At 51.9% G+C, this 141,237-nt stretch overlaps 1 protein-coding gene across 7 annotated transcripts; it reads left to right on the forward strand.

Annotated features, from left to right (window-relative positions):
• Window positions 1-36,331: 36,331 nt before the first annotated feature.
• Window positions 36,332-114,557, forward strand: BCOR (BCL6 corepressor). Of its 7 annotated transcripts, none has more exons than XM_057411881.1 (15): window positions 36,332-36,588; window positions 75,040-75,170; window positions 76,605-76,683; window positions 77,589-80,420; window positions 81,085-81,138; window positions 81,609-81,792; window positions 89,673-89,954; window positions 90,363-90,716; window positions 97,066-97,388; window positions 97,706-97,975; window positions 103,453-103,619; window positions 110,490-110,635; window positions 111,811-111,888; window positions 112,099-112,249; window positions 113,431-114,557. In XM_057411881.1, the coding sequence occupies exons 2-15, from the start codon at window positions 75,085-75,087 to the stop codon at window positions 113,723-113,725; spliced, it is 5,301 nt and encodes a 1,766-aa protein (XP_057267864.1). In that variant the 5' UTR covers window positions 36,332-36,588; window positions 75,040-75,084; the 3' UTR covers window positions 113,726-114,557. The 7 variants fall into 7 exon arrangements, with proteins under 7 accessions (XP_057267864.1, XP_057267863.1, XP_057267862.1 ...); XM_057411880.1 differs by lacking the exon at window positions 36,332-36,588 and adding an exon at window positions 58,361-58,426; XM_057411879.1 differs by lacking the exon at window positions 36,332-36,588 and adding an exon at window positions 58,479-59,002.
• Window positions 114,558-141,237: the final 26,680 nt, after the last annotated feature.

Raw genomic sequence — 141,237 nt, forward strand, 5'->3', positions numbered from 1 at the left:
CAGGAGAGCTGTGAGGAGTGTGAGTGGATGGTGACACTTCTCCAGGCCACTGCCTGCCAGGTGGGATGCAAAGGGTAGCATTCAGCTTCCCCAGTAACTCTCCTCAAGAAATAAAGGAGATTTTTACTCCTCTTCCTCTGGCCCAAACAAGCCAGCAACAAAATAGAGGCCCTAAATAGAAATTTTGAAGTGGCACACTTCGAAAAGGTTAGGCTGTATGTAAAAGAAAAGAAACATTGATTTAGGTGTTGTATTTGTTTTCTGTTATCAATATCAACACAAATGTGTGGGAAGAAGGGTGCTCTTAAAGGCAAACAGCACCTGTGGAGTGCTGCTCTCTGCCCTGCCTTGTGCAGGAGTTAGAGGGATGCCCAGGTAGTCTGGAGTCTGGAGAGAATCAGATCCAAAAGGTGTAAATGGGAAAGCACTACAGATGTGCCTGTGGCCAAGATAACATTGTTCTACAGCCTTAACTCCTGCACTTCTTGGTTTAAAGTTTGCAAGTTAATAGTGTGGTCCTAAGTACTGTATTGACATAGTGTTTCGCATGGCAGGGAAGGGAAAAGGAAGACGTTTGCTGAGGCTAAGCAGATATTTCTGAGAGTGGGATCACTGCATGCATATCCTGTACTTGTACTCCTCCCTGTGCAGCTGATGATGATGGGAGGAAAGGGGAGGGAAGGGGAGGGAAGGGGAGGGAAGGGAAGGGAAGAAAGATTTCAGTTAGAAGTGACCTACAATGGTCATATAGTCCAACTGTCTGAGCAGTTCAGATGGATCTTTGCTCTGACCTGGCACAGCGGATGTTATTTTCTGATGTTTTATATGTAAAACCTACTCTCTCTCTGTTCAGGCATATTACAGCACACAAGGGTCCTGCCCAGGGCTTTTTAATTGCCTGGAAAGCTGTGACATTTTCTAAACTCCTACTTAGGAAAAATACAGTGATGGTACCACTGCATTCCCGTGTGCCAGGAGGCTGCCTGCATGGCCATGCTGGTGGAGATCTGAGTGACTGGGAGGCTGGGCTTCACATCAGGCTGCAGATGCTGGAAGCAAGACTGGAAAAGAGGAGGTCTGAGAGCTTTGAACACAGTATGATATCAGCGTAGAAGGTATGTGAGAGCTGAAGGTGGATCAATAGTGAATTCTGGCTTTGGTGGTGATTGCTAAATTTTGAAGGATTGCCCTGATAAGAAAGGTGGTTCTTTAATCGGGAACAGATTGGGTTTCTTTCTTTCTTTTTTTTTTAATTTCTTAATAATTGGGCTTTCCTGGCTTGATCATACATGTCAATCTTTCTGTGGTGTAAATTAGTCTCAGCTGATGATTTAGACCCACCGACAGTGTGTTCACATATCCTTTTATTCCTTACTAACTTGTTTATGGCTTGAGTTATACTTCCCCAGGGGCTGTGTTGAGCTCGTGGTGAGGCCTGGCAGGCTCTGAGATTTGCTGGAATACAGCCATTTCTCACACAGCCGTAGCCAGAGGCGAAGGCCCCGGACTGAAACGCTACAGCCAAGGTACAGCGATCGTGCATTGGCATGGGTGGATGGGATGGAGCAGCTGCCTGGTCCTGGTGCTGGAATGGGCTGCGATGGCAGGGAAGAGGGCCAGCACTAGCCTCATTGAGGCTTCTGCCCCACCTGCAACACTGAAACCCTGAGGTTAGAGGCAGCTGCCTAAAAAGCTGACATCCCCTGGTTGTGTCTAGCATAGAGCAGCATTGCCAAGGAGGATGCAAGTCCCTTCACGCTGCTTAGCTACCAAACTATGTCCCTCTTCCAGAACAGCACTCCCTCCCCTTCAGGGAAGCAGGGGGCCAGTCAGTCCTGCCAGCCCAGGCAGCACACAAAGGCAGCTCCCTAGGGCCAACAGCTGCCAGGGATGGAGAAGAGATTGCCAAGGGATGAGGAGATGAAGCAGTACTTTCCAGGTCTCAGGGCTCCCTGCTGCATGGGCAGCAAGGCACACAGGACCAGGCACACAGGACCCTGGTGCCAGCGGCCCTCCTCCCTGGCTGTGGGATTTGCGATTTGGAACTGCCCGGCAGCTCATCTTGCTCTAGCCACGTACATAATCCCAGGGCGGGAGCCATGCTTGAACTGCATGTGAACCGTAAATCCCCACTCCTAAGGCTGAGGGCAGATCCTGCTGGCACACCTGCTGCGGCAGCTCAGCCTGGTACCTAGCACTGCCGCCCAGAGCAGCCGTCTCATTTAAATTGCTTTATAAATGGTCCAAGGAACTCTGGCTCCAGCCTTCATCTGAGTAATAAATACACAATAAAGCAGTTTGGCTGGGGGAGGCCAAACAATCAACACTTCCAAAACAGAGAGGATGCTTTTACTGAAAAGAGGTTGGCTTTTGTAATGTTTTAGCCCTTTTCTTCCCCTTCTAAGGATCCCTCCTGGAGGAGAGGGAGTAGAGGCTATGTTTAGCCAGCTGTATGCCCAGATGGTCACAACACTTAGGAACACCATCCCCTAGGAATAATTGTAAGAAGTCTTCTTTGGGTTCTATACTCTTGGGGTTTAAAAAAAAAAATAAAAAAATAATGCAACAACCAAACAATTCTCTCTGAAATTAATGGTTTAACACTTCAGCATTTGATTATTGCATTAAGAAAGCAGCCAGCACCCAACAGGTTTTTGTAGGCACCTCCAAACAGGAGACATCACACAGAACTGGGACTTCTTGATGAAAAGCTGGGAAGTATATAATTGAGGCTGAGGTAGGACATGCTGATGTGCCAGAAAGGACATTTGAACCCTCTTATACCAGTATGCCCACATAGGGCAATATCTGTACTCACCAGCTGGGCAAGGAGCTCTTCTTGCACAGACAAGAAGAGACAGTGAACAGTTCTCAGCCTCCTGTTAAGCAGCACACATGGGAATGAACGTATGCTCTATTTGGCTTGCAAATTTCACATCACCTATTGCATTTCCACTCTTTTCTTTGGGGAGAAAGGAAAGGAAAGGAAAGGAAAGGAAAGGAAAGGAAAGGAAAGGAAAGGAAAAAAAGGAAAAAAGAAAAGGAAAGGAAAGGAAAGAAAAAGGAAAGGAAAGGAAAGGAAAGGAAAGGGAAAAGAAAAAAGAAAAGAAAAGAAAAGAAAAGAAAAGAAAAGAAAAGAAAAGAAAAGAAAAGAAAAGAAAAGAAAAGAAAAGAAAAGAAAAGAAAAGAAAAGAAAAGAAAAGAAAAGAAAAGAAAAGAAAAGAAAAGAAAAAAGAAAGCAGCAAACGAGAGAAATCAATGAACCATGGCAGAGCACTCTGCTGAGCACACATTGCACACCCACCCTGGGAGAAGGCAGGAAAGTGTGTGAGGACAAGAGGATGAATGAAGGCAACGCCACACAGTTCAGTTAAGGAATGTGGTGAAAGATGAGAGCGATGACAGTAACGTAAAAACTTTTGAAGGAGACCATTTGGAAAGGTACGTAAGTTTTGAAAGCTAACGTACACTTTCCTAGTACATCCCAGTGGAGGATCACTGACAAGCAACGTAATCCCTCATAATCCCACAGCACTGCCGTCCTGTTACGAAACTCCTGTCTGATGATGTACCCATTTTACAGGCAGGGATACTGAGGCACAGAGAGGTTATCCAGTTTCTGCAAGGAGAAATCAACTTACATTATGGAAAGATAGATAACAGCTGTGATGACAGAGATCTGGCCTTGATGGTCAGGAGGTTCCTGCCCAAAGACTTGTATTTCTGCTTATTATGGCAGTGTTGGAAAAGCCAAGAATAGAGACATACAAAGGATCTCCAAAACATCCATCCCACACACCACCATCACTGACACTTCCCTGCAACCCATCACAAGCTGTGGTAAATAACCTGCAGCTGTAAGTGTTATATTGCAGAAAAAAAAAAAAGAGCTGGGAAGTGCGTATGACTGCTGGTTTGTATCCCTGTGATGGCAGGCAATGTATTTACAGAATGGCTGAGATGGAAATGAAGACCAGTACTACCCTACTGCTCCTGGTCCGGTGAGGTCTGAATGCTGCCAGTAAATCTTGTCAGAGGTGTCATGCAAGAAAAGCATGGGGAATTAAATCCGTGCTTCCCTGAAGCCATAGCAGCCTACACAACATCACACCACAGGCAAAACCAGCTGTTACTGGCCCGGGAGACCCAGCAAAAGACAGCTGTCTGGTGTCAGAATAAAGGGAGCATTGCTCTCCACCTCATGCTTGGTAGCTGACTTCTGAAAAGGGCTGTTGCAGGATCTCTTGGGTTTGGGTGCGACTGTCCCTTGGCACTGAAATGTTGCTCTAGCAGCTGGGAGCAAAACTGCAGCAATGTCTTTGGCCATGTCCAGTTATTCCCCACCATGGCCCTTGTTCAGAGCTCGGGAGAGTATGAGCATGTGATTCCTGCTCAGCTGCTCAAGATCTTGTTGAAGTGGGTTCATTGCCCCTCTCTGCTTCTGCCACACTGCAGGGAGCTTCAGCAAACCAAATAACTGAGGCTCCTGGAATTATCCTCCTACCACACACAGGATTCCCGTCCTAAAATGGAGCAGAGATGAGATTAGCATCTTCTCCCTCTCTTTTTATGCCAGCTTTTGACAGACAGGGAGATGCGGGAGTAGAAAATGGTATACAGATAGAGCTGTGAGTTTTGCTAGAAATTTCTATTAGCCTGATAGCAGAAATGTGAGGTAGGGATGAGGTGGCTCTGACTTGCTGTGAGCCGTGGTAGAGGACCAGAACATGGTGTAAAGGGGCTTTACCTCAGCACAGCCCACAGAGTGAATGGGGATAACAAATCTCTGCCTCTGCCTGCACCCTAACCTTGTAACACCTAAAACCCTACAAACTCAAGTCACACGGTTCATCCTACCAAAATCACTACTGCAGCCTGCAGGATCAGGCATGTACTTTAAGCCCATTTAATGTATCATTCAGTAGTAAAACAGGTCGTTTTTACTTGTCTTTTAGAAGACACATTTTTTTCATTATATATGCACCAAGTAGAGGCTAAAGACCCAGAAACAACGGCTATGGCGTTTCAGTGTTCCCTCTCATCAGTTTGGTTAATTGCTTGTTTCCTTTACTAGCTGGGTTTAACTTTTCTATGGATCACTTGGCTCTTGAAATTCCGTAAGTACTGAAAGTCAGCAAATTTTGGAAAGTGTTCTCTGGAGGAAAGTCCTGGAACTCTTACAACAGGCATAATTTTCATTTGTGCACATTTAGTGCTCTCACAGAATAAATAAGTATTAACTATCCAACAACCACACCAAAATGCATCAGGTTTGTAGCCTGCCATGTGCTGCACTAGAAGCCTAAGCATTTTACCATGCAGGCTAACTGCCTCTGTGAACAGAAACTTCAATCATTGCTCAGGAGATACCTTCCAGCTGAAACCTCACTCAAGAATCACTATGTCTGGACTTACTAAGCATAATACCAAGACAGTGGTATTTGCATTTAAATGCTAACTTTTGTGCGAGGGGAATCATGAAGGACAAAGGTAAACTTTTTATTAACCCTTCTAGCCACTGGGTGCCACTAGTGATTTGTGAGGTTAACAGAATAGCAGCAATCTTGCCACTTTAGGGGAGAAATCCACATGTAAACCGTTGCAGTAAACTGTTAATATACGTAGGAAGTTCACCTTCAACCTATTCAATTTATTTAAAAACGTCCACCTGCATGTCTCTGATTTCCTTCTGTTCTAATTCTCACTGACTCTATTTCAGTGTCGGGGTATCATTTAATGTGATGATTTAGAGGCTGTGTACCCAGCTCTTAGCCTGATGAAGCAAGCAAAGCACTCAAGCTTACACTTACCTGTAAAACAACTGAGTAGTGCCTTTGCAATCAGTGAAACTGCTCACGTGCTTACAGCTAAGCATATATTTGACTGGATTAGTGCATAAACTGAAGACATGGTCAGCAAAGTCCCTTGAGCTATTGCCTTTGCTGCTGGTTATCTTCCCCAAATTCATCCTTTGCAATGCAGATTCAATTCCATACCCTTACATGGGATACATATAACTACTGCTACTAATTCCTAGCAGAGGGCAAGATCAGACCCCTGGTTTTAATAGTCTGCTCTGTAATGTCCATCCTATCTCTCATTCTGCTTTTCACTTCAAAATATCCTCGCCTTCCTCCCCCTCCTCCATCCGTGTTGTTCTAACATTCCCTGCCATAATATCTCCAAAGGCAGGGGTAGCAAGGTGGTTCAGCTACAACAGTCCATTTCCTCAAAAAGGCACATGAAGGCTGAAGTACGTGTAAGAGTTTATACTACACTTGAAAACATAAAGGGCAAAATTAACTCCTGGGATCTAGTTGAACACTCTACCTACAGAGAGGTCTCCACTGTTTTTTTTTATCTGATTTAAAATAAAGTGATACTAATTCTGTGCAGGGAGAAGTCTGAAAGAGCCAGTAATTTGCAGGTGCACATTAACCCCCTACCACTCAGATTTAAATCGAAACTGGGCCCCCAGATAAAAACTATGACAGATGAACAGTTGCTGGGGTGTAATGAGCTATCTCACATCAGCTGCATAGGGGTAAGTTGCTGTTTGCAGATGTGCTTAAGCCAGTGGTACCTGCAGTGAATGTAATACACCCCATATCACTGCCAGCCCTACTTTGCACATCTGCAGGGGGAGAGCAGGCACACAGGCATTGCATTAGACTGGCTGATGTGCTGTAGATCTACATGTTGGTACATCTTGCTATAAAAGTACCCATAGACCCCAGTTCACCTTCTTCTCTCTTTCCTTCAGCACCAGGCATATCTGAAGTCCACTGACAGCTCCACTCACCCTTCCTGCACTCCCTCTTTTCCATTACTGATGCTGCTCCAGCCACAGGGGCTGGCAGCTCCTGCGCTCCCATTTGTATGTCACTCACGCGGCCCTCCCCACTTAGAGCTGTCTTCTGTTTCCTGCTGCAAAGAACCATCTCTATTTGAGACTCTCTTTCAAACCCATGATTACCAGAAGCCTTCCTCTCATCTCATCTCACTTCAGCTCTTCCTTACTATTCACTTCTTGGTCCGTGTTTTATTTTTGTCTGTGAGTGCATGCTCTGGAGCAGGGAAGCCCCATGTGTGCTCACTGCTCTGCAGAAAGATGTGATGGCATGCTCCTCATTGCACAGAATTAGCCTGGAGAAAAGGGTGCCGCGTCATCTGAAGTCAGACAGGACAGCATCACGATGAATTTTTAAGTATTATCCCTGATTCTGCAGCCAGCAAAACTCCCATGTTTTCTTCCCACCAGTGAAGCAGCCTCCTGTGTCAAGAGTAAGGGAGAACAGGAGCAGAGACATCACACAGCTGCCTGCAAGTCTCAGCTGATCTGCTCTCCTCTGGGCCATCTTTTAGCACAGATTAGATACCAGGCTCAGAGCAGTTTGGTGTGGCAGGCTATAGAGGAATGTATTGATGGGAAGCTGTGGGTGCAGAAAGATTGTACTCCCAAGCCAAAAAGTTTAAACCAGAGTTCCATTTTCAAGTAGCTGTACTGGGTAAGTAGGGCAGGATGCAGATAGGTAGCCTGCATGGCTAAGGCCAAGTCCATGGACCATGTTCAACTGCTCATACTTGGTAGGACTCCCACTTTAACTAAATAAGGTTTTTTTCCTTCAGACATTTAAAAAATTACTCAAATGGTTTCTCTGAGCTGCAGGTTTCACACAGCAAAAGGGTCACATGAAATCACCATTTAATTAAATAAACATGTCTTTGGTCAATGACCCTTCTCCAAACTTGGAACCTCTTTGCCAGCATTAGAGCCCCACATAAACTGTAGCAGTTAGCAGTCTGCTTCAGGATTACAGTGTTCCTAGCACGAGAAATTGCTCCTGAGATCATTTAACCTCCCCAGGGAGATGACAGGAAGGAATTAATCTTCCACTGCTAATCCACCCTGTGCTGCTGGATCAAAAATTGGCATCAATGGGGGTGCCTGCATAGGGGAGCCTGCGGTGGCATTTACCATCTGCATATACTCCCTCCCACCTCCTCCTCAGCACTGCTGAGGAATCAGGGGGCAGCTATTTCAGGAAGCCTGCGTAACGTACTATTAAACTGTTTGCGCTGGCTGGGAAGGATGTTTGGTTTCTAGTGTTACTCTCCAGTCCTATCTATGTAAGCACGGTGAATGCTACAGAAAAGCTTTATCTTTCAGTCCCAGGAATCAGCCTTCTCATTAGTTTTGCTGCTATTTGCCATCTCTTTTATGTTTGTTTATGTTATTATTTATTATATATATTTATTTAATTATGTTATTATATTTATTAGTGATTTATATGTACTACTCACTGGTGCCCAAGTACATCAGGGTTTTGTTCCCCAGGGTGCTTGTAGGAAACAAAATGTACCGGCATGACCCCATGCGAGAATTTGTATCAAAAGCAGCTCTGCAGCTGTTCGGGAAATCTCCCTTTTTTTTCTCTTTTCCTCTGATAAGCACAAAGGATCCAAGGAACAACTCAGTATGTTTGCAGACAATCTGCGAGCAGTGAGGGGGTTCCAGCTGATAAAGCTGAGGTGGGGCCAGTCCTGGCACAGGGTCAACACCTGGGGATACTATGCCCAATCATACAACAAAAATAGCAAGTAGTAAATGCCCTTAGCAACCAGCTTGTGGAAAAAAATTAATTTGATAAAGAGCATTGGTACTGGGTCGCCTTGAAGCATTGCAAAGCACAAGCCTCTATGAAGGGAAACCTGCTCCTCTGTAGTCTGTGAGCAGGGATGGACTATTATGATAGATCTGACTATTCTTAGGTAGCATGCACTTATTAGACGGAGCTCAGAAAATAGTAGGCTCATACAAATCAAAGGCCAAGCTCCCACTGATGTTGGCAGAGGCAGGATGGGACGCAATGGGCAGATTTTTCTCAGTAGAGGACAGCTGCCTGGTTCCTTCTCCACAGCACTCAGGTTTTCAGCAGAGGTCCAGCTGCCTCTGCTGAGACCTTGGGGTCCCATAGCTCCCACCTCACCAGGCAGCAGGACCAAGGGGTAGGAGCAGGGTACCCAGCCAAGGCCCTGTACCTGGCACAGAAGATGCTGTGGATAGAAAAGCCAAGCCCAGAGAGGGACAGAGCAGCAGTGAGGGCTCTCAAGAAGACTCTCACCAGTAGAGTGGGCTGCCTAGTGTGGGAGCAAAGTCAGTCCCTTCTGTTGCTAAAACCAATCCCAACACAGGCTTTTTTCTCCCCTGACTGATGCAAACACTTGCAAAGGGCAGGTTTTCTTTTCACTAGCACACCACCAAATGGGATTTGCAACAAGGAAGTGTGAGGGATAACAGCCCATCCCTCATACCTGACAGAGCCTGCTGGATTCTCTTGCTGCTTTCAAGTTTCCCCTGCATTAATCCTCCCAATAACATATGATCACCAGGAAACCCCTGGGAAATAGGGGGCAGGGGGATATGGATGCTTTTCAAAGAGAAAGGTATAAAAGGAAGCAAAGAACATCAGAGTGGGAAAATGTAGGTTGTTTACTCTTCCTTTCTTTTTTTGTCAAGTGGTGATTAGAAGAGAGAAAGGTCTTTCTGTGCCAGTTGGGAAAAGAAGAAACATGTTCCACTTCCCTCAAAAAAAAAAAAAAAAAAAGAAGAAATCAAGTGAAATATGAGTTCTGCTATTTCTCTAATCCAGAAAAGCAAAGCAATCTTCAGGTGTCTGTGAAGGTGCCCTTGCAGTCATTGTCCTAAACACTGAAGAAAGCTTGTTTCCCAGATGTGCAGGGTGACACAGATGACTCCTTCAAGATGTTTCTCAGTGCCTGGGTATCCCCAGCTACCTAAACCTGCCTCTGGCATCTCTCACCTGCAGCTTTGGAGAGTTTTCTGTAGGCACCCTGCTGATTGTGCAGCTCTCTGAAGCTGCTCTGCCATCTCTCTGAAGCCTCACCAATGCTGGCCCTGATGTGGCTTGCTCTTGCTGTAGCCTCCAGATGCTGACACTGGAGGAAAGCAGGGCTCCTTCTGGACAGATCTTCTTTTGTCTTCTATGCTCCACCATAGGAAGCTACCAGTAACAGCCAGGATACACAGAAATATACTTGTGGAGCACAAAAACTGGTGTGGGATCATGGGTTATTGTATTATAAAGCAAACAATAACTCAGATGACATAAACACAAGTTTCAGCTCAGTGAATTTCTAGTTCATCTCTTTTCCTGAGCTTTTCTATGTTGTGATGTTTCTTTTTTGTTCACCGAGCATTTTCATTTGGGCCAAAAGTAACTTTTGGCTGTGTTTAGGGTGACAAGATTCTACATTTTGTTTCAAGGAGAGCGCATCTAGGTATGCTGAGGCAAGTCCAAAGAGCCTGCAATGCATGAGCTAGAGTAATGAGCATGACAGAACTTGAGCACGTCCCTGCACTGGTGTGGCAGACAGGCAGGCACAGGGCTGGAGCTCCCTGGTCAACAGGCAGCAGTGAATGGGTCAGGGCTTCTGAATGGCCATGTCATCCCTGCACGCTCTCGCACTGCTTCAGCAAGTCTGAGTGCCCAGCCACGGTCTGCCTTGGCTTTGTAGGTGCTGATGACATGCACCAAGCACAGCGCAGTCTCATCTAATGCAATTTCACACAAGGAGCCATTCCAGCTAGTGATAGTAAAAGGTGTATATTCAACATTGCCCTTTGACAGTTCCCCATCTAACATAATATGGTTAAAAACAACCAACCAACCTCATGCAAAACAGAAGTAGCTGCAGCAGAATGTATATTTCATTTTTACATTAAAAACTACTTACGGTGATAGATGATAGCACAGTACGATCCAGAAGCCAGCTGTCTATATTTTGCATTATATCAATATTTATTTTAATTCCAAAGAACTTAGTTTGGGGACTTTTACTAAAATAGACACTGTAAATGGTATCCTGATGGATTACATTTTGCTCAAAAGTAACTTTACTTGGACACCTCTGAAATCTGTCGTTTGCTCTTCTCTGAGTTTTTTCGCATGCTTGAAAAAAGAAATGACAATAAAAATAGAGCTAGATGTGTATCTATGGTGAGAATTATCTTCCCTGGCAATGGAGCACAACCGGTCTCCAATCATAATTACTGCCTTTTTTACTCTCTAACAATAGATCTGAAATTGTGCTTTGGGGATATGGGGCTCTCCTTTATATAGCCTTTGCTGTGTGAGTCTCTGTGTTAAGGGGACATGCTTTTTCCCTCTTCCCCTAAACCTTTTGCAACGCTAGTAACCTATCACCTAAGCAAATACCACACGCATACAGCACACTGCTATATAGAGAGTGCATTGCCTAAGCACATAGCCCAGGCTGAGGCTCTGCCAACGCTGCTGACGTCACTAAGTCCATGGGGAGCTGGGGGATCCAAGGCAGTGCTTAGCACAGCCAGCAGCAGCCAGAGCCCTGTGTGCACAGGAGCTTACGCTGGCTCAGAGTGGCCCAGCAGCAGCAGTACTCTGAGGCGACTTCTGTACAATAGACAGGGGCTCAACATTTGGAAGCCCCAAAGACCACAAGTAAGGGCATTTTGCTACATTGCTGACCTGCAAGATTCTTCTACCGCTTTTTCCTTGCAGCACAAGAGTTAAGGTATCATAGAAAACATGGGAGTTATCAAAAGGGAACACTGACAATTTTCATTCCTTGAAAATGTGCTTAAACTTTTGCAGCTTCTCCAGGGCACAGCTGCCCTTACCCATGAGCAGCATGGCTAGAATGTAGCATTTGTTTCTATTTGAAATTGGAAACAAGTGTGTTACTTCTTTGGTGCAGCCCTGCTTATATGAAAACACTTGATTCCTAAAATGCAGGAGGAATCCAGGAAGAGGAGAAAATTTCTTTGGCTGCAGCTTCAGCTTTTTTCTGGAAGCACTTTAACACCAGAGCACTTTGAGCATTTTCTCAGTCCTGCTACCAGTAGTGCTATGCTTCTTGCTCGTGACTTTCCTGAAACTGTCCATGTGGTTTATCTTACCTATCATACATACAGGCATCCTCTTCTACCTTCTTTTCCATAGCTACCCATTTCAGTTAAATTGATCCCTTAAATGAAAGATGGTGAGTGCACATTTAATTTCATTATCAGCCAGGTTAATGATGATATTTAAGACCCATTGCTTTGTTGGAGATACTCAAATGAGTGATCGTTTTGTTATTGCTGTTACCACAATGATCTGGCATCATTTAACCCAGACCCTTTTGAGAGACCACTTCAGGGGGAAGCAGCTGCTGCCATATGCTTTACCCAGTCCATGTTCCACTCTCTTCTCCAGGATAACTCCTATACACAGGATAGTACCAACATCCTCACTGCTCCTTGCTGAGGTCTGAGCCCTTAGACTAATGCTTCCAGGGGAGCTAGGGCCAGGGGGGTATCATCTCCTCCCTGAGCACTGGAGGAGGCAGAGGCAACCAAATGCCTCCGTTGCAGGGAGTGAGTCTGAGGCAGATTCCCATAGTGGGACACAGTTTTGCCTTGGGTAGGTTGAGGAAGCCCCAGCACCAGCTTGTTACCAGTACAAAATCTTTAATCCTGTTCAGACCGCTGGTTCCAATGATGAGTGTTTCTAAAGCTCCCAAGTTGAAATGTCTCATCTCCCAGCAAATCTAGGAGAATCAATCTCACCTCAGAAATGAGTTTACTAAAATGTTATGATGCTTTTAGTGCTGACATTAAACTGCAGCCAAATTTTACTGGGAGGTGCTCAGCAGTGACGAGGCTTTTTCTGCACTTGCATTATTTAAAGGTTAACAGTACAAGGGCATATTCCTTAAGATATAGGACAGTATATATATGTAAGGTTAACTGTTCTTCAAACAGGGAGCCCTGAAAATGACTGTGCAGGTGTAGCCTAAGGAACAACATAAACATTAACCGATTACTTTTACGTTTTTTTCTTTCTTAGCGTAAGCTTCAGCAGCTGGGTCCTATATGAATATGTCATCACAGATGACAGTGATATGAGCAGATGAACCCCAAGGCAACCCACTATCCTGCCAAGGAGAGGGCAAAGCTGAGTCCCCTCAATATGCATAGGCTGTGACACTGACAGCAATTTACTGTTGTGGTCAGGCGCCTGAAGTCTATATTCTTCTACAAGAAGCAGGTTTTAAAGTATTTTTAGACAAGAATACCGTTAAGGTTTGTCTTCAATAAGAATCACTGAGAAAAGAGACCACAATCTTCCACAACCTGGTGAAATTTCACATTTCTTTTTAATCTGGAGTTTAAAATGATGCTTAACTAAGCCCTGCCAGTCTTCTTACCTGTCTCATTCAGGCTAAGGTCTATAGCAACATTAAGCTGTCAAGTGAGAGGAAAAAAGGTTACTGGAATGATTTATCATAAAAGTTTACATTCTTGCAATGTAACTTACACCTGCGTTTTGTCTGGCTCTGGCCATGTGGTTCAAAACACTGAAGATGGGGGCAAATACACAGTGTCTTCCTTTAAGGTAAGGCCAGAAACATTTTTAGCATCAGTAGGGTGCAAAAAGAGTGGCTAATCCATCACCTCCATTAGGATCTGTATAAACAAACCAGCCACCCTGTGATGCTGATAGCGCACAGCCTGTTTCTCGAAAGCTTGGATCAGTTCCTCTTCTGTCTCACACCACAAAAAAGGCATAGTGACTAGTGCAGAGGTTTGTATGACAGTGCAAAGCAAGGGACAAATCTTGCTCCTGGTGCCTCTGTAATTACGGGAATTCAGAGCCTGGCTTACATATTAAATCCTTCCTTTTCCATGTCCTGTTTTCAGTCGTGTTCTCTTTTTGAAATACCTTCTCTGCTCTCAAGTGGTCACCAAAGGCTTTCTGCGGCATTCCAAATGGTTGTCAGTGATTTCTTACAGCAGGGATTCATATTAGGGGAAGCTGGCTACTAGCTAAAATAAACTGTGCTCAATCAAATAAAAGGGAGGGTGTCAGTGCTGAGGCCATAGTTCAAGCTGATTTGGAATCTGCAGCCAAAACAGGAATCAAATCCCTCTGTATCAAACTTTCCTGAATGAGTTTAATCTCCACATTCTAGAGACTAGCTCTTGCATAAGGCATGCGCAGGTTAACACATCGCTTCCTAGTATTCAGTTTTATAAATGATGCTCTTTTCATTTCACTTTTATTTCTAAATAAATACCAAACTTTACAGACAAAAGATCTTGTGGCACCTCATGATTTCTGTTACTTTGTACCTTGGAAATTTCAGGCACCAGGAAGTCATTCTTCCTGCTCCAGGTAGCAGATCAGAGGTATGCTGAGTTTAGCCAAAGGGACTGGTTGCATTTGCCAGCAATGTGAATTTAAAAGCCTCTTGCATTCCTCACCTGATAATAGAAGTAATGGAGGTAGATTTTTAAGGTAACAGGGGAGTGAGATGAGTGGGATATGCGCACATGTGTGCACACATGATGTGACGAGCAAGTGGCTAGGTGCTGGGTGTAAGTGCTCCAGCATCTCTGCAGTAGAGGACGAAAGGACTAAGCCTGGCCCCGGACTCTGAGGTACTGCACCAGGTCAGCAGCACTTGAGCAGCTCTCCTTGCAGATGTCTCACCGTGTCACCTTCCACTCCCGCTGCACTCAGCTAGTGCCAAAGGAGATGTTCCTCTGTGCTGGTGCATGCCAGCCCTGACTGCACCACAAAGCTGAGGCAAGAGTGACGGGCTCCCTCTGAGGCTGCTCCCTTGGGGGTGCAGACTCCTAGCTTGTAGCCTCCCCAGCCCTGTTTCTGCTACCTCTGTCTCTCCCTCAGGCATACTGGTTTCTTGGCTGAGGGGATGCAGCGCAGCTGCAGCAGTAGGGTTGTGTGAGGCAGCGTGGAAGAGAAGGGAGAGCTCACATGAAAGGTGCTCAGGGTAGAGGGGCTGCCCAGGCTGTGTCAGCACACAGTTCCTCTGTTTCTCCCTGCTCAGGTCCAGGCTGGCTACAGGGCTAGTTTTGTCATATCTCCCTCCCCCTTGGAGCTTGTCAGTCCTGCAGACTCACAGAGCACATTATAGGCAAGCTTCCACCTACACTTCAATAGCTTTATCACCCCTCCCCATGCTGCCCTTCTTACTATCCCATACGTATCCCCTTTCTCCTTCCTTTCTCCCTTGCCACGTATATTTTTCTCTCAGTGCCCATAATATGTCAACTCATATGGCTATCTCCCGTGATTCTGTACAAACAAGCAGTGAAAGAGCTGACTGAAGAGTCAGAAAATGGGAGAAAATTGTTAGTCTGGGCTCTAGGAACAACAGAATATAGAATTAACCTGGACATGGTCTGAAAAGAAGACAGAGAAGGGGACTTAAGTAAAAGGGTCATACAGAAAGCAAGGTGTTATGTGAAGATTTAGGGCTTTGCAAGACACTACAGGAGAAACAGAGATGAAAATACATGAGCTACCCATGCCATCTGTCAATGTTTGCACAGAAATCCCACCAAACCAAAAATATTGTTAAAGATCCGTTGAAGTTGCTCATGGCACATCCCACCAACAAAAACATTAGAAAGCTATGAAGTCTCTAGCCAAGCCTTTGCTCAGGTTTTGTAGCCCTTAACCACAGTTTCACCTTCGGCATGTCACCTCACTGACTTCTAGAACCCACAAGTTTCCTTCCTCCCTTCCCACTCAAAACCTTTAACCTGAACCCTGCACACAAACCTCTCCTGACAGGAAAACAGAACACAAGACTGTACTTCCTCAGTGCACCATCTAACACACATACTTTCACAGGGAGCAGGTGAGAACCCAAAACTACAAACTCCTACAACCCGTAAGTCATCCACTTGCAAGCAAAGCAAAGATTTGCATCATGCACAGTCCTCTCATATAGGACCAGCTGCTAAGGCCACCAGGCCTCAGCATCCTGAACCCCAGCTGCTTCACAGGATCCACACAACCGTTCCTCTTGCGCGGTTTGAGCCTACCATTACACACCCTGTGTGGGGATGGAGGGAGGAGGTGTGTGGGTTGTGGGTGGTGGATGTGGCTGGCGTGATGGGGCTGACATCATGTGGAGAAGGTGAAATCACACTTGCAGATTGCAAGAGCTGGGTGAGGACTACACTGGCAACTTCACCAACTATTTCTATGGCTCTGGTAGTGCCTGGTACAGGTGAGACACATTTTTTCTCTCTTTTCAGTGAATTTCAATAAAAGACAAGCATGAGAGTAAGGAGTGACCATGAAACAATATTTTGTCATCCTTTCCAAATGGTTGTTTTGTTGACACCTTAAGGTCACAGCTATTGGCTTCACTGAGTTTTTCCCCATCCCACTTCTCTCCCCATGTTGGTGTGAATACATCAGAGTGCTTTTTTGCCATTATGCTGTGCACTGGTTAGGAAACAGCCCTAGCACCTTGTGAAGCTCCGGGCTGCTGCAGGATTGGGTAGGAGGAGCAGATGGCCTGATAAATATCTGAAAGTGCACCCTCCATTCACAGTTTTCACCATCCTCCAACCCTACTGCACCTGCATGTCTTAGCAGTTTTGCCTACGAGGGGTAGCTGAGTGCCCAGAAATTAACTTTTCTAATCTGTGGCTATTTCTGATCTCACATAAGATACCTATCCAGTGCACCGGACTTCAAAGTACTTACAGCTTGGGGAGGGAGCAAGAGCACCATTTTTCTCCTGATGTCAGTATCTGTAACGAGCATTGCTATCCCAGTGGTATCACAGTTCAAAATGTGCATGATCATGATCCCTAGGTGCCAGTTAATGCAATATAGGCATGAGCAATACTCGTCTTACATATGCTGGGGGTTGCCCCGTTGCCTTGCCTTGCTCTGCAATGCCCAGCCTCCCATGTGGCTTCCCCAAGCTCCCACCACCACTGTGCCACTCTTTTCCTCAGTGCAGCAGGATAATTTCCCTATCTGGGAAGCAGGGAGCTGCAGGAGGGAGCTCTGCACCCTCCATACAACTCTTCCTTTCTCCAGTGGCATGCCAAAGCAGAACAGATCCCCAAGAGACTCAATGTCAGTGGGTGCCAGGAACTGAATGAGTGAAAGAAGGGTGGGGGTTGTTGGGGTAAGCAGCCCTATACCTTCGCGAAAGGCAGGGGAGGAAGAGAAGCCAGGGTCCATTTTATAGTATACCTTGGGATTAAAGTCGCCCAGTTACAGGGCTTAGCCCCCCGGTGAGATCACATTAGGTACGAGAGAGTGAAACGCGCAAGTGCCTCCTCTTCCACCCATAGCATTCTGTGATTAAGGAGATCATGATTGTCTCTGCACTACTATAAACGAATCAAATATGATATTTAGTAGGGTACAAGCTTACATCGTTGGCAGCAACTAGAGGTAAAGTGCAGAGCTCATTTAAACAGGACGAGCCAAAGCCCCTGCTTGAAATCCAGCAGCTCCTTGCAGGGCAGGCTGGCTAGGCGCTCTCCCCTGGCAGCCAGATTGATGCTTCTAGCCAGGCAGTGTGCTCGGAGCAGTGCTTCCCAGGAAATCACAAGGCTCTCAGAGAATCTCTTTGCTCATCAATTACTTGGCTTTTTCTGCCAAGGTTTCCCCCCAAAATACCACTTGTGCTTATTACTGGTTACCCAGTTCAGCCTAGCTCATTTAACAGAAACCCTAAGTTTAAAACAACTTTAAGGTAATCCTGGACATGGAAATAGTGCAGAGGTGAGAAATTACCCTGCCTAAGAGCGATTTGATAGCCTCCAAGAGTACACATAAATCTTTCCAGCGACCAGGACACTGATTCCTGCAGACTGTTGAGTCTGGATGAAACCAAGAAATCCTGCATCTTACATGCTACTTACAAAGTGCCAAGTATTGTCTGGGCACTGTTGGTGTTGCCAGAGCTGGGCCCCTACACACAGCACAGGAAGGGTCAACCATTCTGGGCTCAGTGACCAGTATTCCCAGTCACACTGGTGACCAGACATGGTGGTGATAAATAGACCACATGAGAGCATTTGAACCAGATCCCTGGTGTGGCAGTGACCACCATCAGATAAGGGAAGAAAAAAAGGGGGGAAGAAAAAAGGGAGAAGGAAAAAGTATAAAGCCATATAACACAATATAGTAAAATGAATTCGCTTACGTGCTGGGAAGGTTTCCAAAAGACAGGAAAACATTTCTCCATCAGGAGGAGCTCTTTGCTTTGGTGAGACCATGTCAAAGAAGTGGTCATAGATTTTACTCCAAACCCCCTCCTCCTCCTTCCCCTCCTGCCCCCGTTTTATACGAGAGCGGCAGCTTAATTGATTTGATAAAATAACAGCCAAAGGCTGCCCACAGAAGACAGGGAGCAAGGTGATGGATGCCCGTCACGCAGCCCATCCCGACTATCCTCGCCTGCTATCCTCCGTCCCTGGGTAGGGGGACGGGACAGGGTGAGAAATATTCCTGGGCATTCAGGTACTCCCCTTCCCTGTGCCTGCCACAGCGCGGGGGCCCAATTTGCCCCTGGCTCTGCACAGCTTCGCAGCCCTCCCGGCGGAAGCCGTGCGGAACCGGTAGCAAGTCTTTCCCTGCCCTTCCCCCGGAGGAGGATGCTTTTTATCTCCCACCCAGTTTCCTACCATTCAACACCCTCCCCAGGCCCCACCACCACAACCACCCCAGGCGATAGCCGCTAACTTCGCAGCACAAATTAAACTGCTCGTCATAAAGGCGCTTCCCTATTTCCGGGACATAGCGCGGCGAGTGCTTTGGGGAAGGAGCCCGCTTCAAGGTTGCCACGGAGGGAAACCGCCGTGGGGACTGAACTTGCCCGCGGGACATTTTGTGACAGGGAAACTGGGTTCCCGAGCAGCCGCAGCAGCAGGAAGAAAACCCGCCGAAATAACTGCGCTAAGTGGGGCTCAGCGACAGCCCTAACGCCCACGTTTTCTCCCTCTCCCCAGCCCCAGCAAACGGGGGTGCGACCCTCCCTTCCCGGAAGGGTCCCCACGGAGGCCCTCGGGAGCCCGTCCCTGCCGCGGGAAGGTCACACCGCGTGTCCATGTCCGCCACTACCACCATCACCCTCCGGTGTCCCTTGGGCCACCGCAGCGCTGCTCGGAGCCCGGTGACCTTGGCGGGGGGCTGGTGGGATCCCCCACGCCCTCCCAAGCGTGTTCGCGCCGTCAGATGCGAATGAGGCAGTTACGTGCTACCGCCCATGGGGATTAGCGCAGCCCCGAGTAGCAGCACCACCAGCAGCGTGGAGTTTCCAGCGCTTTGTCCGCAGTTCCAGCTTGTTTTTCTTCCTAATTATTTTTTCAAAGACTCGATGACTCCGCTGTGTGCGTTGGGATTTTGGGCTTTGTTGGGTTTTGTGGTGGTTTTATTGCTTGACTGCTTTTTGTTTTCTTCTAGTTTTGTCTGCACTGCAATGGGAATTTTGAGCTGGAGAACCCGAAACCAGGAACCGTGACTAATTTAGGGGTGTATTTCTTCGGTGCGCTCATTTTAAGACAGTAAAAAAAATAGAGTGGAGGGGCTATGAATGTGGGCGAGGGGAGAGGGAGTGAGCATGACGCTTAATCCCCCCTGAGATACATAGAGCCCGGAGGAGGGAAGGGGAAAACACACGAAGCAAGTAAGGAGCAGATTGCCTTAAGATACAGAGCGATGATGAGGTTTATCATTTGATGAATTCAGGGAACATGAGAGCTGCAATTGACATTCCTAAAAACAAATCGGTGGGGAGTACTGCTGGAAAATCGATACGGCCCAGTGTAATAGTCTGACTATAACCAGATTCCTCCCGTAGTAATAAACCACGAAGTGAGTGTGAAGTACCGCGATTGCCTGGCTGAAAGGAGGTCTTGTCCCCCAAAACAGAGGCCCCCTCTCGCCCCCGGCAATGCTCCCCGGCTCCCGCAGGGACCCGATGCGACGGTACCAAGCACCTCGGTGAGACTGTCCAGCAGCAAACGTTCAGAACCCCGAGGGAAAGGCGGGGGATGAAGGGGGGAGGCGTATTTGGTATTTAAATAGCTTCCCGAGTAAGCAGCGAGCGCTTTTGGACTAGGACGGAAATAAACCGGGATTTAAGCTTTAAATATCCAGGCTTAAGAGCGAGATGCACTGGGCTGGGAGCGCTCCTGGGGTGGCTCCCGAGGGGGGTAGGCCTGAGAAAGAGAAACGTGAAGGGAGGGGATGGGAAAGGGGAAGAGAAATGGAAGGAGAAGCACGATCGCGGACCCAGGCCCCGCTCTGGCTGTGCCTCCCCCTCTGCTCGGCCGCTGAGAGCGGCGGGGATGTTTCCTGCGCCCGGAGGCGGCAGCCGGTTGGAGGGAGGAGGTGTAGGGGACCCCCGCCGCCGCGACCTCGCACTGAGCGGCGGTTTCCAACAGGGGGCGAGGGAAGCCCGAGGAGTCAGCGCTGGGAGCCCCCCGGGAGTGGGCTCGGGAAAGGGACCGGGGCGAGGTCGGCCTATCGGTCCACAACTCCCCCCCCCCCCCCCCCCGCCCAGCGCCGGTGGCGGCCACCGCGAGGGACAGGCCCACCCTTCCCCGGCGGCTGCGGAGGGGAAAAGGAGAAACCGGCGCCAGGCAAACCCCGGGGACGTTTGCGGAGCTGGCTTTTATTCCGGCTTTGGCTGGTGAGCGGAGCACTGCGCCCGGGACTGCCGAGCCCCGCTGTGCCAGCGGCTTGGCACGGGCAGGCAGTGCCGGCTGCCAGCGCCGCGCCGCCCTCCGAGAGCTGCCATCATGCGGTTTGCAAAGCTGCAGCGGCAGCACGCCGGGGGGCCCCTCCTGCGGGCGGGAGCCAGGGAGCCGGGTGGCGGTCAACCCCGGCAGGGCCCGGGGGCCACCGACGAGCGCTGGCCCGGAGCGGAAAACAGCCTCTCCCCGCCGAACAGCCGCGCTCGGCCGGCTGCGAGGGAAACAGGATCCCGCTGCCGTGCGCTGCACGGGAGCCTGTTCCTGGCAGCCGCGGGCTTCCCAGTGCCTCCACGGAAGAGGATACAAGTTGAATGTTTGCACGGCCGGGACAGAATATCCAAGGCTGGCGGAGGGGAAGGGGAGGAGGGATTGTGCTCGTCCGCCCGTGATGAATAATCCGAGCCGGCCTCCCGGCTGTGGCGGCCAAATCGCTCTGAGATCTGCCAAGAGATCAGCCGCGCTACCTCTGCCCGGGCCTCGGGCACTGTTGGCCTTTCCCCGGCTGTCTCTGGCAGCACGATCACCGCCAAGAGCACGGTGCGGCCTCCGCAGGGGACACTCTCCCGGGGGCCGGAGCGCTCCCCCATCATCAGCCTGGGACAGCGGGGTGGATTGAAGTCTAGCAGTGGCAGAGGAGCGGAGCCGGGAGGGGTGTCACCGGGGCGGGGATGCCCCGAGGCAGGTGGAGCCCCTGCCGCTGCTCCGCGCCCTTCAGGCTCCGCGCCCCGCCGTGCCCACTGTCCCGAGCTGGACAGCTCGGGGCTGACTGACCCTTCCCTCCTGCTTCCGACTGCCAGGGCCTCTGCTGGGAACAAACACGCTGTTCCGGCCCGGGGCCACGCAGTTGGCCCAGCGGTGGCGGCGGAGCGCTGCCAAGGGGCCCGCGAAGAAGGAAGGTCCTCGGGTTTCCCGCAAGCTCACACACACGCGGCCGTCCCGGCACAGCGCTGGGGTCGTCCCGGCGTGCAAGCGGCAGAAGCTGTATGAACGAGCCCGTGTGCGTGCGGGTGTGGCGTTCCCGGGGAGCAGCGGGCGTGTGGCTCCGCGTGTGGGAGCCTGCGGCTGCGAGCGCCTGCGAAAGGATGCCCGTGAGGAACCGGGAGTGTGTTGCGAGGGAGGCGGCGTGTGTGTGTGTGCCTGTGGGGGAAACCCTGAGCGTGACAGCGTGGCGGGTAGGAGGGAGTGTGTGTGTGTGCGGCAGTGTGACACGAGTGTGAGAGAGGGAACGTGTCTGCGAGCTTCCCCACGGGGGGAGGCAGAGCCCGTGCGAGGGAGGCAGCGGGTGTACGTGGGAATCAACGCGTGTGTGACACGGGAAGTGTGCGTGACACGGTGCGACCGAGGCAGCCCGTGTGCCACACGCAACGTGTGCGTGACACAGGCGGCATGCCAGTGTGACTCAGCCTGCGTGTGAGTGCACGCGTGGGAGAGAACTGCCGAGCGGCGGGCGGGCGCGCTGCGGACCCAAGGTTGCCAGGCAGAAACCTCACTTTTATGCCCCCGGGGCCCCCTGCGGAGGCCACTCCCCGCCTGCGGCCCTGTCCGGGATCGGAGCACCCCAGGCCCACCCGGCTCCGCCCAAGGCAGCGCGGCCGGCACTCGCCGGAGGAGGGAGCTGCCGGGGCAAGAGCCGTGGCTGGGCGGGCGGCGGGCCATGGAGGAGGGACCCCATGCCTTTCGCCTCCCGCGCAGCGCCGAGGGCCGTTCTGCCCGTCCCCACCTTATGTGCGGCAGGAACTGGGATTTTCCATCTGCCTGCTCTGCTGGTCGAGACCTCCGCGCAGGGCTCGCAGGCACCAGACCACCGGAGGGGGACCGAGCTGCAGAAGCAGCGGGAGATGCTGCCGCCTGCCCGGCGGAAGGGGCTGCTCCTCGAACAGTCTGCCAGTGTGAAAAAGGAACGATGGCAGCGGCGGGAAGGAGGGGGAGAGAGGAGGTTGTGGTGAGGAAGCTAGCGGGGGGAGGCCCTGGAGATCTGCCCTTCCCGGGGAACCTTGCCAGTGTTGTCCTGCCTCTGCACGTCCAACCGGCACAATTTTGCTTTCCCTGCCCTAGCCTCTCTGATCCCTCTTGCCGGGGACAGCAAAAAAAGGGGTTTCGGGGGAGGGGGAAGGGGATACCCAGCTTTCATGCTGCACAGGGAGTAGGAGACCGCTCTGCGGCTGTTGGAGCACTGCAGAGAGAAAGGCCCTCAGCTCGGTGCGGGAGGCTGCTCCTGCTCCACTGGATCCCAGAAACACGGGAAACTCCACGGGAGAGATGATGCAGTTCCTGCTAGTGGCTGTGTGACCCTCTCCCGAAGGGACACTAAAAACAGGGACGTGGAACAGATACGGATACCGGTCCTGATTGTCCTAGCAGGGAGGACAGCTGTTTAGGTGGGTGGGTGCAGGATGCAAGAACATCGAGCCACGTCCCCACCGCTGCTGTCCCAGCGTCGTGCTGGAATTGCCGCGAATCACCGGGACACAGGGGAGCTGGTGCTGTCCCGCCACCAGGCTTACCCCCGAGGAGACAAGGTGTCCCCCGGGAATCGGACGGGGGATGCCGGTGGCCTTCGCCCAGAGGCAGCAGGGCAACAGCGCTGCGAGGAAGCAATGGCTCTCCTCCTGCGCTATAAAGCAGAGGCTGGCTCTGAGCAGCCAGCAGTGATGAGCTGATTTAGGTAGGGGTGAAACGTGCTCTGAAAACCTCGTGACACTTTCCCCTGGTGGATTCAAATGAAAGACCGTGAGGTGGCGATCTCCCGGCTAGCTCCTAGGATGCTTGGCGTTAACACGTTTCAATTTTGGATCGAGACTGTCAATTACCCGCTGAGTTGCGAGTCAGCCTCAGGCGGGCTGGAGAGAGGGGACGGGTGTATTTATTAACCTCTCAAGCCTGGTGGAGCTGCGCTTCCAGCCTGTCGCTCGGGCCTTCTCACACCTTCCTCCTGTACCAGCCGGTGCCACACGGGCTGCTCCGGCGACTCCCGTCGCCCGTTGGCAGCCGTACTTTGCCTCCGCCGGGCCCTGCGGAGGGGGCTCTCACTAGGGCAGAGCAGAGCGGCGAGCGCCGAGGTGCTGGGAGCAGGCTCTTTTGGCCAAAACAGCCTCGGACGGAGCCGGGAAATGCACGGGCAGCATTTCCTCGCTTCCCTAAGGCACTCAGTCGGAAAAACAGGCCGGCTCTGCTTGGCATAGCCGCCTGGGTTGTGACACCCCACCCCAGTGGAAGTCTCCCCCGGAGCAGGAGCAAACGGCTCCGAAAGCCCGCTCCAGAAGCAGGAGCGGAAGGGCTAATTAGCATTTCATCTGGCAGCAGAGATCTGCAGGCAGATCGCTCAGGAAGCGCATCGCCCCCTCCCACGGCGTGCCCTCGCTGCATCGCACGGCTGCTGCTAAGCGCTCAGCGCCGTTTACAGAGGCGGATTCTCTCAGGAGGAGCCCGCCCGCTGCCCCCGACCCTGCCTTGCACCGCCCCGAGGACGCTGCGCTAGACCAGCCCAGGAGGACTCCCAGCACCGCGGTTTGCCCGATTTGCGCCTTCGCTGCTTCCCTTCCAGCTGCCTGAAAACAAGCCACCCCGACACTCCAAACACCTCTGCCTCTTGCCTTCTTCCCTTTCCCCCCCCTGGCCGCCCCAGGCTCCCAAACTTCGGGGGTCGGGAACTGCGCCCCCCGCGCGGCTCTCTCTGCTGGGAGCTGCAAGCGCTCCTCTCCACCCCGAGCCTCCGTGACGAGAAAGGCATCGTAGGCAGCCTATAAATAATTTCCATTATGTTCAGCTGACAGCGAGAGGCGATTAATTTTAATAGCTGTGTATTTGCCTGTTTCTCCTAATGCTCTGTAATGAGATGAGAAGCCATCCAACCCCAGATGGCTCCAGCCGCCTCATTTATTTATTTTGTGTATGCGTGCGTGTGCAAAAGCGGGGAGAAGGGGGTGGTGTGCATGGGTTCCCGCAGCCCCCCACCAACTCCCTTAGCTGCCCGCGTCCCCGCCACCCTCCGGTGCTGCCCGCGGGCAGTGGGAACCATCGTGACACTGCACACTCAGCCACCGGGGAATGGCTACTCGTGGGCACCCCCGGGGCCGCGGGCCGGCACCGGCTGGGTGTTTCGGGGCTATTTATTTCTGCGGGAGCGCCGGGAGGCGATCGGGAGGGGGGGGGAATAAATGCAGCGGCTCGATGTTCGGGTTGATGGGCGGGTGGAGGGCACCACGGCTCAAAGCCCATCCTATCAACCTGAATTTTGCCTCCGCGTAGCCTGAGGTCCGGGGGAGGGGACGGGGACACACGACGGGAGGGGAGAGCTTTTTAGGAGCCGGGAAAAGCAGACCGGTCGCTGGCAGCAGCCAGCAAGGTGGCTGGCAGCGTGACAAAGCCTCGCCACGCCAAGCGAGCTGTCCCTCCGCCCGGGTGGCGGGCGGGGGAGGAGGGAGATTGCGAAATGTAGGAACGGTGGAGTCCCACATTTGGGTACTGCAAAGGGGCTGTGTGTGTGTGAAAACGGGCATTCCCTGGTAGGACGAGGCTGGTTAACCAGGTGGAACAACACCGAGGCGAGCACCTATGTATTTTTCTAAAAGGCGTGTACAAAGAATTGCATTGCTTTGAAGGTCATTTGAAGTTACGGGGCTTTTCAGGCTCGCAATGCCCGTGCTCTATTTTAAATGTAAATCAGAGGGTATCCGCACAAACCTGTATTGTAGGATCGAGGCGTAATGGATTCACTCCGGCTGCGCCTGAGCTCGCCACAATACAGCTGAGCAGCCGAGCTGGGAGCGCGCCGGGGTTTCTCTGCGGAAACGCAGTTGCCGAACATGGAAAGCATTAAATCGTGATGGGAAGGGGGCGGCGGGGGGGGGGGGGGAAGAGCTCGGGACCGGAGGATGCGTTGCGGCGGCACAGCTACCCGTTGCTAGCAGCCGGGAAGTTTCTCTCCCAGAACAGGCACAAGGCTGGCGTGTCACGCACGGTGGCACCGGCGAGGACAGCCCCTACATCGCTCCTCCCTCGGGTGGGGGGGCACCATCCTTTCTGCCCCATCGCCCCCACCTCGGGCACGGCAGTCCTCGAAAGGCTGTTTGCTCCCGGGGGAGGAGGGTCCGTCCCCCGCCTGGCTCGGGGGACCTTGTCCCCCCCACCTTCACCCCCTTCCCGGGGAGGAGCTAGGCCCGGGCCGACCCGGAGGAATGTGGCACTAGGGAGGCCGGCCGGCAGCCTGTCCTTACTGCCTCTAAACCTTCATTAATCACACCGCCCGGGGCCCGGGCGTCCCGCCGAGCTGAAATGCCGTGCGATTAGCCCCACGCCCTGGGGTACGGTTCTCCCCGGCGGCGCTGCCAGCCAGCCCTGGCCTCCGTAGTCCCCACTCCAGCACCTGCAGGCGGCTCCGCCGGAGGCGAGGATTTGCAGCACCGAGCCCGCAGAGAGCCTTCCCTCCTCCTTCCCCTTCCCCCGCTAATAACAGGGCATCGCTCAGAAGACGGCCGCGCCGCACGGGAACAAACGCTCATTGATTTCCACCGCCCGGCTGCTGAAGAACGCCGGACGCCCGGGGAGCGGAGAGCCAGGATGAGCTGTGCCGAGCCGCGCTCCCGGCACTTGGGGGTGGGCGGATGAACTGGGGAAGTAACCGATGGCACCCCAGACGGCAGAGTGCGCTTCCCTGGGCATGTCCCCAGGGCCGCCCGTGCCATAGACGTGCAGGTGACCCGGGGCCGTGTCCCGGGAGAGCGGCCGGTCGGAGAGGTCGCGGGGCGAGCGCCAGCGAGGGACCGCCGCGGTCTGTCCCCGCGACGCCGGGCCACCGTCGTGCAGATCGCGCCGTGTCGCCTCCCTGATGGCAGCCACCGCCCCCCTCTCCAGAAAAGTCAGCCCGGTACCGCCGCTTTCCCCGTTGTCCACGGCAACCGGCGTATCTGATTGAACCTCGTTGTAGGCAGTGACACCCGCGTAATGGATCATCCTGTCAGTGCTTTTTTATCACAGGCATTTATTTTGGTCACGGCTGGTGATAACTTTGGTGTTTATCCCTTGTGTCATTACAGGCCTAGCCGCGATCTCCCTTCCGCCCTCGCCTCCGGGCGGGCAAGCGCGGGTGGGGAGGACGGGCCGCTCCGGATCCGCGGGGACCGCAGCTTCGCCCCCCCCTCTCCCGCCCAGGCGCTTCTCCGAGGGGCGCCCTCACCCAGGACTCCCGTGGCCCCGGCTGGGTACAGAGGGATCGATCTTTTCGGTTTGATTTGGCTTGCGAAGGGCCCTCCCCCCCCTTTCGGCACGGCCTCCCCGGGGCTGAGTTATCTTGGGTCACGCGGAGCTGGCGCAGAGCGCCGAGTGCGGTAAGCGGAGGCTCCGGCGGAACCCCGGTGCAGGAGAGAGCCAGGGAAAGTGCTGCCCGCAGTTGTCCATCAATCCAGACACTGCAAAAGTAAATAAAGCAGGGCAGTGCCTCCGGGGAGGGGAGAGAAGAAGCCTCTGACAGGCGATTGTCTAGGGCGGAGCCAGGGCTATTTTCAACCCAAGAATAACAGGCTGCGGTGGCTCTGACCCGCGTGGCCAGGAAAGACCGGATCGGGGTGTTTTGCCTTTGTTATTCTTACGGCGGGATGGCACAGCGCAAGCCAACAATGGCCCCGAAGCGAACGAGAGGGGCATGAGGGGGGCAGCGCCTCAACTCAGGGGAGGGGGTGGTGCGGGGCCAGCTTTGCCCCCCTCGCCCGAATTCGGGGACAGGAGGAGCACGCAGTGGCTGCTAGCGGAGGACCGGGCCGGGGGCGGCCCACAGCCCCACTGTGAAACGGCGGGAGATTGGCACGGCGCGCAGGGAGGGCTGGTGGGAGGCCGGGCCGGGGCCCCCGGTGAGCTTAGCGGGCGGGGTGGGGGAAGAGGCGAGGCAGTCCTGCTTATCTGGATCACTAGGGTTAGAGGGAGCAGCTGATAGGAACAGAGGAGCTGAGCTCCCGCTGCTGCAGATACAGAGCCGCGATACGGGCGAGACAGGCACCGAGCTGGAGGAAGGGCGGGCAAGAGGGAGGGAAGAGGGAGGAGGAGGCGGCGGCTCGTTCCGGCTCCCGAGCAGAGCCCAGGTGCGCTGTGGTTTGCTTGCGCTCAACGCTGTGCTAAGAACCCCCTCCCCTCTCTCCCCATCCCCCGCCCTCCTCTCCCCGGCCCCATCGACGTTTAACCCTTTCCCACCTCCGCGGGGGTGGAGGCTGAGGCTTGCGCTGTCCGGGCCGAGTCCCCTGCGGTTCCCCACTCCCTCCGTGGCAGAGACCGATCGCGGTAGGGGATAAACGGGGGGGGGGGGGGGGGGGGAAGCGGGTGGGAAGGCTGGCCTTGTGCGCGGAGCACCGCCCTCGGGCAGCTCTCGGGACCCGGCTTTGTACACATACACCCAGCTGCGCAGAGGCAGCCCTGGGCTCCCACCGCCGCTGCTTGTAGCGCTGCCGGTCTTGGTTTCAATCAGCCACCCAGCGGGGTTTGCTGCGCAGCCGCTGCTTTCTTCCCCTTATCCGGTCCCCGCCGCCCTCTTCCTTCCTGCTCGGCCTGGCTTGCCCTGGAGCTTCCCCGCCTCGGCGGCGGCAAGTCCCCGCTCCCGGCCACTGCCGGCGGGGAGGCGGATGCGGCGCGGCCAGGAAGAAGGGGAAGAGCTCTCTGAGCGCCCCCATCGCCCTCCCAGCCCTTTAATCAATTTCACCGTAGTATTAATTTTCCGCCAGTCAAGCTCGCCCAGGAGGAGCGGGGGGGGCGGTGGGGGGGTGGGGGGAGGGGAGGCTGATGTCAGCTGGAGGCGGCGGCAGGGCTGAGGGCCAGACTCCCCGTTCAGCCCCGGCCCAGGAACTTTCGGCTCCGCTGGCTCTGGCAGCGCCGAGAGCCGGGGGGAGGCGGCGATTTCCATTCCGGTGGATGCTGCCCCCCCAGCACACACATCCACACGCTTTCCCTCTCCCTTTTCAGCTCCCTCCTCTCCCCGCCCCCCCCCCCCCCCCCCCTTGTAGACACATCCATACAAGGGCCCATTGCATCGTAGCGATGATGGATCGTGCCTAGCGGGGGTGATTTGGTGTTGATCGCATATTATCACGGGCAGGTTGGACTGGTTGCTGATGGACGGCTTTCTAGCAAGCCGCTCCTTCCGACGCTCGGGGAAGCTGCTCGATCGAAAAAGCAGCTTGCTTTTTACTCCTCTCACCAGCACGCGTAGGGCAAAGCTTAGCATCTGTCACAACAGCTCTCCGGATAGCGCTTTTCTCTCCTCCTACTCCCTTTGCGCTTCGGCAGACCCGCCGCCGGCTGCCTCTTTCCAGCACCGGGCGAGCACCGGGCACGACTTGGGAGGGGTTAGGGGTGGCTGTGAGGGTCACCCCAGCTCTCCGGGGGGAAGCTGCTGGCCGGCGGTCGGGTGCCTCTGCGGAGGGAGATGCCCATGGGGTGTCCCACGCCTGCCTGGGGAGAGCCTCTGGACCCCCGGCCCGGCTGGCTCCCGGCCTGGGGAGGGTCGATCCCTCTCCCTCGCCTCCTCCTCGCCTTTTTTTATGTAAGTGCATGCAGATACAAAGGCGGTTTCGTAACGCCTCCCGTCTGCAAGAACCGACGACCTTGGCTAACCTTTCGGAAAACTGATTGCAAATGCCTGTTAACAGCCCGGCCCTACTGCACAGGGGACCGGGGAAGGGTCATCGCTTCGGTGACAGGCAGCGAAGGTAGTCATGGAGCCACGGCCAAAGGCCTGCTCGCAGCCTGCCTCCCCAGAAACGCTTCGTGCGAGCGCTTATTCTCTGGCGAGAGAGGAGGGCGGTGGAGGGGAGGCTTAACCCTTTCGCTCCACGCCGCCAGCCGTCTCGCAGCCTCCTGCTCCGACCCGAGCTGCATTGGCCACCCAGGGGCCCGGGACAACCCTGTCAGGGCCAGGGGCCAGGAGCCAGGCCAGGAACTGGTCCGGGACAGGCTGCCCCTATCGCACGTGATAGTGCGCAATGAGGACCGCCGGTTCTATTTTTTTTACACAGGGCTCGAAAGAGATGCTGCAGGCAGCTGTCTCCTTCGCTCGCTGGTTTAACTCCTTCCTGCAGCACCACTACAGGTTCTTCGGTCTGGGGACTTTTCTGTTTGGAAACCGGAGAAAGGGGGAGGCTATAGGCAGGGAAGCGATAGCTCGCTCTCGAGAGCTGCTCTCCAACAGGCAGCGCCTTGAAATCTATTTAAAGAGAGGGAAAGGCGGGGGGGGGGGGGGGGGGGGGGGGCGGGAGAACAAAGGGGGAAGAGGAGGAGGGGGCCGAACCAGAGCCAGCGAGAGAGTGAGAAAGCGATGGATCAGCCGGTTTGCAGTGTACATCAAGCTATCACATCTCTATATGCTCCGATCGATGAAAAGGATTTGTCATCTGCAGACCTCACTTCCCAGGGAAAGTACGGGGGGGGGGGGGTAGGAAGTGAAGGAAGAGGTAATAGCTTCAAGGCCAGAGGCACTTCCTGATACAGCCAAATAGAAGAAAGGCTGGGGATTATTATTCTACAGCAGCCAAAGGGACGATCAGGGGACCCTGCAGGCTTCTCTGCCCGCTTCCTCATGCTCCCACTCCTTTCTCCCCTCTCGTTTTTTTTTTTGTTGAAACAGAGCTGCTTGCTTGCAGGGCTCCACAGATTTTCTTTGCCCGCGGAGGCTTGAGGTGGGTGAGCAGAAAAAGATCGTGAAAGCCTTGGCCTGGAAAAGAAAAAAAACGTGCCCAGCGAGAAAGTAAAACACACTGTTACAGTGACGTGGTTTGGCTTTAGGGAAGAGGGAAAAAAAAAGAGACGTAGCCTTTTTCTCCACTGCTCCCCGGCCCTGCCAGCCCCTCGCCTGGTGGTTACAGTTGCACTCTGAGTAAATAGTTCCCACACATGGTCCACATTTTGCACAGCAGCAGCGTGTTTCCTCTCGGTCTCTCATTGCTGCTCAGAGGTTTAGAGGAAGTTAAAAATCGGGCGAGCTGAGAAGACTGTTACATCCTGAATGAAAGCGAAAGCCCAGCGTTTCGGCCTTCTGAGCGCCAAGCTCTCACCCCCTTAGTAGTCACATGTTGGACATACCACTACCTACTTACACCCGACCAGATGGGCTCTCAGGTGCTCACAATAGTCAGGCTGGCTGCGGAGCCCGCCTGGGGGAGGCCGGCCGGCAGCCTGCCCGCTGCCTTCAGCTGCCCGCGGGAGCTCCTCGGGGGTGCGGGCTCCTTCCCTGTCGCTGGGGTATTCCCCGTCCCTGAGGAGGGGGATGCCCAGCAGCCAAGCCGTGTTTGCAAGAAACAGCGATGTCTAACCCGCAACCCGTCCGGTGTTTGCCTTCTCGGGGCCCCAGGTCATGAGGGGGAGGATTCTGGTGTGGCCAGGTGGGACATCTGTGGGGTCGCTTCTGTCCACTCAGATCCTCCCTGGCTCGGGCCCCGCTTCCCACCCTGCACCAGGGGAGCTGGAAGCTACGGTGCCTCAGCGATGTGCGCAGCAGGGAAACCATTATCCGGCGTCCTCCTTTCCTTCTCCATCCAGGCCCCGTTCCCATTCTCCCCGCCCCTGAGCCAGGATCAGCAACCGATCTCTGTCCATCGGCTGAGCTGGAGACGCATCGTGAGTAGCGTAAGTGCTCGGCCACACCGCGCTCCCGTGACCCTGTCGCGCCTCGCTCTCTCCATGGAGGCCTCCCCCTCGGAGTCCGGTGCCCCAGCAGCTCCAGCTGTGCGATATTTAAAAGAAGGGTTGCATTCTCCCCGATAGAAGCCCACTCGTTGCCTTGTTGCCAGGAACAAAGCGTACATTCAGAGGGGTGGCTGTTGATGGCTCCCTCTATATAGCACTGGAAAGCGGGTGGCCTTTGGTTACTGGCAAGGAAAATTCTAATCAGGGTGCTTGTAAGCGGGGCTTTATAGAAGCTTAGTTACAAAAGGCTTACACCAGAGTAATGCAATAATAGCCAGGGAGCCCTAAAGAGGGTGGAATGTGCTTGTGTCTGGATGATTTTCCCCGCTAGCACAGAGAGGGACTGTTTACCGCGAGTGCCATTAAGTAGCGCTGGAAACACCAACCGCAGCCTTATTTCAATATATTGTATCTGCTCTAAAAGCAGCTTGCTTCGGACGACTTTTATATCGCCCTAGAGAAGGAGAAGGAGAAGGGAAGAGAGGCCGCCCTCGGCCGTCGAAGGGGGCTCGGAACCGAGGGGCAATACCAAGGGTCAGGGAGCAAGGAGCAGCGAGTCAGGGCCCGCCAGGGTGGGCGCACCGGAGCGTGCCCCGGCAGGCAGCGCCGCCGCCTAACAAAGCTGCGAGGCGAAACGGCCACCGGGACCCCGGGGCACAAAGCCCCGGGGCTTCGGCCCCCTGGGGTGAGGGGCACCGACTGACTCCGCCGATAAGGGCTGGGAGGCTCCGGGGCGGACACCGGGGTGGAGAGCATCGCCCTCCTGCTGCTTCTGACGCCTCGGGCATCGGTGACCGCTGTGTTCCGGCTCAGCCCGGCTAATGGGATCAGAGGCTGCCCTCCGCCACCGCTGCTGCGTGTTGATTTTTCCATCCCGCCGCTGCAGCCTTTTTGCCCGACACCTCTGCCCCCCGTACCCCAGCCAGACCCAGCTACCGCTTGGCCGCCGGCGAGGGCCGCGGCTCCAGAGGGCAGGAAATGACTTGGCTGGGGAACCAGGGCCGGCCCCCGCCGCGATACCGGGGCACGGCGGCGGCCGGCAGAGCAGAAGGCTGCGCCAGGGGTGTCCCGGGAGACGGCAGGGCCCCGGGCGGGACGCATGAGGCGAACACAGCTTCACCGCCAACCCCTATCACCCTTCACCCTTCCCCGGTACCCTCAAGCAGACTTTGCAGCGCTTTAACGGAACAACGAAGCGCGGCAAGCAAACTGCTGTTCGGCGCAGGGCAAGAAAAATGGGATTTTAATAGGCAAGGTCGGCGTGCTTGGCAGCCGGCCACCGCGGCCGGGGAAATAGAGGAGCTGCGACTTCAGGTCGGAGCAGAAGTTGCGCTCCCGACGAGGATCCCGCAGCACGATCCGTAGGGCGAGATGCAGCAGCACACGGAGCCGCCGCGGAGAGCTCCTACCGACAACCCCCCCCCCCCCCGACCTCCCGTCCCCGGCCCCCCACTTCGCCCTGCTCCTCCGCTCTCGGGGTCCCTCGGCGGCTTCCCGCCGCCCCGAGACCGGAGCGGGCGGGGGTAAGGAGCCTCCCTGCGGTGCCGGGAACTGTGCCCCCGGGCTGGCAGCGGGCGGGGGACAGCAGGCCGCCCCTGCTTATCGCGCTCCGTCGCTGATGCACGCCTAACCGCTGCCGTGCGACACTGCCGGCCTCGTTGAGGCGGGAGGAGGGGAAGGAGGGGGAATGGAGCCGCCCGATGGTGAAGCGGCAGGAGGGTTTGCAGCAGTGCCCGCGGGGCTCCCGTCCCGCCCCTGGGTCGGCAGGGCTTAGTAATGCTGGTGCCGAGAACTCCCTCCCGGCTGCCTCGCATCAGCCTCCCCGTTGCCTCACCGCTCGCTACCGGCTCCGCGGGCAGCGGGGATCCCGCGGTCTCCCCAGCTGCACTGGCCGCCTGTGGAGGAGCCGGGGAAGGGAATGTCCATTCCACCACTCCCCTGCCCCTCAGTCCCTTCTGCCTCTTTGCAGCACCATTCTGTGCAGGTCCACGGAGGCGAAAGGCGACCCCGACCAGAGCAGGAGCTGTGCAGCCCCTCTGCTCGGAAAGGGCTTGGCGGGCACAGACACCTATTCAGCACCCACCGACAAACCGGGACGGAGGAGCTGTGGGGAGGGACGGACAGGCCTTAAGTGCCGTCAGGAGCGTGAAGGGAACCGGGCCAGGAGAGTCAAGAGCGAAGTCCAAGCCTGGGGAAGCTGAGCGATTATAGTTGAGGGAGGCCAGCAACCCACACCCCGGCGGTCACAGGCCTTTCCCGACGCTTTTGCCGCTGCCCTCAGCTCCCACCGGAGCACAGCCCAGGCTGGGGCTCGGTATAGCAGGAGAAGGTACAGGAACGAGGCATGCACCTCAGGTTCCCACGGGGCCCCGGCCTGGGCTCCCACCATCACCAGACTCTCCCGGCCGCACGGCGGCTGCGGGCAGATACCCCCCCCTGGTCCCGTCTTTCTCCCCCTTCCCCCGCCGCAGGGCTTGGAGCTGGGCGCGGAGACACGGGTGGTGCGACCGGGAAGGCTCCGGGCAGGGCTGCGGCGGCGGCTGTCAGCGGAGCTCCCGCTTCGCGCCACCCGTGCAGCTGCCAGGGTTTTGGCAGCTCCCTCCGCAGACCTCCCAAGGCCTGCGGGGGCTGAGGGGTCACGGGGAATGGCTGCACAGTGGGAGAGGCCGCGGAACGGCCGGCAGCTAGGCCGAGCAGGGAGAGAGGGGACCATCCAGCGTGGAGGAAAGGGAGAGGTTCAAAGAGCCGGGACGCACAGGCACACACAGAGGACAGGCAAGGCCACCAGCCTGCAAAATGCTGAACTGGCAGCCTGCCGAGAACCTGGGGAGCTCTGCAGAGCCAGGGAAGTGGCGGTGGAGCAGCCTGAACGGGGCAAAGACTCTTACCTGGTGTGACCTATTGCTTAAAGAACCTGGCTTCCCCTTCCAGTGCCAGGATGTACCTGCAGTGTAGTCTCTGCCTCTCTCATCCCATTATTCCAGTATAATCTTCATGTTGTGACCTACAGCAGTGCTGATTTATTTTTAATGCATTCCGATTCCTGTTCCGTTGTCAAGAGATGCATCGAGATTCATTTTATATCCCTTGCTTTTCAGACTTCGGTTTTGCTGGAGGGACCCGCCAATAGAGTAATTCGATTTGATGTGATTTAATGAACACCTTGTTTTCTAGCAGGAGGATATGCAACCGCATTCGGCTTTTGCGAAACCAGACGTTTCCCACCGAAATCCTATCTGGTGGCACATACTCTAACATTTCATTAACAACCCCCTTGATATATTGATTTTTAATATTTGCATTAAATGATGTGTAAAATTGAACTCAGGCGTTAGAAGAGATTGTGCAAGCCGCAAGACATGACTCCTGTTATTTTTTTCAGTCCCGGAACAACAGTTGAGGCCAGCAGGAGGAAAAAAAAAATATAAAAATCTCCGCGGGGGGGGGGGGGGGGGGGGGGGGCGGGGTGGATAAAGGGCAGTGCCCGGGAACGCGCAGGGGAGATGGCGACAAGGTGCAGCCCCTTGCGACCGCGCCACCACGGCCCGGATGCCCCGACTACCACCCAGTCTGCCCGGTTTCCACCCGCGGCTGCTCCTGTTCCCTCCAGCACCCCAGGCCGCGGCGGCCCCCGCTCCCCTGTCCTTCCCCTGCTCTGCCGGCTCAGCTCGCTCTGCGTCGCCTCCCTCCCTCCTGCTCCATATGGTTTCTCCCCTCCTCCTCTTCCTCCTCCTTTCTCCCCCCCCCTCCATGTTGTCTCCGTGACTCTCCCCGCTCCATGTTACGCCTTGAGCCCCCGGGGGAGTGTTTCCCCGCAGTGGCACGGACGGGCCACGTATCACGGCTCAGCCTGGCCCGAGCGGGATGCGCATGGGGCTCTGCCGGTCCAGCACGCAGCGCAGTGGGGAGAGGGGGGGCAGCAGGGGAAAAAGAAGGCCGTGGGGAGTGGTGCCAGCCAGAACTCCTGTCTAGAGTTTTCCGGGTGTGCGGGAGAAGAGCCTGAAGTTCATTCCCTTTCACTCTCCCCCTTTTCTGTTTCTTCTCCCTCCCCCCCCTCCCCCCCCCTTCCAGGAATACGAGGCATTCGGAGATCAACATAATTCACCTGCATAAAAAAAACCTCGAGCTATAAACTAGCGGTTGATCCTCCGCTTAGACTAGTGTTTAGCCGTTCATGCATCATGAGTGTCAAATAAATGCCTGATTGAGGCCCTCAACGGAGGAATTAGCTTTCCTTGTGCTGGAAATGCATAATAAAGTGCTGAGGCATCCCTCCCGGAGTTAGCTGGGGCTCCGCTCCCTGCTCTCCTCTTTTCGGGAGCTTTCCCTCCAGCGCCCCTGCTCTGTCCTCTGCCCCCCAGCCCTTATCAGCACTCCCAGCTGGCCGGGGCCGAGGGGAACCCCCCTGTGGGTCCTAGATAGGGTGGAGTGGGGACGGGCTCGGGGCGGAGGGAGCACCCGAGCATCGCTCCCGGTGCCTCGGTCCCCGGCCGGAATTGCGGGGGCTCCCCGGGGAATGTTGTCCCAGGCCGCCCAGGGTCGGGGAGCAGCGGGACCGGGGAACAGCGGGTAACCCCCCTTCCGGCAACGAGCGGCGGATATGACCCAGCCCCGAAGCTTGGTGGCGAAGTGGGGGGCAGCCAAGCCGGTGCGGCCACCCGGACACAGCCGAGGTACCCCCGGGCAAGGAGGGGTGCTGCCGGCGCTGAGGGGGGGCCGGCCGGGGCACACAGGGGTTAACCGAGCCACAGCCGGGAGGAGCAGTTGAAGTGCACGGGCTGCAGATGCTTTTCAGGCCTCGGTGTCTACCGTTTTAAAAAAACACCCGGCCCGACCATGCACCAGTGACCTGCAATTTCCCCTTCTCAAACTGAAATATGGCCAAACTATCTTCAAGTTAACTAAGGGCTGGGGACGGAGGCGGGGGATGTTGGGGGGGGGGGGGGGGGGGGGAGGGAGGAAATCGCTCTGGGTTGAGATCTGTGTCAAGTTTCATCCCCTCCTGACATTTCTGGCTCCGCGCCAAAGTCCCGAAAATGGAAAACTGGGGAAGGGCGGGCGGTGTGGGGTGGAGAGGAGGGGGTGAGGGGAGCGGGCTGCAGCTCTCGGCGGAGAAGCAGTAGCGAGAGGCTCCGGCCAAGAGGGATGCATGAGCAAGCCCGCCTGAGCGGAGCGCGGCGGCATCTTCCGCCATCCGTATCGCCGCCGGCCGCTGCCATTGTTACCGGCGGTCGATGCGGGGACCAGAGCCTCCGCTCCGGCAAGAGATAAATAGCCCCTGACAGCGCCTCTTCGCACCCACAGCTCGGCAGATCGGACTCAGCGAACAGCCGCAGGTCTGTGTCGTTTTCGCGGGAGTCCCTTTAAATCTCCGCTTCCTCCCCACAACCTCTCCCGGGGGATGCTGCCGACCTTCCCCCCTCCTTTCCCTGCTCCGCACGTCCTTCCCTGCTTGCTCCCGCTGCTACGGCTCGGCACGACGTGGAGCCACCGGCCGGGCGCGGAGCCCCGCCGGGGGTGTATGGGGTGAGAAAAGTCTCTGCTGAAATACTTTCGGCAGGCTGCGCCTTTGCCAGAAGGGGTCTTAGCGCTGGGTCTTTTGTCTCGGGGCCTTCGTCTGCATCCCCCGGGGCGTCTGGCGGCTCTCCCGGGAAGAGCTTCCGCGGAAAGCGCGGGGGCGCCCCGGCCCCCCGCTATCAGCTCCCGGCCGCACTTCTGCAGGCTCCACCGCCTCGCGGTTCTCCTCTCCCGCCACAGAAACCGAAGGGCTGAGCCCTGCCCGCCGGATCCCTGTCCTACCCGCACCGCCCCTTCGAGTGGTGAGCGTGACAGTAGCCCGAGGGGGACCGGGGGAGGCCCTCGCCGGCCGTGGTGCTCCTCTCCACCGGCCGTCCCGGAGAGGGTGCTGGGGAGCAACACCGGTAACCGAAGCGCTACTTTCCAGCTGCTTCCCCCGCCCCCGAGCCCGGCAGCCCCGGGAAGAACCGGGGGGGGGCATGTACTCTCCGGACCCCTTGGCACCTCTCCGGGTTGCCTTCCCCCGGGACACCGGGGAACGCCACGTCCCCCGCTGGCGCTTGCGAGCGGCACGGCGTGAAGCAAGCCAGCACTTCCTTTCTTCCAGCATCCCATTCCTCACCCCCGGCCCCGGCGGAGGCCGAGCCGGTATGTGTGCGCGTGCGACGGGGTTATCACCACCCCGAGTCATTTTCAGGCCGGCTACCGCAGGAATCTCTCACAGGTGGAGCCGGTACGGGCAGCAGGGACCGGGGAGACAAAGGCGGGAGCCCGGGATGAGTTCGAAGACCCGAGGCGTGGAGAAGTGCGGGCCCGGCCCGGCCCGGCTCGGCTCGGCTTGTCCCCCACCCCCGCCAGCGGTGGGGCTCGGCCAGGGCCTCGGGGTGCTGCCACCGCCTCGGGAAGCACGGGCTGGGCTTTCAGAGCGAGCTTTTCCATTTCCATTTAATGTACTTTTAGGCGATTGTTTTCCCTTTCCACTTGTCTCCTGCTAGCCTCATAAACTGCCTCATGATTTATTACCTAGGCTAAGTGCTTAATTTGTGAATATGAAACAGATTAAAAGGAGATCGGCGTATTTTAGCAGGCAGGCCAGAGCGAAGCCCGGCAGCTGTTTCCAGTTTGTAGGCATCTCCAACCTCGTGTTAAGCGGGCTAGCCTGCTAGTGATCAAGGGGGTATCCCCGGCTCTTTCCGCGAGGCCCACCGCCGCTGGCTCCCCGGGTGCACAGCTGGCGCGGAGACCGGCCACGGGACGGGAGCTTTGGGGTGGGCTTTTGGGGGTGGGCTTTTGGGGGTGGGGGCACAGGACACTGACGCCGTTCGTCGAAACGGCACGCGTGACGCTGGGATCCAGGACCCGCTGTGTCGGCTCTGCCGGCGTCGGGCCCTGCAGGCACGCAGAGGGTTAACGACGACTCTGCCCTCTCCTTCAAAGAACTCACTCGAGATAGAATAAATACGGTCGGGGCGGAGAGGGGGTGCCGCTCAGGCCACATGATGCAAAAAGTAAGACAAGCACACTCCGGAGAACAAAGGCTTCCTCCCCCCTTCCTCCCCCTCCCCCCAAAATCTTAATTCTGCAAGTAAACTTGAGCAGCTATAAACCAAAGAGGAACGGTGGAAGTTATAGCCAAAGGAAAATCAAAATACCTTTGATGCAGTCCAAACACGCACTTGGTATTTTCTGGAGACACCCCCCCCCCCGCCAGGCGGGACGGGGGCTGCCCCCACTACAGTGTTGACGTGCTCCTCCGGGGTTGTGCCTCGGGCCGATTTAGGTCTCTCCCAAAGTCCAGGGAGCACCCGCTGCCCGCGGCCAGAACCATCTCTCAGCCCTGGGAGAGTGCCCGCGCCTCGCCGTCGGGGCCGGGGTCAGGAGCAGGAGCAGCAGCAGCAGCGGGGCAAGGCTGTCCCAGGTGTCCCTCGGGGCCAGCTCGTCGGGAGGGAGGACCGTGGCAGACATCCCGGTGAGACATGGCTGGGTCCCCGAGCAGGTCGTGGGGCTGGGGGCGATGCCCGGCTCCACGGGAGCCCTATAGGAGCTGGCGTTTGGGTGACTTGCCCCCTCGATCCCGGGTCATGCAAGAGACACCTCTGCCCGCGACCACTGCTCCTGCCTGCCCTGCATTTGCAGAGCAGCCCAGGCACTTCTATGGCTGTCAATAGCACCCTGGAGTAATTCCCAGCCCCAGTGCCCCACAGAGCCTGCCTCCTCCCTCTTCACCCCCTTCCCCTGCCTCGCCTTGGCCTTGGAGGAGGTTTTAATGCATCTGGGACGGCAGAGGAAGCGAAGGGAGAAACCATCAAGCCAGCAGCCTGTGCAGCTGAGCTGACCATGAGGCCTGCTGAGTACAAAGCACAGCCAGAGAGGCAAAAATCTATAACCTGCCCTATACCTCTGCTCACCACATAAGAACTGGGAGCAAGAGCACTGTGTGACTCCCACTGGAGCACAGCAGACAGAGCTGGGTAGGAGGTAAATGACTCGTGTGCCCTCAGTGCACCTCATGCAATTGCTCCGCTGCTGCAGATGTGGCTGGCATGGGAGTTATAGGAGCAGGAGATGGGGACAGGCTCTGGGCAAAGCATGGGGACAAAGTATGGGGTGGCACATGTCTAGGCAGGCTGGGCCTCAGTCTGCTGGGGAGCAGGAGAGCAAAAGACCATGCACAGCATTTGGAAAGATGTGTGTGCGTGTGTGAAGATGTCAGAGCAACTCTTGTCTGGGGAAAGCAATATGCGCTGTTGCTGGGAAGCAGTGTGTAGATAGTGGTGGCTTGGGGACACCCTGTCCCATGTCAAGGAAGCACCTGAAGAGCGCAAGAATGAGACAACAGCAGATGTATCTGCAGCTTTCAGGTTGGCTTGAGACAAGGTCCTTCTTCCGTATTTGGGGCAAGGTTTGTGGCAAACCAATACTGAACCCCATTTCCCAGGGGCCTGACAGGCTTTGCATGTAGCTGCCTTGTGATGCGATAGGAGAGCTATTGCATAGGTATTACACACCACAGATGTTTCTAGCCCTGGGCCTTGTTCTTCACTGACTGAAGGCAGGACTAAAACTTTTGAGCAACCTGAGGAGCAGTAGGTAAAAATGGCCCCAGGGTCTCCTCACCTCCCTGTGGGTTCTGCACAGAGCTGTTCTCTCGCTAGGTACCTCCAGCATTTTAGCAAGCAGAGAGGCTTGTGTCATGATGGTAAGAAACCGTTTTCAAGCAATATACGTAAGCCAAAAAATCTTTCCAAATTGTTGACTTGGCCTTTGCAGTCACCTCTACCTCAGGCAGGGCCATGGCCACAACGTTAAACCTTACACTGCTGAAATTCACCATGCTAAAAAGTCACCTGGTCCCTCAAGCGCTCTTGTAAAGCACTCCAGGTCCCCATAGAAAATGCTTTGCGTGTGCTTAAAACTATGTGGATTTGCTTCTAACAGTGCATAATGCCAGTTTCAGCCTGATCCTGTCTGGCTTTCACTGAATTAACGCCTGGATGGATCTAAGTCCCAATATCTGAGTGGTTCAGATAGTTGTCCTGCTGCTGTCCCTCACTGCCCCAAAGGCATTTTAAAATCTCCTTGGAAGTGCTGTTATGTGGCCATGGCTAAGCCTCAAACAAAGCAGTAAACACAAGAATCACAGAATCGTTTGGTTTGGAAAGGACCTTAAAGATCACCCAGTTCCAACACCCCTGCCATGGGCAGGAACACCTTCCACTCAAAGCCCCATCCAGCCTGGTCTTGAACATTTACAGGGACTGGGCATCCGTAATGAATGAGCAAACCCCTGTGGCTTGCAGTGGTTGTATGGACACAGAAAGGTATGAATGCTGCTTCAGTTTTGAGCACAGATGCACCCCAGACTCCCCTCCTGACCCCAGTCCTTTCTTGCCAGTACTCACAGACTGCAGGCACCCCATCCCCAACAGCCTGCAGCCCTTCTTGCTGCAAGGCTTACACCTTCATCGTTCACCCAGTGACAGTCTGTCAAGTCGCAGCGTCTCTTTTTCATCACCTGCCTCCAGAATGCTCCCAAGCAGGGCAAAAATGTTTTCAGAAGTCCTGTCACCAAAACCCCTGAAAGACCACTACGTGACCACCTAAATGATGTCTTCATGTTCTTATGACCTCTAGGTATGCCACCTCTCTGGTCTCTGTTTAGATTTGTAAGCTTGTGGGACTTCGTCTTGCATCATCTGATGTACTGTGGCTCACCTAAACAAAATACAGTGGTGGGAAGTTTTGAACTCAGGTCAGGCTCAGGATGCATAGAGATAGGGGCTAAATTTCAGTTGTATTCTTTCCAGGTCCACAACTATTGTGTTATCTGACAGCAGCTTTAGCATGCTGGGCACTCTAGGCACAGAAGGCAGACCGTTCTGCTTGCCCATAAAACAGAAGCAAAACTGTAAAAACCTACAATAGCAGACGACCAGAAGAGTGATGCTGGTGGTACAGAGAGGCAGGCAAGTTCCTGGTTTCGCCGGCAGGCTCTTTTGCCTTTTGCTGTTGCTCTCCAAGGCCACAGCTCCCAAAGCCCGTGTCCTGCAGTTAGAACAGTGTGCGTTTGTATGCGTGTGTTCATGTGAATGTAATTTTGTTTCTACATAATGTGGATTACCTTTCTTTGAGCAGCAAATCCGTTCAGGGCTTTGGATAAAAAGGGAAATCCTGCAGCCATTCCTTCTCTGGGAAAGGACATGTCTTCCGTTTTTCTCTGCTTTTTGTGGTCCCCAAACACTTTTTCCTAGCTCGGCATCTGATCTCACCTTGAAAGCCTGCCTGCTCTCAGAGTGAAGCACTCTCACATGGGGAACGCGGGGAAAACACGAGGATTAAGGCACAGCAGGTGAGGTGCTGCTCAAATAAATGGGAGGAGAAGGGAACCAGGGCATAGAGCATAGAAGTAACCCCCAGTGGCATTGCATTGGGTGGTGCTAATGGAGGGCTTGTACCCCCCCACTACCAGCCCCCTAGGAAGCCTCCCCCAGCAAGGAGATTGGGTGTGCCATAGATGTGGGACACCTAATGGGCTTCCTTCTTCTGAAGCCCGGTAGGACTGCTTGGCTTTACCAACTGTGGAGGCAATCTTGTAGGGAAAGCTCCATTGATTTAAATGCAAAATTACCTTCCCGCAGTTCTAATTTCCCAGGCGAGGGCCATGCAGGCTCTGAAAACACGAAAGTTGATGTATTGGTTCAATTAATTTTTAAAATAAGTTTGAATGCCATTTGTTTCACATCTGATAGGAAAGCACTGTAGATTTTTGCAAAGACAGAGGTGAGCGCAGATAAGGTATTTTGTATAGCCTTGAAGGCTTAAACGAGGCATTCATTTAGTACTAGGCCTCTGTGCAGGGATAAGACACGTGGTGAAAGAAAAAGACCTGAACATCTGTATTTGCTAAGTGGCACTGGCAGCAGTCAGCCAGCTCACAGAGAAGAGCAGACATGCGGGTGTGAGGCCCAGTGGAGGATGTTGTGTCCCTGGTGCTTTTTAAAAGGAAATGCTAGTGGGGGAACCCTTTCTGGTGGCCTTGGCTCCTGTGACCCCCCTCTGATGTATGATATTTAAACAAGGAAATGTCAATATTGGTTTTCCACGTACAGCCTCGTTCTGCTCTCCATGAAAACTAATGACAAACCCCTTGGAGGGTTAGAGCAGACCCCAAACCAGTCACTCAGACCCAAATACTGTTGGCTGCAGCAGCCTGGAAGGAAGAGCGAGCGGGCTGTCATGAGTGGTTGGGTGGTATGCGCTTGCAAGTAAATTAGAAAGAAGCGCTCCCACCCTGTGGCTCACAGAGCCTCAAAACTGCAGGTCTGATGGTTTGATTATTGCTTTTTTAAATTATAAATTGCATTTTGGTACAGTGAGGATAATGGGCTGCGTACTAAAGTGCAACTGAAGGGTGTGTTATAACAAAGGTGACTGTGCTGGCTTTTTCATGGTTGAGGCTGAGAATTTGATTTAAACCTGATGGCTGGCTGGCAATGGTTTTGGAAAGGAGAGATGGCAGTTGTATGAGGTGTCTAAACTGGGGCATCAGATGTGTCTTCTGATACGTCCTCTGAGGTAGGAAAGTGTAAGTCATAGTAAGAGAGGGCAAGTGTGTTTCATAGTAAAACGAGGGCTCGTGGAAAGTATAAAGGGAGGGCTGCTACTAGTAGGACATGAAGGCTGTGACATGTCATGGGAAAAATCATTTTTGTGGATAATTTAAACTTAAAGGGGCAGTTGTGGTGCAACTGCATGGCACAGAATGTGAGGTGGAGCATATGCACAAAAGCAACTTAACCATTAATCCTATTCTGCCCTTGTCTTAGTTCATGCAGGCTGGGCCTGAGTTTTGCAGTAGCAGCTTCAAGGTCCTCTAAGATCACATGAGCCTCATCAGAGTTCACTCCAGGGTAAAAAGCATAACTACACAGGCTTTATGCTGCTGGCACCTTGTTCCTGTAGGCAGTAGCAGAGTAAGTGGTATACGAGTCCCTTAAGCAGATCTGTGCAGATGAAGAAACACTCCTATATGGGGACCAGCTTTCCTGGGCAGGTTATAGCTCCTTTCCCACTAGAAGGTGCCTATGGTGCAGGCCCACTATTCTCACCCAGTTTCCAGCATGTGCCACAACCTCTGTTAGGGCAGATGCGGGAACAGCCTGGAGAACTGATTTACAAGATGCCATAGGCCAGTCTGCTTCTGGTGGGGAAAGCACCTTTGGTCTCATGCATGACCACAATATCGTGAATCTCCAACTGAGACTATGGAAGACCTATCATGTGGGAGGAAAATAGTGTTGCTCAGGTATGAGTCCTAGGAAGCACAGGGTTCGTGTATGAGGCTGAGGCTCAGCCACTTCCAAGACTGTCCTGTACGATTTTCTGCTTTTGGGGATACAAATGGAAAGATCTTTGGGGCACAGGTTCTTTCACATTACACAAGGCCCAGCACAACACAGTCCTAGCTACAGCTCAGGCTTTTAGAAGGCACTCTCAAATAATCCAGGGCATCTAGGCTACAACTCAGGCCATTTCTCATGCAGTCCAGGCTTGCAGCACCAAGCGTGACTGCTCTCACTGCATGCAGTGTTTCCCGATGTAGCATGAATAGATGAGAGATTTGGAAGTTACAGGAGCAATAAATGCTTCTGTAATACATGGACCTTCCATGTCCATTCCATACTGCCATTGCTCAGCAAGGCTATTTTCAGAAGCTGGGATAGACTGAAAAACGTATGGGCATCACCAGGATGGGCAGAGGAAGGGCAGCTTCTATTTAATCTCTTATCTAGTGGGAGAGCTTTACCCTGCTTTCTTTTGGAGCATTCATGTGAAGGTGAATGGGGAATGGGCTCGGGTGTGAAAGGGACTGTTTGCCATGGTTGAAGAAGCTCTTGTGGAAGCTGTCTGTAAAGTATCTGTGGAAGTACTGTCTCAAAACTGAGCCACGCCACAGCCAGTGAAAAGACTGAACAGTGAAGGTCTTGCTGGAACTTAACTGGGGCTTCAGCACTGCAAGAGAGGGAGGAGAGGGAACGGTGTAGTGGAGCTCTGTGCTCATCTCAGTGAACAGCCAGGGCTAGTGCCATTGTGAGTATATGTAGCAGGTGCTTCTTACAGCAAAAGCAGAAACATGAAGCCCTACTGAAGGCTAGTGCTGATGGACACTGAAAAAGCCCCAGCTAGAAAAATGAAGCTAGCTTTGCAGTCTGGTCAAGTGATGCTCCGCACTGTGAATTTGATGGACACTAGTCTGCATGAAGACAGGTGACTTTTTAAATGGGGTTTTAATACAGTATTGCTAAAGCTAGCTATAATCTGCATAAGGTTTTAAACAAGCTTAATGATGCCATTAATGCTTTTGACATGAATGGAGACCATTGCCAGAATATTGTGTTCGGCTCTGTTGTGGTGGTTGCATGTTAAAATTGCACTGGCAAATTAGTATGGGATCAGAAAAGAGCTACAAGAGTGATTCAAGCTCTGGGAATCGCATCTTATTGCAAAAGACGAAAGAAATCCCATCTATTAATTTATCCAAGGCTATGACTCGGTTTGATCATAGTCTTTAAGTGCCCTAAGTGTCTCTATGGGGAGATTTCTGATAGTAGAGATCTCTTTAATGTGGCAGACAAAGGCATAATGAGATCCTATGTTGGAAATGAAGCTATATGAATTCTGAGCAGAAATAGGTGATTTTTTTTTTTTAAACCAGAGGGAACACAACCACTGGAACAACTGAGGCAAGCAGTGGGTTTGCTGTTACTTAAAAGTCTTCAGAGCAAGTCTGGATGCCAGGTTAAAAGCTCAGCCAGAATTTATGATGTCTGGCTGAAACTCACTGGCCCATGATATGTAGCAGGTCAGACCAGCTGATCATAAAGGTCTCTTGGTTTAAAAAAACCTGTGAATTAGGTATTTCAAGTCCCCTGAGCCCCAATATTACTGAAGGTCTCGAAGGAATGCATTACAAGCTGTCATTAACTGTAAGCAAGCAGGAGGATTGCTTTTTTTATTAAAATTTCCAAGCCCTCGTAAAGCACCAGTTTAGCAGCTCTCAACAAACATGACAACATTTTAAAACCAGCTAATTCTCCTGTTTGCTCAGCTTTGGTTTTGCAGTGGCACAATTTCATCAATGCTGCACCTACCCATGCTTCTGTAGGGAAAATTGTGAATTACAGCCAAATTACAAAAAAAACCTACATAGGGCAGCCCCCTCACTTTGTGCCCTCCTTCGCACTTATTCCTTCATCTCACAGATACATCGCAGGCTTTCTCTCTGCACTGTGCATGAGCACAGCAGGGAAGAAGTCCCTGTTTTCTAGTACAGTTCCCTCGGATTCCCCTCGGGAGTCCATTGTCAGGGAGCTCCTGGCTTGGCCGAATGAACGGCAAGGAAGGCGAAAAAGGTATTGAGACACCTGGTATTCCTGAAATTATGCAAGCTATTCTTTCATAAAATGGCGTCCAGCAAACGGTCAGGATGTTTGTCTTACACGGGAGGAATAGTTTGCAAGACAGGACAAACTTTAGTACCTCTTCGAAGGAAAAAATTCCCAGCCGCGGCTCTCGGGAGCCTTGAAAATCATATCCACGGTTGCGTGGACATACTAAACCTGCGCTACATTCAGTGCCTCGTTATCAAAACTGAAACGAGGTGGGAAGGAGCGCAGCCAAAGATGGAGTTTAAAGTTTCCCGGGGACTGCGCTCACGTCGGCGGGAGTCCTCTCCCCCTGTCCCATCCCTTCTCCGTTTCTCGAGCCCGCAGCGTGTGATGGGCAGGCAGGGGGTGAATCAGAGGGACGAGGCCCCGGGGCTAGGCTCGCTGGTCGCCGGGGCGCCGCTGCCTCCCAGGGAGCAGGCGTGCGGGCCGGCGGGGAGCCAGACAGCGGGGGAGAAGGTGAACCCGGAGCCGATCGGGGCACAAACCCATTAGTTGGGTTGCACATAACTTGGGAAGACACTTGGCTTCGCCATGACAACCGGCGGCCCGGACGGCTCCCACGTCCCACCGCCTCCCCCCGGGAGCCCCTTTCTGCCCCCTTTCTCGGCGTTTGGGGAATGCGGGGGTAGAGGGATAAGCCCGGTGCGGGTAACAAAAGGGGATGAAAGGAGCTCCGTCGTTCACTTTACACGTCCAAGAAGCATTTTCATGCTCCGTAATGAGAAGGGATCATTCCGAGGAAGTTCAGATCAAAGGGGAGAGCATCCCAGACATTTGCATAATTGCCGGATTTCGGAGCACGGGCGGCCGATCGGCTGCTGCCCAACCTGGGCACCGCACCGGGGGCTGCTCCTTGCACCGCCCGGGGGCCCCGGCGAGAGGGAGAGGCTGCAGACCGTGCCCCCTCGGGGAGACAGCGAGACGAACCCCGTGAGCGGGGATACGGAGGCCAGGGGTGCGGGCCGAGCGGGGTGCTGGGGCACGGCTCCGATGCCCGACGGCAGCGAGCTCTTAAGGGCGAGAACCCCCCAGTGTGCCTAAGCGGTGTCCGGGTCGTCAGGGGCCCCCCTCCTGTCCCCCGCCGGTTTTTGAAATGTGAAGGTGGTGCCGGTGGGGATTGGCTCCCTGTTCCCAACCGGCGACATCTGTGCCGCGGAGCCAGCACGTCGCCTCCTCGGGCGGCTGGCGGGTGGCTGCCGGCTCGCCGGCTCGCATCGCCACCAGCGAGCGGGGATAAAGGGATTAACCGGCACGCTCGCTCCGCCGGCGGGAAAGGGGGGAGAAGGGGGGGGGCACTTCACCAGCTCAATCCTCCTGCTCCCCCCCCCGCGTCGCCTCTCCCTGTGCCCGAACCCTCGGCTGGCCCCAGCAGCGGGAGGCACCGGGCGCGCCCGCGATGCTTTATTGTTCCTGTAACCAGCCGGGGCTGCCGCAGGCGACCGTGGTGCTCGGGGCGAAGAGGTTTTTTGCTGCTACAGGGGAGGGGATTCCCCTGGACACTGCCATTTTAAAGCGGTAAACCTGGCGTTTCGCCACGGGTGCTCCACCCCCACCCCCCCTTCTGTGGAACCCACTGCACGCCCTCCGTGGTTCACGGAGATGCTGAGCTCCCTCCTGCCCCTAAATCGACGCAGCCCGCAGCTGCCCTCCACCTGCGGCTCGGAGGCGAAACCCCTGCCTGCCGCTGGGACGAGGCACCGCTTTCTGTCCCGGGGATGCGGCCAGCCCTCGCCCCTGCTCCCACTGTACCGCAGCCGCCTACTGCCCCGTCCCCTAGCCGGAAAGCCGACAGCCTTTACCCCGTCCCCGAGTCACGGTTCAGCCCGTCCTCGCTCAAGCCGCAAACCGGGATGCAGCCGACCCCAGGCCGGGGTGCAGCCTCCCCGGGGAAGCCGCGGCTTCTCCTCTCCAGGCGGGCCCCCGAGAGGGCTGGCAGGGTGCAAAGGAGGTGAGGCTGGGCTCGGTGACGGCTGGCGGATGGCGTGTTAGTATGGAAAGCGACGGGGGAAGGCGAACGGGAGCACGGATGGCACCGTACGAGCTCGCCACGTGACCAGAATGTGTTTATCTCGCCCGGCGAAGCCTGCGGAGGCCAGCAGTGCTTCCGCGGCGCCCGCGCAACTCCCGCGGACGGGGCTGGGCCCTGCGAGAGAGCGGAGACCGCATCTGCTTTCGCTGTCGCTTCGGCTCATCATTTGCCTTATCATTCATCAACCTCTCCCGGTTACCTCCCCATTTGCCCCCAGCCGCCTCCCCCAGGGTCAGTCGGGAAAAGGCTGGGAATCCATCTGAGACGTGGGAATAAGGGTGGGATTGAGATGTGGCTGGGGCGGCGGGGGTGTTGGTGGTGAATAAAAGCAGCTGCATGCAGAACAAAGGTGCTGGAGGGTGGCTTTTGGTGGTGGAGCAGAACCTCGTAAATGGGAGATTTCCGTTCACAAGACTCCGCTTGCAGTTTGTCCTGCCCTTGAACTATCTGCATCGCAACGAGCAAGTAAATCACCCGGAGCCTGGCTGGGGGAGGGTGTGCACAACGCTTCCCTCGGTTGCTAAGCGCAGAAAAGTGGGAGATTTCAGCTTCGCAGCGCAGCCCCGCTCCAATATTTACTTTGGGAGCCCAGCGAAACGCGCTCCGTGTTTATCCCGGAGTGCCGGAGCAAGCTGGCTTTTGCGTGGAGTGAGCGGAGGAGCTGCCGTGGCGCGGAATATCAAAGCCAGACTTCCTTGGCAGGGCTCCCAGGCTGGGCTTTACTGGCACCCGTGGGATTCCGCGGGGCAAGGCGAGCGCGGGCCGGGCGGCGGCTCCCGCTCTTGGCTCCCCTGGGCACGGCACAGGAGAGGGGGGGGGGGAGCCCGCAGCATTTCGCGGCAGCGACGTTTCTGCCGTGTGCTCCGGGTTGAGGCGCAGCGGCTGGGCTTGCCCGCGGGCTCGGCGCTTCGCACCATCAGCTGCGGGCAGCCGGACAGTAATCTCATTAGTGCCGTCGCGTTTGGGGAGAAAAGCGCCCGTCGTCCCCGCCCGGCCTCTGGAAAGCAAAGGTCTGCAAGGCCCCGCGGCCGTCCCGTTAATGTTCAACCGGGAGCGAGGCAACCGTGCTTCTCCTCCCGGCTCCTCGTCGGGGGGCGCCGACCCCTGTCCGCCGGTGCCGGCCAAGGCTGCGTGGAGGCCAGTCCAAGCGCAACGCACCTCTCCGTTTTACCCCGCCAGAGTCTTCTTGGAAGATGCTAAACGTGTGCATGTTGTGGATAATGCTCATTCTCGATATTTAGGCGAAAGCCCAGCTGCGAAATGCCCCGCAGCTGTAGCCAGTGCTAGAATGCCTTGGAACCAGAAAATGCTCGAACAAGTGGACAATTTGCTAGGCTTAGTCACTCCATATGCCAATGTCATGAGGACACGTCTAGGAAAGTCCCACATGCCCACTCCGTAGCGAGGCTGGGTAATTCTACATCCATCCCTGGCCAGGGCAGGGCAAGGGGCTGCGACACGGCACTCGCAGACTGCCTGGGGTCAGATGGCGATGATAGCGAGTGCCCACGAGAACGGCCCCGGGAGTCATTGATAAAGGTGTCCGGTTTCCCTGCTCGCTCCCGAAAGCAAAACCGACAGGTTCAGCAAGATCACGTAATCGTGGCGTCTGCCTAGAAAAGTTAATTGCATTACTACCCACGGACGGAAAATACCTGTCCTCCCGCAATGCAAAAACGGATTCGGCCATCCTGACCTCCCAGCCAAGAGTCGGAGCGGCATTCAGCTGCCCGGCAGGTCAGCACCACAACCCCCAAAACAAACGGGATCGGGCAAATTCCCCAGCAGCCCCTCACAAACTCGCTGCTAGCTGGCTGAAGTCTGACTAGGAGCCTGCGGTTAGGCTCTGAGGCCTTCATGCATCCCTGGTGAGCAGCGCCCCATCGCTAAGTGCAATTGACAGCGGCGCTGAATAATTTTCAGGCTTACAAAAAGTTGGAGCGATCTGGTGACGAACGCGGGGAGCAAGGTGGAAGGAGGCCTCCTGCCTCGGACAGGGGCTGCGGCCGGTCCCGCACGCCCGCTCAGGGAGGCGAGACCATCTTAATGTGCACAGTACCGTAAAGCGCTAAAGTGAACTGCCCCGATGGGGTTACCTCCCGCTACGGCTCTCCCCCGAACCGTCCCCCCGTAACCCTCCCCAGTTAGGGGCCGTCGTGGCGTGATCGGGTCGGCGGCGCGGGCAGGCATCTCACGGAACCTCCTTTCCCGGAGCCTCCTTCCTGCCCCCACGATAGGCACACAGCGCGGTCAGGCTCGTTTTCCTGCCTCGGGGGAGAGAGAGGAAATGGAAGGGGGGGGGGGGGGGGAGGGGGAGGGAAGTGGTGGGGTAACCCCTTCCCCGCTTTTCCTCGTATTCCTCAACTGCCATTACCCGCTGAAGTTCACAAAAGAGCAAGACATAAGAGATCTAGGTTTCCGAGAGGCGAAAATAGCGAGGTAAACAAATCGCCGCAACCGAGGGACCCACTGATGGGCTGGGAAGCTAGTATCCGGCCGGGAAAAAGGGGGGGAAGGAAGGGAGAAAAGGGCTTTAGAAACTGGAAGGCAAAAGCTGTTGGGGAGGAAGTGTAAACCGAGAGGGAGGCTGGGGGAGGGGAGCGCGCGCCATCTTTTCATGTCACAGCGCTGGGCTCGGCCACAGCCTCACGGTTTCTTTTGAACAGCGGAAAACGTGCGATTAGCAGCAGACGGGCGGAGACGACCAGTCCTGCGCACACACGCAGCCCGCTGTCTCCGCGCCGCGTAATCCCAGCGCTCAGCCCTGCTGCACTCTCCCATTAAAATCCCGGAGATTTCCTCCATCGCTCTGAGGAAAACAACGCCTGCCACCGCGTGAACCGGGGCAGCACCGCCCGCCCCGCGCCGCCCATTCGCGGGCTTCGCCGACTTCCCGGCCAAGCCCGGCCAGACCCTGAGGGCTGCCCGGTCCTCGCCGCCCGGCCCCTCCCTCCCCGCGGAGGGCTGGTGCTCACCCCCTACTCCCGGGGGCCACCCCTTCGGGGCCGCACGGCCGGAAAGCGGGGAGCCTGCCTGCAGCATTCCCCCCTCCTGTCTCGTCCCCGGAGGCTTCAGCTCGCTGCTCCCACTACCCCCGCACCCTCCCTCCTTGCATCCCGAGGGTGGCGTGCGCCGCGCCGGAGCTCCCCGCGCTGGGGTGGGGAGCAGCGCCGGGATTTCCCCCCCCCGACCAGCCGGTCCCGCAAAGGAGCCGGGCCCTGCCGCCGCCCAGAGCCCCATGAAGGGTGCTTTATTCCGCAGCGCTCAAACCCCTCATTGTGTTTGGCAGAATCACCTGCCTCCTCCGGAGCCGATTAATTTAATACGATACAGAGCGCGCTCCGTCCTGACCCCTCCTCGGCGGGGAGATCTCCGCCGGCCGCTGCGCTCTTCCCGCAGCCGCGACGCGGAGGAGGGGCACGGTGGGGCGCGGCACGGCACGGAGTGGCACAGCACGGAGCGGCACAGTACGGCGAGGAAGGCTGGCATCCTCCGAGCACCGGGTTTCTCGGCAGCGCCCGGAGACGCCTTCCCCGCCCGGTAGCGGCAGGGGCAGCAGCTCCGGTCGGAGTCGCACAAGCAGCCGCCGCCGCACAGACCTGTTCGGTGCCCGGGGGGAGCTGCGAGGCGGGCGGGGGCCGAGCCGTGCCTGGCGCGGGGATTTGCTGGGTCGTTGGCTGCGCCTGGGGAAAGGCAGGCGGGGGGGGGGAGTTGGCTGCGCCTGGCGATGGAGGATTTGAGAGGGAAGGGGAGGGGGTGCCTGGGCTCAGTGGAGGGGGGTGGCTGCTACGGCTGCTGGGGACGGCGGCTGTTATTTTTAGGGGGCAGCGGTGGTGGGAACGGGGGGGCGGTGTGGAAGGGGGGCCGACTGCTGCTCCCGCCAAGGGGGCATGAGGTGAGGGCGGTGGGAGAAGCGTCTCCTGTTTCTAATAAAGGAAACTTTTATTGAACGATAAATGCAGGGGAACGAAAGCCGTGTGGGTGCGCCTGGGGGGGGGGGAATTGATTTGGCGAAGGGGGGCAGGCTGCTCATGGCGGCGTGGGGTGTTCGGGGCGGGGGGGGCGGCACTGGGCTGCCCCGGTCCAAGGGTTGGTCTCAGGGAGGAGGCGAGAGCTGCCCCAGTTCGATGGAAGGCTGGAGACGGGGAGAGCAGGATGCTCGCAGTGGGGGGTCTGAGGGAAGGGGGGCGTAGGCCGTGGGGTGGTGCCGCCTGCCCCTCTCGGGCAAGGGGGGGGGGGGCTGAGGGGGAGGTGTCGGCTGCGCCTTGCCAGTTGGGATTTGATAGGGGCGGTAGGAGACACGTCTCCTGTTTCTAATAAAGGAATCGGCTTTTATTGAAGGATAAATGCAGAGAACCAAAGTCGTGTGGGCTGCAGCCGCCGAGCTTCGTTAGCTGCTGCTGTGAAGATAAAACGCTTCACAATAACCCGAGCGCGAAGGCCGCCGAGTATGGGGACTCACAGTCCCCGCCGGCCCCGGTCCTGATCTCCAGCTCTCGCCTCTGCCGTGCCCCACTCCCTCGGCTCCGGCCCCGTGGCGGAAGGTGCCTGGGGAGCCTCCGACCGTGCTAACGGCTCGGGTTTGGGATTTTGCCAAGTTTCTCTGATTAAGGGGAACTCGGGATGAGTAATCGCGCCAGGCTGGGGTTTGGGAGGGTTTTTCGCACGTTCGCTCTTTTTCCCCTTACCAGCTGCTGACCCACTCCTAGAATACGGCACCGACGGGTTTCTGAGAAGGGCGGCGGGAGGAGACGGGCGTCTCGCGAATCTAGGAAGTCCCCCGCACCGTCTCGGCTCTCGGCCGTCACCCCGTCTTCGCTCACGCCCAGGGCACGTCGAGGCTGCGTGGGGTCCCCCTTGTCCGGGGCTCCCATGAGGGACTCGATGTGGCTTTGCAGCGGGACGAGGCCCCCCCCTGTACACCCATAACACACTCCTCTGTTTCGCGTGGAGGCCCATGGGGAGGTTTCCCAGGGCAGTGAGGACAGGACATGGCTGCACCTGGCCCTCGAGCTCAGGAAGCCTTTTCCCCTCGGCACCTCGCCTTATGAGGTGGCGACGGCTTTAAGGATGGGAGATCGAAACTCTGAGCCTCGGGAGGAAGCTCTGGGGGACGGGGAAGCAGCCCCGGCCTTGGCGGCAGCAGACGTCAGCGCCCCAAGCCCCGCTGCACGGGGAGAAACGGCGCGCGCATCCTGTCCACGGGGCCGGGGAGGGAGCAGAGGGACCTTCCCTGCCAGGTGCCGCGGAGGGCTGGGCCTCCGAAGTGTGTACCACGGCCTATGCCCTAAAAGGGCCTCCGCCTGTGCCTGCCGGACGGCGGGGCAGAGTAGGAAGCGGCCGGGGGCAGGTCGGGGAAGTTGTGGGGGACGGACAGAAGGGATTCGCCCCCGAGCGCCGCCGCCGGAGGAGGATGCTGCAGCTTGGCTGGGGGCAAGCCTTGAGCATCGCTCTGTGCAGTCGGGAGCGTGGTTTCTGTGCAGCAAAACGACCTGGAAAAGGCAGCCCGGCTCTTGTTCTATCTCAGCCGCCAGTGCGTGTTGCTGGCGTGGGGCTCTGCCCAGCTTGGCTCCCTGTCCGCTTTACCGGCAGCGAGGGGCCTTTAAGGACGACCGCGGCCCCTGCCTGTGACGGGGGCGGCGGGCGGGCACGGCCGGGGAGCGCTGCTAATCTCGGTGCCCGGCAGGTTTCGGTCCTCTACCTGCGTGGTTTCCGAAAGGCGCGCTAGGAAGCGGCTGCTGCCGGGATTTGGGTACCGCGGCAGGGGGGCCAGCATAGCGCGGTGAAGGGGTTTTAAATGGCGTTTCTGAGCAGAAACTTTTTGAAGCTGCTTTCGAAATGAGCATTTTCTGCGATGAGGTGGCCGATCAATCGCTGGGGGAAGGTTGTAAGCAGACGTTTTGCCCCAGCTTACTGTTATCTTTCACACTTGCAGGGCGAAAAAGTGGCTTTTTATACCCACCCCCCTCTCGCCTTAATTGCTAAAAACTGCGAAGTGTTCACAGGACAATCTCCCCGCGTCTGCTATGCGGGGGGGGGGAGGGGGGGAGGATACGATTTGAAAGGGGCTTTTCTCTGGAAAAGTACACACGTGTACACACCGAGAGCCTGTCCCTGCCCCCGCTCTGCTGCGGCTTTGATGTTGTTCTCTTTTCATATGGATGCACCCCGGCGAGCCACCCGCCGCTGCCAGGCTCCCAGCCGGGGCGCGCATCCCGCTCTGCACGCCGGCGAGCCCGGGGGCCGCGCCGCGGGGCGCGGAGGGCGGCGGAGGCCTCCGCTGTCACCTCTGGGGCGGAGTGTTTATGAACCCGAGTGAGGAATTGGTATTCAGCTCCGAGCCACGGCATCGTCTCCTCGCTCTCCCCACCCCCTCCGAAACAAAACACAACCAGAAGGAGGACGGAGGTGATTCATCGACTGTATCCAATTATTAACATACAAGCTGTAGTCTGCAAACACACCTTCAAACCATGGCGGTTCCCCCGGCCGCCGTATTCTATTTAAACACGGGAGGGTGGAGGCTGCGGCGCCTCCGCGGAGCGCCGCTCGCTGCCGCTGATCCCGGGCCGGAAAAAAACGGGGCCGGGGAGCAGACCGCGACCCCCGGGGCTGAGGGACCTCAGCGAGAAAAAAGTCGGGGGCAGCCCCCTGCTCCTGAGCATCGCCTTCAAAAGGCGAAGGCTCAGCCTCTTACTGCTCTCCGGCCGGGGCCAGGGTTTTGTTTGGCTTCGGCTCCTGCACCCTCCCCGCCGACCCCCCCCTGCGCCGCCCGCTGCCCCCCGCCGGGCTGGGGGGAGGCGAGGAGGAGAGCAACAACCTCGCCGGCGCTATTTTTACCTTTCCAGACGTGCGGCGCACGCCCCCTCCCCTGCAGGGCCTTGCCTGGCGGCTGCATCTCCCCCTTGGCTGGAGAGGGCCGGGACTGCCGGCTGCTCTGCCTTCTTCTCCTGCTCGCCACCCCAGCGCCAGGGCCTGGGCGGTGAGCCCTAGGCATCAGCCCCCTGCCCGACGGGTCACTGCCGGGGCTCGGGGAGGGGGGAGACATGCGGGACACAGGCGCGCCCTAAGACAAAATGGCCGAGGTATGCAAGTAGAAGAGGTGGAGGGGGCAGCTGGCAGCCAGCCTGCCTTCCCCCCAGGGAACTGCTGAATCCCCGTCCCCAGCCTGGGCCCGGCGAGCGCATTCCCGGCCGCAGCGGCAGCCGTCCCAGCGTCGAGCTTCCCTCCCGGTGACGTGCGTGTTTGCCTGCCTGTCCTTCCCGAGCTGCCCGCTCCGAGCGGCGAACCGGGACCGGAGGGCTGTGGGTATCTCCGCTCTTTTGTGGTGCGGGGAGAGGGTGCTGAGTAAAGCAAGCACAACCAGATTTGTCATTTGCCCCTGTGAGGAAGGGGTAGTCCGTGAAGCGAGCGCGTCTCGGGCTTTTCCGGGGGTGAGAACGGATTTGAGTAGCCCTGAATTACAAATAGTACTGCTACACAAAACCCCCTGGATTGCGGGGTGTGTCGTATGGTGTGGCACGGCGGTGTAACAATGTGCTGGCACCGCATCAGGGCTGGAAGCGCTGCAGACCCCGTATAACGCCAAATGCTTTTGTTAGATTTCTAAACAGCCTTTGATATAAATTCAGAGGACAGCGATTACAGGCTTTTCCTAGTAACACCAGGCTGAGCACCTCGGTCGCATTTTCTGCAGCGCCCATCTCTTTCCTTCTCCGCGCCCAGGAGAGCCGTGTGCTCCGGTTGCCGTTGGCTCAGAGGGGGCCGGGCCTCGCCGCTCCTACGGTTGGACTCCCAACTTTTGAGGTGTGCGGGAAAAAGGGGGAAACTTCCAATTAGGGGCGGCGCTGGAGGTAAAAGAGCCGGCGTCAAGCCATTCCACTTGGAAGCCTCCTGCGAGAAGCCCATTCTGCCATTAGTGGATTTGTCTTTACGAGGTTACAGCATTGTCGAAGCAGCCGTTTTTTAGCGAGCGCATCACCCGGCTCCGCGGCGGCAGCGGCAGCAGCAGCAGCAGCAGCGGGGAGCCCCGAGCATTCGTGCGCGGAGCTTCACTCCCTCTGCTCGCGGGGAGGGAGCAGCGTGCAGCGGCCTGACCCAGGGGTCAGCTCCCTCCGGGGCTGGGGGTGCGGGGGGAGGCAGCCCAGTAATCCGCATGCTCTGTTTTTCGGAGTTAGCGGTGCCCGCCACACCAGAGGCAGAGGGAAGCGATGGGAGCAAACTGAAGCCCTAATGTCTTCGCCGGGAGCCTCCGTCCTCCCGCTGCAAAGATCGGGCACCCGGGGAACAAAAAAGGCACAGAGGCGAACAAGCGCGGGTTTGTTCCCTCCAGGGAGAAAACCGCGCACAAAAATTTTGCGGTTAAAGTGGGGCATTTACCCCGAGGTAAGATAAAGCAGCATCAACCAGGCAGCCCGACGCTGTCGGCGCACACATGTAATCCGGAGTTTGCAGCCCCGGGCAAGGGAAACGGGCGACTTTTGAGATGCAAGTGCGGGCCGGTGGCACCGCGGGTCCAGACCTGCGGGGAGACGCCCAGGTAGATGCATCTGGGGACCTGGGAGACACGCTAGTTCTGCTTTCCTACCTGAAGTTTTTTTTCCTAGGAAAGGGGGAAAAAACCCAGCACAGGCCTTTCCTCCAGCTGTGTGCCTGTGACTCACGTGTGTGCGGTAGTCTAGCCCTAAAACATCTTTATAAACTAGGCCGTCTGTTATCGATTAAAAAACCGTGTAGAAGCCTTTTCAGATGCGCGGTCTGCCGCGCCGGGATCAAACCGGGCCGCTGCTTGAGGCCGTGCACCCCACCGGCCGGTACCGAGGGACCGCAGCCCGTCCACCGCGCTCGGCGGCTCCCCGGGCTCCTTGCGAGGAAGCCGAGTGGTGCGGCTGGAGTTTCGGGTTTCAAACGGTGGGGATTTCACTTTTGTGACGGCCGAGGGTTTTAGGTTTTTTTCCTTTGAGAGCCTTAGCGAAAACCCAAAGCCCAGTGATGGCACTTTCATGAAATGCCACGCCTCTGGCCGTGACCCGGGTGCGTGTCTTGTGTATGCAGTGTCCCCCTCCCCCAGCATCTGGGGATCCCTTTTTACGGACGTGCTTTGACCAAAATTTTTGGGACAGCTTTCGGGAACTCCTGGTTTCCCATCTTGAGCTAAGCGACAGCAACAGCAGGCAGTCCCGGCAGTTCTGCTCCGGCGCTAAATCCTCGTCGCCCCGCACGCTGCTTGTGCGCTCCCGGCGAGAGAAGCTTTTGTAGCTCGCAGCAGCTCCGCAGCCTTTTCGCTGTGTCCTGAACGTGACGATTAAGAATTCCCCCCTCCCCGGGCGAGCTGTCCGCGTTAATCACTTGCCGTTTGGCTGGCACTCGCTCCCACACGGAGTGGCGGCGGCAGGCGGGGGGAGGGGGCTCGATGCGGGGGCGCTGAAGTGGCGAATCTCCCTCTTCCCCGGGCAGGCGCCGGGCGGTGAGGGGGAGCTGCGGGGCTCAGTGCACGGCTGGCCCGGAGGCCTCCCACCTCCCCCCCCCCCCCCCCCCCAGATTGCCTCTGCGCCCCGGGCTCGGCGGGACCAAACCTGGGAGTATCGGCAGGGATGGGCGTTATGAACGTGAAATTTACGAGGAGCTCGCCAAGCCAAAAGTTGCCAAAGTAAATAGATGCAGCCGATAACTACCAACCCGGAGATTTAAGGGCTCAACACGGGCAAAAAATCAAGCAGCCGTAGAAATGCCAGCGGAGGGAAACGGTGCTTCAGCCCCCTTCCCCCCCTCTCCCCCGCTTACCCCCTCCCCGCTTCCGAGGTAGCCACACCGCTCACACGCGGTCAAAAGCGCGTTAAGGGCTGCCAAAGCCGGATCAGGCAAAAACGCGTTGTAATGAGCTCCCCCCGCAATGCAGCCGCTGATGGACGACTGGCTTTTTTTTTTTTCCTCCATCCCGATTCAGAGCTCGCAGAGGCTGCCCCGGAGGGAAGCGAGGAAATCAGCGCGGTCGAGTCGCAGACCACGCGAAGCTGGGGGCGTCTGGTGGGACCCGAAGAAGGGAAATGGGGCTCTGGGGACACCCGGGGACACCCCATCGCGGGTGGGAGGCTGCGGTCGAAAGGGTCGGTGCGTGCTGTGATCCCTGCGGGGGAGCTAGGAAGGTTGCGAGCACTCGGTGGGTCCTGGGGTGGCGGGGATGCGCTGGCGCGACAGGGGGGAACGCGGAGTCAGCGGGTCTGGAAGGGGGGGTCGCGGGCTGCACCGCCGGGGGGTTCCCGGGGAAGCCGGGCGGGAAGACCGGGGGAGAATGGGGCGACATGGGGTGTCAGCGCGGCGCGACCGGCCACGGAGCCTCGCAGCGATGTCTGGCAGCGCCGCCGCCGCCGGGGTTTTGACAGCTTGGCTGAGCGGAGTGAGCGGAGCTTTATGGTAATTGCGGTTCTCCACTGGCCTTCTGGGTAGTGAGCGAGGGGGGTATCTGCGGGGAGGGGGGCGGCTTTCCTCTCCCTGCCGGCCGGGGGGGCGCGGGGGCCTCCGGGGAGCCGCAGCTTGGCAGCGAAAAAACCTGTGCCGGGGGGAGGGGAAGGGAGGGGAGGCGGCGGCTGGAGGAGGAGGAGGAGGAGGAGGGAGAGAGGGAGGGGGGATGAGAGGGGAGCGCAGCGTGCAGCAGACGGAGCCCGGTCTCCCAGCGGCAAGGTGAGGAAGAGCGGCTTTCCCGGCGGACTAAAGGGGGGGGGGGCGCAGAGGGGAAGAAAGGAGGAGGAGGAGAATTAAATCCCCAGCCACACACACACAAAGCCGCGGCGGCCAGGACACGGGAGACGGCGGCGCGGGCGAGATGGGAGCGCCGCGCTCGCCAGCGCAGGAACTTCGCCCGGAGCAAGCCAGCAACATGGCGCTGCCAAACCAGAGCCGGCAGCCGGAATGAGCATCGCGGGCTGCCGCTCCCACTACCGCTGCTGAGCCCAGCCGAGCAGGGAAGCAAACCCCTTCCCGCGGGCACCTGTCCCGTCGGCGCAGGCGGCTGCCGAGTTCCTGCCCCCCGCAGCTCAGTGCCTACCCGCACCCGTTCCCTGGCCTGCCTGCGCCGGGGCACGCCGCGGTACACGCACCCACGGAGAAGGGAAGGGCGATAGGGAAACTTTTCTCGCCTCTCTCCACCTCTGACCCCTGACGGGGTTGCCCTTCCCGGGAGAGCGGCAGGGCAAGGAGACGGTGCGGGGACCCGCGGCGCGGACGGCGCTCGCCGCAGCCCCGCGGCGCGGCAGGAAGGTCAGTGCTCCGCTCCGCGAACAGCTCCCGTGCGGAAGCCGCCGCCGGCGGGTCCCGCCGTGACCGGGCGTCCGCGGGGCTCCCCTTGCCCCTCCGCGGGGATGGCAGCGGTGGCGCAGGCGAAAGTTCCGGCGTGGGTCAGAGGGGCTCGGGCGGGAGTGATACAAGCGGCGGCGGGGCGGCGGTGTGGGGGTCTCAGCGGCTCCGGGGCTGCGGTGAGGGAGGGGAAGTTTCGAAGCAGTTGCTTGTAAAGATGCCTGTTTGGGCGGCGGGGGGAGCTGCCGGTCGCGCTGTCGGCTCCGGTGCGCCCGTGTGTGTGTGAGGGGGTGGCCGTGGTGTTCCCTTCGCCTCGCACTTCGCGATCGTGAAAGCGCCGGGGCAGCGGCGGTGTGGGGCTCCCTGGGGACAGGCCCTGCTGACCCACGGAGCAGGGACGGTTCCCAAGGCGTGCGAGCCGGGCTCCGCGCTCCGTGCCCGCGGAGAGCAGCGGGCAGGTGAGCGTCGGGGAGAGCCCGCTGCTGGCTGCCTTCCCCCCACCAGGAGAGCCCGGGGCGCCGCTTCCCCCCTCCTCCGCTTCCCTCCGCCCCGGCGGGGCGGGCGCCGCCGCGCACGTGGATCAGGGCGGCCCGGGGCTTTCCCGTGCGCGGAGCTGTGGCTGGCGTGAGGTCCGGCGTGACACGGAAGTTTAGTGAGCTCCAAAGTGTAGTTTGGAGTTGAGAGCAAGCGGGAGGGAGGCTCGGGCTTGCCATCAAAGGGCCGGCCGGAGGGGGCCGGTCGGGCAGGGGAGGCAGCTTTGTGAAGCCGGGGCCAAGTGCGGCGGCTCTGCGCAGCATATGAGGCATGTATTTGATGTTCCCGGAGCGAGTCCGGGGGCGAGTGCTGCGGAGCGTTCACGTTCCTTTCTTGCTCGATCCGTGTATGTTGTGTGGTTCCCCCCCCCCCCCCCCCCCTTTCGTTTCCGCGATGTCTGTCGGATCCCGGGTTTGGAGATGGGGGAGGGAGAGCACCTCCCCGTTTTCCCCGACCACAAGAAAAAACGCCTCGACCGTAGCGAGCGGTGTAAAACTGCCAAAGTGTGGGGACTGGCTTTAATGGTATCGCCTCGGAGCTCCTCGCAGCATTCCCACTAATGAATCTTTTCCAGAAACTCCGTTCATTGCTTTCATCTGCTCTCTGGAGCCCGCAGCTTTTGTATTCGTGTTTGTATTAAAAGGTTGGGGGGTGGGGTGGGGGTAGCCCAGCCAGCACCATGCAGCCAAGCCCGGATTTTCTAAAGGTTTTCTATTTTCCATTTTCCCTCACTCCTCTCCGTGTCCCTTCCGCAGGGGGCGGCCCGAGTAAAGCCGTGCCCCACCGGGGCTGCTTGGGAACAAAGCTGAGAGCTGGGGGACGGGCGGTACGGGGTCTCGGTCCCAGCTGGGGGGGACGGGCGGGACAGCTCCCGCTTCCTCCGCCGGTGGTTTCGCCGCTAGACGCTCTTCCCTCCGCTTCTACCCCCCCTTCTTTCCCCCCTTCCCCGATCCAGCTTTGTGCGCGATGGTGCCCTCCGAGCCCTGGAGCACCGCTCGCTCCGGCCGCCGCTCTTGGCTACTTTCACCCCCGAGCCGCGGTCCCCGCCTGCCTGGAGCCCAGTGCTGCCGCGCTTGCGACACACCGGTTCATTTCCTTTCGGTTCTGCTGTCGGAGCCGCTGGGTGGATTCCCTCCCCCCGTTTTTTTATTCCCGAGAGGTAGCCAGCGCAGCGCTCACCCTAATTGCTTTTAGGAGGATTAGGAGCAAATTCCTCCTCCCCCCCCCCCCCCCCCGCCCTTTCTTCTCCACATTCCCCCCCCCCGCGTTGCCTTCGCGCGCCGGGGTTGCAGTTTATCCCTGGTGCAGTTCTTTGAATTGCTGTCACAAATAGGTGACTCAGAGTTAATTAGGAAGTATGCACCGGATCAGTGGGCTGCACAGCTCATTAGTTATTCCCCAGCCTTTTGCAGCGTTGGACCTCCGGCTCCTCGCCCCTTAGACAGCTTTAAATACGCACCCCGGAGGGCTGGCAGGGACCAGGGAGCACTTGGGGTGAGGGGGGGCTGGTTGCGAAGCGGCGTGATGAATACGGACAGTCCAGGTTGGGAGCTTGCGTGTGGACTTACGGTCGGGTCCCCCTCTTTATTTCATCTTCTTCTCCCCCCTCCCAAGCCCCTCCGGCCCCGGCTATCCAACCTGTCCCCCGAGGGAGCCCTCGTCGCCCCAGGGCCGGAGGGACTAGCCTGGAATGTTACCAAAAACAGGCACCCAAAAAAAATAGTTTATTGGAGCGTACGCGGAGAGAGCAGACAAAATCTCATTTGTCAGGCATGAAGGTGGGCTGTGTGGAAGGCTATAAATATACCGGAGAGGATTGTATCGCGGTCACTTTTCTTCGCCATTTCTAAGGTGAGTGGCGGAGGCTGAGGGACCGGGCAGGGGCTTCTCCTGGTATTGTTTGTCCGTCTGTGATAGATCGGTCTAGACAGCCGCTCAGGCTCCCTGCGAGCTCAGGAACCGGAGCCTGAAAGGGAGAGTGGGGGAGCCGGAGAGGAAAAGGTCACCGCGGTATTTTTTTTTTTTTCTCTGGTGGCGATGGTTGTTAACCCTTAAAGCCGAGAGGGGATCGGGGTCGGCTGCTCCGGCCTGGAAGGATGCGGGAGCATCAGCAGACACAGCGATGCTGCCGGAAAGGGGTGGGGGGGGACACGACGAGTGGGGCAGTGCGCCTCGGGCCCCCGGCGCTGCCCGTCCATCCTTTGGCTTCCTCCGAGCTGTTTCCCGCAGTAGGAAAAGAGTTCACGAGGCGAGCGCCAGAATATTTCGTTCCCAGGAGTTTTCTTTCGTTGGAAACTCCGAGGAGCGCTTGGAGCCAGGGTTGTGTGGTCGGGGGTGAGGGGAACGGGGAGGTCTCGGGGGTGGCCGGCCGGCAGGGGGTACCTAGCCGCTCTCCACCACCCCCGGCCCCGCCGTGCCCCCCTTTCCCCGGAGCTGCAGGGAAAACCCAGCGGCGGAGGTTCCCGTCCCCGTGGGGGGAGCGCCTTTTCGCGGTCACCTTCAGGTCCCATCAACTTCACCGCCGGCGCCCTCGGCACCACGGGGCCACCACGGGTGTGCTTACGACGTGGGGCAACCCTCGGCCTGTGTCCATGCATGCCAAGGCCGAGTGTACCCGCCTTGAATCATATGGAAGCCCATGGGGCCACGCATGCTTTGTGGGGGGCAAGGGCAAGCGGGAAGCGGGTTCTTTGTGGGGGCTTCGGAGGGTCGGGGGCTGTTTGCAGCCCCTGCGTCAGTATGTGCTTCCTTTTGTACTGAGGCGTCCTCCGTGGTGGATGAGATGCGATCGTGGCGTGCAAGCCTGGGCTGTACAGATTAAAAGCAGTTACGGCTTTAGAGCGATGGATAAAAGCTGGTTTTGTTGGATTCGCCTGCAGCGCAGACCATTCCCATTCCTCTTTGTCTGAGCCCCGGTTCCGGGCGCTACAGCCTTATTGGAAATGCTCCCAAGCAGCCCGCGCAGCCAGGGCAGCAGGCAGCTCAGTGCTTATTTACACGTCACATCTAAATACATCTCTAATTAGAATAGAAGCAGTGCCGGAAATGGCAGATTTGTTGCATATCTAATAGAGACCAGTGCAAACAGACTCAGCAGGGTTTCCGTCTTCCCCCCCCCCCCCCCCCCCAAAAAAAAAGACCAGCAAGACCAAGCCAGTAATCTGAGACCGAACAGAAATTACTTCTCCCATTTGAGTGCATTAGGAACCACATTGGCGACTGTAATATTTAAAGCAATACTTAGGATGTGTGAACAGAATGCCCAAATATGGACTGGGTCTTGAAACAATACTGGTGCTTTGGCTTTATTCTTGCAGTGGTGGACAATCCAGGCGCTGTGTCACACACCGTATCTGCCTTTACCAGGATGTGCTGAGAGCTGCAGCCTCGGGCAGTTCAAAATTGTCCCATTTCCCTGCTCTACCCCCACCTTGTTACAGTCCACTTTAAGGTTGATAAAGAAGCCAAGGTCCCCTAATGGGGATGCCAAACGCAAGGCCACAGAGCTCCAGGGCCTCCTCCATGCTCTTGCACAAGCAAACTGTGTGGATCCGTAGCTGCGAGACCGCAAAGTTGACATGCTTTTGGGTCTCTGCTTGGGGAGAAAATGCACCCAGGCCACCACAGCCCAAAATAATGACTGCTGCGCATGCCAAAGTAGTTTTAGCAATCTGTACCTGTCGTTTAAAAGGTCTCAACTTTGACCGGTGAGTGGCCCCTGCAAAAAAGGGCAAAAGGCCTGCTCCAGCTCAGGTCACAGCTCTAGCAGCCGTGTTGCTCTCGGGGGAAATGTGGCTTGGAGTAAATAGGTGCTCAGTATGAAGGAGAAGTGGCCTCTGATTTCTGCATGTCTTGACGGTGTGGGCTCTGGCTGGGACTCTGTGGTGCAGTTGGGTTGCACAGGTGATACGCAATACGCTCTTTCCCCCGAATGCTGTCATACATCATGCTTTAGTGTGGGCTCTGGAAAAGCAGCATGAAGCTGAGTTTAATACTTCCTCCTTAGGCTGCTGTTGCTTTAGAAATAATTGATGGCCAGAGCGGGGCTGCTCCCCTCTTTCTTGGATCTGCCGTCACCTGAAGAGGCAAGCCAGGCTGAGCCCTGTTATCCATGCCGAGCAGCTCTGCCTGCCTGCATGCGTGTGTATGCCTGCTTGCAGGAGACAGCGCGAGGCCCGGGCTGCAGGCAGGGGGAGTTCCCTGGCCCTGAGCAGCTCCCGTTAATCCTCGTGTCCTTTCAGGGAACCAGTTTACAGCTGCCTCCGGAGTAAACTTCTACTCTGACCTGGCCTGCTCAGGTCCGGAGGCTGTGGCAGGCAGGGTGTCTCCATCCTTTTCTGGGGGGAATGTCTCCGGAGCAGGCAGCTAGTACCCCTTTGAATGACCCAGCAGATGAGGGGGGGATGGAGAGGAGGAGGCTGAGAACTTGTTGGAAATGTAGATTTAGGAAAGTTCTGCTACATTCCAGCAGGGAATTCATTCTTCGTTTGCTGGACAGTTCTTGGCTGAGTGGAGATTTTTTTTCCTCCTCTCGTCCACCACTGGAAAAGTTAGCGAGCAAGAGCATGCTTCAGTACCTGCTCTCCTGTTTGCCTAAACTGTTGTCTGAATTATCCGGGACTCTCCCTACGCATACAAGTGTTCTTCGCACCTCATTCCTACCTCAGCTGGTAGATTCGGTGCTGTGTGATTAGACATGCAAGGAGGTTTGCTTGGAGAAGATCCTGACAGCATGAAATATAATTTGTGATCTGAAAGACAGTTTCCAGTATAATCTCATTATGCACCACAGACTCCCGGTGTTATTTTGTAGAAGGCGGACAATGATCAATTTACATTGACCTAGGGCTGGGCGAGCTTTTAGATGGTAATTGCCATATTGATTTGCATGCAAAAAGAAGACCTGCTAAAATTAAAGACCGGAAGCTAAATTTATTGTCTAGGTGAAAACTAAAGGACTTGTCACAAGTCTGGGGTAAACTTGGAAAGCTATGAAATACGGAGAAAATGATTCTCGTCCCAATTGCTCTGGAAAATGAATCTGCATGACGGAGTCCGGGGCTGCAAAGACCCCATTGTGAGCGGAGGCACACAAGCCGGGGCTGTTCTGTGTAAGCCCCGACTCTAAACAATCGGAGAATAAAATATCTCTGTCCAATGAAAATCTCAGCCTGAATGTTGGGATTGTCGTGCTAAGGAAAACAAAGCTTTATTTGGATAAGACAAAGTGGAAAGCGCAGAATCCACCAGCCACACTGGGAATGGCTCATATAAAGAGCCGAGTGTGTTCAATAGAGCGCTGGGTAAAGGGGGAGGCTCAGGGCTGCGCTCTGCGGCCGAGCCTGCACCGGGAAGGCCTGGCATTGTGCTTCCTCTGCCTGCTCCTCGGCCAGGAGGGGTGAGAACACTCTGAGCCAAACCCACTCTCTTCATGGCTCCTGCTGCCCTGGAGCAATCTCCTGAGGCTGGGAGCTGCACCCGTGCAGCTCTGTGGCAGGGTCAGTCATTCTCTGTGCACCTCCAGATGGCCCATGGTGGGCTGTGGTCTGCCAGCACTGACGGTTCTCAGCGTGTTTTTTCACTTTCAGCTGGATGAGCTCTTGCTCTTACCCCAGGTGTTCATTTAACGCTGGGGAATACCTCTCTTACTGGTCTTGTATGTCTTTCAGTATTTGCATATTGCAAAACATTTGGGCCTGTATTCTGCTATAAAAGGTTTTCTCCTCCATGGAGTATCGAAGTGGCTGGTGCCTGGCACAGTTGGTAGCAGAGAGGAGTATGTCTGTACTTGCATAGGAGGCAGACCTGGTGCCGCCTGATGGCTGTCCTTGTGCTTGTGTGGCACAAGTACCATGGGGCTGCTTGTCTCTTACCCACTGCTGCATTTCTGCCACGCTTCCCAGGAGTGGAGTGGCATTGCAGATGGGGGGCTCTTGGAGGGGTGTGAGGGCTTTGTGGACTCATTTAGCCATGGCCTGAGGATAGATGGCATTTTTGTGTGGTGGCAGGTAGGGACGAAGAAGTGAAATCAAAGCTGGAGGGGTGTATTCTCAGCTCTTGAAATTCACAGAGAACTTGCTAATGGCAAAAGAAGGGGTGGGCTGAGCTCCCAAGTGTAAATTCCCTCCCTGAGCCAGACTTTCTCCATGTGAAAGCCCCTGTCTATGAAGAGATCCTACAGGGATCCCTGATCCTTAGGCAATCCCCTCTGCTCCCACGCCTCGGCATGCTGGGTTGTACTCTAAGCCTCTGCACCTTGCCTGCAGCAGCAGGAGTCTGAGCTGGGGACTGGGGGAAGCCCTTCCCACAGTCTGCAGTCCCCCTGGCTCACTTTGCTCTGGCCTGGCCATGCTCCCTGTGCAGTTTTCGCTTCTTCCCGTTTCAGTAGTTGGGTACAAAGTGGATTAGCAAAGCCCAATGCAGAATTAAGCAGCCAAGTGCAAAGTTATGCCGAGCTCCACCTGGGACAACTTGCCTGCCGCCGCAGTGCAGACCTCCCATGACGTGCTGTGCTATGACGTGCCAGGGCAGCCCAGGGCCAGCGGGCAGGGGTGGATGCTTCCCAGGGTCTCCATGCAGCCGTGGGTGAGGAGAGAAATAGCTCTGGCTAAAGTTGTGAGCAGCAGGGGAAGCCGGAACAATAGTTGCGAGCAGGAAGTGATCTCCCAGGGTAAACGTTTTAATGGGAGTGTAACCTGGCATTGCAGAAAAACCCAACCCAGGGCGGCTGCTGCCAGCTGGGGAGGATGCAGGAGATGTGTGGGAGGCCGTGCTGTGCCGTGCCGTGCTGTGCCAGGGGCACCCGCAGCGGAGCTGGGGGTGGCTGCGGTGCAGCCTGCCCTGAGCAGGTGGCTGAAGGTTGTCTTATTTTAGCTACAGAAATACCTCTCTAGATCCATTACTGCGAGATCTTGCTTGCAATAAACTGTATTGGCTCTCCTCTTTATACGAATTGCTGGTATGAAAGAAAACCCAGCCTATATGCATGGAGGCAAGCATGAGCTAGTGAGATCAGGTTTCTGACTGAGCTCCCGGAGGAGAAGTCAGCATTTGATTGAAGCTACACTTGGTTCTTGGTTCCCAGGGGACAGCAGCCCTGAAACACGAGAGCCCTCCCTCCTTTTCCCCCCTCCGCCCCTTCTCTCTCTTCTTCCTCTAAAAGCCTTTGTGCTGAAAGAGCCTGAGTAGACACGAACCGCCGGTCTCTCAAGAGTGTGTTGCAGCCTTTGCTGACATTTTGTTAGCAGTGGTTTTTACTAGGCCAGCAGATTTCTAGCAATGTATGGGCAATGATACCTGCGAGTACATAGGCATTTGTTGGAGAATCCGATTCGGAAGTTGGTTGGAGACGTATCACGTCAGTGTGAAGCACACCTGCCTGGGGAGTATTACCCTTTGGTAGAGACCAGACCAAGACGGACAGCTTCTGACATCAGCTGTTTTCCCTTGCTGGTGCTGGCTTGCAGACTGCATACAAGCACCTAAAAAGTGTGCTGCCAGATCCTGTGGCCTCTTTTAAGAGTTCATGTGGTACCAGAGAAAGGATATATTGTGGGTTTTGTCTTTGAGATGCATATTGGTAATGCTAGGAGTCAAACTGGGCAAGGGTTCCTCCAGTCCCTTTATGTTTCCCTCGTTCTTGCTCCTCTTTGCTGCTGCTACCGAAATAAGGCCAGGGAAGGAGGTACGAGCATTGACACTCGAATTCCAGCTGTGGCCAACAAAAGGCCCGCTGAGAGCGTGCAGGTGGTTGCATTGCACAGGAAGTCCGACTCGTGTTCTAGGTTTGGGGGCTTTTTTTTGCTCTTTTCCCTTACGAGGGAAAGGGCTAAAGGTGGAAACGCGTCTCTACCGGGGTCCTGGCCCAATGCATGGCCGGCCGGGGCGGAGGGATTCCTCCGCGGGAGGTTTGCTGCTGTAACACGTCGGGTGCCGAGGCCTCTGCCTCCGCTGAGTCCGGTGTTCCCGCGGAAGAGCTGCTCAGTGGCGAGCTGCGAGGCGGCGGTCGAGCTCGCCGTGTGCCGCTGCGCAGCTGCAGGCACGGCTTTCCCCGCTGCTACGGGGCTTCTCCTCGCCCTTCCCAAAAGCCAGATCGAGAGCGGAGCTCGATTACTGATAAGGCTTTCCGTCGGGCGGGCTGGAAAGTCCGCTCTGCTGTCGGGGGGAGCCCCGCAGCGCTTGGGACTTCCACCGGCATCGGGCTGGCGGAACGATTCTGCCCAGCCTCCCTCTCGGCCGCGGAAGCTCCCCGAAGCTCTGCCTGACCCACCGCCGGGAACAAGCACGTTTCTGGCCCCGGGGCGGGGGAGGTGGGTAGAGGGTGTTCCTTGTTTCGAGTAAACTAGCTGCGGTAGTTGATGGTAAAGCAGCGAAGGCAGACACAATGCTGCTGTTGATCTCTAACTGGGGATTGTTAGCCGGGATTTAACTCTGTGGCGAGGGAGGGGGGAGCGAAGGCTGTTTACAGCCAGTGCAAATAATGTGACAGCTGTTGGAGCGCGAAGAGCTCGCGCCTCTCCGGCAGTCGCACACAAAAGCTCTCGCTGCGGCCAGAGCAGCCCCGGGGCCGTTTTCGGGGCCCGGACGGACACCCCTGGGGCTCGGCGGGCATCCGGGGAGGCGGGGCGCCGAGCCTCACTCCCCCCCTACCGCCTCCGGAGCAAACGCCGCCGGGGGCGGAGGAGCCACCCCATCCTCCTTTTTCACCCTCCCCCTTTTTCCCGGTTGATTTACAAGAGGCCGCGAGGGGGGGGGGGGGGGGGGCGGCGGGCTCCGCGCCCGACCACGACCTGCTTTGGAGCTGGGAAATCCCTCCCGGCGGCGGGTTTGCGGTGACTTGGTGGGAGCAGCGAGAGAGGCGTCCCGGGAGCCCTGGGGCCGCAGCAGGCGGCCCCGCTGAGGCCTCGGGCAGGGCAGGGCATGGCATGGCATGGCATGGCATGGCGTGGCACGGCATGGTATAGTACGGTGGTGCCTGAGGCTGGCAGTGTGTTTGCTTCCCGAACACGTGTTGGCATAGGAGAAGTTATCGAGCTGGCAGCGTGCACCTCTGGCAGCTTGGACGTGCAAGGACCCCAATAACAGGGTTTTGGTGGAAAAGCCCCTGCATAAATACACCAGGAAGCTTTCTCCTGAAAGCTTCAGCATCTAAGCCCTGCAGCTTGCCTTTTGAGCATAGGACATAGAATATGTTGCCTGTTCTTGAAGTTTGCTCCAGTACCCAAAGTGTTCTCCCGAAGAGCCTCTGGAAAGTCGAGGGAACTTTGAGAACTGGGTTCCAGCCTATATTTGTATGTGACATAGTTGAGAATCGCTTTTATATGTGACCTCCACGTACTGTTTTTTTTAATGAGGCAGCTCTGGGGTGGAAAGCAGGTGGGGAGTTGCTTATTTCCTCCCCCACCCCCCTTTTTTGTAATTTTGGTCGTGTGTTGCCTCTATTTCTCTCCAGTCTATATCACCCCCCCCTTGTCCCCTTGGTCCTTTATGGATTACGCTGTGCTATTAGCAACAATTTTCTCGATTTCTATAAACTTTTATATGATACATGCCATTTTTTCTACAATACAGCTTGCGAAACTAGTTTCGCCTTGGAGCAAAGGCGGAAAGATAAACAAGCCTGCATAGCCAAAACACTGGCAATCTCTGCTTTCTTCCAAATCTTTTAAAGTCACGGAGCAATATTTTCACGATTATGCTGCTGCTTCTGAGGAGGGAATGTCGCTGGCGTCAAAAAAAAAAGGAGAAAAGCTAATGCAAATTAGAGAAAATTTTCTTTCAGCGATATGCAATGTATTAGTCACTTATCATGCTTAGAGGCAGACCTCATTTGCGCGTCTGCCAACTCGTTCACATCTGCTCGGAGCTGTTCAGGGCATTTTAACCTTGGCGATGTCGTGTCGTAGTCCCACGGATCAAGAACGAGTAATTAAAGCTTTAAGCAGCAGCAAAAAATTCATAGCCGCCCATCTGCATCGCAGTTGAGTCGCTGCTTTGTTTCGGTGCAGAGCGCCGGGATGGGAAGGCAGGGCCGGCAGCGGCCTCGTTCTCCAGAGAGGCATCTGGATTGCTCTCCCCCCCCCTCCCTTTATTTATTTTTCCACGGGAAAACCGAGCCTTGTCGTTGGGTTTCCTTTTTTTTTTTTTTTTTTTTTCCCCGGTGTTTTCCACTCGCTGAGGCGGGCGGCGCCGGTACAGCCAGCCCTGGACGTGAGTGAGCTCTGGTTTGTGGGGATACGGGGCTGGAATATACGGAGTTACGGAGACGTGAGGATGTGGTGTGGGACACTGAGTTGCGGAGACGTTTCTTGAGGGGGGTTCATCGTGCTGCTTGCCGAACCGAGGCCCTGACACCGCTTTCCTGAAGCGTTCAGCAAAGCGTTTTCCTTCGAGAGACGTTAGCACCCGAAAGCCGACATAAACTTTGGGGCGAGGCTAATTTTTATGCATTAGCAGGAACCGAGCTGTTGGGAGGAGGGAAGAAAGAAAAAAACAGGGGAGGGAAAAGCCCCAACTTCCCAAGCACTTTTTCTTACGTGTGTCCGACGAAGGTCCCACCGCACCGGGGACCAGCCCCGCAAACAAAGCCTTGCAGCGAGCGGGAGGCTTCTGGGCCGGCCGCGCTAGGTAAAAGGGGAGACGGAGGCACCCAAGTTTAATATTTCGCTGTTGTGCGCCGGCCATTTGCTGCATGAGGCGCGGAGCCGCTGTCCCCGGCGGGGCTGCCGCGGGAGGGATGGTTGGAGGGAGCGGTAGGAGCCGCTCCCCATCCATCAGCCCCTCGAAGCTGTTGCTCCGTAAATGAGGGAACCACAGGCCCTGTCAGCCGCAATTATGCAAAATGAAGTCGTCCGTGATCAATATCTCCCAACGTCCCCGACGGATGCGGGGAGGGAGCGGAGGGGGGGAGCCCCCGCCTGGCGTGTCGCGGCGCGAAGCGCTGCGCTGGGTGGCCGGAGGGAAACCAAGGGCGTACGTCCCGTTAATCACTCCAGATCCCCCCCCCCCCCCCCCCCCCCCCCCCCCCCCCCCCGGGGTTGCGGCCGGGGCTGGGGGAAGGAAACGGGGGCTGTGCTCCGGTATTTCTGAGGGGATAACGTTGCTGAAGTGAGCGTAGGCTTTCTCCCAACTCTCTCGCTGGAGCGCTGGGACTTTCATATGGGGGGGAGCGGGGGGAAGGAGGTGTGTCTCCTCCCCAGTCCCATGTTTGCCAGGCTATCAGGGGTAAGAGAGGGGGACACGGCGGGTCTCGGCGACCCCGGTGAATGGCGAGCCCATGGCGCTGCTCTCGCCCAGCCTCCCGCGGCCGAACAATGGGGGACGGGTGGGGGGAAGGGGCTGGCTTGGTGGTATTAGTCTTTTTTTCTTATTCTTATCCCCCGTCCTCTCTCTCTTTATATCCCTCTCCTGAAAATCAAAAGCCATACGGAATAAAGGCAACAATGAAGGGCTCTCGGGCTGCCGAGTGCGCGGCGGGTTAATGGGGTGGGGGCACGCAGGGCTGCGCTCTCTTCCCCGCGCCGGGAACGCGGCCTTAAATTACTTGAAATGCACATTTCTGCGTGTGTGTCCCCCTCTCCCAGTGCTGCCGCTGCTCCTCTTTCGCAGCCCGGGCTCGGCTGCTGCCTGCTGTCTCTGGCAGCAGTAGCGGAAACCCCGCTCCCGTGCGTGTGCGTGTGTGTGTGTGCCTCTAAAATGGCGCGGACGCCCTGGGTAGGGAGATGCGGCGGGTGGGCGAGGGAGGGAGGTCGGGCTCTCGCCGGGGGTCCCCGTCTGCGCGGGGGACGGGGTTCCTGCGGCAGAGCCGGTTTGCGGCGCTCTCCCCTGCCACCGCCTCCTCCGGCAGCTTTCTTCACGGCTCGGCGGCGGGCTGAGCGGCCAGGCGTGCAGGGGAGGAAACCCCCGGTCCCTCTGGCTCCCCCCCGGCGAGGGCAGCCCGCCCGCCGCCGCGGCTAGCTAGCGCTGGGCACGGAGGCATCGCCCGTGTCGGAGCGGAGGAGTGGTTGTGGGGGTGGGGACGAGCTCCGTAGCGGCAGTACGGGACTGCTGTTGCGGCGGACGGGATCGGTATTTCCCGCGAATCCCCGGGAAATCCTTCATGCAGTGATGCCTCGAAGTTGGGTACCAGCTGCCTCGTTCCCCCCATCCCTCCCGGTGTGTGTGCACCTTTCCTATCGTCCTATCGTGCCCCGTCGATCCGTTTTAATGGGGAGATCGGGGGGGGGGGGGGGGGGGAGGGAGTGTGAACGAGGGCACTTGCCCTGCAATGTCCCGTACCCTTCAGGTGGGCATCGCCGTGTGCCGAGGCAGCCTTGTCCGTCCCCCCTTTTCCCGGGCCTTGGGTTTTTCTCGTTTCCACGCCAGGAGTGCGTTAACAAAACTTTGCTGCTGCTGCTGGCGTCAATGGCTGCCAAAAGTCTGTTGACGTTGCGAGGGAGACCCAAACGTTTCGGGCCGTGGGTGTTCCCGGCACGACACGGCTCCGCTCGGCGCGGCACAGCGCGGCACGCCGGGGCCCTGCTTGGCACCACGCCGGGAGGCAGGTTAGTGCTTGCAGGCGCTTTAAACAACTGGTTTCACACGTCGGCATCGCTGCGGAACCGCGTGTGTGTTGCGCGTCTCCCCCCCCTCCCGCCACCCTCCTCTCCCTCTCCCCTCCTCCGTGCATCACCGTCTATATTTAGCCGCAGATGGCTTTATCGGCCAGACACCTCCCGGAGGAAATGCCGTTCGCTCTCCGGCGGCCGAGCCCCGCTCTGTTCCGCACCCTGCCGCGCAGCGCAGCGTAGGGGGCGGGGGAGCTGCGGCATCCTGGGGTGCGCTGACATCGATGGGGGGAGGGGAACCCGCGACGGGAGGGGAGGAGGAGCTGGAAAGGAGAGAGGGAGAGTCGTGTCCTCGGTTTCCTCCACACCGGGACACAGCCCGCCGTCGGGGTTGCATAACGGGGACGGTTGCGACCATTCCCGCGGAAGCTGGGTATAAATAGGAGAGGTGTCACCCCTAGCCCCCCCGTCTTGTCCCGTCCCGACATTGCCGAGGGCTGGTGGAGCTGCCAGCGTTTGGCTGAGCCGCCCGAGTCTCCTGCGAGCTGCTGGCCCCGACGGCCATCCGCTTGCAGGGAGATAGCAGGAAGAGGGAAGGGGAGTGTGAAGAGTTAAAAGTCTGCTGCTAGTTGCAATGAAATTATGGCTGGCAGTGGCGCCGCTGCTCGTTCGGCAGACCTCCACTTTTAAACAGTTCACAAGAAGTTCATCAGGGCGGTGATTATAGCTGCACACACGCGCACCCGGGGCGGTGAGCACCAAGGGCGGCTTTGGGGAAGGGCTGGCAGCCGTCGGGGTGCAGGCTCTGACCTGCCTGGGTGGCCCCAAGGATATCCCACTGCCTCTCTGTGCCGTTCGTCCTGGTGGACTTTTCCCCTCTCCAGAGGTGGTGGTGGGATGTGGGGCCTCAAGATCACCCGCTGCTGCGGCTGGGGAAGCTCTCGCCCCCCCCGTGCAACTTCAGCATTTCACTATCTGCACGTCAGGGGATTGACGGGCTCTAATTCAGGCACTGCACCTTAATGATACACTTCCATCGAGGAAACCAGCCAGGCGCAGGCGGCCCCTCCAAGGTGCAGCGGGGGGGTTGGCCTTGTGTGCCGCTGAGGCCCGCGTCTGAGCCAGTGTCCATCCCTCATAGATGAGGCAGCGCACGGGGTGGCTACTAACCTTACGTAAACCCCTAAATCACTCTCGCCATGCTGCTGCTGCCTCTATTGAAAACATTACGAGCGGTGCATCTGGAAACCAGTAAATCTGTCCAGAAACCATCTTTCCAGTGAAATAATTCCTTTTGAATGATAGCATGGTATCTAATCTCAGTGGACTTTTGTTTCCTCACAGTGATTTTTGTGGACTTCATTAGGGAAAGCTAACCGTTGTGGAGGCAGGAGGATCAACATGCCATTTCATTAATATACATTTGTTCCAGACGTGGAGTTCTGCACAAAAGGCCTCTCTGAGGGGAGAAAAAAGTGTTGGGGAACAAGGCTTTCCTGCCGTTTCAGCTCTTAAACCTCTCTGAACGTGTGTGAAGTATTGTGTTAAAGGCCCAATCTGGGCTTCTTCCCCATTAAATGCCAAAGTGATCATTTGCATATTTGTAGCCTGACAAAGGAAATGAGTTTGCCGGGGAAGCATGGATGCATTGGGAGACGCTAGGCATTAAACTCCCAGTGGTCAATTGCCCGTTACTGGCTTGTGTGTGTGTGTGTGTAAAAGGAGTATCATGCCTCCCGCTTAAAAGCTTCTATTTTTGTGAGAGAGGAAGAGCTGAGGGATATCCTGTGCATTAAAGGCTCCCCCTACTTATTAACCCAGCATTTAGCAGCAGGATGCAGGCTGAAGCTCAGTCAAAAGAAACGACTCAACCTCCGAAGAGCAATTAAAATCTTGCACTGGAATAAATCATGCGCCGCGATAATCCTGTTAATAAAACGCAGCTTGTCCTGACACTTCGCTCATGCAGCAAACTAGGATTTAATGCCAGCGAAGGTGGCATTAAGAAAGGTACAGGGGAGGAAAAGCCTTTCCCTCTCCACCGCTGGACGTGAAATGTGGTTACCTTTCACCTGCCTCTCTGGCTGCGCATGGCGCCGATCCTCTCGGACTGCTAATACTTCTCCAGCGAGCCTGCTAATGATTTCTTTCCCTGGAGTGAGCAGGCATCATTGAATTACTGAAAGCACTCGCAGCAGCAGCAGCAGCAGCAGCAGCAGCAGCAGCTCCGATGCAGAAGCCACCAGGGCTCCATGCTTAATCAAATCAAGGGGTGTGGAGCTTGCCAACCCACTTACTATTTTTAACCCCTTTCTCCAAGTTAGTCATGTGCAGATGCTAAAGGGGAGTTTTTATTTAGATCCCTTCTGTAGCAGCGTCTCTTCCGCTTTAAGTCCCTGCGTGAAAGCTTTGTCAACAGTCAGCGTAGCTAATACACATGGGATGTGGCTGTTCTTGCTCCGCACGCCTGCTCCTGTGCCTTCCTAATGCAGGGCTTTTGTGAGCGCATGTGGGTAGTTTGGCATGTTCCATCAGCCTGTGGGGTCTCCCTCCCTGGTTCGGCCTGTGTGAAATGAATATTTGGGGACCAGTGTGTACTTGGCCGGCTGAGTCATTTCTTGTGGAAATGAAATGCAGCAGAGAAACTTTTGTTTGTCTATAGCTTGGAATGATTCTTAATTTTCTGGGTGTGCGCTGGGGAAAAGATCCATCTCCTCTGACCTATAAATGCCCTCAATTTGCTCCTTTATTGCAGGGTATCTCCCTTAGCGGTTAACATAGGCAGCTCACTCCCCGCACCAATCCTGCATTCATTATTAATTACCCGGAGGGAGGCTAGCTGCTCCGCTGTGATGTTTGCACTTCTTCCTAGACAAATCTGCTCAACTTTTTTTTTCTCTTTTTCCTTTTTCTTTTCAATAGAATATAAAAACCGTGAAGAAAAGCGGTGACTTTTAAGAAGACGTCATGCTTTCTGCAACTCCCCTGTATGGCAACGTTCATAGCTGGATGAGCAATGAAAGGGTCCGCATGTGTGGAATTAATGAAGACAGGTAAATATTTAAGCTTCTGGCAAGTTAAACCACACTGTAATTCTGCAGCGTGAGGTCTTGGATTTTGCTCACTGCCCTAATACTGGAGCAGATAGCTCACTGCCCTGCCTTGAGATCAGCCCATCTTGGAGGGAGGGCAGTGGGGAGAAGCAAGACATGCCTGAGAGCAGTAGAGCAGTTGCTGATTTACTATTTAACAGGTAACCTGGGTCAGTGAAATTGGGATGCCCTTTAAAGAGATTACTCCTTAAATGCGCTTTTACAGTTAATTTATTAATTCATATTTGTGAAGGGGAATTAAACGAAATAGTGCATGTGTTCTTGCGGTGACTGGCAGATGGGCTTCTGCAGAGTGACTTGGTGTTCCCTGCCTTTGAAAGAACAGTTTGTCCTGTGAAATAGGAACAGCAGCCTTTGCATCCCCTACAGGTGAATCTCTCTTCATCTCCACCTTTTTTTTCTGCTGAATATCATTCAGTTGATGATTAAAATTACAGTCTTTATGACACTGAGCAGAATCGGCAGGCACACCTGTGGTTCTCTGTGCCAGTTCTGTGTGGTTTTAGTGTTTTTCTGTCTTCTCTTTGAGCCCGTGTTCTCACTGTTTTGTGGAAAGCCTCTGAGAGGCGGGGAAAAGTTTTTGGTCTTTGTAGGGAATACTATTTGCAAACATGCACTGAAGGAAAATGGCCAAATGTCTCACTTTGCTTCCACTCCCTCCCTCCTCACTTTCCTCCCAGTTACTTAGGGATAATAATTCTATGTGCTGCTTTCAGGAAAGGTGAATCTTTTAAAAACAGATCCATTAAAATCGCATTTCTGCTTAAAGGTGATGATGTGCCTTTAAGCACTTTGATTGAAAGGACTTCTTCTGGGTAATGCTGAAACTTTCCTTCTGCTGCATGTCAGCGATTTTTATCCCTGGGATTTGAAATTTGGCACTAAGGTACATTCTTTATCAGTGCTTTCTGTGATAACAAGTCCCAGTGCTGCAACACTGGTATGGCACAGATGTGCATCTCCCTCTTTAGCATGAAACAGCTGACATTCATGATATTAGCATGTGTGTTTTAATTTTCTCCTCAGCAGCGTTTATGGATGGTACATGAGCAGGGAATGTTTAAAATGGCATATTCTCTCCTTAGAAAAAATAGAAGGGCAAGAGGCAAAAGAGAAGACATTGACAAAAGTCACTTGCATCGAAAGAGGCTTTTCTGAGATGTGCTTGGTGTACTCTTGGTGTCAAAACCCTTTATGCTTATTTTCAAATAGTCCTGGCTTCTAAAGTAGCCACTGTGCATGGGTACGCAGAAAGATGCATACGGTATGATGTGGGACTTCTTTAGGGCAATCAAAATATGGAGGTGATACAATCCCATACTGATCTGAGATGAAGAGGATGCTTTCAAGTAGTAAGCTTCTATTTTTTAATAGGAAAATTCCCGTTAATGATGGCGATGCACCAAAAAGCAGACTGGAGTTGAGGGAAGAAAATCACCTGAATCACAGTGTGGTAAGAAGTTAATATCTTCATGGTGTGGCTGAATCTGAGCCTGTCCTTCCCACCCTGTTCCCTACCCCTTGATGTCCTTGGTGCTATTACATGATCCACTCGGAGAAATGGATGAAACACCTTTCTGTTGCAGCTCTAGCTGGGCTTGGGCACATGGGAGCTGTTTCTGTGAAACAGTGAAATGGGGCCTTATTTATCTTGTTAATCTCTTGACACTGACTTTGTGTTATGTTTTGTTGTATGATGTCATATTCTTACTTCCGCTCTGCTGTGAATTATGTCCCACAGCATACCAGCATGTGTAACGAAAACAGTTCACATAAGCATTAAGTACATCCATGTTTCAACATAGTTGGTGGTTTTCTCCTTCTTTGTGCATACGCGGGGAGTGGCAAGTGGGGAAGAAACTCTATGGCAGACCTTTCTTCTTGTACATCCTCAGACACCTTGCCCTATGAATCGGGTGGTGGCAAGCTATGGCGGTGGGAGAGGTCCTGGAGGAAGAGGAGAAGAGGCTCTCTATCCTTCTCTTCCTGGTTTCCATGCCACAGCCCACATCCTCTTAACTCCGACAGGGCTGGGGCTGAGGAGCCAGTTGCTGCACAGAAGTGGTGCCACTGAGCATCATCTCTGGGCCACTTCTGGCTGCTTGGGCTGTGGGTCCTCATTTCTTTGTTTCTAGCCAATAAGTTTTGGGTGTAGAGAGATTTTTGTTATTTGTGGTGATATATATTGCTCCATAGGTTCCTGTTCTCCCATTTTCCAGTGTGATCAGCCTCTGTACGTTTTCATGACGAGCAGTGTGTTTGCTTTGGTGTTGTTTCTCTTCCAAAATGCTGATGTATCTGCTTGAGTGGAATCATGTTAGTGGAATGTGAAAGTAACATACTTCTTGTTCTGTGAAGGTGGATGCGACTACAGCACATCGCATCGACAGTCTCGCAGCTCTGAGTATGGACAGGTCTGGACTCATGCGAGAAGGACTCAGAGTCCCCAGTAGTATTGTCTATTCCAGCTTGTGCGGACTCGGCTCAGAAAAATCACGGGATGCTACGGGTTCGATAGCTGGGCTCGGATTTACTCCTGAAAGAAATCCAGAGATACAGTTTAAGTCTAATCCCCCTGAAGCGGTAGAAAGCGCAGCTGTCTCTGGAAAAGCCCCAAACGGCTTCAGCGCTATATACAAAACACCTCCTGGAATACAGAAAACCTCTGCTGTCCCGCCAGGGGAGACGCTGGGTTTGGACCGCGCTGCGGGTGACAGGCAGAGTCCCCTCGGTGTCAATGGTGCTAGTTACCTAAGGCTCCCCTGGGTAAACCCCTATATGGAGGGCGCGACGCCCACCATATACCCTTTCCTTGACTCACCAAATAAGTATTCATTGAACATGTACAAGGCATTGCTACCTCAGCAGTCCACCTACAGCTTACCACAGCACCTGGCTTACTCACCCGTGTGTACGAACGGTGAGCGTTTTTTATACCTGCCTCCCTCCCACTACGTTGCCCCTCACATCCCTTCATCACTGGCATCGCCCATGAGGCTCTCGACCGCTTCGGCTTCACCGGCGATCCCGCCATTGGTGCACTGTCCGGATAAGAGCTTGTCGTGGAAGATGGGTGTCAGCCCTGGCAACCCTGTCGATGCGCATGCCTACCCCCACATCCAGAGCAGCAAGCAGCCCAGGGTCCCAGCTGCCAAGCCAGCTCCTGCCAACATCCCAGCGGATCCTGCGCTCCTGCTGCCGCACTCGCCCCGGCCATCCCCGCGCCTTCCCCTGCCTGCCCAGGTAGGGGATGCCTACGCCGATTTCCACAAACACTTCCCCAGGATCACCACCTCTCCCTCCTCCGCTGTTACCCTCCCAAAGCCCTATGTGAATGTCGGAGGTGAATTTCCACCTTCCCGCCTCTCCAATGGGAAGCTTCCCAAAGGCAGTGATGCTGGGGAGGCACCCCTGCCAGCTGCCCCCCATGTGAGGAAAGCTGGCCATGACCGGAAAGACGGCAGGTCCCCCCCACTCCTGGAAAAGCAGATCCCGACCAAAGACGTTGCTGACAAACCACTGGACTTGTCAGCAAAAGTCGTTGATGCAGAAACTACCGGCAAGTCAGACCACAGTAAGAAAATAATGCCGACAGTCCTGGTGCATGGCAGGGCGGGAGGGGGGACGCACTTGCCTGGCAGCGATATAATACAGAAAGAAACTCTTTCTCCTGGGAATGGCTGCCCCATCTACAGGCCTGAAATTATCAGCACGGCACCATCCTCCTGGATTGTTCCTGGTCCCAGCCCCAGCGAGGAAAGCGGGAAGAGCATGCAGCTGAAAAACAAGGCATTGGACTGGGTGATCCCGCAGCAGAGGAGCTCATCCTGCCCCAGGATGGGTGGCACAGAGGCGGTCGTTGGCAGTGTTTCAACAACGGTGTCGGCGGGGGGGCGGCCGGCGTCAGCATCACCAGCTCCCAATGCCAACATGGATTGCACCAAGGCGGCCAGGAGCTCTGCAGAGAGCACTGCATCGGTTATACAGCATGTCGGGCAGCCTGTCGCCACCCCTGCGAAACACAGCAGTAAGGTGGCCAAATCCTGCAGCCAGGAAGCCAACTTCAAGGCAAGTGAGTCTGCCCTGGCCTCCAGCCCCGTCTTTCTGCCTCCTAATGAAGCGTTTCGGTCCCCGCCTCTGCCTTACCCCAGGAGTTACATCCCATACCCAGTGCCGGAGGGAATAGCCATCAGCCCTCTGTCCCTCCATGGGAAAGGACACGTGTATCCTCACCCTGTCTTGCTGCCCAATGGCAGCCTCTACCCCGGCCACCTGGCTCCCAAACCCGGCCTTCCCTACAGCCTGCCAGCGGGTCGAGGGGAGTTCATGACCTACCAAGACGCGCTGGGGATGGGCATGGTGCACCCCATGCTGCTGCAGCATTCGGCTTTGGAGATCAATAAGGAGGAGAAGGTGGAAAGGAGGTCACGGTCTCATGAGAGGGTGCGCTATGAGGACCCGGCTATGCGGAGCCGGTTGCCAGAGCTCCTGGAGAGCAGTGGGAAGATGCATTTTGAAGTACCCAGTGAGAAGAGTGTGAAATTGCACCAGAGCTCTGGCCACAGTAAGAACTCATCCAAAAGTGACAAACACCTCTTCCCAGATCTTCTGCGAGATGAGCAAGAAGCTAAAAGCGAAGCAAATGTAACGAAAGCCAGCTTTGCTGCAGAAAGCAGTAATCAGGCTAATGACCCTACAAAGCACAAAGTAGAGCAGGCGTCGCAGCACAGAGATTTTATTGTAATGAGAGAGGAGTTTGGAAGAAATAATGATCTTCATGAAACCTATAATTTCAAGCAAACCCAGAGTTCATCGGTGTTCAGCTTAAGGAAAGAAGATTTGTCTGTGAGCCAGCCTAAAGACAGAGTGGTGGTCCACCCTTCACCCACTTACTTGGATGGTGCTCATGAGAGTGATGCTCCGGCTCTAGCTTTTGGCAAGGTGCAGGAGGATGCAAAGCCGTTCTGCATGGGGACAGCACCGCCAAGTATTGACACCAACCAGACCTATACCAAAGATGGAGCCGATGATACAGAATCTGCTGATGGCAAAATACTAAAACCCAAGCCATCGAAGTTGGCCAAGAGGATTGCAAACTCTGCTGGTTACGTAGGTGATCGATTCAAGTGTGTGACGACCGAGCTGTACGCGGACTCCAGCCAGCTCAGCCGGGAGCAGCGGGCCTTGCAGGTGAGTCCGCACGGTCCAATGACCGCTGTGCTTTGTGTCGTTATTTCTGTATGGCAAGTCACAGTCAAGTTTTAAAGTTGAGAGAAGCAGCACAGGTGGGGAAATCAGGAGGTGTTTTTGTCAGGGTGTGCTCGCCAGAAAAACGGTTTTAAATAGCAGAGTAAGTTTCTTGATGAGAATAAAGAATAGTATGTGTGGTTTTTACCTATGTACATGCTAGTAAGCTTTAAAGGGCTTTTACTATGATCTGGTAAAAATGTTAATGTACGTATGAAATGTTTGTGGAGTTATGGAGGGGAGTTGGACAGGCATGCATGTTCCCTTGGCGCTGTAATTTCTCAGCTGGACTGTAGTGCCAGCTAGCAGAGCATACCCAGAAATTGTGATTCGCATGCCAAACGTGCAGCTTGATGGAGAGGAGTTGCAGCCATGTATTAACGGGACTCAGGCAACATTTGCGCCAAGCAAACGTGTAGGGAAAAGTAGGAGCGGTACTGAGGGATGACGGATACTGTATAGGAATATCCTTAAGGTATTTTACTTTAAATGAAGGGATGAGTTAAGCCAAATTGTTTTGCATTGTTAAGAAAAGAATTGGTTTATGCTTATAAAAATGGATGAAATTATCTAAATGATCCATTGAGTGCCCATTTTAATTACATAGATGGAAGGATTACAAGAGGACAGTATTTTATGTCTACCTGCTGCTTACTGTGAGGTCAGTTCTTCAAATTTTTATTACTAGACTCTTACATAAACCTTTGAGTTAAATTTCATTTCCAAATACACAAAGGGAAGTCTGTGGGCCATGGTCGTCTTTATTCGTTGTACAGTTTTGTGTTGTTTTTATTTTCTTTTTCTTTTCTTTTTGTTTTTGTCTCTTTTTACCTGCAAAATGGAATGTTTTTGTTTTATATACAGTATACATTTATATATATCTTTTTTATATATATATATATATATATATATACACACACACACTTACCTATGAAAGAATTGTGTGGTTATTTGCATATAGATGCTAGAGCACTGTTTTACGAGTCAGGTGTGTTAAGCTCCTACCCTAGCTATCTATCTGAAAGCTTGGTTTTGAGCTGATTATTCTTTGGAAATGCTTTCATATAAGGTAAGGCAAATGAAGTCGCTTTTATCGCAGGACTTTTTTTTTCATATCAATTCTCTTTCTAGCGTGCAATGATGCGCTTCTCAGAGTTGGAGATGAAAGAGAGAGAAGGCCAAACAGCAACCAAAGATTCAGAGGTCTGCAGATTCAGCCAGGCAGACTGGGAAAACTTGAAAGGAAACAGTGAAAAGAAGCCAAAGCCTGTCTCTCTGGAAGATGCAGTTGCTGACCAAAATGACAATGACAGATGTAAGCGAATTTACATGGCTTTCTGAAGCGTGTGTGTGTGTCTCTGTGCCACGGCAGCTTGTGGCAAAGCCACACGGGCAGTGTAATCTTTGTGTTCTTGGGGTCTTGCTAGCTAAAGTCACTGACCTCAAGCTCTGCAGGTATGGAGCTGCCATGGATGGGCCTCTCTGTACTTGTTTTGGGGTTTGCAAGTTACTGATTACAGTTGTACTTGCTTTTCAGGAGATAGTTAACTGTCACTGAAATTACCACCTTAAAGAGATTGTCCTTTTAATTGGTGTGGTACCACATCAACCAGGGGAGGCAAAGGTCCAAGATTGTATTTTAAATGTAGAAAGGAAGTGAGGGAAGAGAGGGAGGCAAAAAGGGGTTCAGCTTCCTGAAGTTGCTGTAGTACTGGGAGATGCCAGTATTGCAGCATTCAGGCAAAGCAGGTATGGAGGACAGAGGGGTGGTGGAGTGTGGGAAAGGATGTGATCTACCAGGCTGGCTTACCTGTCAAAGCTGGCTGTAAAACTGCAGGTGGTGAGAAGCTGGTTTGCCTGGGTGACTTCTTGCTGCAGTGGCTGGGATGTGTGCGGCAGGTGCCTGTGGGCTGGCAGGGGGCTGCAGAATTCCCCATGGGGCTGACTGTCTCTCCACGCTGTGGCAAGGTGTTGGAGGACTATGGAAAACGCATGCTAGTACCATTGTCTTAAAAGTAAGAGAAACTTTAAGAAATAAATGGTATTAGGGGATTTTGTTTTTTACTGTGTGCAAGCAAAATAGCTTTTTTTAAAAAACTCTTAGTAAGCATGTGGCTTACATCAATTTCCCTTTTTTTTTTCTCTTTTACCTATATAACTAAGGAATGGATCAGTTCTTCCTCCTGCTACTTTGTTTTTACCAACTCGGGGAAAAAAACCCGACTATGCTGAAAGTATTGCAAAACAAGAGGAATCACTGCAGACTGCACTCTGTGTGTGTGTGCACGTGTAACTCGGTGGTTGAGTGTGCTCTTCTGTAGGTGGAGATTCATGAGTCGGGCTAGTAGAAAATTTCGTTCAGGCAATTTAATAACTTTGAATTATTCTTCTGGTCTTTGGTTAATGCTTTTGGCAGAGAGCATGCTGGTCAGTCGTACTTGCTCAGTTATTCACCTAAATCAAGTTACTGTGGTATTGCTGTCACTGAAATAACAGCCTCAACAAAAATCAGCCTGTCAGAATCCCAGGGGAAGTTTTAACAGTGGAAGTAGAGAAGGTACCAGGGTGGGAGAGGCATGCTGGAAGCCAACCAGGCTTTTCCTTCTCTTAAGTGATACTGAGGCAGATTTTGGAAGAAAGGCACAGCTGCCTTTGCTGTCCCTGTGCTAAAGACGAACTCCCCAGGCTGCTGTTATGACTGCCCCGCTTGCAGCCTTCCTTGCTTGTCAGAGGGCTCAGGGTGCCTTGGTGATATGCTCTGTTAAATCTCACCCCGAGTGTGCTGCAAAGCATAAAGAGCTGCAGAGCAGCGGGGTCCTGCCAGCTTGTTCTGGCTGCAGGGCAAAAGGGATCCAGGGGATGAGAGGAGGACAGTGACCTGTGGGGTAGGGATCAGTGCAGGGCAGGGACAGAGAGTCTGCTTAGTGGGTCTGTGGGGAGGAAGAGCACTAGAGCATCGCTGTTTGCTGAAACACCCCCTTCCATCCTTGCAAAAGGCTGAATATGGTGCCTCATTAAATTCGTCATTTAGTGAGGTCTGCAGCACTTGAATCTGCTGGCTAAAGTGTGTTTGAGACTATTAAATGCAGGGAGAATACGTTCAGTTTTACATTAGTACATTCCTCTCCTCTACGAATTAGCTCTGACTTAAAAGGCTATTTCAGAGTTGAGAGGAAGGTCTGAATTCCTAAAGGTGCAGATGTGCTCTGCTGAGGGAGCTTGTGTTCTATATGCCTGCCTGTATAGCAGCAAATACTTACCGGTACAGATTCAGGTCTCAGTAAAAGTTTTTTATTGTGATGGTTCACCTCCTGCCCCTCGAGATAGCAGCTGATAAATCAAGAAGCCAAGCTTCACACTTCTTAAATGCCTGTAGTGTAGTGGCTTGTGCTCTGGTGCGGCTTGAGTCATCAGTGGTCGTGATGCATCTCTCACGATGCAGCTAGCAAAGGGGTGATATGCTCTGCCTGCTCTTCCCTTCATTCACCACCAGCAAGAGCCAGAACAACTTACCTCTTGCCTTCCCTTCACCTCCAGTTACTCACCATGCTGTTGATGTGTTTGGCTTTAAAGCTCTTCAGTGGGGACTAGTTTATGGTTTCCAACCTCTTCCATTTTCCTTTCTGCCTCCTGCAAGTGATCTTGCTGCTGAAAAGATGTTTCACCTCGTTTTATGTAGCGTTCATCCGGCACTGGCTAAAAGCAAGAGATGTGCCTTTATGTGTGTGAACAGGAGATTCAGGAGCAACACCAGTGAGCTTTTGGACACAGGCACTTCACCTGCCCAGTGTTGGTGGGGAAGAGGAAAACCACAACTGAAACTGTGATTGTAGCACACAGCTGGCTTGTGGGGTTCCATGCTGCTGCGTTGGTGTGGAGTGCAGGAGCCCATTGGGTCCTAGCAGCTGCTCAACCCCTCGGCTCCTCTAAATCTACCATTGCAATGACAACAACAACAAAGGCTAAATAACAAGCAAGTGATGCTTACAGAGGCATCTGATAGGGTGGAAACGCCTTTTTTTAGCTTGCTCTGGGACCTACTCATTTTCGTAGCTGTACAGCATATGTAGGAATGGACGTTTTTGGAAGCAAATGAAGGCAAGATATTTGATTCCTTAAACTTTCCCTCTAACTTGGTGGTGCATGGCTTTGCTGTACCAAGAGTCTTCTTAAGCTTCATCATGCCTTCTGATGAAGGGTAAAGAAGATGGGGTTTTGTTCTTTGTTTTTATTTTTTCCAGGTTTTGTTTTTTAAAAAAGGCCCAATTTAAGGGAGGTAGCCATGATAGCTAATTAATGAGCAATTAAAGCCAAGGAGTAAAGTAGAAGTGCTTTAATTCTCTCCCATCTCGTTTAGGTTTTGCCGGGCGTTCTAAGAGCAGCCTCGAAGCTGCTTTGTTGCCAAGGTGACTCGTAAATGTTGCTGAGGCGATGCTGCTCTGGTGCATTTCCATAGCACAAACATGATAAATTATGGAATGCATATGTCATGAGTCATAGGATTGTTCAGAGATCAAGTGATTTAAGCTATTGGCATGGACATGCGCGTCAGTACGGGCATGTGATGATCGCATGTCGGTTCATAACAAAGCTCTTGTAGCGGTACTGAAAATCATACCCAAGTGTGAAAGACTGAATAAATTCTACAAGCTGTGAATTTCTTGATTGAGAAGCATGATTTTACCTGTTTATCTAATTTTCTAAGAGGAAAACACTGCCCGTTTAAATCTGATCTGGGGAAAATGAAACCTGACGTGTTAAAAGCCTGGTCTTAAGGTGTGAGGTCATGGGGAAAAAGTTAAACCAATTTCTGTGTGTGAAAGTAAATGGTATAATGTGCCAAAGCCTTTAGAGCTGGTGTTCAGCGTCCAAGTGAGGTGCCGGTGTCCCTTTGCCTGGTAATCCCCTGCTTTCCAATCCGGGCTGTGTGTATACCTGAACAAATGAAAGATGGAGACAGTAAACATGTCCTTTGCCCTGGTCAGTTATTACCTTCCTGCTACAGGACATAGTGCAAAAAGAAAAAGGGGAAGAAGCAAAAGCCAGTGCAGGGAGAATGGTGGTTGCTTGCTTGTGCAGTGTGCTAGGCTTGGGCAGCAGGAAACAAATGTGGAAAGCTCCCAGCCAGAGGGACTGGGAAGGAAAAATGAACTCGTCTGGGTTCCCTCTACTCCATGGGGTACTCAGAATTGGATGCTGAAGGTGACTTCACGGAATTTCTTACTGATGTTGTGATCTCCAGGCTGAATACTGGGTTTTAGCATTTGGATAGTCATTATCATCCTTGGATGAATAAAGGGTGCCTCTATAAGCGAGCGCAATGAGAGGTTGCTCCAGGGAAGAGGAAAGGCTGTTTTTATCTGCCATGTTATTTGAACAAGAGAATTGCAGCCTAAACACTCAGATGTGTTTCCTTGTTTGCATTGCATGGGAGGGCCTGGTCTCAGGCAGCTGACAGCAACAGGAAGATGGAAAAATGAAGGAAAGTTTTTTTGTGGGTAGCATGTTTGTGTGTGTGTGTGTGTAACTGTTTCTCACGAGATTGTAGCCTGTGCACTAAGGAGGAGATACTGCTTCAGGCAGAAGCCATATGTGAAGAAGCATCTTCTTTAATTCTTCGTTGTTTCTAGACTGGTAGGACAGTGAGAAATGGTTTGGATTGTTGGTGCTGGCTCTTAGAGCTGGTGTGACACTGGCAAAATGCTGGAGGCTTGAGGAAGGAACACATTTAAGAGTTTAATCTCCTTACTCGTTGAGGTGTGTTGCTATGAGAACTCAGCATTTATCCTGTGTTTCTGGCTACCTCGTCACTGTTTGAATAATGATGATATGAAAACACAAGAATTTTGTTGTTATTTTCTTCCTGGCATGGAGAAAAGGATGTTGTAGATACATGGCAGGGGGGGAACAAAAGCAAATAAATTTTCCTTGTCCTTGTTGGGCTTGCACAATATGCTGATGTTGCTGTGCCTCTTGTTGACGTTTATATCTTAATTTGGGGAGACACTGCGTCTGATCTGGGTTGCTTGCAAAACAGTTTGAGGACAGAGTGGAATCCGGTGGTAAAACATTAATAGAGCCTGCACCCTGTAGGTGGCTGCTGCTCTGCCAAGGGGAAAAACCTCTGGGCATGCAACGTGTCGGTACAAGCTGCGTAGGGAGCCTGACAGCCTGTGGGTTATGCTGTGTCCTGAACAGCGACTGACCTTTGGTCTTTCGTGTTGAAAATCCAGCTGTGGAAGAGGCAGGGGGCATCAGCAATGGAGCAGCCAGGCAAGGACACGTCCTGCATGGCTCCATGGCTTCGCTGTCCTCCTGTGCCAGTGCAGGATGATTACACAACCCAGATTAACGTGCGGAGATGTCACTGATCTTAATGGCCATAACCACATCTAGGGGGACAGATTTTAGAGACGCATGTGCAGAGGGATTTCTGGCTCGGGAGCCAGGGAGATGTAGCTGTGGTTGCCCCAAGGGACCCCCTCAGATGTCACCAGAGAGCAGAGGCAGAGGTGTTGTAGAGCTGCTGGCAGCGAGGGCTTTCTGGATAAACTTCAATAGGTGTGTGCTGCTCTTCCCAGCATGTGGGGCCCCGGAGAAATGCTAACGATGACAAGCTGTTAGTGAGGTTACAGCAAATGTCTCTCCCCTCCTTTTGATTCATTAGCATGGATGGTCTGAGTGAGCAGCACTTGGCATCCTTGTGTCGAGTCCTCTTGCAGATAGAGAAGGAATTAATCTGCAGCGGGTCGCTTTCAGGGGTGGCAGGCTGGAATTAGCTTGCTGTTTCCTGCAAGCCCCAAAGATTAAGACTGTCAACCCTCCCAACCCCCCCAGCCTGCTACTTCCTCTGACCCTGCAAAAGCTTCTCTGGGAATTGGTCAGGATGTGCCTGCCTTTTCTCAGGCTAGACAGGGTTGGAGCAGGAAAGCTGTCCCGAACTAGTGACTCTTAGCATGAACCATGGTGTGTAGCTGCTGGAGACGTGAAGGCTATAAACAGTGGAAGTGTGGCAGAGAGTGCCCTTACCTCATCTGTTTAGGGAAACTGACCATATAAGTATTATATTTCCTTATGAAACAGGGAAAATAGCAGGCAGCATTAAAAACATAAAATGGAATTGGAGAGAATAATTTCTAAAGTGATACTTAAAATGTGGCTGGTCCAGCTTCTTTTATGCTGTGTGAAACAGGACTGCTGGTGCTGTTGATGTGGTAATAGTATACAGCTGTTGGGCAGCATCTTCATGCCACATGTGCAAGCATGGGATGTTGCCAGATTCTGGTTCAGGAGGACACTGGCGATTCAGAGGCACAGTTGTAGTAAGCTGGGATACCCGTTTTCTGCAACGTGTCAGCATTGCTGGCTGGAAGTGTGACAAACTGCATTTTAAAGTCTTGAAGGGAGCAGGTGTTGGCCAGGCGGCCTTGTGGAGAGGAGCATCGCCAAAGAGCAGAGTAGCCCGAGCATCCAGCTCGCCTAGAAGGAGTCTGCTTCTGTTTTGATTTTTCTTGGCCAGATATCTTCTGCTGTTTTATAAAGCAGCCCTGCAGGCAGGTTCCCAAGCAGTGTAAAAATGATGGTGGGGTGCCTGCAAACAGCTCCAGAACCCTAGGTGCTATATGGAACTATTTCCAAGTTGTGGTGATGAATGATCTCATGAGAGTTCTCCCCTTTCTCACCTTCCATTGCTTACAACAGGTGCTTCAAGGACAGTTGTGAAACCAGAAGGTGCTGGCAGAGCTGTAGGAAGGTGCTCTCAAGGTTAGGTGAGGTAGAGCTGGGCTGCATCCAGGGGCTGCCAGTGCTTGGATGTTGATGTGGTGGGTCTCTGGGGGAAGAGGAGGGGAAAGAGGGCTGCAGGGGATCAACTTCTGCCTTGGTGCAGGGGAAGAGCAGAAGCTGAGGGCCAGGCTGCACAGGAGAGGAGGCTGAGCGAGGATGGGGAGGGAAGGGAAACTGAGCTATCAGGAGTCCAGGTAGGAAACTAGCAGATGAGTTTGCAAGAAGGGAAATGGGAGAAGGAGGAAGAGCAAGGAGGAGAAAGAGGAAAAGGAACAGTGAGCCATGGGGAAGTAGGATGGAACATGCAGTTTGCCAAACAGCAGCAGATGTGATGAAAGATTATTGGTCAGCCAGGAGAGCTAAAACACATGGGAAGACCAACTTGTTTGTGAGACTTGTAAATAGGAAGCTGATTAACCGTGTTTCAGTCTGTACTGTGTGTCTGCCTAACCGTGCCTCAGCTAGTTTAGTTAAACCCAGGAAAATAATTCCTACTCAAGTCGATGATTATGTGTCACATTTGAAATTGCTTAAACTGTCTCTAAATTTGGGGCAGCAGTATTGGAGAGGGGAAGCTGAAGTTAGGGCAAGCATGGCAGCATGGGGTGTTTTTGTGGCTAATTTGTCAGACTGGTTTCTAGTGAGCTTTTCATAGCTCACTGCTGCTGGAAATACTCCCTGAAAAAAAGTGAGGTCTTTTTTAAGAGGAGGTGACCGAGATCATGTGATGTTCAGTGACTGGCTGATTACTCGAAGTGAGAGAACCTTTTTATAACCTTGGTTTCAAGTAGTGCTTTTTGCAAAATATCACAGCTATTCTTGGTGGCATTCCCATGTAGTGTGTGCGTGCTCCGTATCCCATTTATATCTCCAAAAGAAGGGACAAATGCTTTCAAGTCAGACTCTGCAGTTCGGTGCAAGAAGTTAGGGAAGAATTAGGAACTAGCAAAAGGCTAATACTTTAGTATCATCAAATGGTATTTTTGAAAACAAAGTCATCGCAAAGTGGAGTTTGTATTATTGTTATTTACCATGTTTTTGTGGGGACAGGCTGCTTTCTGAAAAGGGTCTGTGCTTTTGATATCCAAAGATGTTTCTTTATTTGAAATAGCATATTGTGATGTTTCTATGGATACAGGTATTTTGAATATTGTACTTCTTAAATGGATGTAAAAACAACAGAAAGTATTGTGCTGTTGGAGGTTTTGTACTTAACTGGTGAGAAAACTGCTGCCTTAGGCTGACCAGAGGAGACTTCTTCCAAAGTACAATTTTGTGTTTATTTGCATGCCTCATGAGGCATACATAAGTCATGATGGAGATGACTTTGAAGAGATCAGAGAGCATAGCTTGCTCACAATGAATTGTTTTGTATTTATTAGGTCATGGTGTTTGGTTTTTTGTTTTTAGGTAACTTTACTAGTACAGAAAACAACCAAGGTCACTTTCTTGAAAGTCCAGAGGAAAAAGATCTCTCAAATGAGAAATGTTACTTAGAGAGACATTCTGTATATGAAAAAGCGGAAGACCAGTCAACAGAAGATATTAGCCAACATCCATGTCCACGTCTGGACAGGAAGCGTAAACACTCTGGTGAGAGAGTGCAAAATGATGGCAGCCAAAATGAAAGCTTTGTGGATGAACTGCAGGATGAACTTACATCAAAAGCAAAAAAGAAGAAGAACTCCAAAGGTAAGACAGCATTTTGCTTTGGTCTCTCTTAAGGAATGTCTTGTGAAAGGAATGTCCCTTTGCCTTAATGTGTTTCCATATTTGAATTTGATACTTACTAATGTGAGCAGTGTCATTTCACTTTAAATTATATATATATATATTTATATATGTATGTATATATATGTGTATATATATATGTGTATATATATATATAAAAATCTTGGTATATAAGGGTAAAGCACTAGTCGCTGGACACTGTAGCCACAGCAGTGCAAGTTACTGTAGTGCATGTAACCTTTAATGAGCGAACCTTTAAAATGCATAGTGTGGTGGTAAAGCTGAGACTATATGCCCCGAAAGTGAAATGTAGCTTTTGTTTTAAGTTGAGGGGGCTTTTTGATTAATTTTTAGTTATTTTTCCATTAGATGACTGGCCTGAGAGGGAAATGACAAACAATTCCTCTAACCACTTAGAAGAGCCCAATTGTAATGAGGTGACCAACCTGAAGGTGTGCATTGAATTAACAGGGCTCCATCCCAAAAAGCAGCGTCACCTGCAGCATCTTAGGGAACTATGGGAGCAGCAGGTGTCACCAGAGAGATCCCCGTCCGGCAAGTTGGGCCGGCAAAGCAGGAAAGATTTAGCTGAGGCTGTTCAGCCAGAGGCCACTGCAAAGGTCAAAGACTTCACAGAAGAAAGGCACACCAAGAAAAGGTCAGAGGCCAAAAGCAATAGAAGTTGGTCTGAAGAGTCCCTCAAAACAAGTGACAATGAACAAGGTATGCAGAGACTACTAGGGAAACCAGCTGGCTTTAGCATTTACAGTGACGCATGCTGCCACCAATGTTAAGGAATTGTTGAGAGCTTTATTATTATTATTATTAAAACATTATATATATATTTCTGTAAATGTCCATTTGTATAAGGGCTGACAACTCCTCTTTAAGAATTGCATTGTAGCTGATACTCGGTAGACCAGAACATGTGTTTGTGTATGTGTGTGTAACTCTGTTTGTGCATGTGTGTGTGTGTGTGTGTGTGTGTGTGTTTTGGCTTTAAATACTCTTTCATAGATAACGTGAAGATGAAGTTTATGTCTCTAGAGGAGAGCTGGGTGGGGGGGCATGCAACATGGGTGTGCGAGGGAGGCAGTGAAGAGGCTGCTAGTTGGTGTAAGAGCGTTTAACTAGATGTAGTATTTGAGGGGCTGTGACCCTCTGAAACACAGCTAGCAGCTCTTGATCTCAGGAACGCAATGCCTCCAGCACCCTCAGCCTGGCTGGGATTCCCTGCCTTTCCCAGGGCATATTGCTCAAGAGCAAAAGCTCATCCTCCTCCCAAAGAGGATGCTTTGCCTGTTCACATGGGCATGTCCTGTAAACTCCTGTGGCCCCACTCCCTGGCCCCTAGGCAGAGATCTTCCCAGCAGCTCTCTCCTAAAGGGTCACTTCCTCAAAGCTCATCAACTTTCTTTGACTTGTTTCCAGCTGCTTCTTTTCCCTTCACTCCACTTCCTCCTTTTCCTCATCTTCTCCCGCTTTTCTGCTCATTCCCTATGCTAGAGGAGAGCCCGTGGAGACAATGTGCCAGATTTTTCCTTTGGACAGACAGGTCACTCTCCTGTCCCTGCCGTCCTCTGCCCTCAGGCACATTGTCTGCTGTTGCTTTTCCGCTTCTGTGACATTTATTGCTGTAGCTTGGTTGGAGAACTGGTAGCAAATGGCAGCATGCAGCTCACGCAGCTGATACCCCTCATGTGTCCCCTGCAACTCATCATGAATCCCCATCTCCTCTGTGCAGAGCAGGGAGCCCTTGTCTCCTCTTTCAACTTTTCAGGTTGCAAATACTTTTCTTCCTCTCCTCCTCTTACCCCTCCAAGTCCTCTGCCTGCTTCTGAGGAAAGGCTGGTTTTGGGAGCTCTGAATTGGATGTTTGGAGTCCTTTCTCCTTCACAGGCCTGAGAGCTTCATCAAACTGGTAGACATTCACCCTCCACATGAAATTCAGCTGAGATCCCCTCAAAAGAGAGAAGTGTGAATAAAGTGAATCCTCTTATTCCATGCCATGGAAAGGACCAAGTCCAGATCATCCTGCATTAGTGAGAGTTTTCTTGGGTAGCATCTCCAAAACAGTCACAGGCAAATGTATTGACTTCCTTTCTACCCTGAAGCTCCTCACCCATCTTTCCCCTCAGTAGGGTTATCTTGAGGGCAGAAATCCCAAAATTTTGATGCGTATTAATGGGGAAGGTTCTCCAAAAGGATTTGTGAAGCAGGAGATCAAAACTTACTTTAAAAGGAGCTTTGACTCTTACTCCCTTGCTTTATGTGCTGCCTTGGCAAGCATGGTATTGGCTCAAACACCCCTACCCATCACCTTTGTATGTTCAGAAAGAGACACCTTGTAGAGATTAAATGAGGGTTGCTAACAAGAAGCCACACTGTCTAAGGATGCTCTAACTTTGCCCTGTCATGCCTCCTGTGGCAGCGACAGGCTTCTCTAACACATGACCTCAGGAAAGAAAAAGACTTGGCTTGCGATTTATGCACTTACGCACCCTTCCCAAGGGTATTCAGATTCAGTTTCCCCATGGCTATGAAAAACTTCTTGGGTTTGGAAGCCCAAAAACCATAAACCTAACTAAATTATGCCTTGCCATTCATGGTGCAGAGGCACTGGAAATTGTTGAGGTCACTTTGCTGATGCTCCTCCATCCAGTTGAAGTGTAAACCTTTGGATCTCCTTTTTCTTAGTTTATTAGGATGAGGACATTTTTCCCTGTTGTGCAACAGGGCATCCTGTGTGACAGTTGCATGGGGATGGAGACTTTCAGCTTGTCTTTCTTGCACAGGACTAGTTCTCAGACTTCCCTTAAACAAGCAGGTATCATGAATACAAGAATATACCCTGTCTCTTGCAGCTTTTTGTGCTCTGGGACTGGGAACAGCTGATTCCTGTGCCTGTGAACATGGCAGTCTTTGCTGCTGGGAAGCTGGTTGTATCCCAAGAAGTGGGCTGTAACAAGGCATCCAAGTCTGCCCATACACCAGAGAAGCATTAGTTCAACAGCAGGATGATTTGCTGCGTGTGCCTGCAAATCTCCAGGAAGAAGGAAGGGGCTGACTTCTGGGCTTGCTGCTCCAATTGTGTTCAACCCAGGATTTTACGTGGATAAGTCATGCACTGCACTGCAATCCACCGCTGGGCTGCCACCCCTCCGTTCCCCTTTCAGTGCCTGCTGGCTGGGTGACCAAGTGGTGGCCTCTGGAAATGTTCCCTCAATGACACTTCTGGTTGTTGCCTCCTTGCAGCCTCACTTGCAGGTCAGAATCATGAAAGCTGGGATGTGGCTTGCCCCGAATAATTTCACAGCGGAGATTGAGAGCAGCCCTGAGGAGAAGGACTTGGGGATGTTGGTTGACAAGAGTTATAGAATCACATACTACCAGGTTGGAAGGGACCTCAGAGATCATCTGGTTCAACCTTTCTTGGCAAAGCATGATCTAGACAAGATGTCCCAGCACTCTGTCCAGCCTAGTCTTAAAAGTATCCAATGTTGGGGAATCTGCCGCTTCCCTGGGGAGATTATTCCAATGGATGATTGTTCTCATTAGGAAAAATTTTCCTCTTATTGTCCAACCGGAGTCTCCTTAGGGGTAAGTAGTGCCCGTTACCCCTCCTCTTTTCTATGTGGCTCCTTGTAAAAAGGGAGTCTCCATCTTCTTTGTAGCCACCCTTTAAATGCTGGAACATAATGATAAGGTGCCCCTGCAGTGTGCTCTTGCATCCCAGAGAGCCAGCCATAACTTGGGCTGCATAAAAAGCAGCATGACCAGCAAGCAGGTCGAGGGAGGTGATCGTGCCCCTCTACTCTGCACTCGTGGGACCCCACCTGCAGTACTGTGTTCAGCTCTGGGGATCCCAACACAAGAGGGATATGAACCTGCTTGAGCAAGTCCAGAGGAGGCCACAAAGATGATCAGGGGTCTGGAGCACCTTTCCTATGAAGACAGGCTGAGAGAGTTGGTCTTGTTCAGTCTAGAGAAGAGAAGGCTCAGAGGAGACCTCAGATCAGCTACCAGTACCTAAAGGGGGCTACAAAAAATCTGGAGGACTTTTTACAAGGATAAGTAGTGATGGGACAAGGTAGGAATGGCTTTAAGCTGCGAGAGGATAGATTTAGATTAGGTGTTGGGAAGAAGTTCTTCAGTATGAGGGTATTGAGACACTGGAACAGGTTGCCCAGAGAAGCTGTGGCTGCCCCATCTGTGGCAGTGTTCAAGGCCAGGTTGGTCAGGGTTTTCAGCAACCTGGTCTAGTGGAAGGTGTCCCCGCCCATGCAGGGTCGTTGGAACTAGGTGGTATCTAAGGTCCCTTCCAACCCAAAACATTCCGTGGTGCTATGATCTTACTAGGTAACGGTTGCCATAGGGACTCTCCAGGGTGCAGCAGGTGTGTTAGGATACCTGCAACCTCAGGGCATCCTGCCGGTTGCCTGGACCTGTGGCTGAGGTGGGAACTGTGGTCTCTGCTGGGGTCCTAGCTGAGGAATAACCTTCTGGTGCTGTCAGTGGCATGATAGCCAGCTCCCCAACTGTCTCCAAGGAAGCTGCAGCTGCTCACCCAGTGCAAGAAGACCCAGGTAGCACAGAAACTAAAGCCCCAGGGAGAGGACCTGGGAGGATGTAGCACACTGGGAAAGGTGCTGCCTGCCCCTTGGAGCTGCCTCTGATCGCAGGCAGTGTGGCGGCCACTGGCTTGGCAAGCAGGAGGGGGCAGCTGCTGGGGTGGGAGCCAAACAAACGAGCATTCAGGTGACACAGCAGCAGCTGCTTTTCCGCATGGACCTCTCTGCATCCCACTCTTGTGGGAAGGGAGGCAGGTCCTGCTCTGAGTCAGGCTCACCACAGCCCACATCAGTCAGAGGTCTGGGTTTTTTGGGTTTGGATTAGGTTGTTTTTTATCCATGGGTATTTGGGGGTATTCCTGCTCGCTCTTGTTTTTTTCTACTCCCTTCACATATATAGTGGTCAGAAGGATGGGGTGGGATTCCAGGATTAAGCGCTTGCCTTTTCTCTGTCCATTTTCCCAGGCTGATGCTTGAATTTTTCTGGATAACGCTGGCCTCTTGCAGTGTTATTGATCCCGAAGCTGCTGGGCATAGCACTGCTACTCTCCATCTCTTTGCTGCAACACATGCTTAGCCAGGTGCCTGCTGTCACCACTGTGGAGGGTGAATGTGGAGCACAGAGTTTATGTGGAGCTTGCAGGCTGGAGTACACACTTTGTGGCAATTAAACTTCTGCTTCTGATGCCTCGGCATCCCTGCATGGGCAAGCCTGCAGTTTTTTGAGATAGGCTTCTCTTCCTGTGTATTTTCTTCCTCCTTCCTTTTGCTATTTCTGTCCTTCTCCAGACTTGTGAGGTTTTCTCTTTCTGTTCTACTTTTTCTACATGCAGCAGTTTCTTACTTCCCTTTGCACTCACCAGTCCTCACTGCTGCTGCTTTTTTTTTTTCTTTTAGTAAGTGATTAAGTAGAGAATAATGATACTTTGGTACTGGAATTGGGATTCTCACGTGCTACTCCAGTGAGGTTAGTTTGGAACAGGAGAGTTAAACATTCATTTCTCCATGCTGTCTGCAGAGTTAGAAAGACAGCCTTGCCTCCATAGGCTCAGCCTACAACTGGGTGCCTTCCTTCAGGATTGCAAAGCCTAAAGAGCTCAGTGGGTTTTTGCTGAACAATCTGCGCATCGTGTGTCCCATAAATTCCCTGACATCTGCTTGGCTGCGCTATGCATTTTTTGCTAGAAAGTGTCTTGAAAGATCCAAGGGATTTCTGTTTTCATCTTTTAATCTAGAAAGCCTTCTGCAAGTTGCTTTCACAGGTCTATTTAAGGGAAGACAAAAGTGTGAAGCTGCCCGCCAAGCGCATTCTAGATTTTCTCTTCTGTCGACTGGCTCTGGATCGAGTCTCTTTCAAAAAAGATCTCTCCTTTCTGAGCAGCTGCCTTATTTGCTCCTGCCATCTCTTCTGTTCTGAAAGTAGCATCACTTCAGAGACTTCTGAGAGCAAAGGAGCCTCTTTCAAGTGCTCAGGGTTTTTTCCGCACCTTCCCTCAGTGGTGTGGTATTGTTTGGCTGAAGTGTCCCTTCCTTTCCAGCAACCTTTAATTTTTCTGCAGAGGAGCTGGTTCTGAGGTCACCTCAATTCTCTTCCCTAGGGAAATTCAGACTATAAAAAGTCAACTTTCCTGTCCTTGTTTTGTTGCAAACCTGCTTGCACTCTGAGGGGAAAAAAAAGTAACCATGCTTTTTGCATGTGGCCCAGATTGTGGGATCCAGTTTGTAAGAGCTAACCCCTGGAGAGAACACAGCTCTGCCGCGGGCAGCAGTGCCTTAGCTCCTCTATGTCCCAGGACTGTCTGGTCTCACAGAGACCAGACTCTCTTCTGTATGGGCTCATCAGGAAAACACAGCTGATTGCTTTTCCTGGGAAATCCACATGCCTTTTGATAGAGTTTGCACAGGGCTTCTGCAGGGATGCCTCTTCGAGTAGCCTTTCTTCTCTTTGCTTGTTTCTTGAGTAAAAATGCTGTGAAGGAGATGTTCCCCATCTTATTGCCATCTTCAGGCTAAACTCAACTTTCCTCCCGGTGCTGTCCCATGCTTCCTGCCTCTCTTGCTTCCCCTCCTCCCCCACCATCCATGTATCTGCCCTGCCACCACAACTAGCCAAAGGTGGGCAAGCCCGGCCAGGCCCAGGCTGCTGGAGGAGTTGGTTCCCCTTCACATAAAGCAGTTCCAGGTAAGCAGGAGAGTTTTCCCTGCAGCGAGGCGGTGGCTTTCTGCTCTGCCTGCAGTGGCTGGGCTGCGATGGCAAGGCCTTCGCAGTGCCCCGGCACAGGGCATTTCATTTAGCGATTGTTATCAGAGCGTTACAACTGTTAACGTAACAGTAACTGGCAGGATGCTATTTACAATTTGAATGTGGAATGCTTAAAATATTAATGATTTGAAAATGTAATTGATAGATCTCTTCAGACGAGGGGCTTGTGTTAAGTGCTAGCGATGCGTTTTCCTTTTAACACACCATGCGATGTGTAATGCCTTTCCTTCCCATTTAGGCTTGCCTGTATTCCCAATGTCTCCGCACATGAAGAGCCTTTCATCCACCAATGCAAACGGCAAAAGGCCGGCTCCGCCAAGCTGCACTCCAGCCTCGAGGTTGGCTGCCAAACAGCAGAAAATTAAAGAAAGCCGGAAGACAGATGGGCTGTACACAGACGAAGAGGAGGATTTCCAACATGCATCTCTGAAATACAGCGAGTGTGAGAAGCCATCAGGGAAACGTCAGTGTAAAACAAAACACTTGGCACTGCAGGAGAAGAGAAGGAGGTCATCTCTGACAGGGGATGACACCACAGATATCGAAAATGCTGAAGATAAGGTATCTTTATTTAGACTTAATTGTCCACTGGCCTCTCAGAAGGCAGAGCCAACCTGCTTAAAACTAGCGCACTGTCATACATGCAGAGTAGTGGGGATTGCATTCAAATTCATCTGTGTGTGCTTTGCGCGTTCTGTTTTTGCTTTTCTTAACCTGACTTAAAGGTGCTATTGGGGGGTGAGGCATCTCACATTTAAAAGCTGTTGCAAAAAATTAAGTATGAGTAGGAAAGTGTAATTCTTTGCTAGCAAAATAAAATCCCATCACTGGATTGCTTAAAAACACGGATAAATACCTCCCCTCTATGGTTTTGGCAGGTCACGGTAACGAGGAAAGTCAGGAAGCGACCAGAGCCTACTTCAGACTGCGACTCCTCGCCAGCCAAGCCATATGAGCAGAAGCTGTACGATCGCCTGCAGCAGACTCCCTCATTACTACCCGGATCACAGCCCCCGCAGCTGCCGATCGCGAGCCCCCCTCAGGAGACCACCCCGAGCCGACCCATGCCGCCCGAAGCGCGGAGGCTTATTGTCAATAAGAACGCAGGGGAAACGCTGCTGCAGCGGGCGGCGCGCCTGGGGTACGAGGTAAGGGACCCTCAGTGCCCAGCCGGATTGATGGCTGTTACTTTCGTTTCGAAAATTAAGCCCCAGTTTCCAGTTTTACAGAGGTCAGTTTTGCAAAGCAGCAGCTTTGAAGCTGGTGGTTGAAATTTGCAAGGTCCCCCCTTCCCCCTGCTGCATTCTGTTCCCTGGCACATGGGGTTTGGAGGCAGGTCACCGTGGGAATGAGTCCCCACAGCTGCTGGGTCAGCTGGTGGGTACCCAGCAGCATCCTGTGTGAACAAGCAAAGGGTAAAGCTTTATTGCTAACCCTTGCTTCCCTTTAAATATAAACCATCTGCAAACAGAATGAATGTCTTTTTTCCCCCCTTTTTTCCAAGTAGTCTTTATGGTGATCTTTAATGAGCTTTACGTTTTTCTGCTTTTGTTATTTGTGAAGAGTGTGTAGTTGAGGAGAAGGGTTTTATTTTTGTTCTTTCCTCCAAGGAGTATCTGGTATGTGACACAGGATGTAGCGCTTGGAGTGTCCTCTTGCATGATCAGATGCATCGCAGGAGCACTCTGCATGCTTTATGCTCGGAGTCTGGAGCTGCTTGGCGTAGCTGGAACAATGTTGTCTAATGAAACAGCCCCCCTGTTGCTACAAAAATCAGAAACCGATGAATCTCCTAGCTCTGCTGTTTTGAAGCACGCTTTTATTGGGGAAATATGGGCATGTAGGTATGAGCGTCGCTGTTGCTCAGCTTCAGATCTGGTGAAGAGGTGTTTCATTGCACAGGGCAATTGCTGCCTTTGGTGTGACTGCGGGGGTCACCCCAGCAGTGAGAGCACTGTTTGGACCTCAGATCTCTGATTGAGCCCTGCACTGGAAGATGGCATCTGCCCAGGCCCAGGTGGGCCTGCCCAGCCTCAGGGATTTGCTGAAGCCTCAAAATGGCCTTTGTGGGGCTGGAGAGCTTTGTGAGGAGAGACTTCCTTCAGGTCTGGAAGGCAGGGCTTGTTGGAAAGGTTTTGTTTACTCTAGACAAAGGCTTCTTCTAACCCAGGGCTCTTCAGCTCTAGCTAGGAGGAGGAGAAGTGGTTGTTAACAACATTGCTCTGCAATTTAAATGATTTCAGTTCCTACAGACATAAAATCTTCTACGTATCCAAAGTCAGAATAAGTTGTAGCATGTGTTCCTAGCTATCTTCCTACATGGTGTATGTCGGGATGAGTATGCATGGGCACTTCGCTTTCTGTGCCTGGTGCACTCTGCTGAGCATAGCAAAATGGGAGCAGCTCCAAAACGTAGTGATGGGCCGAGGTCTTGCTCAAGCAGAGGCCAAAGGCTCTCTGCTCTGCTGATAGCGGGAGCTCTCTGCAGCACTGGCCATTAGTGGGCTGGTTGCAGTAAGCTGAGCGTGCCTGGGCTCACCAAGATGGGGATTCTTGGGCTGTGGCCTAACCTTGTGTGCACACCGTGCCTTCCCATCATCAGCTGATGGGGGACTTTGATTTTCTAACTTGAAGTTTAACAGGCTTAAGTAGTCCAATTGTGTGACTGGATTGGCAGCACAGCAATGGGTCCCGTTGTTGTTGGAGTGTGCGACAGGGGGAGAGATCCTGGTCCATGTGCCTGAGCTGGTGCTGGGATCCGACACAGTCTGTGTCTTTCAAGGTCCAGAGTGGTGTGTGGCTGTGCTGCCTTGTTGGGACTTCATGAGGCCTCTTGGTGAGCTGCTGTATTTTGGTCAGCTGTGGAACCACTGTAGCTGTGGTGGTTTTCTTGCTAGCAATCAGACTACTGCAGTTAGTAGAAAGTCCAATTTCCTTTGTCTCCTGAAAAATTAGAACAGTCAAGAAATTAAAAATGCTTCCATTTAAAAATAAATAAATAAATCTGGATGGGTCGAGGCAATTTGTTGGTCTGTGACCTGTGCCAGCTGTACACATCTGTTTCTGCCGTCTCTGTCAGCAGGGCAGCAACCTTTGGTGGCTGCAGTGTGATGGTCAGGAGCTGGTGCTGAAGCAGAGCGTGGGTGTTTGTGGACGCATGGGGCCTTTTCATGGCTGCTGCACTGGCATCAGGCAGGCCTGCAGCCCTTTGCCAGCTTGGTGGCAGGCAAAGCAGATGAGTTTGCACCACCAGGGCCACAGCTTGCAAAGGGATGCTGAGTGCTGATGCAGGACTTGGGGCTGGAAGTGACTGGCACTGCAGGGCACTGCTGAGCCCTGTCAGTGGCAGAAATATTGTATAGGGAAGAGCAACACCAACAGCTCTGCCCTGAGACCAAGTGAGCTTGTGCCTGCCTTTGGCAGGCTGCCTGCCTGCCTTTGCAGCAGGAATGCCCTGCAGCTGCACAGAGATCCCACCCCAAATGCAGAGGCAGCGTTGTCACCTTTGGCATGCAGAAGTGCTGGTGAGCTGTATATATTGGGTGTATATATATGTATATTTATATGTATAAACTGTATATATTACCCACAGGGAGCCCAAATGCTGCTAGCTCAGGTGCCTCTGCCCCACTCTTGGGTCTCACAGTACAGATGTGCCATGGCTAGTTGCTGGAAGGAGGACACAAGTGGTTATGATTTTGTTTGTAAAAGCTGACATGACATCGAAATGTTGAAGGACAGGTGCAGCTTGTGTCTGGTCGGATAAATTGCAGGGTGGCAGCCAACGAGGCCACTTAAAGGCAGTGCGGCAAATGGTCTTCAGCTCTGGAAATCCATACGTATGTGCAGAACCCCGCTGAAGCTGGTGAGAAGCTTTGCCTTTTCTTCACTAGGCTTCTGTGCTGGGCCTTGTTTCATCAGGGTGTTAGCAACCCATCTCAGTATATGGGCACTGTCAAATCCATTCTGTTTTCCCCCATTTGAAACAAATGAGTTCAGATAATAGTAGTCTTAAAACTGTAATTTACTTTTTGTGAAGGGGGAATTACAGGGAGTGTAGAGTCTTTTTTGGAAAAAAATTACAAAAGGCTTGTGTCATGAATTTGACAGGAGACGAAATACTGGCTGTATTTGTGCCACTTGTTGGTGTGTGTCTGGGCTTGGAAAGTTTTCTGGTGAATTTGGGATTAAATGCTGCCTGGGAAGGCAGTGAAATTGGAGGAATGTGTAGTGTGTGACAGGGGTAGGGGAAAGATGGTGTGTGTTTCCAGAGGGTTTAAACAGTCATGAAGATGGGGGGAGAGGGTTTCCTCTGGGGATGCCTCACATGAGGGTCTCAGCCTGGGTCCCTGGTGGCACTGTTACAGGAGCTCACGCACTTGCACAGCTGCTTGAAGGCTCCTGCACCCTGCATGGGAATGAGCATCATTTCTGGGATTTGGCACACAGGGCTTGCAGTGCTTCAGCTAAGAGCCATGTTTTGAGGTTGCATAGAAGGGAATAGCGCTTCTTGGTGGCAGCATGTGTGCCCAGGGCATGGAGGATGAGCAAGGGGGTGCTGACCCCTTCCTGTTGAAAAGGGTCAGGAGCTGCTGAGGGCTCGGGTGGAAGAGACTAAAGTGAAGTGCACCTCTTTGTAGATGAGGATGGAGCATGCGTATTTGCATGCACCTTTTAACGTTGCTGTTTGCAATTTGGCTAACAAAATGCAGGCAGCGGAAGCAGTGGTGGCACATGTCTTGGCTCGAGATGTGCTAGCTTGACTCCCTGGATTAACTGCATCTGATTCTCAAATTGCTGGTTTAAACAGAGTGCCTGAACAGACATTAAATTGCCTTGTGGCACTTTCACAGCCTTTCTCTAGCGAAACCAAAAGTGCGTTTGTGGCACCACGTGTTCCTGTATTTGGAGCGATGGCTAATTTTTTTTGTAAATTGAATAAATCATGCTAAAAAAAAAGTTAATGAGGCATTTAATTAATTAACAATGTAGAGTTTTATGGTCTTTATGGTTACATTTTGTGGTTAATGACATTCTTCTTATAGCCTCTTAACACAGAATTGCCCGACAAAATTAGCCTTTTCGTCCAGTAGTAGGTGTTCCACCCTAGGACGAGCCTTTCCTTTCTGCAAAAACAGATGAAAGGTCTTTTATTTTGAGTTGCAGGATCTATTTTAAATGGTAAATGCATGCTAAAAGTGGAGCCGAATATGGCAGCTGCTTCTGCTACCTATATCCATCTGCTAATTTGCCTGGCGGGGTGGTCTGGTGTTGAAGCAAAATTCATACCTCCGGGGTATAATTTTGCACAGACCTTTCTTACGGGCTCCAGCGAGCACAGGGTAAACAGCATCCATTCTGGACCAGTTTTTGGCCTTTGGGCTGATTAGCAAGAACATTAAGAGCCGATGGCTGCATCAGGTATAGGTGGTGGACCTCTCAGTCCCTGTTGCAGGTGAGGGGGATGCTCTGGTGCCTGGGACAGGCAGCTCATTAGCTTTAGCCTGGTTAGCGAGGGCCTGCTAAAAGAGCAGTTTCATGCTGTATCCTGGATACCGGCTCTCGAGTCAGGTATACCCAGAGCACAGATTATTGCAGGCTTTCCGGTAGATTTTGAAACGGGAAGAATAATAAATGCATTGCAAACAGTGATTGTTTTATTCTCTTGTTTTGGCAAAGCAAACACTCACCCTCTCCATGCCATGTCTGGCTTTGCGAGGATGTTGCTCAGCCCTCAAGAGGAGCAAATGCAAAATTAATGGCTTGCCACTAATCTGGGAACAAGGGGGCTATTTCATACATACAGCATCTCTTAGAAATGTGGTGGTCTTTTCTTCTGCATCTGACACAAATCGAGGAAGACTCACACCATCCTAAATTTTCGGTTGAGTGATGGAGCAGTCATTGTTTCAAGGCCGCACGTCAGCGTAGAGCTGAGTCTGGCTTAGGCTCTCGACCATGGTATATTTGACTGCAAGATGAATTGTGTTAAATTCACATGGCTTCCCACGGTGCTGGGCTCGTTATTGGAACCTGACGCCTGGCTTTAGTTCTGCATGCAGAAAACTGCGGTGGGTGAAAATGGGATTTCCCTGATCTTGATAGAGCTGGGCTTTTTTTTTTTTTTTTGTTTGCCGATAGCAAACTGTCCTTTGTGTGTCTTAAATGTGTTTTGTTTCGGGTCATGCACTCTTTCTTTTTAAAATCAAACTGACGTTGGCTGTGCTGCTGTTGTGCTTGCAGAATTTTCTACTAAAAAATGCAGATGTAAGAGTAAAAACCTCCCTGCTAGCTTTACGTGTGGAAGTTTTGAGAAGCGAAAAGCTGTGTGTGAGTTTTGTCTGTGAATTTTGTTCCCTCTGCAACGATTCCTGACGCTGGGGGCTATGGGAAGGTCCCTGTGGGGCACGGAGTGGTCTCTGTTATGCCTCCTGAATAAACACGACTTTCAATGGCTCCACCTTTTGTTTTCCTTTTGACTGACCCCTCTCAAAAAGGGTGATTTAGGCATCATAGGGATTTGGTGTTTTCCCCTTTCCACCCTCCTCTCCTTCAAGAAGAGAAATCTCTGCAGTCTTTACATAAGGAAATAATTGTATGTATCTGTTTTCCCTCCTATTTCCAGGAAGTAGTTCTGTATTGTTTGGAAAACAAGGTGTGTGATGTGAATCATCGTGACAACGCGGGTTACTGTGCCCTACATGAGGCCTGTGCCAAAGGCTGGCTGAGCATCGTGCGGCATCTCCTTGAGTACGGGGCTGACGTCAACTGCAGCGCTCAGGATGGAACCAGGTTAGCAGCACCACCGGCCCCGATGCTGGGAGGAAGCACCCCTTGCCCCTCTCTTTATGCCTCTCCTTTATAATCCCCTTGTCCTACCTCCCCATCCTGCATGAAACCCCCAAAGCAGGTAATACTGCCACAGTACCCCCCTGCACGGTGTCCTTGCTGCTGGTCTTGAGGCAGGAGGTGCTAGCAGAGAGGTGGGGGTATGTGTTTGTTGTGACTTGACTTCAGTGTAATATGTTTTCTTCGGGGAATTTTAATAAGTTGTGCTTTTTTTGTGAAATTGCCAGCTGCAGGGCAGGAAGGAGTGATACTTGAGCTGCAGCCCTGCTCTTATGTATGCGCTCCAGGTCCTTTGAGTTGTGCCAGAAGAGCGGGCTTTGCCTTGTTAGTGGGGTTACTTTGAAGAGCACTTAAGGCTTTTGTGGCGATTGGGTATGTGAGTCCTATATGTGCTATATAAAAAAGTTGTTTTCCTGAACTGTTAAACTATCTTCTCGTTAGTTATTTTTGATTTTTTTTTCTTTATCCCAAATTAGCCTTTTTTCATTTCCTTCGCAGAATGTCAGCAGTGCTTAGTTCCTGTGCTCACAGCATAAGGAGCTTTTCCTTTTTGCGTTGTGAAATGCTGCTCCCGCACCTTTTTTAAATGTCTTGTGCATCTCCTAAAGTACCTCTTTAACCACCTCTGCAGGGCTGACTTTGGGGTTATTTGTCCTCCGCATATTCAGAACATTATCCAGTCTGTGCATTTTGGGGACTGGTTGCTTTGTATTCTGTGAAGCTCCCCTGCAGCTTGTTATCTCAAATGGTTTATCCCATTTACTATCGCCCTCCAAATAGCCAGGGAGGTAAAATCAGCATAACTAAGAGTCTGCCTCTTTTGTTTTTTAAGCTCTTTATTTATTAACTTGGGAAGGGAGGAGCCAGGAAAACAAAAGTCCCAAGTGGGCCCGTTAGAAGTTCATGATGGTTAGTCGTTACCGGCCCATCATGGTCCAAAAGAGACTTTTCTGGATAAACATGAGAACTCTGGGTGGCTTGTCTGATTCCTTCTCTGGCTCCCACTTCTTTGTAAGAAGTCTTAGCTCTCTGAAAAACAGCCCCACATTTTCTGCCGTCTTCAGTTTTAATATGTGACCTATGCAGCAGCAGCGAGTTGCCATAAAAAGAATCCCAATTTTTTTTTTTTGCCTCACTTGCTGGAATAAGCTGTATAGAAAATTAACCCCAGGAAATTTTGGACCAGTTTTAATTACCCACCAGTTCAGAGTCCACCTTTGATTTCAATTCACAGATGGAGCTGATTTTCAAGAAAGAAACTTGGCTTGTATACCCTGAAAAGTTGTTCATGGGAAAATGCATTTTGGAAATTAACGTAGTAATGATCTGATCGTAGACGGTAATGTCAGAACTCGTCTTGCAGTTCCCTGTCTTTTCTGATGGAAGACTTACTTTTTGTTTGAAAAGCTGCCCAGCAGGCAGTGTGAATCCAAACCACATCTAATACACAGATGAAGGATGATCTAGCTGCCCCGAGTTGGGCAGGACAGAGAGCAGAAGCTTCTGTAAGGACCTTTGTTATCCTCTGCTTTTAGGTAGGGCCAGACTTCTCTGTCTCTATAGAGTAAATCATGACATTCGTAAGGCAAATCCCATTTCTCTCATGCAGCCTCAGTAAGTTTTTCTCCTGTAACTTTTAGGTGGAAAAAAGTGTGTCTCCTTCAACTGTATTGCTTTTAAAATTCGAACTCCTCAACATGTTAACCCTTTGGAATGATAGTAAGATCTTAAAGCGAAAAAGCCCCAAACAAACCCACCATCAAAGACTTCTCCCCCTCCCCTGTTTTTTTAACTACACTGAACATGCCTTCTTGCTGTCTCTCCCACCTCACAAGCCCACTAGCCAAAGATATTTTTGGTCGTGCTGGAAGCTCTTGTGGCTCCAGACAGTGGCACTGGATGTGTTTCATTCTGTTCAGCCAGTTAAGGTCAATGTGCATAGAGGAGTGCTGTAACTGCATGAGCTGTGATGTAACTGCATACGCTGGGTTTGTTGGCATGGCATCCGGGGGCGTCACTTGGATCCAGGGTGCCTGAGGCTTCGGTCTGTGTTACTCGCTGCCTACCACCTCTGTGGTTAATGTTTTGGAGGACACTCTGCAAAGTTGTGACAAGTGAGGATGTGGCTTCATTCTAAGCAAAATGTGCATGTGGTTGTGAAAGATGTAGTGAAGTTCTGCAAAGTCCGTGCGTCTCCTTTCAGTCCTGTCTGAAGTGCTGCGGGTGCTCTGATCCGTGTGGTGCTTTTGCATGCGTGAAAGAGAAGCAAAGACCTGAGCCTCTTGCTTCCGTGTTGCCTTTTATGCACCTATGCAGCCAGAATGTCTGAGTTCAGTAGATAAGGGAGGCTTTCAGCCTCTAGTTTGTAATACTATCAGAAATCTCGGTGAAGCCAAAAACAAAGGAAGTGTCAGACTAGTGGCAGGGCAAGGGGGTGACAGCAGCTGGGGGGGGTAGGTATGGTGCAGTCCTTCCCTTCCCTCTCAGCTGGGGCTCTGCCTGCACACCTCCTGCTGCCTTCAGCGCAGGGTGTCCCTCTGCCCTGTTCACAGCACATCTGGCCCAGCTAAATACTGTGGTCTTCCATGCTTTCGTCCTTAAACTCTGTGCTGATAGCGGCTCTCCAAACGCAGGGCCTGCAAACGCCTGCAAACCCTGAATACACAAGCACTCTGCCACTGAATTAGTGGCTAATCAAAGATTATTGTAGAACCAGGCAAGATCTTTAAGACCTGTCTCAGAGGTGCCACAGTCACTAAGGACTCTTAATCGCCTTACCTATAAATAATAATAGACCGTGCTTAAGAGGTGAGTGCTTTCCTTCCCTGACAGGACCCCAGTAAGTGTCTGACATTAGCACGCATGGTTGCTGGTGTATTTGCCCTTATCTCCTTGTTCTCCTCTTACTTTCTCAGCTGAGCAGGCATCACTTTAAAAATAAAGCTGCATGCCAAAACTACAGGCATCTTCTGCCTGTTAGCAAGGCATCTATTGCTTCAGAGTTCCCTCGCTAGACTTGCTCTCCGAAGCCAGTTCTGCTTTATCCTTCTTGCTGGCAGCTGATGAGCTCAGCCTTTTTTATTTTTTCCCTGGGAGGACCATGCCAAGATGGCTCTCTTCCTGTGTCCTTTCAGCTGGTCTTGGCAGAGCCATACCCTCCGGCAGCTAATTGCGTTAAAGAAGAGGCATCCTGCGTAGCTGCCCTCCTGCAACTTGCTCCTTTGCCTCTTCCATGGGGCAGCATTGCATAACAGGGTAGATGGAAGTAAAATAAGGTGCCAGAGATATGGTATTGGTTGGTGAGTTAGGAAACCTCTTATTGCAGTGAGGAAAATTCTGGTGGTGCCTGAAAGGCTGGGAGCAAACCCTGACTGGTCTAAATAGTTTATAATTTTGGGGGTGGAAGGATAAATCCCCAGTGAAATGTTTTCCTAACTCTAGTAGTGGTAAAAATAGTAGAAAGAATTTGAGAGTACACAAGAGAGGGTTGAGATGTTTGTCTCCTGTAGGATATTGCCGCTCTCGAATGTCCTCAGATCCTTCTGGGGCCTTCTGAAGGGTTTGTTTTAGAAATGAGATGTACTACCATTAACTGTACCATTAGGGATAGAGTGTTTATTTCCACGATGCTCAGGGTGGAAAAGATGATACGGGCAAAGCAGCCCATGAGAGGACTCCCGGGGATCTTTTTTTCACATCTGAAGCGGTTGCTGTCTCCAGTAGTCACTTTTGCATCCTACAAATAGGATGGTTAAACCTGCCAAGACTGAAAAATACTCCCTCCTCTGCTGGCCCTGGTGGGAGAAGCAAACAAGTAGCTGTGCCTTTGCATGGTCCTGCTCAAGCTTGCCAAGAAGTTATGCTAGCCAGTAAAAGTCTGTCAGCTTTCTGTTACTGCCTTTTTTTTTCCCCTTGCTTTACCTATGGGGAATCTCTCTTTCACACACGCTCTCCCCCCCCCCCCCCTTCCGCCAGTGTTTTCTTTCCTTCCTTCACTTCCTTCTATTTATTGTTCTTCCTCCTTCCACATGGCTTTACTGTGCCTTTCCTTCCCCTTGCCTCTATAAAGTCCCCTCTCATGCCTGGGGCAGCCTCTCTGTGCTCCAGCAAGCAACAAAGGTTAGTCTGCCTGCCCTGCTGCCTGTTCCACTGCCAGTCCTGCCGTCTGCTCCTGTCTGCACCACCATGCTGGGTTGGGTGACCTATAGAAATGGGGAGGGGGTCCCATCCTGGGGTGCTGTGATTTTTCCTTCCTGGGGAATGCTCAGGTGCCCTTTAATAAACTCATCCGGGTGTTGTTAAATTGATAGAAAAACTGGGCTGTGATTTAGATGCTGTTTTTAATAAGTTAAGGGATCATCTTGAATTCATTACTGCTTCAAAAGTCACTTAGGTGACTCAGTTTAAGAAAAAGCCAAACAAGAAAACCCACAAACCAATAAATCCACAGCACTCTGCACCCCCACCCCCCAATACCAGAAAATCCTAATTCTAAAATAAAATGGAAAACAGTTCAAAATTAAAGACTCCACTAAAGTGAGGGAGTGGGGGAAAAAAAGCATCCCCAGCATTTGGCGGCAGTCGTAACTCTCATCTGTTCCTGGTGCCTGTTGCCAGACTGTCAGCCAGGGATGCTTCATGCCCAGTGGGGGACAGGAGGGTTTGCAGCAAGGCTGACCTTTCCTGCTGTAGATGGTGAGCGTGTCATGACCTGACAGCTCAGGCCTCAGATGCTTGCTGACAGCCAGAAACACCCGATACTTCTTGAGCCTCCGTGTCATCACCCCTATTATTTGTTACTTCTTGTGTTGTATTGCCTGGGATGTTTAGCGCTGGCCAGATCCTGGATGTGCTGGGTGCTGAGTGCTGTGTAGGCACACGATGTTGCGGTTGTCTCTGTGTGGAAGCACTGAGTCAGTAGGAGTAGGTGGGAGTAAGGCTTGCGGGGGACCCTGGGGATTCTGGCTTCTCCAGCACCGTCTGTCTCAAGAGCATCACATAGTGTGAGTGTAATGTTAGAGACTTCCCTGAGAAATGGAGAAGGGATATCCTCACACTTTGCAAATGATCTTCCCGGACCTCTTTAGTCTTAAAATTTGAAAGTGACTTTCCAAAGAGCGGCATGTGGGTGGCATGCACGTGCTGCAGCCTCTGGAACCAGATGTCTGAGGGGTGGCAGGAGCTGGATTGAGGACTAAGCTCAGCAGCTCAAGGATGACCTGGTTGGTCGCTGTGTTGGTGCCCTGGGGTGTACAGGAGGCAGGCAGCTTGGGTTAAGCCATTTCTCTGTAGGGAATGAGCTGCAAACTCTTCAAGTGCACTTCCTCATGTCAGTATATGGCGTACATATGTCAAAACCAAAACTGCATGCAGCTTTCAAGTAAGACAGGGGCAAGCAAGAGTGCTTCATGTGTGACAGGTGTTAATCACCCTCAGTCACAGCCTAGTAGAAAGTACTTGGAGTAAAAACACCTGGAACATGCTTCCTTTTGAGGTGGATTAGAGTCCCCCTCCTACCAGCAGCGCTGTGGGATAGAGGGAAAACCGTGGTGTGCCTTCCTCTTCTGACTGGTTTGATCTTCCCTTCCTTTGCCCTGCGGTCACTGGGGTGTCTGTGGTGACATACAGGGGATGTGCTGCCTGTGGTAGAAGGAGTGGTGGGACACGGCCTCTTTGCAGGAGGGAGTTTAGGCCCTGGTGAATAGCCAAGGGTGGTTTGGTAGATGGAGCTGAGGGGTTTGGTTCTCTGATGGCTTCTCCTTGTAACACCATTCCGAAAGCTTTCCAGGAAGGCAGTATGTGATCCTGGTTAAAGTTCTTCCTTCCCTTGCCTTTTAATACATCTGTTTGAGAGCTTGAAAGCCTTGTTGTGGGGTAGCAGTGTTGACAGCATCAAGGAGGAGGAATCTAGAGTTGAGTTGAGCTGCCATGATTGCTGGCCATGCTTTTGAGTCTCTTTTTAGTTCCCTGCTCATTGCTGTCGTAAGGAAAAGATGGGATTTTAACACATCTTCATTAGTCTGAAGGGTAATATGTCCTACTTCTAGACAACTCCCCGTTCCATATAATCAATTTTAAAGGCAAAAGTTAATGCAATTTATAATTAGCGATAAGGAATGCTAAACCTGGAATTGCAGGCATGTGTATTAATGAATAATCCTTCTATAGGCTCACAAAATCTATGTCTGAGCCTGTATAGATTGAACATGCCATGTAAAATACGTTAATGTCTGGGTGGACTAAACTTAAAATAACATGTTTTTCTGTTCTCTGAGTAGAAGGGTTGAATTGTGCTGCAAATATATTCACAAGTACTGTTTAAAGAGGGTATAGCATGGAAGCTTAATTCCTAGCAAATTTTCATAACTTATTTCTGAGTGCATAATTTAGGAGCTTTGGGTAACTGATTTCCATGCTTGTCCAGAAGCAATTAGCCCTTACTCCGCAACATGCTGTTAAATTGTCAGAGGCTTGGAACAGTAGAGTGACTTGCACCAAAATGATGTTTGTGAGGCTTCACACAAACTTCTGCTTTCTGTTACAATAGTGTAATTATTTTACTGGCCTTCAAAATATGTAGAGCGATGAATAGACATAGAAGAAATACCTGCCCTGAGCAGTATGATTGTAAAAAGACAAGGGGGAGGGGATGATGTGTAAGTGAAACCAGCAATAAGATAATTGACAGCTGTATTAATAGTGTTATTTGCTATAAATAACTTTGATCTGAAGTCAGAAGTTTCTTGTCAAACACGTTTGAATAATACTGTTGAGTCAAAATGTAATGCTGTAATCTTTCTCATTTCTCCCTAGACCAATCCATGATGCGGTCGAAAACGATCACTTGGAGATTGTCCGCTTGTTACTGTCTTACGGTGCTGATCCAACACTTGCAACCTATTCTGGGAGGACCATCGTGAAAATGACCCACAGTAAGCTCATGGAGACCTTCCTCACAGGTTTGTGGCCACGTTGTGTGGGGCTTTAATGGTCATGGCAAGTGGGGGGATATTCTCTGGCCCCTCAAAGTCCCTGCTGCCTGATGGGGATGGCTCCACGCCAAGGAGCATTAATTAGGGTAGGCTGCAGTAGCTCTCTCCCTGCCTGCAGGAGCTCAGTGGCTGCAGGTGGGAGGCATAGCCATGCATGGGGGCTCCTTCTAATTGAAACTCTTAATAAGTCGTAAGGATTATGCCTCTATCAGATTTGATAGGTAGGTAGGCGGTCAGCGGGCTGCTTCAGTGCCTTCAGTTTTCTGCTTGAAATGAAAATAAGAAACTTACCGAATCAAGTAGCTGTTTGTTAAACATAATCATGTATTTCCATGGTCTTGCTTTTTATCCGAGCACTTGTCTTTTTGCAAGTTCTGCCTCATTTTATATCCAAAATGCTGTAAAGATATATTAAAGGCTCTTGTGTTTAAACATGTCCATGTTCTAACATGTTTTTTTTTTTTTTCCTGTTAGTTTTGGATAAAGACACTTGCATTCCCTAATAACTCACTTCTGAAAGTGTTTGCAATATTCACAGTCAATCGGTTTAAGTACTTAGCCACTTACCTGTTTAAATGGTGCATAGGTGTGTCAGGACTCCAGTGAAGTCCAGTGTCTCAGACTTCTTAACATCTTGAGTCTCAGTATCTTTCCATCTACTCAGCTAGCAAATCTCCCAGATTGTGTCTGCAGGAAAGAATGGCATCTTCTGGACATAAATGTGTGGAAAAACCTTTCCCACCAGTTTCTTTGGGGCCCCTGTTTCACCCCCAAGTTGGTGTCCAGAATAACTGTGCAGGCTAAAAAGTGGAATACATCCTATGTGTCATAAAAACAAAACGCCACTCTTGGTTTCTAAAGCTTGAGGTTGGGTCTGTCCCTGTTATGCCGTGACTGATCATTTGATGTGGTGGGTCATTATGTGATGTGCTGGGAGAAAGGATGTAGGAGAAAAGCAGAATCCAGGACTATTTGCGAGAACAGTGTGTATATGCTGTTGTTTGTAGCATGTGTGTCAGGATATACGGTGTGGGTTTCTTTGATGGAGGATGCATAGTGAGACTGTATGACACATGGTCTGCTAAACTTGCCAGCTTTTTGTTCTCATTGCTACGTTTTTGTTGTTGTTTTTCCCTCTCCAGAGTATTTAACTGACCTGCAAGGTCGAAGCGTTGATGACCCTGGTTTGTACTGGGATTTCTATGGCAGCTCTGTGTGCGGTGAGCAAATGTTACCCTTTATTTCTTTGTATGCGGAGACTTTCAAAACATGTGGCATGTGGGGGTGGGGGCTGTTTTGTTTTTATGGTGGAGGAAGCTAGGAAGGAAGCAAACTGATTTTATTTACAGATCACGTTATTGGAAGAAAAAGCAAAGACGTGCAACAGTCTCTTCAATGCTGACTTGGCACCTTTATTCAATTTTGTTTAGATCCAAAAGATGAATCTGGCTTTGACATCTTGGCAAATCCTCCCGGCCCAGGTGATGAAGATGAAGATGGTTTTAGCGATGTGTTTGAATTTGAATTTTCAGATGAGCCTCCCTTGCCATGTTACAACATTCAAGTGTGTCTCTCTCAGGGGTAAGAACAAATACAGGTTTTGGGGTAAAAATAGATGCGACAATCTGCTCGGGATGGCGGCAGTTTGTGTCCGCAGGGAACAGCGTTTGAATTCATGTAGCGTAAATGAGAGAGCAGTACTCTTAACTGCCATGCTTTTTTAGAAATAGGCTTAAGGAGGTGAAAGGGGGAAAGGCTGACTTGTCAGAGCTGTGTTTTGACTGCCACACTGCAGAATGGGATGAGTGACGTTTGAACCCAAATTCCTTCCCTCATCCCAGGCAGGCATCTTGGTATAGCATCCGAAAATACAAGTGCTTCTAGCACTTAAATTCGTCTATTGTGTCTGTAAGGTGTTCTTCATTTTGTTTAATGAGCTTGTCTGTTTTGCTGAGTGGACACACTCTGTAGGTAATGAAAGACCACCATTACTGCTGTTCTAGACTTTGCATCAGAGCTGGTTTAAAGATCTGAATTAGATCAAACAAATACATATCTTACAGAAGATGCTATGATACTTAACAATAAACAAAGACCTGAAAGTTTTATTATCTGTTGTATTCAAGATCTAAATTAGTTTTGTAAACAGCTCCCATTTGTCATTTGCACCAATTTTTATGAAAGCTGTGGGAAAAATAATTTCAGATATTAATCATGCAGGAGTGTGGGTTTTAGCATCGTGTTATTATTTGGGTGATGGATATTACTTCAGTTCTCTGAAATGGACAAGTGCAACGATTGAATTTAAAAAAATGTATTCTTAATCTGAGAAAAACAGCCGTCTATTGACTTGTGTCTAGTATTGGCATCTCTGCAAGTCAGACGTGCCGAAATTTCTGGTTATAAGTATAAGCCATCTCCTAACTCGCTAAATGAGGGCCAGGCTCAGCAGGGTGAACCTTTAACTGTATGAGCAGCTGTTGGGATGGCTGCTGACCCACGTGCATGTTCAGAAGCCCTGGATTTATAGGCTTCAGTGCCCCTGCATGCCTGGTCCCCCTCCTGCCTCAAAGATATGGGCAGCAGTACTATGAGTAAATCAGTATGTACCTGCACCCCTTAGGGCAATGGTCTTGATTTCAGGGAGGTTGCTTGTGCAGGTATGGTCGGGGAGGGTTTGTCACAGGGAGATACAGTGAAGAGTCAACAGGCCTGTGACTTAATGTCAGTTACTGGAGCCTCTTTTTCCTTCACCTTCACAGACCACGAAACTGGCTTTTGCTCTCGGATGTGGTGAAGAGGCTGAAAATGTCATCTCGCATCTTCCGCTGCAACTTCCCCAATCTGGAAGTCGTCACCATTACGGAGGCAGAGTTTTACAAACAGACTGCTCTCAGCCAGTTGTTCTCTTGCGCCATGGACCTTGAAGCTTTTAACCCAGAGAGCAAAGAGCTGTTGGACTTGGTTGAGTTCACAAGTGAACTCAAGACTTTGCTTGGCTCCTCGCTTCACTGGTTGCATCCGCATGAGGACCCTCCCTTCGACATCCTCTGGTGAACCATCAGGCCATTTAATGTACAGTGATCTATACAGTTACTTCTTTATGTATATGTGTTCAGATGCAATTGTTTCTGTAAAGAAAGGACACTATTAAATATGAAAATATCCTTTATATAAGAGATCTGAATTCCAGTTGGATGGATTTTGGAAGAATTTTTTTTTAACTTCAGTCAGTTTTTACAGAATTGTTATATAACGTTTCTTTAAAATGCACACAGGCTTTGGGATAAGTTTGTTATTACTCGAAACACATTTTTTTCCTTTTTTTGAAAAGAACACACCCACACATTGACTTTGTTTCATACAAAGCACTGATTACACAGAACATACCTTTTCTAGGTGATGTGATCAAAGTCGTGTGGCTCGTTTGGGAGGTAGAATTCGGTAAGGCACTTGGTGATATGAGTTTTGTTTTTTTGTTTACAGAATTACCTGCTTTGGCCAGGTAAGCCACTATTGAATATAATTCAATAGTTTGTAATATAAATTAAACCATATCCATACGCATCAACTAATTGTAAGAACTTTTATATCCTAATTTAAAAGCTGTGAAATTTAGTTTTCACACATCAAACCGGATTGTTTATATATGTTTAAACATTTTATGCTCTTTATTTAAAGAAGACTTTGAACTATTTTTTCTGTACCTTGTAAAATATTGAAAAACTAACATATGTTGAAGTTGCTTGAAACTGTACATAAACTAAATTTTCTGAATTGTGTGTTTATGTTTGAGATCTGTGTTTTAACTTTGTAAGTAAATCTCCTGCCTTTGTATTTATATTTTACAAAAATTTTCTTAAAGGCAATAAAACTGTTGAGAAATTAAGAGGCTAAACTTGACTCCCATTAATCCTGTGCCTGGGTGCGAAACGAGCTCTGACTCATTAATGACTATGAAAAGAGGCTCTGGGAGCAGTTCCCGAAGCGGAGCAGGGCTGGCACAGGTGCTGGTGAGCAGCTGATGAAATCTGATGTGGAATCTGCATTGGCTTTCTAAATTCAAGGTTGCAAGAAGACATTGGGTGGGTGCCCTTTGTGGGACAGAGGTTTGAAAGCAGTATTCACAACACTTTCTGCATTGCCTTCTTCTTAAAAGAGTTGTGAATAGGTTCAATTATTTTCCCTCCTTTGTCATCATTTGAAGTTGAATTGGCTGAATTCTCTTTTCACTGGTGTCTGCAGAGGGGTGGAAAATAGCACTAGGGTAAATGCTTCAGTTTGAATGTGGAGCATTAAAGCTATGAGCATGCTTTGGGGGAATTTGAAGGCACAGAATGTCACTTTGACATGGCTTGGGAACTTCCATCTGTCTTAAGAGGCTGGGCTCCCTGGGCTTGGGCAGATCCTCTCTTAAGGGTCTGGGGGTGCTCTTCCACTTGTGGAAAGAACTTGCTGTGAACCCAAACTCTTGAGTTTTGCTTTGGGGATGTTTTTATCAGTAGTATGTCCTGTGATAGCCAAACACTTCAGCTGTGATGTTTAAATCATGTTTCCCTCCTCATGTGGGCCAGGACACTCACCAAGAGTCTTGAGCAGAGCACCTGGCCCATCTGAGAAAAGCATCTGGAAAAATGTTTATCTGTCTGTAGGAGTGAGGCTCAGACTTGTGATCTAACGGACTGTGTACTGCAAGGTATATCTTTGCTCTTGGGGGGGTTGAAGAAAGGGTCAAATACCCTCATCCTGAAGGAAAGGGAGAACGACACCGTATTCCTGAAGGTGCCCCACGGGGAATGATGCAGAACTGATGCCTCTTGTGGTGAGTTGCCATCAAATTGAGTCTTTTGCTTAATATTTGTACCGTGTGGCTTACAGTGCGACTGCTTCTGGGGGTAAGGTGGTCTTGCAGCTGAGGCAAGAGGCAAGAGAAGGGTCTGACAGCTGACTGCTGCTGACAGCTGAAAGCCCGTTTCTGCACAGGACAGGGAATTTTTCGTCCTGATACAATCACTGACATCCTTCTCCAGGCTTTGGATAAAGATGATTATGGTTTCTTCTGTACTGCTTTACACACACATCCTGGGTTTACTTCTAAGCTATCCTCCGGCTTCGCAAGGAACTGTAACCCAGACCGCCCTATTCCCCAGTGCGGGCTGCTCTTACCCCCTGATTTTCCCAGAAAGCAGAGATGGGCCAGAAAAACTTGAGGCAAAAGAGAACATTAAAAGCCATTGTTACAGACACCTTTATCTGATGAGCTACATAATGCCTGGATGGTTTGAGCTGAGCATAAATCAGCTTTATACCACTTCCATGGGTGCATGGCAGACACCTCACTTCTCACCATACCTGCAGGCAAGCAGGAGATTGACATGGCTTCCTCTTTAGGCCAGCTCCTCCTCCAGCAATCTTGAGCACATGCTCCCCAAACCTCTCTGCTTAGTCAGCTTTACACTATCTCCACTCAGTACAATTGGGCCTTCTCCATGCTGGCGCTTGCATCCATGCTCAAACACAGCAAAAGCCTCATGCACACAATGCGTGTGCCTGCCCTGCGGCTCACCTGCGCTCTAAAAATAGGGCCTTGGAGGGGAACACCTGATGGCAGTGCTGTCCCTTAACATAATGCAACCATTTTATCTCCTAGGATGTACTTTTTTAAAGAGACTTTGCTATGTGAGTGTGCCTGAGAGCACATGGAGGGTTCAGCAAAGGAGGGCAGTGTCCTGTGCTGCTGGGAGCCCAAGGCTGGCTTGGCTGACCCTGTTCTAGGTGGTTTGAGAGACTGTCATGGGAGAGGCTGGCTGCATAAGTAGTAGGCAAGCCCAGGGGATAGCTACCCCAGGGAGAGGAGAGATGGCAGCAACTCAATGACAGTGAGTGCAGGCAGGGAAGTCAGATGCTGGCTGGATCCTGTGTGGTGCGAAGCTGGGGACTGAGCTGGCTCCAACCAGCATGGCAAGAAGTGGGCTGATGTTCAACATTTCAGCTTCTGGACTCACGCTGCTCTCCTGTAAAGCACTTTCCTGTGCATCCTCCTTGGGCTAAAGATACTCACTTCACACCACTGGCGTTGCTCCAGGTTCATAAAACGTAAGGAAACAGAAACTCATCCTTTGGGGATGGGAAAACCCTGCCAATCCTGTGTCCTGCTTTCTGCAAGGTGAAAGTGCAGTGCTGATGCTGTTGGGACCCAAGCCAAGGTGTCTCCTTGAATTTCCCCTGCTTATCACTTGGATTTGCGTGTCTGGGAGGTTGTGTGCTCCATGGAGGTGTTGAAGAACTGCCGATGCAACCTGATCTCCAGCTGGAGCAGGCAGGTGAGCCTGACTGGAAGGAGTTTCCTTTGTCAGACTTTGACTTGGTTCTGGTTGGGAAATCCCAAGAAATACCCAGCTCAAAGCCTGGCAGTGGGAGGGAATCACAGCATGGGCAAGGCTGGTAGGTTTCCCCTGAGATAAGTGATGGTGCTGAGCACCGCAAAATACTGAACTCCTCCTTTGCCGCCGTGTTGTACCCGAGAAGTTCTGAGTTCTGCACAGAGGGGTCAGTCCTGGGAGTTTCCCATTTGGGTTGTTTCTCCCTCCAGACACTCTTCTTGTTTCTTCTGCTTTGCTGTTGTGTCCCTTTTTTTGCTTTGATGGCCTAGCCATAGACTTGGGCCAAAGACATTGCTACAGTGAGTGGCAAGCAAGAGCCAGAGACGTTTGGTCCTTGTTTGTGCTCTCTGGGGAGTAATCTCCTAAAGGGAGAGAGCCCAGATGCCTGCTGGAAGCCCAACCCATCTCCTAGTTTCCAGGATCACAGGAGCAGAATGGAAATTGTCTTAAAAACTGCTCCCAGGGGTGAACTCATGCCATGAATCAAAAGAGTTTGAAGCTGACTCCTCCCTTCATCTCTGTGCTAAATAATGAAACTATAGATGAAACCCATCGTTTGTGCATTAATATGAACAAGGTGTCAGGGAGTGGTAAATGCAGGCAGCTGCCATTCCCAGGCTCTGCAGGGCTGCTGGTAAACATTCAGCATCATTTCTTCAGAAAGAAAAAAGGCACATGTTGCTACTTTAAACTTGTACAGATGCAAGCTAAAGGAAAAATAGTATATCTATTTAAAATTGTTTGCAGAACATCATATTTTCATTTCAGTACAGGTCTAGTGTTGGTAGGAGAGGGCTTGGCACAACTTCGCAAGACAGAAGAATTGAATGCCACAGTTGTGAAGACAGGTATTAGGTCTTTTCTCAATGTGCTTATTCACCATTGCATTTCTGCTAGGGGGAGAGACAGGAGAAAATGACTGGAATCCAACAAGTTTCACTTTGTGAGCTTGTAGTGTTGTCAGGAGAAAAGCATCCCCGATCAGATCTGAAGAAGCTGAAGTTCTCTTTAAGAACTGCGTCTAGATGTCCCCACTGTCTTCCCACTTACATCAGTCTGCCAGATCTGCATTTTACCTGAACCTACTTTGCATGGGTTCACCATGGTTGCAGCGTGAAGCGATTGTATTTCCCTGCAAGTTCAGTGTGATGGATCATTAGGAGCAATGCTGCTCTCTACCCTTTGGGGGTGAAGGCAGTGTACTGCTTGTTTCTGGTTTGCCAGCCCCAAAGCAAACTTTGTCCACACCATGTGCACATACTGCTCCAGCAGACCAATGTGACTGTAGACGGTTGCTCTCTTGGGCCAGGTATGAACCACAGATCTGCCAGTAAATAGATTTTCCTTTTGTTGTCACATTAATTTGCAACTCATTAATAGTGACAGCAGTGAGGTACTGCACTGATGCAGATTTGCATATTCATGACTAACTTATTATTAAACAAATAAGATTTCCCTGGCTTAGGAAGCACCCAGAGTAATGCCATATTGTGCATTACATCAGGCTGGATGTTTTATTTTCTCTTTAATATGTTAATAGATGCAAGGGGTGCTCTTCTTTTTTTTTTTAAGTAAACATGCATCTATAAAAAAAATGTAATTTAAAATAGCAGAACCCTTTAAATAGTAATCTATTAACAAAGCTGCCAATAATTGACCAGAAGTACCTATTTAATGTACAAATCTATTAATCAATTCTAACTGCTGGCTTTTGTCTCGTGATGACCGTAACATAGGCGGACTCAGCAAGGCGCAGCCAAGTCACTGTACCAGTGTGGTGAGGGAGCAGCAGACAGCTGATTCCATGTCTTATGATTCTTACATCCAAATTGTGTGGGTTTTCTTAGCTGCTTTTGTTTCTTCACCCCAGAAGAGTGGTGGAAGAGAATGTGAAGACCACATGGTGTGGTACCTGCTGCTGCCCTCCCATCTTACATCTCTTTGGTATGGCTGAGGGAAATGTGGCCATCACAGCTCCGCAGGGCCCCTGCTTTCTCCCTTATCTCTGCCGGCAGGCAGGCACTCCCTGTGGGTGCCGTCTTGACACTAGTAACGGCTGAGCCCTGAGGAGGAGGAGGAGGGCAGTGCTCTAGCAGTGTGCGCTCTGCCTGGGGCAGGGGGTAAGATGCATCCTCATGCAGAAGACACCAGGGGAAAAGCCTTAGAGTCCAACAGCCACTCAAAATCTGCAGGCAGGAGGGACAGGAGATGTCATGAAGGCGGGTATCTTATTTCACTTCCTGGTAACAGTGAAGGTCCTTTGCCCATAAACTAGCACAACTTTCTCCTATAGGGCTATTCAACACGAGCCAGTATGTATACCAAAACCCTCTTCAGCTCCCTGCTGAATTTTTCATTCCTTCCCGGCTCTTTAAAAATGTGCAGTGTACTGGGCACAATTACATGTGTGGGAATCAGCGAGTTACTGCAAAGTTCCCCTCAGTCCTCAGGTTATATTATTTCCTCCTGAACTTTCCAGAGGCCTTTGATGGTGTGGCCTTACCATGGGGCCAAATGCAGTTCTTACCCCATCCTACTGTTTCCTTCTGAGTCACAAGATACCTCCTTTGAACTGCTAGTCCCTGCAGAGACACAGCTAAAACTGAGGATGGTGCAAAGCAGTCCTAAGTCACCCCAAAGACTATAGCCCTGCATGTGCAAAGCAGGGTGAGGCTGGTTTTAAAACCTGTATACAGCAATCTAGTGATAATTTCATTTTCTGATGTGGGATCTGTCCTTGTCTCCATCTCCTCTCTCAGGTCCTTCCCTGGCACAGTGAAGGGTGACAGAGGGACTGTAGCTTGATTTCCACTGCTCCGTGGCTGCAGCCTTTGCCATGCAGGGTGTAGGGGGTTAGGCAACACATGTGGCAGATGCTTGTGATACCAGAGACAGTGTTTAGTATTTGTAGCTGTTGAAATTTCAAGGAAAAGGCTCCCTCATGAAAACCCTTTTCCAATATGCCATAAAACTCCTGTTTAAGTAAAGCCTATGCAAAGGCAAGTCCTGACAGGCCTCCTGAAATGAAAAGGGCAGATTATTTAACAGCTGATCAACACTAATAACCCTTGGCAAATACTGTATGCAAATTTAGCACCGGAGCCAACACTCACTGAAGGGACTCTTCTCTAACAGCAAGGCCTGGCTGCTCTCAAACCACCACTGTTAATCACAGAGCCCAGCACTGGGAGTGGGCAGACCGGGGCTGTGACTGCCACGTGGTGTGTCCCTGGTCTGCGGGTGCTTGTTTAGGAGAAGTTCCTCCACCACCACAGGAATCTCATGGGTGTTTGGTGTCTGACTGCATGGTGGGGCCAGGCTCGAGCTCCCTTGCTGAGATGCTGAACCTTGGTGGCATAAGGCGCCAAGGGAACCGAAATAAATAGTTTGAGGCTGGATATCTTATCTCCAGACTCCGTGACATCTTGGGGGAAATACCAGCTCTAAGTGTTTGTGTGGTATGCCAGTCTACACAAAAGAAATCTCTTTTCTGAATTCGTCCAGCCTTTGGACAGAGTTAAGCATGGCATGGGAGCTGGGAGCAGTGGAGCTCATCCTTTGCCCCCCAGCTCTATCACGAGGGTGGCTCAGTAGCTGCCCTGGCCAACTCGGCTTCCCCAGCACAGGGACCCTACATGCACTACCCACTGCTATGAGCACCTCATTCATCAAGGCAGTGATTGTGACAGCTATGGGACAAAGCGGAGCGCATCCCAGGGATCACTGCTGCTGGATGGGGTGCTCCCCTCTGGGCTCTCCCATGGGCTGGTTGAACCATCAGAAGCCAGGCCAGAAGACCCTTAGGTTGGGGGGTACAGGGTGGGAGAGCACCCCAGCCCCCTGCAAGGAGAGGAGGCAGTCCTGCCTGTCTGTGGGTGAAGAGCAAGGGGTCAGGGATGGGTAATGAAGTGTTGCCCTTTTGGTGGCAGTGTTGTGGCATTATCTTGGCTCAGAAAGATGGGTGAATGTGCCTCCTCCAGAGCCAGGATGCTCTGCCCATCCAACAGCTCCCCAAACAACCATTAGCAGTCTAGTGACCAAAAGTGCCTGGTCCCCAAGGGGTTATCCCTCCTGAAATGGCTGCCATGCCTGAAGAGGTGCCTTTGACTACTACAGTTTTCAAAGGCTTAGGAGTGAGCTTGATTAGCAAAGTCAACAAAGAGATGCAAATACACTGCAGCAAAAAGGTGCCTTGTAAGCCTGGGAGTCAAGGCCCTGGGTAGTGCTATCAGTGTTGTTGGGAAACATTAGAGTGGGGAGGGTGTTATTCTGGAGGAACCAGTGGCTCAGACCAGCGCATGGCTCCATGGACACAAAGCAGCGTCTCTGTCTTCAAGGTTATTTAACAGTAAATAAGTGTTGTCAGGAGGAAAGCAATCCACTGCTGCCCAAGCACGCAGGCTTGGGCTATTTTGTCAGCACAGCAGGAGCCATGGCATGGGCAGCAAAGACTGCAGTAATCCAGAAAGCCCCTTCCCAGCCTTACTTCTACAGCTACGGGTCGTCTTGAAAAGGCAGCTCATTGTGCTCAGCCCATGTTTGACTTGCCAGGGCTTCAAACATCCCGCTAAGTTTGTAACACATTATAGTCCTTCCTGCCCAGTGTTTGCCTTTAACTTCACTTTGAGGTAACTCTCGGTGCTTGGTGGAGCCCTTGGTGATGCTTTGGAGTCGGCTCAAGGTGAGCCAGCTCTGTGTCCCTCACCCTGCCAGCTCTGGAGGAGGATGAGAGCAGGTTTGCTTGGCAGCTGGTGCCAAATCACACCAAAACAGCCCCAAGGACAGTCCCTCTTCTGCTGCCGGCAGCTCCCGGGTGCGGAGGAATGCGGTATCCCAGGCAGCCTGTTTGCGAAGGCATAAGGCATTCTCTAAAACACACAACAGAGACTTCTGCGGAGCCTGGTCTTTTTGTAAGGCCAGTTGATTTGACAGGTTTATTTCTTTATCAGGTGTTTTTCTACCCCAGTGACACCGAGCGAGCTGGTTCCCTGGTACAAACATTAAAACATAAACTCCCAGGGATGTGTACTGTCACCATCAGTGTCCAAAATTTCCTCACCCCAGTTTCATGTTAAGTGTCCCGGTGTGGCAGCAGGGGACCCCAGCGATGCTGGATAGATAATCTATGCAATGATTACACTGGGCCGCTGTGATGTACAAAAGCCAGGAAAAGAGATGGCTCCAGTAAGAGGACAGGAAATAGGCTTTTGGCTGGTGCTGGCTGAGTGGCTGGTAGATACAGGGGTTAAACCCAAGCCTTCTGCAAGCGGTGCCTCCATCAGACAGGATGGAGAGATTAGAAACACCTTAAGTGCCTGAAGGTTTTGCAGCAGTGATGGCTGATCAAATAAAAATATGTGAATCATAAATCAATGTAATTTAAAGCAGATTTATTTAGAAATTGAGATCGAGCACTAAACGACTTGACTTAGTCAAATCACTCTAGCTTGCCATCAGCCCCCCGAACAGTACATACTCTCTTGGTTAGGTGAGGTGGGGGTGCAGATGTGCTGCCTCCTGTTTAAATCAGACCTGGGCAGGGGGTTGGGAGCAGGGACAGGGTGATTGGGGTGGTACCCGTGGTGAAGCAGGGACTCAGCTGCCTGGTGCTGGCCAGCACAGATGACAGCCAGTCAGCAAGAGCAGGCGTGCAGTGTGGCTGCAGCATGACATGAGGTCTCCATGCAGCTCAGCTTGTCAAGGACTACGGTCAGTCCCAGCAGCAATGGACACACCGGGGACTCCCGTCGCTCTTAACAGGGAGCCTTTGCTGTGCTCCTGTCATCACCTGCAGCAGCCCTGAGCATCTGATGCGGGGAGATGCTGCAGTTCTGCACGGTGTGTGCATGTGCGGGGGGGGGGCTGGCTGCTTGTTCCTAGCCGCAGCTGTGCAGGAGATCCTGTTACCTGACAGGAGCCAGGAGGGGGAAGGTTGGCTCCTGCTGCCCGTCAGGCCTGCAGTCACCTTGCAAACACATTAGTTTTCCTAAAAAGGCACCAGAGAGCCTGAACAGCAATACCTCTGTGGTGTTTATTAATTTTTTAGTACGGCTCTCCCTCCGCCATCCGCTGTGATTTGCATACCTGTTAATCCTCTCCCTCCTGCAATAATTCTGTGAAGGATAGGGAAATTATATCTGAGCAATAACTCCTTGACTCTGAAGCTGTGGAAAACCCTGAGTGCCACCATGCTCAGAGCAGAGGCTTCCAGCAAGTGGAAGCAGGAGGTTTAACCTGCTAAGAGCTGCATGCCTCCTACAAGCCCCAAGGAAAGCCAGCCATCTTGAGTAAGTGAAACCCTGCCAGTCCCAGATGGCTCTGCCCCCAGGAAAGCCATGGCCCTTGGCAAAGGTTTGCCTCGAGAAAATTGCTGTTGCACGCCTGCAGTGTGTTCTCTGCAGCAAAGCTGCTTCCCAGGGAACAGGGGAGGAAAGCCCTGCACTCCGGAGGCTTCATTGTCCCACCAGCTCTGCCGGGGGAGCTGGGAATGCCACCCTGCTTCCTGCACATGCTGGGACTGAGCATCCAGTGGCAAGGCTGTGCTGCAGGGCTAGCTCAGGTGGTTTCTCATGTACTCTGTGCCAGCAAGAAGCTGCAGATAGACGTGTGACCCTAGCAGCTTAATTTATCACTTTTCTTACTGCTGCCTTTATCGTCTTCCCCCCGACTTCTTATTTCATTTGTGTTTGTGGATGAATGACATCTCTTCCAATAAAAATCCTGAAGATTAGTCAGTCAGGTCCACATCCAGGGAGAGAAAGAGAGCAAATCCCTCCAGAAATCCCTGGAAAGGCTGAGCCAGTTTTTTATGTCATCCTGCCTTCTCTATGACCAGGTGGGACAGGGCAAGCAATCAGGCAGAAGAGAAAGAGCAGGTGATGAGTAAGTGGTGGAGAGCTCTGGGGAGCTCACTGGCATGATTTGGAGTCAGTGGTAGGGGAGGACAACAGAGGGAAGTACAGGAGAGGAGCAGGATGTGAAGTTTCAGGAGGAAACTTTTATCACGTGGTGGTAAGTTCCCAAACAGCAAGCATCACTCAGTGGGAGAGTAACTAAAGCCCCAGTGAGCTGCAGCTCTGTTAATACTGCTGTGCTCCAGCTCTGCTGGGAAAATAAATCATTTTTAAGGTCTGAAAGCTCCATCTTTGAGGTCTCTGGAATCTACACGTCCTTGTGTGCTATGTGTGTCCCTCCTTGCTTCCTGCCCTGGGACAGCTGCATAGACCAAGCAGTGCAGGGGTGAGGGAGGTGAGAGAGGAGAGGTGATGCTCACCGTCGTATCTCTCCTGTGATTCTGAGATGCAGGGTTTGCTTTTTGCCAAACACAGGCAGTGGCTGCTGGACAGCAAACATCAGGACAGCAAGCCTGGCATGTGTGTGTGAAGGAAGACTACACCACTGTCCTGTACACCCAGGACAGGGGGTGTCTCTGAGCTCTTCAGGGACAGTCACAGACCTTAGAGGCTCACACTGCAGACAGGGGCACCTGAGAGGGTGGACAAGGCATACCTGGAGCAGGCAGGCTGTGTGCTCATGCTCTCTGCAGCCTCAAAGTGTGCGGGGGCCGTCATTCACCAGGCACATTGGTGGCTGTCGGCAGGGCTTGCTTCATCAGCCACTGACAGAGAGGTCGAGGAGGTTCCTCTTTCTGGACTATATTAAGGTGCGCACAACGGCTGGTGAGAGGACAGCAAGGAGTTGTGAAAGAGAAGCACGCTGGGGCCTCCTGGCAGCGTGTCAGAAAATGGGGTGGTCCAGTTCGGGAGTTCAGGAAATTGCCTGAGTTAGATTAAACATTTTCTAAAACCTTCTGGGTGCTTGAGAGCTGACTTGGAAGTTGGCAAAGTTAAATAAAACAAAAGTTAACGCATCCCCTTCCATTTATTTTATTACAGGGCTAGTACACAGTCAGCCTCTTTTTCCACGTCCCCTTCCATCTGAAGGCAGGAATATCTGCACAGTAAAATCCCAGGATGCAGTACAGCCCTGCAGGAGGGAGCACATGTGACACAGAAGAGCCTTAGCATACGTATCAAAAACTGTAAACCACATAACTTTTAGGCAGAACCCCACATTTCTCTCTAGCTGAAGCTTGGGTGTAGAAGAGTCTCTGTGGAGCTTGCTGGAGTCTTCCTTCAGCCTCAAACCTGGAGAGCACCAAGCAGTGGGCATCCTGCCCTGGACATGCTGCTTGTCCCACAGGACACAGGGCTGCCACAACCTGGGCAAGGAAAGTATCAGATCTCGCATCAGACCTGCACAACAATCGCAATGGAAGCAGCAGCATGGTTTCTCTCTGGAGAGGATGGGATATGCTGAGATGCATAACGCCTGAGCAAAGCAACAGCTCCTCTGCCCCCATGCTCACTGCAGGTAGCCTCTGAGAGGTCTGACCTCTCAGTGTGTGTCTCCCTTTCCTTCAGGGAGCAAGTGGTGTACAAGGTGCCTGGAGCAAAGGATACACACTGCTCACATAGGCTGCTCATGGCCAGGAGCTGCAGAGCAAACCCACACCTTGCACCTTTCTATGTTCCTGGTGGAAACAGGAGACCTTGATCAAAAAAAACCCCACAGCCTGGGAAATTGCCTGCTCCTGTCCCTTGGGAAAAGTTCCTCCTGGAGGAACAGGAGATGGTATCAGGCACAGAGCAGATGTTGGCAGCTTTCTCGCTCCATGGAAACAGGGAAGTAAGGAACCCATTTAAAAAAACGGTCCCACTTAAATCTTAGCCCAAAGTTTCTTGCCTGTGCCCAATTCTGTATGATCTCTGCAAAGGGTAAATTGAACTCTCCTTCACTGATCAAGCCCAGTGCTATTGGTTATACCTGTCTTTATGGAAGAGCTGCTTTGGGTGAGGAAAGAAAAGCAGTGTGGCCCCTGGAGAGAGGGGGTGAGAAATCAGAACGTAAGTGCAGCTATCAAAGCAGAAAAATGCAGAGCACACTATTAGCCCAGGGTATGTTGGAGAAGAAAACAAACTCTTATCACAGTAAGAGCAGAGGAAGCCATCCCACAGAAGGGAGGAGACAAGAAGGACAGCTGACATCCTGCAGAGAGGGAATCTAAGGTCTGGGGGAGGGAGCACAGCCCCAAAGGCATGGCATTGGGAAAGGATGCAGCTCTTAAAGATGCAGCTTCACCGAGCGCCTCTGCTGTCTGGCAGCTGGAGCCAGCAAGCAAAACACAGCAAATTCCGAGCAATTCCCAGGCAATGAGGGAGGCTGAGGGCAGGTCTGTGAGCACAGGTATTTTTAAATGGTGCCGCTTACAGGCTTCTTGTCATCCAGAAAGTCCCAGGAGAAAGCAAGAGCCTCAAAACCTGCCTGGGATCTGGTCAGCTAAAAATGAATTATTAAAAGGAGTGTAGATCTATTGCCTTTAAAAAGTTATTAACAGGACAAGGAGACAGCTTTCTGCAAGAGTGGTGTTGGGAGGCAGGAGTTTTGCCCTTGAAGGCGGTCAGCTCCAGCTTGAAGCTGGTAGCCTGTCTCCAACCTTGTAGGAGTCTAAAGCTCCCACCCAGTGCCTCAGGCCCTTTGGCAGATGCATAGCATCTGAAGGGCAATCCAGAGGAACCCAGCAGAAACACTGAGGACACTTCCCCTTTCAGTGTAGAAACCTGGTGAATGATGGGAAATTGGGCTGAGCCCTGCAGAAGCCAGGGAAACCTGTCTACTCTGCTTTGGAAGGAGCAACTGCCAATCCACCTTCAGGCGCTGGATTTCCAAGATGCCGCTTTCCTTATAGCCAGGAATTGAGAAGCGTACTCTGACCTCTAGCAGAGGTGTAATGACGCTGTGAGGATGGGGGAAGGAGGAACTATCCAAGAGAGGATTCCCAGCAGTGAGTCAGAGGGGGAAGAGACTGAGGTGGAACCGGCAAAAATAGTTTGGGGAACAGGGACAAGTCAGAAAAGAAAACAGCCTTTACACTGTAGAGGATAAAATAAAATCAGAAAGGGCTGTAGCAGCACTATGGAGATAGAGGTGAAACTGAAGACCAGGAAGAAAAGGCAGAAGGGTAACACAAAGAGAGGATCCTGCCAATCATTGCGCTTTATGTAACATTTTAACGCCAGGGCTTATTGGAAGGATTGCTATTTCTAGCAACCTGTGTGTTTGCTAGCACCTCACTGGCAGGTGAGGGTGAAGACGCTTTCCTTCGTGACTTCATTATGATGCCAGAAATAAAGACACTTTTATCTCTGGAAAAGCTTCCAACTATGTTCTTCATGTCCAAAAGGGGGTACTTGAGGGAGAAAAGCTGAAGGAAAGTTCTGTCCCCTTGTGCTGATACAGACAGTCCACATAGACCCTCAGCCTCTCACAGCTTACCTACGGCTGTGTAGAAGACAGAAAATTACCAGTGTAACCTTCAGAAAGCTGACTGCAAGAACATTTTCTCATTAATGCTGATAGTGGGACTATGATTGCATTGTTTAAGATAGCCACACTCAGCCACAAGCAGAGCTGACCTCTGTGTGCACTCTGTGTAATGTTTTGCTTCTCTTGATGCCTGAACTGGAGAACTTGCTAAGGAGATGTGTTGAAGACAGCCCAGTGGTTTAGGATCTTGCCCTGTCTGATGACCAAATTCACCTGTCCATATTCAGTTGCTTAGTGTGAGGCAAGGATGCACACAGAGCTTGCTTGCAGGTGGAGTGGTGGGCCTGGGTCGGAAGCATGGCCAGAAACCAGCCCATTAGTCAAGTCAAGGGCATTGGTGTACATCTTTTCCTCTCAAACTCTGAGGTTGATTCCTGACAAGATACACGGCAGCACAAAGAAGACATGGCTCTCTAAAACGTAACTACTTTGTCTCCCTCTGATACTAGTCACACCTCATGTTGGAGGTGGTAAGGAGTAAACATTCCTACTGGCACTTCTACCCTGTGGAATACCACGAGACAGCAGCTACTCTGCAAATTCGAATTCCTCCCTTCAGTGCCCAAACCTATGAAAATTAATGTTGCCATTTGTCTTGTCACTTCCCCTCCTTCTCCAGGGGATCTGTCACATGAGCAGATTACAATTACGATGAAAAGGGACTAAACCCAACACACTCTTGGACTCCTCACAGATTCCTCCCTGCTCCTCACCTCCTCCACCTCCGATTGTCCACTTCCATGGACCCTGCTATGCCGATGTCTTGAATTTTATATTGAACTGTTGTATTTCTTGCCTATGATTGAACGTTCTTCTGTGCACTTCACATTTCTTTTCTTGATCAAGATGTCAACTTTTGCTCATTTTCACTGAAACGCACAAAGAGATGTAATGACGTTACTGCAGCTCAGAGCTGTGACCTAGTCCAGAGGAAGGCGTCTTGGAGCTCAGACAAAAGCTGCAAGGGAAGTCCCCCCTCTGATCCCAGGGCTGTAGTTTACAAACCAGATGGTAACTTTTGTGTACAATGGCCTTTAACCACACTAAGAGCATGTTTGCAGAAGACCTGGCCTGCTGATAGAGACTCTGTATTTGCAAACAAACAAGCTCCTCAAGAAAAAAACAGAGTTCCACTTTAAAGTGTGTTTCACTGGAAACAATACTAAAATAAAGCCCAGCCATTATATTCAAAAGAACAAGTAAACTCTCTCCCCACTCCCCATATCTTGAGAATCCCATTATCTCAGGAACAAAGACTAACAGGGACCAAGCACTTTGTCAGAGCTGTCCTCACACAGTAACTGCATTGGGGTGCTCTGCAGGTAGGGGAATACCCTATTCTGTACTGCAAAGGGCTTCTACTCTGAATGCAGATGTAGCAGTAAAGCTGGCAAGATAAAACTGCAGAAACAGCACTGAGAAAGAGCAAAACGAGTAGCTTCAGCACCATGACTGGTTAGCTTGATATGAACGTGCCTGCATGAGGCAGGATCACACCAACGCTCTTGCACAACTGGCATGGTTGTGGTGGTGGACGCTCTCAGTCCAGAGTTATCTCCCTTATAAGAATCCCACGTGTTGTTATCCCTTGCAATGACACATGCAAATACTTATCTGTAATGTAAGTTTAAATAACAATTTCTGTAGTGACTACTGGACAACTGATGTGAGAAGATGGGATTTCTGTGCATATAAGAAAATAGAACAAGCCACTAACTCATGGGTATTCTCATTATTTTAGTTAACCTACCTCAGACAGGTACACAACAAGGCCAAGCAATTCTGGAGTGTGTTTGAGCTGCGAAAGGAAAAGGGAAAAAGGCAGAAAAAGTTCTGCAAAGGAAAGTTCAGATACATTTCAAAGCACTCCAGCTCTAAAAACACCAAAGGAGTTTCATCAAACTTGCAGAAAAACTTTCCACTGAGAGGAAATAGGGCAAGTGAGATTTGAAAGAAAGACATCAGAGATGATGGCTGAAAAAACTCCAGCCCTAAGCCTCCTGAATGTGCATTTGTCCTGTGCGGTGCATAGCATAGCTACTGTCAGGCTGTAATTAAGACAAGAATATGCACTAGGTTCACTGACTAAAGTTCTGGATCAGTCTTGGGTGTAGTTGAGACTCCAGACTGACCCAAAGCAGCCGAGTTAGCACAAAGCACTGATTCACCAACCCTCGAAAATAGTGGAGCCATTTTAAATATTTTATTATTTAATTCCTCTGCTAATTGACAGCAGGTAGTGAATAGGAAAGTGTTTATCTCCCCCCTTCAGCTCACTACCCTGCTGGGTTATGACAGATGGAATGTTAATTAACATGACCTGGCGTATAATATTTAATTCAAGACAGAGTATCATGGAAACATCTGACTGCCTCAGGCCTGGTCACCTACCAGGTATGCCCTGAAAAACCCCTCCCGTGAGCTATCCTTGGGGCACCGACGGCTTTTAGTTGAGCTAATCCAGAAACAAGCTCAAGGCTGTGACTGCACAAGGTTTCCTGGCTCCTTTTGCTCTCGCTGCTGCTCCCCTGGGGGCAGGGTGTGGGTTATCCCCCTGGTCCCCCGCTGCACGCACACCCAGAACACCCAGTGTGCCCAGCTGCATACAGCTCTGGCCTGGAGATGATGGGAATGGTGTGAGGCACAGCAGCATAGGCAGCATGCTGTGGGCATGGGGAGGCATCTCCTCCAGTGCAACCAGAGCTCCAGTTCAAGTCACCAGGATAAAAATGCACGGTTTTGTGTACCCAGGTGACAGTGCTGTGTGCAGCCCTTTCACACTCACATTAGCATCCTTCCGTGCTGCCTGTAACACTGGGGGACTGGTTTGCTCTGCTCTGTGCAGACCTTCCCTCCGAGACAGTCAGTGCATACCTAAGGCTGTCTCCTCAGACATCAACCTCAGGGAGTACTTGAAGAGAAATCACACGGAGTATGACTTTAAGAAGCTTCAGACTAATGCCAACACATCCACGTGGTTGCAGAGTAAAAACAACAAACAAACAAACATTCAGTGCAGGCTTTTTAAAGGTCTGTGCTGCCATAGAAGGACTTGAAAGGGGATTCTAGCTGTGAAGAAAAGCACCTGACTCCTCTATTCTCCCTTGTGGGCTGCAGCCAAGAAAAAGCAAGGAGGCAAGAGCTGAATTACAGGTTACCGTTTTATTTTGTCGTAATTGATGTATGGTTAGAAACACAATTAAAAGAAGAAACCTGTTCCCTAGCACTGGGATAGCAGCTGCTTGGAGACTGAGGTGCTGAGCCCCTGCCCATCCCCTGCCGGCAGGGTGACAGGTCGAGCTCAGCGGGAGCTGTGAGTGCACAGCTCCCTGCATGTCGCGGTTTTTATACCAGACTCAATAAATGAGTGCTTCAGTGTGAGATGCCAGAGACAGCAACTCAGCTTCAGCTTTAAATCGAGGAAGTCCTTTAAAATAATGCCATTCATTTGCAGATACAGTTAAGATACTGACATGGTGAAGAAGCTTCACAAAGCTTCCCCTAGCCCTATAAGTGAAATATCGGACTTTCTGTTGTCTTTGAAAATCCTCATTTAGCAGATGAATTACCAGATGCTGCCTCTGAAGAGATTTGGGCCAGTGATTTCTAATAATTTTAACAAATGTAAACAGTGTCATGTGTGCGCGCACACACAAACACACGCCTTGAAATGTAGGAATCAAAACGCTTCTCTGTCTGCAAAAAACTATCTACTGTTATAGCCAGGAGCAGCCTTTCTGACCACAGACACCTAAAAGACAGAGTGGTCTTTGGGTACTATTTAGTTCCAAAGGGGCTATAAAAGGCAGATGGTCTCATTAGAAACAATTTATGCATATATATTTCTAGGAGTTGAACACTGCCAGAATAGGTTTAGCTCTTTCACCATACTGAGGAAAATATCACCACTTGCAAATGTTTCCAGTTTGCAAAATAATGACCTATCCAAAGTAGCTAAGCAACTAATTACTCAAATACTAGAAGGTTATATGCCAATATTATCACATTGTTGGTCTCCTGGGCAAACAACTTCACATTCCTCAAACTGCCATATAGTGTCATTAGACTATGCAAGGAAAGTCCTTTCTTAGTAGTACAGCAGCAGCAGCCCAAATGCCTCTGTGCTTATGCCATCATTTCAACTATTATTTCCAATCTCCAAGTTAAATCACTTATTAATTAGAGAGGCAACTCTAGCAAACCCAATTACCCACAGGCAATTTCTTCCCAGATGTGAAGCCCTACTTGGAGATGGACTGTGATCTCAGTTGCTGGGGAATGTTTGTGATTTTCTCTCCAACAGATCAACCATTACACTCAAACCTGGCAATACCTCTTCCAGTCCCTGCTGGCGACATGTCTGCTGGATGCATTCCTCCACCAAGCTTGAAATCCTAGAGAATTCAGCCTAGGCAGCTTCAGGATGTGTAGAGACAGCCATGTGCAGGCATGTGTGCCTTTAAGGCCTGTTCTCAATGTCTTTGAATGTTTCTTGGGAGTAGAGAGAACACAAAGCAATGATGTATTGTGCAGAGAAGTAGGATTGGTCAGGAAATTGCAGAAGACAGCAGCTCGAAGACTTGGTTTCTGGATTCACTTAAATAAATACTTTTGATGATGGATATTTAATCAAAAAGGCAGAGAGAAGCCCTGTTTTGGGGTGAGAATGTTTTTGTGGAAGATGTGTGAAGCGCTGTGAGGAGCACTGGATTTGTGTGCCTTCATCTCTGCTTTTTAGAAGGGTCTGAATATAGCATGCGTAGCAACAAACATGAACCGTTCTCCCCTATAGATTAGTCACTAGAGGGACCATCACACATGTTTAACAAGCATGCTCAGCCTGCAAAGTCTCCTTTTCTAGGACTTGCACATTTGAGTTGTATGGTGGTACTGGAAGAGTGGATGTGGTGCCTACAGCTAGCCTATAGTGTGTCTCATGTTTCATGTAGGGTGCCAAGGAAGGAAAGAAGATTTTGGCAAATATCGGGTCTGTCCTTCAGAATAGCTGAGGAACTAATAAGCCCTTGGGTGTGTACAAAAAGAGGTTGCATATGGGGATGGAGAAAGAGAGCAGGGATTAGGAGGATGTGCCTGTTATCTTCAGACAACCTTCTCAAGATATTGTATCTTCAGGATGGCTGCATTCCCATTCAGACACTCCCTTGGGAGACGGTCACTGGCACTAATTATGCCCATACAGAACAGAAGTGTCCTCAAGACATGAAACTATAGAAAAATCTGTGTCATCATGAGCAGTTGCAAATTGTGGTCTTGGTTCCTGAAAACAGCCCTGCTTTTTCCAGGCGCTTGTATGGTGCTCATCCCCACAGCATCCAGCAGCTTTGGCTTCTAATATATGTCTACAGCACCCCAAAACTTTAACAAAATATTTTGCCGTCCCCTTGTCTCCTACGTACACTTCACATTCTCTCCCAGTCATGTTCTGAGCCTGCTGCTGTGGGCCTGCATCCTCCCTTGTAAAGAATCTGGGATTATCCAGCTGAGGACATGTGCCTTCATTCTTCTCACCTTGCCCTGAGGGACAGGGTGATGCTATTTTACAGTCCATGAACTCAAATACAGAGGCTAGTGGTCATATTCTGGGATATTTATGCATCAGTGTCACATGGAAAATCTGCAGCAAGCAGGGAGTCAAATCCATATCTCCTAAATCCAAGGTTAGTAGATTAATCATTGCCTTTCAGCCATCTGTCCAACAGCAAAGTATTTCTGTATTCAAAGTATATGGATTTCTCCAGGAGCAGTTAACCACCGATATGCTTTTACCTTACGGGTGATGTTAAAATACAAAACACAAGTAGAAAAAAAAAAGACAATGCATTTAATTACATTATAGATATGTATAGCTTAAACCCTTGACTTAATCTGACTCCTCCAGGGCTGGTCCTCAGTTTGCTGAAAGCTGTTTATAGAAGATATACCACTGATGGTGTTCAAGGCCAGGTTGGACAGAGACTTGGGTGGCATGGTTTAGTGTGAGGTGTCCCTGCTCATGGCAGGGGGGTTGGAGTTAGATGATCTTAAGGTACTTTCCAAGCCTAACTATTCTATGATTCTATTCTATGGTTCTATGATTCTATGAAAGAAAAACATATGTCCCCACTGAAAATAGGTAACTAACTTACGAAAAAGTTACCCTCACTAAACAATACAGGAAAATATAGGGAAAAAAGATGTTAAGTTGAAGTGAGCACTCCCTAAGTGTTTATGAGTCAGCCTCCTAGATTTCTGGGAGCAATTTCCAATTGTACAGCACTATTGAATAGGTGCAGCATAAAGCACCCGGTGTAGCTTTGTGTACTGGTTTGTGCTCTCACCCATGTGAGGTGATCCCCATAGCAACATACTGCCACGACAATACGGAGCCTCTAAAGGTCAGCCTAGAAAACAACAACAGCATTTCACAAAATCTCTAAAACAAATACTATTTTATTTCAGTGACATGGAAATTAAACACACTCTAAATTCTATCAGACCAAGGACATTCAGGCCTCTTTTCAAAGCATGACAAAGAAAGCTCACCAGCCTTTCCGTGCTATGAAGAATCCACTTCATAGACCCAACCTGCCTGTGACATTTCTGATAAAAAGAATTGGACAGAGCATGACTCTGTGCTTCTTGCATAGGTGTAAAAGTTGCAGGTCTAACTTTTGCAGCCTGTTACACTTGATGAAGTAAAAGATAAATGCAAAAGATCTTCATCTACCGTTCTGCAAGCAGTTACTATTAGCCACAGGGAAGCCAGCAGTGGCAGCCACAGAACATATCCATACTGAACCTTTATCACATAAGCACATCAAGGAAGACACAAAATCCTTATCTAAAATTGGGAAAAGAGCAAAGTAGCATTTATTCCAACAGCTATAGAACAGTGCCACTTACAGAAAGTTTATACCTCTTTTAGCAACTGTGCCAAGGAGGCTTTTTAGCTATCAATCATAGAATCATAGAGTAGTTTGGGTTGGAAGAGACAAAAAGATCATCCAGTTCCAATCTCCCTGCCATGGTCAGAGACACCTTCCACTAGACCAAGTTGCTCAAACCTCCTTCCAACTTGGCCTTGAAAACTGACACGGATGGGGCAGACACAGGTTCTCTGGGCAACCTGTGCCAGCGCCTCAGCACCTTCATAGTAAAGAATTTCTTCTAATATCTAACCCAAATCTCCTCTCTGTCAATTCAAAGCCATTCCCCCTTGTCCTGTCACTACTTGCCCTTTTAAAAAGTCCCTCTTCCGATTTCTTGTAGGCCCCTTTTAGGTACCAGGAGGCTGCAGTAACGTGTCCCCAGAGCCTTCTCTTCTCTGGGGTGAACATGCCCAGCTCTCTCAGCCTGTCTTCATATGAGAGGTGCTTCAGCCCTCAGAACATCTTCATGGTCCTCCTCTGGAGCTGCTTGAGCAGGTCCACATCCCTCTTGTGTTGGGGTCCCCAGGGCTGAGCGCAGTACAGCAGGTATTAATGGACCATCAGTCACTGCAACTCAGATGCCTGAATATTGGGAAGGTGCAGCCATGGGCACAGGCAGTACAAACTACTCTCCCTTGGGGATTGTTTCTTACAAGGGGGGAACACAAACTTTCCACCTTTCATTCACAGAAGAAACTTCTCCTGGCACCTCTGACTCATGATCAACCATTCATATGCGACACAGAGCTGCCCTCTCCTTCAGAACTGTCCTCTACTGCTGTGGCTGGTCAGAGTGGAGAAAGTAAGGAATGAAGAGCTGTGAGAAGATGAGCTATACCTATAGCGTCTCTTGGAGTTAGCCCCATCTAGTAAAGGAGCTGTAAGTAGCTAAAGAGAGAGTTCCTGAAAGCCAAGTGTGCTGAGTTCTTGGAAAGCAAGTGCTCTGGAAGGAGTGATCATTGCCTACCAGTGCCCCTGGAGATAGGAAGATTCACACACCTATCTGTTTTACACTGGAGGGTTATCTTCAGGAAGGTCTCCTTTCTGCTCCTCTCAGATCTATTTCTGTTAAATCACCATGACTGGCTCAGGACATGAGCTACAGCCAGGGGAGGGGCAGCCAAATCAGGTTAGGACAATGAAAAATTAGGTCTCAGCCAGAAAAAAGAAAAGAGAGCAAGAAAAGAAGAAAGGAAACCCTGAGCATTTCCATTTCAGTATTTTGAGCCTGAGCATAAAGTATTCCAGGGGAAGATTCTTTCCCTTTTCTTCAGCCCTTGTATTCTGCTTGGGTGCGCAGAAGCAGTAAAAGCAGGGCCCTCCTCTGGTTAGGACATTGTAGCAGAACACTATAGCCCAAATAACTCTTCTCTACCACAAGGCCCAGGAATACTGCAGGAACAAGGATTTTCTGCTGAGTAAACTGCAAGGTGTCTGGAGAATGAAAGCTCCCTTTATGTTGGGTCAATTGATTTTTGTCAGAGGGCTGTGTGGTTCCTTACCGCAGCCTGGGATGTGAAGGGCGCAAACCCCTCCATGTCTCCTCCTTCACTTCCATTGTGTGTCCTTTTCTGCCACTCCCAAAGTCAGAGAAGAGAATTTTGGCCCAGGCTCTTACAGAAGATGAAGTCTAAATGTCAGGTGTCTCCCTAGGCAAGCAGCAAACTCTCCCTTCACCACAGAGCACAAGAGGATGAAAAATTAAATCCAAAAGAAAGCATGAACCATCCATATGTCACTCCCTAGGATTCACAGTACTAACCTCTTACCAGTGCAACAAACATCCTGTGCTCAACCTGAGAAACAGTGAAAACACTAAAACATTTAAAAGGCAATAATCCAGGTCAAGGAAAACAACCTTGACCACAGCAGGTTACTTGCAAGGAAGTAGAGACCTTGTCACAAGGACAAGGACCTGACCTTGTGATGATGGAAAGGGCATAAAGTGAGGTGGAATCTCACCAAAGGCACTACTCATGGCCAGAAACTGGAGATGGAAGCCAGAGAAAACCAAGGCAGAGCTGATTATGCCACTAATGTGCCAGAGAGAAAAAAACCCTGTTTTTTCTAACGTCCAAAGTGTAGGAAGGCATAAAGCAGCCCACTGCACTCTTAAGAATGATAAGAGATTTTGAAAGTAGATGTGTGTGGTAATTCAGGAGGAGAGGACAGAACAGGTCTGCGTGACATAGTGCCATCATCTCTAGTACTTCCTGGTTGTTGTGTCTTCTCGCTTATTTGGTATATATTATGTCCGGTGTGAGCTCTTGATCTGTTTTCATAGAGAATCAGACACAGTGGGCTCCTGATGTAGGTTGTGCAGCAAAAATATAAATAAACATTACACTCTTTCTTTTTTGTTAATTCGTTAAACACAAGTGGACAAATTAAAAAACTGAATAAAGCCCTAAGCAGTCTGAGTCTCCATTCTGAGCAGGCTGCCTCTACCTTTACTGAAGGTCTAAGGTATCTGTTTCCTGGTTTGGCAACCACGGTGTAACTTGTACTGCCAGCAGAACACTATTGACTTAGATAGAGTGGAAATCCATATGGGATGCGTGGATGTACTCATTGTAACTGAGTTGCAGAGAGAGTTTGGGAAGTCACTCCTGTGGAAGTACTGGGGCTGTATTTGGGATACTTACAGAAGTATGTACTGCCTGTAAAGTATGTTGGTACAGAATTAGGTAGGGAGTGCTTGGGAGATGCGCAACACGACCCTGGAGCCAGCACTTTTGTGTTTGCATACTTGGAGTGTGACTGGTGGAGGGATACATTTGATTCAGACCATTTGTTCCTGCTGTAGCATTTGTCCATTATAGCAGTGTTTGAGAACAGCCTGGACGGCAAAGGTCAGCAGGGTATGGGCAAGCGGTGAGTGCAGCTGAAGACCTTGTGACACTGTGTATAAATGTGCTGGCCTGTGAATGAGGTGAATGCAGTTGTGAGAGTGGAAATAAAATTTCCTGAAAGGTAGCATGCTGGTTCATGACTGGGTTTTTAGACCTCCCTTCACTAATGGTCTGATCCCACCATCTTGCTGTTTTCCCACTCAGTCTCCTGCCTGTAAGAGATAGATTGTATGTACCTCTGTTTGTGCTTCTGGATCTACAGACGTGTGCAACACTTCAGCTGTCTCTGGCTATATTCTTCAGCAAAAGGGTATATGTAGGGTGTGGAGTAAGCCTGGTACGCGAAGGAGGCCAAAAGAGAGGGAACCCTTTGCATGGTCTGAGGTGCTGTCTTTGGCAGTGTATAGCTGAAGGGTATGTCTCATTTATACCCTGTCGAGGCCGGCAGAGGCTGGCCCTCCTGTAAAGGATTGTCTGAGCCCTGTGTGTGATAAGAGGCTGCATGTGAGGAAAAGGAAGAACACAGGATGCTGCAGAGTTGCTGTAGGCAATGGAAAAGGGGTGCAGAAGTGGGGGACACTAGGGGGCTTGAGGGAACAAAAGGCTATGGGGGAACATCACTGTCAGTGTAAGCAGTGCCACAGGGAGGGCATGTACAGCAGAGCAGTGTGAGCAGGCAGGGTGATAGCATGGGCAGGGTAGGCAGGGTGTGTGGGGCAGAGGCAAGGTGCAGGCAGGCAGGGCACGGGCTGGTCCAGGTTGCCCCAAGCCCCACCACCGTGCTGAGGGCAGCAGAGGCAGTGGGTGCTGAGCCTACTGGCCGCCCAGAGCTGCCCAGGCAGGGTTGGGCTGCCTGCAAGGGCACTGCCTCGCCCTGGAGCAGTTGCTGTGCGGCTCAGCCCTGTTTGGAGAGGCTCCCTGCCAAGGAGGGGTGCCGTGCCCTGTGCCATGCATCGCTGCAACATTTGGCGGTGCTGTAATTGCTACCTCTGGAGGCCGTGTCCCATTGCTGCCAGGACTCTAGGGGAGTTGGCAAGCCAAGGGGTGTGCTCGCTATTGTGCATCTAGGAATACTACCCTCACCTCCTTCATGTTGAGCGAATTAGCGCCATCCCCGTTAAATGCTGTTCCCTGTTTATAAAAGGGGAACTGGAAACTTGGAAAGACTGACCAATTTGTTCAAACCATTGGGCAGAGCTTGGAACGGAACCTAAATCTTCTAGAACCTCCTGCTGCCCTTAACCACAAAAGGAATCCATCCTTTCCCAGTATGCTTGTGCAATCCATTGTTTCAAAATTACACCCTTACGAGGTTGCGTAGATGTTGCTGGGGGTTGCATTACACCTCTGGAGAGGAAGATTTGGAGGAAGGACAGAATGCAACTTGGGCATCCAAGTCTCTCCAAGTCTCAATGTGTAGACCCTTTTCCCCTAGGAGTAAACTAAAGGCATAGAGTAGCCCAATGTGATTTTTAAGTCATTCTGAAAATCTGTGGCAGAAATTAAAGCAAAACCTATTAATGATGACGTTCAGTTGTACATCACAAGCCCACCTTCTTCCCCGTGTAGTTTACGCTGTGTGAAGACGCACAGTCCCTTTATCTGCCACACAGAAGCATCCACCACTGCTACACACTGACTGTCCCTCATCATCCGCAAGCTCATTAGAAGGTTCCACTGGGAGAGTTGTATAAGCAGAAAGATAGATACTTTTCCTGGTTGTTATGTCTTTCTCTACTGACTTTCCCCCTTTAGATGGTCATTAGCTCCTCATGAACAAAACTTTATGTTATCCTCCACCAAAAGAAAAGGAGGGATGCAGAAACCTGGAGAAAAATAAATAACTTATGAAATAAAACAAATAGAAAAAGGGACTGGGTGAGGGTGAAAACATCCATCCTATAAGAATAAGAAGTTAGCTGTAGGGGGATACTGAGCAGAAGATTTGTGTCAGCACTGTCATTCTCCAAAAGGGTTGAAGGGTCTGTAAGCTGTCCAGTGGTGCAAACCCTGTGAGCTGCTGGAGACATGACTAGCAAGAGAATAGATGGGGACCTTCATCAAGACTTATTCTGCTGGTGTTGCAGATGGCATCCACTTGGTTTACACTTGAGGTGGGAATATTGCTCCTCTCTCCTCATCTCTCTGTTACTTGGTCTTAAGTTTGTGCTTTTCTCGGGCAATAGCAGAGCAGAACATTCCCCTGATGAGTGCTGACATTCCCCAGCATTTTCTCAGTTGCGATGGAAAGGGATGACCCTGAACTTCTTGTCATGAGCAGCATTCCTGGCCATCTGTGAACCTCAACCCAGTTCCTGCAGGGCACACAGAGCCCTTGGCTGCTGGACGTTATCTTGGTCAAAGTAGCAGCTCTTGCAGACTGATGACCCTGTGGCCATGATATACTGCAGCCCAGCCCAGGAAGAACAAGCTTAGCCTCAAGCCTTGCCTTGCTGCTCTGCGTTCCGTGGCCCCACATCATGACTCACACTTCCCGCTGCCACTGCCTGCACAGGGAAATCAAAACCAGGAGCTGGTTTGAAAGGGCCCTTGGCCTGACCTGCTCCAATAGCCAGTTATGCAACATACTGGAGCAATATTGAAACAGCAGTCCCAGGTTTCTTACAAGGACTTCTACGCTTGACATTTTTTGACCCATCCCTTCCAAGGCAGAGAAAGCGATTGTAGCCTTTCTCTTGCCATTGTTACCCATTGTGGTACAGCTATTTCTAGTGTTGTGGTACTGAGGCACGATGGAGCCCCTCCTCTTCAGATAGTGTTTGTGACTTGTCTTCTTTCAGGCAACACCCAGACAAGAAAATGGAAAGGCAAGAGATCAAAACATTATTTTGTGTGTTAAGTTTTGTGGAAAAGTGGGAAGACCAGCTCAAACCCCTGTGCTTTCTGTAGTCCGTTTTGCTTTTGACTTCAAGGCCTATTTGAAATCCTGCCTCAGAAGGATATATCTTCCAAGGAACTCCAGTACCTTGAACAAGGAGAAAAACCTTGGTATTCCCCATTCCTTACTCCATCCTCTGTCAGTAAAATCTGTGGGTACAGAGCAGTAATCACAGAGGTTTTTCTTTGGAGTAGAGGGTGTACAAAGCACACAAGATCAGAAAGCTTTCTTAACATTGAATTTGAAGTTTGGCTCTGTGGCAAATTGAAAGACAGCTGCCACCCAAAGAAAAGTGGATAAAGAAACCAGCATTTGTCTCGTGTGTTGGTCTTTACAACTCATGAGTTCAACACTAATGAGTTATGGGTTGGCCCATGAAAACATAATGTGTAAATTAGGAATTTAATGATGTGTAAGATTAAAAGCTGTGCGGGGTTGCATTTATTTAAGGCTGCCATCTTGTGTTCAAAGAGGAATTACTTTATCAGACAATGTCCATTTCAGTAGGTTTAAATTGATTCCGTTACGCATGTTATGGAGGGTACTCAAGTGCCCGAGACTGCCAGCTGACAATATTTCCCACTAAATGCCCGTTCTGCAGCTCTGTTTGTAGCTTCATAATAGCAAACATACCATGCAAGCCATAATGACTTCATTTAAACTTCCAGAAACAAGTAAGTGCAGATTTTCCTACCGATAAATTTAATCGCAGGAAAGCTGAGATTCGAGACAAGAGATGTTAAAGCTGAAGTCCTTACTGCTTCTCTATTTGACTTGCTTTCCTGATACTTCACTGCGAAGTCATTAACACCCACCCAAAACCTCTTATTTTATAGAAACCCCCCAAAACCAAAACCCAAGCCATATTCATCAGTGAGGAGCACCTTCACATGTCCATTTTTATTGCAATGTGTGCAGCTAACTTCTAGCTACTTGTTGGATGGCATCACGGCAGTACTTTGTGAACCAGGAATCCTAGTTCTCAAGTCATGTTCTGCTGATGTTTGTAACTGACCCGAGCTCTTTTAGGGGCTTGACACCGAGCCAAGCACTCATGCTAGGGCCTCATGAAATGGCAAAGTGACACTTTGCAGGAAGGGCTTGGTCTGTTTTGTACACC

This window comes from Pezoporus wallicus, unplaced genomic scaffold (assembly GCF_028554395.1).
Source record: "Pezoporus wallicus isolate ANWC-B61680 ecotype Strahan unplaced genomic scaffold, APGP_CSIRO_Pwel_v1 contig_1438, whole genome shotgun sequence".
NCBI classification, from domain to species: domain Eukaryota; kingdom Metazoa; phylum Chordata; class Aves; order Psittaciformes; family Psittacidae; genus Pezoporus; species Pezoporus wallicus.

Bases quoted from the DNA above. Each gene is read 5' to 3' on its own strand.
- BCOR (XM_057411881.1), top strand. From the start codon at position 75,085: ATGCTTTCTGCAACTCCCCTGTATGGCAACGTTCATAGCTGGATGAGC. The intron at 81,139-81,608 runs GTCAGTTCTTCA...TTCTCTTTCTAG, and splicing joins TACCTGCTGCTTACTGTGAG to CGTGCAATGATGCGCTTCTC. The intron at 103,620-110,489 runs GTTAGCAGCACC...ATTTCTCCCTAG, and splicing joins AGCGCTCAGGATGGAACCAG to ACCAATCCATGATGCGGTCG.